The following is a 144179-nucleotide window of genomic DNA, read 5'->3' as shown; positions in this document are numbered from 1 at the left end:
CTAAAGTGATCTTGTTCATGACGAGAGCGAATTTACGTGCACATGTACTAGCTGCAAAGCTCAATACCGACTCAAAAAGTGCACAGTGGTACATCCTTAGGTGTACAAGTGATAGTGCGTATCGTGTCGAATTAAATGTCGCTATTTTGTGCAGTTTACTTCCGGTTTTGTTCGTTATTACTGTTATGTGTTCACTGAAGCTATGTCGTTCGTCAATGTGCACCCGCAGATATGGAGTTACAGTTTCGCGTTTTACTTTTGTGTTGTTGATTTTAAATGCCATGTATCTTTGTAGTGATCCTTCATGCATTGTGTACGCTGCTTTTTGTGCTTTGGATAATTTGCTTTCGTTGCACTATTGTTCTGTTGCGTGGAGAAAACAGCGATAGTCTTCTTCCAAATAAACTAGACCGTGTCTGCAGGTTCATGCTACCGGCACACTTTGTATTACTCCGGACATCGTAAGACTTCGTAATAAGGAATCCAGGTTTAGACACAAATAATCACCAATACATACCTTTTTGCACATAAGATCAGCTTGTATACTTCCGAAAAACTTTCCCTACATGAATTTAAACAAATTGTAGCAAGATTTTTTAGTATTAGTCTCTCAATTGATATCAAAATTTCCGTAATGGTGGTTTACAACAATACCTTGAATGTACAAAGACTCTCTCTCTCTGAAAAGTCGACTCAGTTGACCGACGTATCGCACAAATGTGAACGCTGCATTCCAACGTGCTGTGTTTTGTGTGAGTAGTTCACTGAGTAATGCTGCTTGTCTAAGAGCGCAGAGCGTACTCACAAGCTTTCCTCATTTATAGTTGATCACGAGGGGCGTTCAGTAAATAATGCAACACGATATTTTTCTGAAATCAAGTTGGTTTTATTCATGATCCCAATACACCATATTATTCCTCACATTTTTGATTGCAAAACCCTATTTTCGGTACAATCTGCGTTCAATTCGACGGCCTTATACCACCTTACCAGGAGGGCCTGTATGCCTACATGGTACCACTCTACTGGTGGACATCGGATCCAAAGTCTTCATGCATCAATAGCCTCCCCATCGTCCACATACTGCTTCCCGCAGAGTGCATCCTTCATTGGGCAAAAAAATTGGACGTCGGAAGGTGCGAGGTCGTGGTGTAAGGTGGATGAGGAGCAACAGCCCAATGGAGTTTTTTGAGCTCCTCCCGGGTTCGCAGACTTGTGTCAGGCATTGCGTTGTCATGAACAAAGGAAAGTTCGTTTGAATTTTTGTGGTGACGAACAGCCTGAAGGAGTTTCTTCAGTTGCCTGAATGCGGGTGCTGCCGGGTGGCACGTGGGAGATCGGACAGTCTTCTCCGACCTTGTTGCGATGATGACGGACTCCTCGCCGAATGTCTCACGGTGCTTCTGATAAAATATCGATATATCGATACATTCCCCAAAAACTCACGATATATACCAGCGATATATCTTTTCCCGATATGTTGTTGTTGTGGTCTTCAGTCCAAGGACTGGTTTGATGCAGCTCTCCATGCTACTCCATGCAAACCTGGTGGCCACCGGGAGTAGCTGTATCAATAGAAGTCGAATGGCCTCGGTCGGTACCGAGAACTTTATCGGCACCGATAACAGGGTGTTCAAGGCGTCTTCGTTCACGGAAAATAAAGTGGACGTTGTTGTTGTTGTGGTCTTCAGTCCTGAGACTGGTTTGATGCAGCTCTCCATGCTACTCTATCCTGTGCAAGCTTTTTCATCTCCCAGTACCTACTGCAACCTACATCCGTCTGAATCTGTTTAGTGTATTATTCTCTTCGTCTCCCTCTACGATTTTTACCCTCCACGCTGCCCTCCAATAGTAAATTGATGATCCCTTGATGCCTCAGGATGAGTCCTACCAACCGATCGCTTCTTCTAGGCAAGTTGTGACACAAATTTCTCTTCCCTCCAGTTCTATTAAATACCTCATTAGTTACGTGATCTACCCATATAATCTTCACTATTCATCTATAGCACCACATTTCCCAAGCTTCTATTCTCTTCTTGTCTAAACTATTTATCATCCACGTTTCACTTCCGTACATGGCTACACTCCATACAAATACTTTCAGAAACGACTTCCTGACACTTAAATCTATACTCGATGTTAACAAATTTCTCTTCTTCAGAAACGCTTTCCTTGCCATTGCCAGTCTACATTTTATATCCTCTCTACTTCGACCATGATCAGTTATTTTGCTCCCCAAATAGCAAAACTCATTTACTACTCAAAGCCTGTCATTTTCTAATCTAATTCCCGCAGCATCACCCGATTTAATTCGACAACATTCCATTATCCTCGTTTTGCTTTTGTTGATCTTCGTCTTATATCCTGTAAGTAGGCTGTTTAGGTTTTCTTATTAGTAACGCCACGTAGCGCTCTGTGTGAGAACCACTGGCTGTGCTGTGTGCAGTCTGTGGCTAGTTTGCATTGTTGTCTGCCATTGTAGTGTTGGGCAGCGGAAGCTGGATGTGAACAGCGCGTAGCGTTGCGCAGTTGGAGGTGAGCCGCCAGCAGTGGTGGATGTGGGGAGAGAGATGGCGGAGTTTTGTAATTTGTCATGAACTGCTATATATATTATGACTATTAAGGTAAATACATTGTTTGTTCTCTATTAAAATCTTTCATTTGCTAACTATCCCTATCAGTAGTTAGTGCCTTCCATAGTTTGAATCTTTTATTTAGCTGGCAGTAGTGGCGCTCGCTGTATTGCAGTAGCTTGAGTAGCGAAGATTTTTGTGAGGTAAGTGATTTGTGAAACGTATAGGTTAATGTTTGTCAGGGCCATTCTTTTGTAGGGATTTCTGAAAGTCAGATTGCGTTGCGCTAAAAATATTGTATGTCAGTTTAAGCACAGTCTTGTATAATTGTTCAAAGGGGACGTTTCATATATCGACCCTTAGCCGAGGATTTTGTTTATTGCTAGCGCGTAATTGTAGAGAGAATCTCCTTTGTAGTTGCATGTAGATTTGCACCAAGTATTTCGCAGCTGCAATTAACTAGATATTATTTTCAGTGTTATGTGAATGTGTTCTCTTATTTTGCTCTTCAAATTGTGCTTTTCTGCGTTGTCGTGTGAAATATTGTGACAATAATGGCGTGTTAAAAACGTAACACTAGGCTCCAAAGTAAACTGAGAAATAATAGTGACGACGAGTGTAGCTTATCAGCACCACTGTGTAAAGAATTAACAGATGTTCAAAGTAGTAGTTTGGTAATTGTGCATAGGGAAATGGAGCGGGCGGCAAACAATGGCGTAGGCAGTGAAACAATTAGTGAACAGGGAAGCATTATCGATCGATAGGTCGGTAACAGCTTGCCTCAGGAATCCGAAATGACAGGACACAATCTTGCAAATACTGTAGATTCAGGTTTTGCGTCCTCACCGTTTTCTCAAATAAGTCAAGACAGATTTTCTGCTTGTCAAAATGTCAACGTTGCCGGTGCAAATTCACTGCCGAAAAGCACTGAGGAACATGTTTCAGACACCAGTGCATTGTTATTACAGTTAATGCAACAAATGGGACAAAAGCTACAAAAGTTTGACACAACACTTGAACAAAATCAGAAACAAATGGGACAAAATCTTCAAAAGTTAGACACAATGGAACAAAATCTTCAAAAGTTAGACACAGTGGAACAACACCAGAGACAAACGCAGCAACAGTTAGACGCAATGGAACAAAAGCTTCAAAAGTTAGACTCAGTGGAACATACGCTTGAACAAACACGTGAAGACTTAACTACTGAGTTACATAACATCGAATCGAAATGTCAAAAAGTCTGTAATGACGTAAAAACACAAATTTGTGAGCATTTCCAACCTATTTTTTCGCGTCATGAAAATGCATTACAGAATCACGATGCAGCCATAAAATCACAACACCTTGCAAGCTAAAATTGACTCAGTTGCATCTACCGATTCGGTTACGCAACTTGCAAAAACTCAGGAAAATTTAAAGGACACAGTAAATACTCTGAAACTTGGTTCAGAAAAACACACTGAGGAAATAAGTACACTATCGGAGAAAGTAGCCGAACTTTCGGATCAGTTCACTAACTTATCTACAAAGGTAGATGATGATCTGAATGACACAAGACCGGTAGTCTTTAATGACACAGAAGAGTGCGAACAAATTAGGAAATTCAAACAAAATCAGAATCAAATAAATACGCAACACCAAAGAGAAATCCGGGAAGTACAAGATCAGCTGACACAGGTAATACAAGAATTACGTATTTCAGAGGACACTCGCGCCCCAATACGGGAAGAGGGACATAGAAATACGGAAAAGCCACAAAATAATAACACAGGGCATTTCGGAAACTATGAAAGAAATTGGCAAGGTGCACCGAATTTTGAAATGGAACCGCCGAAACGACGTAACAATGACCGATATGCGACTCGCCGACATGATGACTTTGACTATAAGCTGTTCATTACTACACGTAAATTCAAAACATTTAAGAATTGTGGCAACGACATTCATCCACAAGCATGGCTCCATCAATTCTCTCATTGTTTTCCTCCCAACTGGTCGTTAGAACACAGATTAGAATTTATGTGTGGCTACTTAGAGAATGAACCAGCTGTAAGAATGCGATCGGTCATTCACGATTGTCACAGTGAAGGAGATTTTTATCATGCCTTCCTCTCAGCATATTGGTCTCAAGCTACACAAGACCGCGTAAAACATAGCATCATAATGACGAAACATTTCGAACAATCTGAATTCTCCAGTCTTGTGAAATATTTTGAAGACATGTTGCACAAGAATCAGTACCTGTCAAACCCATACAGCCCCTCAGAACTCATCCGCATTTGCTTAATCAAATTACCTGAACATTTAAGAAATATTGTTTTGGCAGGACGTTGCAAAGACGACATTGAAGCTTTTCAGGGACTCTTGCAAGAATTAGAAATTGACACAGACAGTCGCGGGATGCGAAAACAGGAAAACAATCACTACAGGTCACATCCGTCACAATTCCATGACGACAGAAACAGTAACTGGATATGACAAGTCTATTCTTACAACGCAAATCGTGACCAAAACAGACTCCACCCATATGACAACCACTGGCAGAGTAATAATAGTTACAGAGATTGCATTTCCGTAGTAATGAATATGACAGAGACAATCATAGAAACAGACAATATGGGAACCAAAATAATTATTATCAAGGGAGACAGAATAACTTTAGACGCAACAGTTCAGCGCGCAGGTACGATTCAGGAAGAAATTCTCCACCACATGACCGACAAGAAAGAAATTATGAAATCTACCGACATGACGACAGACGAGATAATCATAACGACAGACCTGAATTTCATCAGAACTGGCGGGATTCAAACAGAGCAGGGCACTTTCGACAATGTGAATTTGTAGAAGCTAGGTCTCCTAATCCCAATAACGACGCGCGCCAACAAAGGAACAGACAATGACTCGCACTGCAGGCAGCCACCTGCGCCGGCTGGCTCAGAGAAAAATAACACAGATGCTAACCTTGAGAAAAGATTTAACATTCCTTACCAACGTATAAAACATGACAATTGCTTTTCAGTTGAAACTCTGCGTACTAGGAAGAGTAAAGGTTTACACCTCATTTCACATGTAAAACCGTTTATTGAAAGATAATTCGCTTTTTAAATTTGTCTTTGCCATATAACTTTTCACTTTACATTGCTAGTATGCATTGTCAGACTTAGAATCTGTTAATATGCAACAATGTTTGAAGTTAAATATCCAGTCAAGAACCAAGAGAACTTGTTTAAACAAAATTACGAATGCATTGTTATTGCAAACAGACGACACAGTGTTATTGTGTGTGTACATTCTTGCTTGTTAGTTGCACGGTTACGTAACGACTATAAGGCTCACATACTTAGAACATAATTATACTGGTACTGCTAATGAGATTCTAATGCAACATTTTGGTTTACTTGAAAATACATCCTGGATTTAAAGTACTTTCAGTGAGATACCAGATGACACAGTGGTTAGTTTATGTGACAGCTACACGATTTTATCACGACGCTACTAATGAGTGACAATTTACAATGTTGCTTTTGCAGTGTTTCTGTTTTATATCTGCACAGTTTTTCTGCATTATTCTGGAAAGTAAAACTTGTTTTAGTAGTAACTTTTGTGGTATAGCTACAATGAGACTGCCTTTTCCGTAGCACAACAATACACTACAGCACAGTACTTTCTTCATCATGGCAATAAGCGTAATAACTAAGATATCTATACGCAAAGCATTTCACTTTTGTTTATCATGAGGTAAGTACATTGACTTCTGCAGAACTTAGCTTGCGGAGGACGACAACTACGACACTTCCACAGAGATTATCTTACAACAAGACGCACAGTTTAGCGCTACAGTAATGTATTTGAGTGATTAATTTTATACTTAAAACATTTATTTTTAAAGGTTTTTGAATTACAAAGAAAGTTTTCCGTGATACATTTTATTCCATTGCAATAATCTGTAACACCTGAGGGTGTAATTACATTAATCCTCAGGGGGGTACACGCTCACTTTGTGTACCATGTGTTTGGCAAGCACAAGGAGCCCTAGCTAATATGGTATTTGCTTATACAACTTTACACATCGGTACCATATTTCTCTAACATAGAATTACAGAGCTATCTGATCATTTAACAGAGAAAGAAACTTTTTTTACTACATCAGTGACAGATGTTTATGTAATTACACAGTTGGATAACTTCACACTTACGAAATTGTATTTTGTCTGTACTTTGTGAACTGTTCATATTTTTTCGGAACCATTGTGATTCTATGAGAGCTTTGAATGATGTATTTGGTATGGGATCACGATTTTTAAAGTACGTTTGAGGCAGATGACACTTTTGACATGAGCAGAGAATATTTTAGGTTTTGAAATTATTGGAGGAAGCTACGACGATTTTGAGAGTTGACTGAGGTGTTATGATGTTATTATTACGATGACTATGTGTATTATGCTGTTGCGGTATGTTTATGATCAGTAAGCTGATGCTATATGAGTTATTTGATTATGCTACATATCTGTAATGATGAAATATTGAAGAAGTGTCGACGAATAAGGTAAGGAATAATGATTCGTGGTTAGGGACTCTGGTTTGTGAAAAAGGTTGTTGGAAACCAAGAATCGTACTATAAGAGTTATGAAATGTGTTTATATGCATGAATGTATCACAATGCTGGCGAAAATTTTTTTGGACGCTGTTATATTTATAGGATTTTGTTTCTACAGATTTGTAATCCAAATTCTTGACCTGTGAAATATTTTTATATGAGACTGTCACTGTAGCGGAAACTGGTGTCGTAAATATTTCGGTAAGAAAGTTAAGTGACCACCTGCACCTAATGCGTCGTGGGCACCCAGCTGGGCGACAGTCGCCTTGAAAAAAGCCATTAGCGTGTGCCTTCCAGAGGCACAGGTGGAAAAAAAAGGGAGGCCATTATCCTCGCTATTGACGTTCCTTTGTAGAAAGCATCGGAAAAACGACATGCTCGAACTTGATAACATATGATTACACTGTGGAGCTCTTAATTTATGATTTACTGAAATGCCTAATGAAATGACGAGAAATATTTTTATGTCTATACACCTGATTATGACTACTGTCTCTCTAGTTGAGAGATTTTTCTACTAACTTATGAAATGCCTGATGACTACTGAATGATGTTCTTATGCTTTACTTTGTACATAGTTGCTTATTTCATTTGATATCTAGTTTCTAGCTGCACTGCAGCATTGGTTAAAATAAAATTTTATAGATGTACTAATATAAATATTTTCTGTCTACAGATCGAGTAAATAATAATTTTTTTCAAAAAAATGAGGGAGCACAAAACGACATTTACCTTCACAGGAACTGCATTCATAATTTTCTTTTCAAGTACTTGGTAATTTCTTTTGTAGAATAAATTGTGATGCATCACTCTAGTATTAAGATGTGACATAGGTATTAGACATGGCCATTTTTAGTGTACTATTTTTTCTGCTTGAGCTATGTCATGTTTAGATATATGTTTTTTTTTATTTGCTGCTGCTGTTTGCCAGGCATAATGTTACAGAATTTGACTTTGTATTACGCTGTTAAGCCAGTTTTACTACGGATTTAGTTTTCTTGTTTGCTGCACAGTGCCTTATATTAGTTGTAATATTGCAATTGCTTTCCCAATTTGAATTTTTGTCATTGATGTTTGTGTTAATTGTTTTGTGCTGCTGCATTGCCTCATCCCTTAGTTTAGCATCTGAGCTCAGTAGATTTAAGTTAGCTTAAGAGGGGGTAGACCATATAAGAAACTGACTATGGACAATAGGAAAAAAATGCACTGAGAGGCTATACGAGAAAAGTACAGAAAGCAGGTATAGATAGGACTTTTGGAAATAATGAAGAACGAAGGGAGATCTCCGAGAAGTAAAGAAAGTTTTGTTTGCAAAATACTGCAGTAAAACAAACCCTGTCCTTTCCTTGTATTATTCCGCTATATGTTTGTGTACCCTTGGGTATTTATGTTTTTCCTGTATTTATATGTTTATCTGATAAGACTTATGTTGTAGAATTTTTCTAATACTAAGCTACATTCACTATGATGAGGAATACTGTTATCCTCAAATATAATTGGCATTAATAATATGTTACTTACCTTGTAAATATACTTAGACATTATTTATTCTGTTCTGTTTTAATGCTCATGTGTGAAGTTGATGTTTCTAAATTTATTCTGATCTTTTATGTATCTACTTATCTCATAATTCCTGTAACATTGATGTATATGTTTATTTCTATTCTGTTGTAAAGCCTGTACTACAAATGTTATCTGTATTGTTACGTTCTTTAATGATGTATTTTGTATCTTTGTAATTGTATTCTTATGTTATAAAATTGTAATTGACACCAGTTCATCATATTATTAACTTGTAAGTTACATTTCACTGCACACGTTTCTGTTGGTCATAGTATATGGACAATATGTGAGAAGTAGGGACTGTTAGTGTTTGCACGTGTGTTAATAATTCAGCAAGGGACTGGATAACAGCATTGCTGGTTCTAAGGACAATTCCAAAAACTTCGTGAGTGCACAAGTGGTGGTTATGGACTTGCTATATTATCCGCAAGACTCTTCAATGGTGATTGTGCACCTGCACAGTTGCAACAGTTGGTTGCTGGCCGTCTCTACAAGGACTACAGTGGATCTGCATCTTTGATGGCCCACCAATACCATTATTTCTACAAGGACTGCAGTGGGTCTGCACCTCTGGTGGCCCACCAATACCGTAATCTCTACCAGGACTACAGTGGGTCAACTCTGTGATGACCTGCCTACCAGTATTCTTCAAAACTTCGACTGACTCCGCTGTGGGTTTGCTCTGTTGTGGCCCATGACCTGTCTGCATGTCGAGAGTCAGCACTGTCTTTTCGTTGGAAGGACAACGCTACTTCTTCAAGACTGCATGGAAATCCACTACTTCCGTGTGCATTTTCTTTTACTGCTCAGACTTTGAGAAAAACACTGCTATTTTACTGTGATTAACGATTAGGGCTGTCTTTATGGACTGTGAGAAAGTTTAGCTTTTGACCAACATTGTATCAATAAGTGTGTGCAATTGATATCTTTGTTACTGTAATTATAAAAAAATTTTATCAAATCATTATTGGCCACTGTCCAAAACAATTTGTAAAATTTTTTGTGGGGAGCATGGGGGCTATGTAAGTAGGCTGTTTAGGTTTTCTTATTGGTAACGCCATGTAGCGCTCTGTGTGAGAATCACTGGCTGTGCTGTGTGCAGTCTGTGGCTAGTTTGCATTGTTGTCTGCCATTGTAGTGTTGGGCAGCGGAAGCTGGATGTGAACAGCGCGTAGCGTTGCGCAGTTGGAGGTGAGCCGCTAGCAGTGGTGGATGTGGGGAGAGAGATGGCGGAGTTTTGTAATTTGTCATGAACTGCTATATATATTATGACTATTAAGGTAAATACATTGTTTGTTCTCTATTAAAATCTTTCATTTGCTAACTATCCCTATCAGTAGTTAGTGCCTTCCGTAGTTTGAATCTTTTATTTAGCTGGCAGTAGTGGCGCTCGCTGTATTGCAGTAGCTTGAGTAGCGAAGATTTTTGTGAGGTAAGTGATTTGTGAAACGTATAGGTTAATGTTAGTCAGGGCCATTCTTTTGTAGGGATTTCTGAAAGTCAGATTGCGTTGCGCTAAAAATATTGTATGTCAGTTTAAGCACAGTCTTGTATAATTGTTCAAAGCGGACGTTTCATAATCCTCCTTTCAAGACATTGTCCATTCCGTTCAACTGCTCTTCCAAGTCCTTTGCTGTCTCTGACAGAATTACAAAGTCATCAGCGAACCTCAAAGTTTTTATTTCTTCTCCATGGATTATAATTCCTACTCCGAATTTTTCTTTTGTTTCCTTTACTGCTTGCTCAATATACAGATTGAATAACATCGGGGATAGGCTACAATCCTGTCTCACTCCCTTCCCAAACACTGCTTCCCTTTCATGCCCCTCGACTCTTATAACTGCCATCTGGTTTCTGTACAAATTGTAAATAGCCTTTCGCTCCCTGTATTTTACCCCTGCCACCTTCAGAATTTGAAAGAGAGTATTCCAATCAGCATTGTCAAAAGCTGTGTCAAAGTCTAAAAATGCTAGAAACGTAGGTTTGCCTTTCCTTAATCTATTTTCTAAGATAAGTCGTAGGGTCAGTATTGCCTTACATGCTCCAACATTTCTACGGAATCCAAACATATCTTCCCTGAGGGTTTCTACCAGTTTTTCCATTCGTCTGTAAAGAATTCGTGTTAGTATTTTGCAGCCGTGCCTTATTAAACTGATAGTTCGGTAATTTTCACATCTGACAACACCTTCTTTCTTTCGGATTGGAATAATATCGGTATCAAAATGCCAATATCGAGTAAGATATTTTTATTTTATATTATATTTTTTCATTATTTTCGGTAAATATTCGAAGTTGTTCTTTTGAAATTGTAGTAGAACATAATTTTAGTTTCACTCTGTGAAGGATTCTTACTACGTTTAGAACTTTCATCACATCCAGTCTTGCTCTTTGACTGTGGAAGCAAGTATAGGCGGCAAGAAGTCCGACAGCAGCGGGGTAGGTCTGTGGGCGGGAGGGGGGGGGGGGAGGGGGAGGGCGGCGGTGTGAATGGAATAACAGAATTTCCGATGTGAAGGAACAGCACACCAGTGGCGTTAAAATACAATTTTTAACGTAGCTATTGTCCGATTTATTCACAACGGCATTCTTCAAAAACAGTTGCTGAAAATCATCAACCAAAATCTTAATGACAAGATTGATTTTTATGGTGGGCGGCGAGTCGTGAGGGGGAATGCTGACATAATCGGCGATCGGCGTAACAGAGGATGTTTTAATGTAAGGAAAGCTTCTGATATGAAGCTTTTATTACCTTGATCGTTGGTATGTAACAGTGGCATCGCTCTCATTGATGAACAAAATTTTGACCAGTTAAAAATTGCCTTCCATTATTTCATTGCCCTGGATGTCATAATATTATCACTGCATAATGAAACATATGTGGACATTTATTTTGAAATAAGTAAGTGTCCACCTTAAATTGGTAACCTAGATATCGGGTATGGCATGTTCCTTCCGATATCGATTACTGTAATATACCAAGATGATATTACTTTTATCCCATGTTTCTGTGTCGATGTATGCACTACAAGTAAATAATTATGTATAACGGCAGTATGATCATAAATTTTGATATCATGTCTACCGCGAGACGAGAGATATAACACATGATACTTCAGGTTGTAAAAGATAGCACTCATCCATAATCCTGTTAAATTATCGATTCTCATATTCCTATCTGCATTGTGTCCCACTTACGTCGTTTATTTACCCCTTATCAAATGTTTAATGTTAACTGCCTTATTGGAAATAATTTTCTGGTCTTAAAAATTGAGCAAATTATTTTTATCTAGTGTATTTTCCATTTTATATCACTGACATTTTAGTGTTTTCCATTTTAACTGATTCACTTCGTATTCTCTCATATACTGTTACATGTGCGATCTTTTTAATACAGCTATAAAACATTTATTATTATTATTATTATTATTATTATTATTACTAATGAGACTGCTACCATCTGATGGTACGTCCCTGTAATACTCTGTTAGGCTGACTGGTATCCGGCAGTATGTAGCCGGAAATTAACTTATACTGATGCAGCAGTTCTTCACATGCCACACTTGAACGACTTTGTCTTGTCATGAAGATACAGCTACATTTTTAATGCGGTAATGTTATCTAAGGCGTATACTAGAATTTGTGTGTTTACTTTAATAACTTATAGTAAGGTAATTTTATTTCAAATTCACAGTCCGTTTCGATGGTACGAAAACAAACGTGCGCTTTATCCCACAGCATGATTTCATAATCTGTACTCTCTGGATACGTCGAAATAACTTATGTAAAATCATTGTATTACGGTTACTGCTACCAAAGTGTAAATATTTTTTTTTTAATTTTCGTAACCTCGCAGATCTGCAGATGGCAGTGTAGTCCTGTCGACGGTAATAATATTATGAACACACACGCGATGAAGTCAACAAAAACCTTCATTCCAGAAACTTCTTCACATCGAATTAAATGATCGCTCTCTAGCCGACAATATCAGATATTTGTAAAGAATGGTTTATTCAGCAAGCGTTTTTGACTCGATGCTCTCCATACTTCTGCAAGATCCCATTCCACGGCTCCAGCACACCACTATCTGGGGGCAGAAGTGGCTGCCCTGCAGCACTAGCTTCAGCGTAGCGATCAGTAAGGGAGTGGATTGTTGGCAACGCCAGTGGTCTAGGGGCACCATCTTTGATTAAGTAATCAAAAGGTCGTTGGTCCTGAGTTCGAAACTCGCCACCGCTTAAATTTTGATTAATAGTCAACACTGGTGCCATAGGAATTTACCATCATTCTGCCAACCGCCTTGTCAAAGAGGTCGAAGCAGCGGACAGAGGTTCAGGGCATTCTCTTGTCGTTGGGGTGGGTAACTGCCCCTAAAGGCAGAAGAATCAGCAATGATCAGCGGCATGAAGATGCAGAAAGCAATAGAAACCACTGCATTAGACACATACTGAGTATCCGAAAGACATGTGGCCTTAAATTGAAAAAGTGTCATGATGATCTCTCCATTGGCAAAAAGTACCTGGAGGGACTGTTAAGGTGAAGGTGACCATAAGAAAAAGATTGAATAACCATCTAAACAATAAAGTTCTACGAGTCGGTGCGTGGAATGTCAGAAGCTTGAAAGTGGTAGGGAAGCTAGAAAATCTGAAAAGGAAATTGCAAAGGCTCAATATAGATATAGCAGGGGTCAGTGAAGTGAAGTGAGGTGGAAAGAAGATAAGGATTTCTGGTCAGATGAGTATAGAGTAAAATAGACAGCAGCAGGAAATAGTATAAGGAGAGTAGGATTCGCTATGAATTGGAAGGTAGGGCAGAGAGAGTGTTAGTGTGAACAGTTGACTGATAGGGTTGATCGACAGCAAACCACACCGACAACGATAGTTCAGGTATACATGCAGACGTCGCAAGCTGAAGATGAATAGATGGAGAAAGGATATGAGGATATTGAAAGGGTAGTACAGTACGTAGAGGGAGACAAAAATCTAATAGTCATGAGAGACAGGAATGCAGTTGCAGGGCAAGGAGCAGAAGAAAAGGTTACAGGAGAATATGGGCTTGGGACAAGGAATGAGAGAGGAGAAAGACTAAATGATTTCTGTCATAATTTCAGCTAGTAATAGCGAATACTCAGTTCAAGAATCACAAGAGATGGAGGTATACTTGGAAAAAACCGGGTGATGCGGAAATATTTCAGTTAGATTACATCATGGTCTGACAGAGATTCCGTAATCAGAGCCGGCCGCTCTGGCCGAGCGGTTCTACGTGCTTCAGTCCGGAACCGCGCTGCTATTACGGTTGCAGGTTACGGTTGCAGGTTCGAATCCTGCCTCTGGCATGGATGTGTGTGATGTCCTTAGGTTAGTTAGGTTTAAGTAGTTCTAAGTCTAGGGGACTGATGACCTCAGATGTTAAGTCCCATAAGGCTTGGAGCCATTTTGAACCGTCATCAAATACTGGATTGTAATGCGTACCCAGATCACAATATAGTAGTGATGGAGAGTAGGCTGAAGTTTAAGACATCAGTCAGCAAGAATCAAGACGCAAAGAAGTGGAATACGGAATTACTAAAGGAGAACGAGACAAGCTTGAAGTTCTGAAAGGCTATAAATACAGCACTAACGAATAGCTCACTAGGCAGTACAGATGAAGAGGGATGGACATCTCTAAAAAGGGTAATCATAGAAGTTGGAAAGAAAAACATTGGTAGAAGGAAGGTAAATGTGAAAAAACCATGGGTAACAGAAGTAATATCTCAGTTGATCGATGAAAGAAGGAAGTACCAAAACGGTCAGGGAAATTCAGGAATGCAGAAATATACGTCACTGAGGAATGAAATACATAGGAAGTGCAGGGAAGCTAAGACAAAATGGCTACATGAAAAATGTGAAGAAACAGAAAAAGAAATACTTGTCGGAAGGACTGGCTCAGCATATAGGAAAGTCAAAACAACTTTCACTGAAATTAAAAGCAAGGGTGGTAATATTAAGAGTGCAACGGAAATTCCACTGACGAATGCAGAGGAGAGAGGATAGGCGAGAAGAGTACATTGAAGGCCTTTATGAAGGGGAAGATTCGTCTGATGTGATGGAAGAAGAAAAGGGAGTCGATTTAGAAGAGATAGGGGATCAAGAATTTAAGAGACCGTTGGTGGACTTAAGATCTAATAAGGCAGAAGGGATAGATAACATAAATCAGAATTTCTAAAATCATTGGGGGACTGTTCGCGCTGGTGTGTAGAATGTATGAGTCTGGCGACATACCATCTGACTTTCTGGAAAATATCATGCACGCAATACCGAAGACTGCAAGAGCTCACTAATGCGGGAATTATCGCACATCAGCTTAACAGCTAATGCATCCAAGTTGCTAACAAGAATAACATACACAAGAATGATAAAGAAAATTGAAGATGTGTTAGATGACGATCAGTTTGTCTTTAGGAAAGGTAAAGGTGCCATAGATGCTATTATGACGATGCGGTTGATAAAGGAAAGAAGACTCAAGTAAAGTCAAGACACGCTCATAGGATTTACCGATCTGGAAAAGGTGTTCGACAGTGTAAAATGGTGCAAGATGTTTGAGATTCTGAGATAATTATTGATAAGCTATTGGGAGAGACGGGTAATCTACAAGAGCCAAGGTTAAAAAAAAAAAAAAAAAAAAAAATGGTTCAACTGGCTCTGAGCACTATGGGACTTAACATCTGATGTCATGTCCCCTGGAACTTAGAACTACTTAAACCTAGCTAACCTAAGGACATCACACACTCCCATGCCCGAGGCAGGATTCGTACCTGCGATCGTAGCGGGTGCGCGGTTCCAGAATATAGCGCCTAGAACCGCTCGGCCACCCCGGCCGGCTCAAGGGCCAAGGCCGAGAGGGAATAATAAGAGTGGAGGACTAAGAAAAAGTTCTCGGATTAAACAGAGTGTAAGACAGGGGTGTAGTATTTCGCCCCTACTGTTCAATCTGTACATCGAAGAAGCAATGATGCAAATAAAAGAAAGGTTCAGGAGTGGAATGAAAATTCAAGATGAAAAGATATCAATGATAAGATTCGCTGAAGACATTGCTATCCTGAGTGAAAGTAATGAAGAATTACATGAAGTGCTGAATGGAATGATCGACCTAATGAGTAACGTATATGGATTGTGAGTAGATCGAACGAAGACGAAGGTTCATGGTCACGAAGTAGATGAAATCAAGAAATTCTGCTACCTTGGCACCAAAATAACCAATGATGGATGGAGCAAGGAGGACATCAAAAGTAGACTAGCACTGGCGAAAAGGGCATTCCTTGCCAAGAGACGTCTTCCAGTATCAAACATTAGCCTCGATTTGAAGAAGAAATTTCTGATAATGTACGCTTTGAGCACAGCATTGTATAGTAGTGAAAGATGAACTATGGGAAACCGGAACATAAGAGAATTGAAGCATTTGAGATGTGGTGCTACAGATGAATGCTGAAAATTAGGTGGACTGACAAGGTAAGGAGTGAGGAAGTTCTGCGCAGAACCGGACAGGAAAGGAATATGTGGAAAACTGTGACAAGGTAATGACTTCCAATGCAGTAGAGGGACATGTAGAGGGCAAAATGTGTAGGGGAAGACAGTAATTGGAATACATCCAGCAAATAATTGGGGACGTAGGTTGCAAGTGCTACTCTGATATGAAGAGGCTGGCACAAAGGAGGAATTGGTGGCGGGCCGCATCAAACAAGTCGGAAGACTGATGACTCAAAAACAAAAAAGAAAAGAAAAAAAACCTGATTATATGAAGATTGGCGTTGCTATGTGTATCCCTTTCAGAACTTTCTTCCCGGTAGTCGTGGAAAGCAATTTAAGGGTGATAGTGATGAACTGTAGACCATTCACCGAGAACTGGGACGAAACCGAAACAGTTTCACCTGAACGAACGCTGCCTGTGCCTGTGAAAGTATTCAGTGTTCACGTGATACGTAAGAGTGTCGAAAATCTTTCGTGCACCCTGTGCAGCTGGCCGTCAGGCTGACGTCACATCGGAGCGTACGTCGCATGTGAGAAATCCTACAATATGGACTTGGTCTACAACGCAATGAAATAAATCGTAAAAACCGACATATCGCATAGCAGATAAAAATACGAGTCATTTTAATTGCAGTACCAGCTACATGTTGTTAAAGAACGGCAAAGCTAATTTCATTCTGTCGAACTTGAACTACTTCCATTAAGATTACGATTTTCAACACTACCTTCTGCTGTATTTTTATTATCACTTCATTATTAATCGTTTTCAACGATACATTTCATCATCAGGCCTTCAAAATATATGGCGGATGAATTTTACGAAAGACATCGATCAGAAAGTCCCACGTGAAAATTACCGGTATCCGCATCATATCTTGTAGTAAGCAACGACACACGGTGAGACTGCAAACAGAAGCACAGATGTATTTCCGTTCGCGGTCGCACGGTGTGTTGTTGCTTACTACAAGATCTGATGCGGGTACCAGTTATATTAACGTGAAAGTTTCTGACTGATATCTTTCGGAAAAATTCTGCCTCTGTGTATTTAGCGGGCCCGATGATTACGATGTATATCGTTGAAACTGATTGCCAATAAACTGACGATGATATGGTAGTGTTGTAAATTGTAATACACCTGTCAGCTGTGGTTTTCTCCTACTATTTACCCAGTAATGTCGAAATTTTGTATATTATACTTTTTTCCGCAAGATAGCCTTTGATACTTAGCCAAACTAAATAGAAGGCGCTTAATTCGCAGTGGTACGGAGGAATTAGAATAACAATTTTTAGTCATTTTATCTAGTGCGTATTCGTTGCGGGCTACTCTGTGTTTTTTACAGATATCTATTATTTTTGTGTTGTTGAATTTTCTTTAGTATTTTTCCCACAAATACCGTCTTCAGTAGTGATATTTTTAAATTTTAATTGTGGTGTATTTTGATTATTGGAATTCGCTTTAGGAACTTTACCTTTTCTGTGAGAATGGTACAGCGCCATCTCGAGAACAATAACTGCGTTTTCCTGAATCCGAAGAAGAATGTCTTAAAATCAATACGGTACTCTACGTGCACATCTCCTCGTGATAATCTCCGCTCTTCTTGGATTCGGAAGTTCACAGACAGCCTTCGACGAAACCTGCGCTGCTCCCAATATGTATGATAACCAGGCGTTTTCTTTTACTCAGTTGGCCATTGTTTCCGGTGGAAAACCCGGACAGAAGCGTTTCTTTCGAGGATTTTATAGCGTTATCTACCCAGACGCTACTTCCGGTAAGTCCTTTGTTCAAGCATGCCTCGTTCAAATTCTAAACGACCCTTTTGCAGATAACGTCATCTCCATGAAATGATGTCATGCCTGTTTACTAGCGTGCTACCGCGTCCGTGCGTAACCTATTTAAAATTCATTTCTTTTAATAATATATAAAGTGTAGTTCTCCGAAAATTGCCAAAATCTGCACAGCAGCAAGCATTTTTTCAATTTATGGCAATTAGTTATGAAAAAAAAAATCATGTATCCTTCGTATCGCTTTTCTGTCGAACTCATCATCACTTTCTGAAAGCTTCTGTGTGATGTTTCTTTCATGGGAGACTTCGAAGAGTTTGTGGCCTTGTACTCATGTATCACACGGTATAGTGAAGAACGACCAACACCTGTAGATGTAGCTTTTTTTCAGAATGATATCTACATCTGCATCTACGTGATTACTTTGTTATTCACAATAAACTGCTTGGCAGAAGGTTCAATGAACCATCTTCAAGCTGTCTCTCTACTGCTCCACTCTTGAACGGCGTCCGGGAAAAACGAGCACTTAAATTTTTCTAAGCGAGCCCTGATTTCTCTTATTTTATCGTGATGATATCGATCGTTGTCTTCAGTAGATATAACAGTTCCGTTTTATATACATTATCCCTAAGGGCAGAAGGCGAGGGGGCTACATTATGCCCACCTTTTGCATATATTATAATTTAGCTTGGTATTTCATATTTTGAAATTCTAATTTTTATGTCGTCTTGTTGTCTCTGTAAAGCTGTGCCATGAGAATCAGGAAGAGTATGTTTGGTGGCCGGTATCCTCTTTCTGTAACACAAAGAGCAAGCATATATTAACTGGGTTCTTTATTCATAAGAATAGAAAGTTACTTAACTCAAGAAGACCTCTGTAATAGTCCACGTTAGCCTCACTGTTGGTGGAGTATAAGTCCCCTTCGTGCACTATTCTGGTCGCTGTATGCTGCCTGATTCTGAGCTAGAAGCTGTGACTGCGACTGGGCTGTGACTGATGACACACTGGAACTCACTCAGTGCGACAGACTGGCCTCCGGCCTGCGGCGGGGATCTAAGTATTGGCGACTGAGAGGGCGTTGGCGGCCCGTTTCCTGCGAGTCTGTCTTTGGCCTGTATCGATCTTCTCGCGACCTCTATAACGCATCGTATGCTGGCGCCAGCTTACACCAGCACACTAATAAAAACATTTATTGTCTTTTTTATGTATATCCAAACCTCTTCATATCACGAGTTAGCACAAAACACATTGAAAGAGCGAGAAGGCAGAAGAAATGTAGACAAAGTAGGAACAATAAGAGAATCATTTGAAAATACTTTTTCGCCAGAAACTGTTAACATCATAATAGAGCATACCAATGAAGAATTGAGACAGAATTCACCCAAAACAGATAGACTTGAATTCATAGCATACACAGGGTTACTTTTTATGGGGAAGGAAAGCAATAGTAAGTCTCCTATTCCCGATTTGTATTCCAGTACTTCAGGAAGATTTGTTTGTACACCTACTATGAGTAGACCTGGAATCTCTTAGCTTACTAAAATGCTAAGACTTGATGACACAGAGACATGAAATGAATGACAAGTTAGCTGCAATACGAGAAGTATTTGATAAAATGAAAGAATTACTGCCCAAATATTGTTGTATTGGAATGCACACTGTTACTTTCAAAATTTTGTCATTGTTCCATGGCAGGTGTTCCTTCAAGGTCTTCATGAATGAAAATCCTGGAAAGTATGGTATAGTTATATGAATGCACACAGACTCTAAAACCAAATATGTTCCCAGCATGGAGCTGTTTGCAGGGAAGGAAAATGATAGTCCACAGCAATCAAATTCAGCTATAGCTGTAGTAACATGCCTGGTTGTTCCTATACATAATCCAGCGCACAATGTCATCACAGATAGATATTACACTTCCATTGACTTGGCTGAAGATTTTTGAAGGAATCACAAGCTAAAGACGTCTTAATAAGAGAATTATATTCCAGTAAATACCCCCGAGACGCCCTGCTAAACCTGCAGGACAGGACAGGTAGTATAAGTTGTGGAAAGGGGCCAGAATAAGCGAACATACAACCTTTTATTTGATCAAACGTTACAAGATCAAAGAAATATTTAAAAAAACATAGCTTTATTTTCGTAACTTAATTAGCGGCTGAATGCGCCGTACATTCCCATGCCTACATGACAAGACCAATTTAAAAACGGCTGAAAGCCAATAACTTAAAGCTCAACCAAAATCAGAAATTTAAAAGGCAAAGCCTTATCTTAAAACAGTTCCTTAATTAGGCTGAAGGTCCAAATAATCTGACACTTTAAGAGCAAACAACTTAAATTCAAAATTGGCTGAAGGCCCAACACTTAAGACTCGATAACATTAATTTTAAAAATGCCAAAGGCTTTATGTAAAACAGTTATTAAATTAGGCTGAAGGCCCAAACCATCTGACACCTTAAGGGCAAAACAACCTTAATCTAAAAATAGACTAGAAGCCATAAAAGTACAGACAAAAAGAACAAACAAGAAAAGGCAGTACACCCAAGGGCGCTCAGAAGTTCCAAGGGTCAGCCCGGAATTCAAACACTAACACTACCTTAAGTGAGACAGACAGTCGGCCCAACCATTCTCGATCTGACGACAACCCAACCAACAGACAGTCAACGGACCCACCGACAAGATAAACCCTGCTTCACACGATTAGCACACAACAGGGAGGTCAATGGAACAACGTAGAAGGTATTGGCGTCCACAACCAATTATACATTGAGCTGTCAAACTACACTCCATGCTGGACAGCGACAATACGATGAGGGAAACAACTGCCTGAATTTACGTCAACGGCCAGGGCATGTAACCGGAACGTTAACGGCCGCAAGGCAGAAGATTCTGCTGGTGAACTTCAGTTCAAATAACCAAGTACAGTTAAACTCCACTGGATGGTGGCTAAAATTTGCCAACTTGAAAACACACATTGTTGCTCGTGGGAATATCAAAATAGCAGACAACGAACTCCAAGCGAAACAGTGTGAACAGTCGTGATTTGCTGGTACATTAAGCCAAAACTCAACTTTTATGTCCAGGATCGGTGAGCCACGAAACTCATAGCAATGGGAAGAGCACCACAGACTCCAACACCACATAGAGGCCGCCAGCGTGCCCAGCCAAACTACGCGCCGCGGAGATTTCCAACTGCCCAGGCCTGGAAACGGTGAAAGGACCAAGTATACGTCGGCCGCTGAGACGACTGACCGAACGACCAACCAATGGTCATCCCGCTCCAATCTCCCTCCGTCGGACAGTTCATGTGTGTCGCCAGCGGTCGGCGAGCCATGGCTGTCGGCACCTCACTGGTGCTCCCCCCCCCCCCTCCCCCAACTGCACTGCTGGTCCGTCCCAAACTGACTGCCACACGCAAGACGAACCGGAAATACTATCGGTCGCTCCAGAGGTGGTATGACAGTGCACTTATCGACACGTGCTGCTACTGCCGCTCAAGGGCAAGTAAGGCAGGAAGTTAGTGACGCCAGTAAATGGAATAAGAAAACGAGTCGGCAGTATGTACTAGAAGATGACAAACAATAAATGGGATAAACGCGAGCCGTGCATGGCTCAGCCCCAGTCACAATTGTTTCTTATAGCCCTGGTAAAAAACGAAAAAAAAAGAGTCTTCTGTTGCTGTCGACTCAATATTATAACACTGCAATTTTTTCACCTACTGACACTCAGAAGACAGTCACAAATTTATATTATAGTAAGACGAAAGGTTGCATTGACACAATCAACCAAATTGTCAGGAAATTTTCGACCAGGAGAGTTAAAAGAAGATAGCCGCTATCTATTTTCTATACTCTTGCGGACAGAGTGGAGTTAAATGGTGGTACATTGTTTCTGCTCAATTTCCCAGAGTGGAATAAGACAAAATCTAATAAGCGACGGCTTTTCCTTCAAGAATTAGGACTGTAGCTCACGAAACCAGACGTTGAAGAAATGGCTACGAATATTAGAAGACTCCAGAAGTGCGTTGTTTCAGCTATTGGAGGTATGCGGTGCAGAGGAAGCTGAAGGAGGAAGGGGAAGATGTCATTTGTGTTGTCATGAAAGCCTGTCAAAAGCAGTGAAGTACAATGAAGCGCATAAAACAATAATGATCTGTAACAACTGTAAAAAATACACATATAGTAAACACAGGAAGAAAACTGTTATATGTTCCATGTGTGAAAACGTTTATGCAGAAAGTGATGTATAAGTGGTCCCAGCAAGAGTGTAATGTAGTCTGCCGTATTTAACCTAAAATATCTGCAATATTTTTGAATTATCATGGAGGTTTCTTCAATAAATTTGTGAGGACCTTTACTGCCAATTTAAAGAGATACTTCTCAAGAAAATGAAACTAAATAAACTTAAGTGATGAAAAATACTAAATACGTCTTTGTAGAGAATGCTAAAAGAAATTGAAAGTTTCTAGACCTATATTAATCATCAGAAGTTCCTTACTCAATATTTTGTAAATAAAGATCAATACAAATTAAAGAAAATTGAATTGTAATTTTTTTTTTGTCGTGGTCAGTGCTGCGCTTACGTCGGTACTGAATGGGTAAAAAACCATAAGTTCTTTCGTTGCTCACTTCTTGGGTGATCTCAAAACTGGCACAAAAAAATCGATAAGATTAAACCATATAAACCATGCGATGCTATTGGATGGGCACAGAAATAAAGAACGCTGAATGTGATTACAAACACAGATACTTACACTAATAATCAGCATCTGATCCTTCAAACGACTATTAAAATGCAGTTTACAATCAGATTCCGGATTCACCGCTGTATGACAACACAACTAATGAGTTTTGCCTGCACCGGACGCTGTCACACTGAACCGGTGCCCCTTGTCTTGTTCACCCCCCGACAGCAGCGCTGTGGTGTGTCTACGTACTGCCTCTCTTTTCGGTGATTGGTGTAATAGTGTTATCACTGGGATTCTGGAGTTGGGTTTCCAATAACCCGATATGTGGTGTCACCGCCAGACACCACACTTGCTAGGTGGTAGCTTTTAAATCGGCCGCGGTCCGGTAGTGTACGTCGGACCCGCGTGTCGCCACTGTCAGTGATCGCAGACCGAGCGCCACCACACGGCAGGTCTAGAGAGACGTCCTAGCACTCGCCCCAGTTGTACAGACGACTTTGCCAGAAGGGGATCACTGACAATTACGCTCTCAATTGCCGAGACGATAGTTAGCCTAGCCTTCAGCTACATTTGCTACGACCTAGCAAGGCGCCGTATTCAATTGCTAATTAATTATATGAAGCATGTATCATCGAGAGCGATGTTCTACAATTATGGATTAAAGTTAAGTATTCCAGAAGCTGCGTACTTTTCTTTATAGCATTCATTATGTATCCTGTTTCAGACCTCACGCCAGCCTGCGTGAGTTTAAGCGCATGCCTTTCGGCTTCCTCTCATTGTGTCTAGGCTGTCTTGTCTAGACACAACACGATATCTCTCGAAAATTATTCCAAAATGACATTAGCAACAGTTCTCACACTTCCCCCTCTCTTGACTGTAAGCTTATTTTCAGTGGCCTTTTTTTACGTTTGCGACGGAGTTATGTTGGTTGTGATTCGTATATTTGAGTTTCTGTGTTCTTTCTTTTAGCTGTACACTTATTATAGAAGCAATTACACCACTTTCTATTGAAACCATAGGGCAGGGAGGCTGTTAAAATACATGCCTTTTTCTTGGAGTATTTGCTCCAAATCCTTCATTATTCAACAGCCCTATTGCCCTGGGAGTTTTCTGGCATTTTTGGCTGGGAGACGTCCGAGTCACCCTAATCTTACAGAGTTTTCTGTCTTCGCACTCAATGGCCACCTACTACGAGGTGTGTGAGTTTTGTGCCTTAATTGTGTTGAGTGGTGGCGACTGCTGGGCTTAATGCCCCCACGACCACACCATCGTCACACTCTTCATGAGATTGTGCGGAGAGACTACATAAAGCCCCGTGGAGTGGCCACGCGGTTAGGGGCGCCATGTCACGGACTGCGCGTCCCCTCCCGCCAGAGGTTAGAGTCCTCCCTCGGGCATGGGCGTATGTGTTGTTCTTAGCATAAGTCAGTTTAAGTAGTGTGTAGCACTAGGGACCGATGACCTCAGCAGTTTGGTCCCTTAGGAATTCACACACTTGAACATTTTTAAACTACATAAGATTCTGCAATGAAGTATGGAATTTAATGTGAGATAATGTTGCAAATCTAGTGATAAGGATCCTTTTACCACCACCTTCCCTCCAATTGCAAATCAAATACCGGTGGTGAAAATTTCTTCTACGACCACGGTTCGAGCACAAGCGCACATGCTTGCGTTAGTGACATCTCCTACGGAAATAGTTTTTCCAGTTTTCCCACTCTTTTCAAAGGTGAAGCCCGAAAATACTAAAACACTTCTTACTCTTCACTAACTTCACTAAAGGACACAGATTACGTGATTGAAGCTAGTATTTCAGAACTGATGTACACATCGAAGGTATTAGAACTTACTACCCTGTTCATACACTTAGTCAAAGAAACTGATACACCTGCCTAACACCGTGTACAGCCAGCGCGAGCACGCAGAAGTGCCGCAACAAGACGTTGTATCGACTCGACTAGTGTTTGAAGTAGAGCAGGAGGTAACTCACACCATGAGTTCTGCAGGGCTGTCCATAAACCCGTTGTAGTAGGAAGTGGTGGAGACGTCTTCTGAACAGCACGTAGCAAGGCATCCCAGATGTGTTCAATAATGTACATGACTGGGAAGTTTGATGGCCTGCGGAAGTGTTTAAACTCTGAAGAGTGTTCCTGGATCCACTCTGTAGCAGTAATTGACGTGGGGTGTCGCATTGTCCTGCTGGAATTGCCCAAGCCCGTCGGAATGCACAATGGATATGAATGGATGCAGGTGGTCAGACAGGATGCTTACGTACGTGTCAGCTGTCAGAGTAGTATCTAGACGTATCAGGAGTCCCATACCACTCCAACTGCATCCGCCCCACACCATTACAGAGCCTCCACCAGCTTTAACAGACCCTGCTGACATGCAGGGTGCATGGATTCATGAGATTGTCTCCATACCTGTACACGTCAAACTGCTCGATACAATTTGAAAGGAGACTCGTCCGACTAGGCAGCATGTTTCCATCTTCAACATTCCAATGTCGGTGTTGATGGACCCAATCGAGGCGTAAAGTTTTGTGTTGTGCAGCCATCAAGGATACACGAGTGGACCTTTGGCTTCGAAAGCCCATATCGATGATGTTTCGTTGAATGGTTAGCATCTGACACTTGCAGATGGTCCAGCATTGAAATCTGCAGCAGTTTGCGGAAGGATTCCACTCCTGTCACATTTAATGATTCTCTTCAGTTGTCGTTGGTCCCGTTTTTACAGTATCTTTTATCGGCCGCAGCGATGTCGTATATTTGATGTTTTACCGGGTTCCTGATATTCATGGCACATTAGTGAAGTGGTCGTATAGGAAAATCCCACTTCATCGCTAACTCGGAGATGCTGTGCCCCATCGTTCGTGCACCGACTATAACACCACGTTCAAACACACTTAAAACTCGATACCCTGCCACTGTAGCAGCAGTAACCGATCAAACAACTGCACCAGACACTTGTCTTACTTGCTTACATATCTCTGTATTTGAATACGCATACCTATACCAGTTTGTTACAGGGCTTCAGTTATTTTTGTAGTGGATCAGGGGTGTAATGAGCACTGCTGAGGGATGGGAGAGACATTCTTCTAGTGGTCAGGACGGTCATGGCTTCCCTACCTGGACATCATGGGGTCGATAGGTTGTCAAAGGCTAAGGTGAAGGAGGCTACAGAAAGGCAGGCGTTGTTCATGAAAACTCGTTATTATTCCAAAAAGCTATAGCAGTTGCAAGGAGCGCACATTCATCCAATGGCGTCCCTGTTCAACGGGCTTGGTGTGGCGTCGATTTTCGGTCCAGAAGCGAGAATTGGTTGATGGCAGTAGCTGGTGCTGCCGTAGTGCCAGCTCCTTGCATGGTATGCGAACCTCGGCAGTGCTGTATGACATGCGGCGGGCTTTTGTTGTTGCCTTAATTGTGGGGCGGCTGAGTCCGCCCAGCCGAAGAGACTGACGAGTGCTGGGAGGTGCCCAGAGTCTCGGTGAGAAGGAGGACACCGGTTCGAGTACCGCTCCATCCGGCGGCGGCCTGCAATAGGATGAACGTTGAAGGCAGCATGGAAGAACCCGACGCAAAGTGGACGCCGATTGGAAAACCGGCTGTGTCGACATGACCAGCTTGGCTGGGTGAATAGCTGTTACACAAGACAAGGAAAGTCTTGTTGCGCTTGAGGTGTCGTACCGGACACACCAAAATATTTCGAAGCGTCGATTGTAGCCTAGCAAGGGACGGATCAGCTGGCATGGCGTTTTGTGGGTGTCATCAAGCGTTCGGATTTCGGCATCGGGCCCTGGCTGGTGGCCGCGGTGTTCCTTTTTATTTTCATAATAAATCCAATTAGAGAGAAAGCAGCAGAAGAGCTACTAAATGATATTGTCCAAAGAATTATTAAATGGTTCTGTGAAAACGGACTCTCCCCAAACTTTGAAGAAAACACAGTACATTCATTTGTGTACAACAAATAGATTCATACCAACATTGGCAGTACCACATTAGCAGGAGTCAGTAAGTAGGGTAGAATGCTCCAAATACTTGGCTGTACACATTGTTGGAAACTTGAGTGGGAAGCAGTATATTAGTGAGATTCTCAAACAATTAAGTTCAGCTACTTTTGCTCTTCGTATGATTGCTGTTAATATTAGAAACTAACGTATCAAATTCCTTACACATTTAGCATATTTCTACCTTCTTCTGCGGTCGCTCATGACTGAGAAAGAAAGTATTGATTACGCAATAGCGATGTGGTATTCACCCATGGACGTCATTTAGGTACCCCTTCAAGGAACTAGGTGCTTTAATTGTGCCGTCACAATACATATTTTCGCTAATGAAATTCCTCATTAATTATCCATCACAATTTAAGATGCCCAGTGATGCGCATCCTACAACACAAGATGGAAAAATGACCTTCATCATCCACTGTTGGAGCTGGCAGCGGTTCAGAGAGGAGTTCAATATGTAGAAATCAAAAGTTTTGATCATTTGCTCAATTACATAAACTCTCCGACAGGTAGTAAAGCAAGTTTTAAATCTAATTTAAAATTATTTCTCCTGCACAACACCTTCAAATGTTCCACTGCCGAATTTTTGTTTAAACACTGGAAGCTAGTGAAAAAAACATTTTTAAGTGTTGTTGCATGAGTAGATGAGTACGAATAAAGTGATAATCTGTTCATTAATGTCAGCAATAATCATGTATACATGCCCTGCAAATTGACTTGTTATACATTATTTCGATAAAAGAATCGTTCAAATCATCTATGGAACATGTAACTAACTAACAAACACTAGTAGTAGATTTAGTATATTTGACAACATAAGATGGATAAACAGTGCATTTACAAAGATCAAAGATAATCCATTTGTGATCCATTGCTGCAAAATGAGTTAATTTCTTGAAGAGACTCGTAATTTATCGTCTCCTAATTTTATGTTTCCATTCTATTAATATTTGTTTTGTTTTACCGGACGAAAACACTCTTGCTGGTACAACGGTGGGTTCTGTGGTTTGCTCTAGCAGGAGAATGAGTGGAACTATAAAACACAAAATAATGATAAGAAGTTTTACTTTACTTAATGCAATCCATTTCCACAGAAATGTTCTGAGTATTTATAACTGTCTCTGAATGTTAAAGTTTCACTTGATACCGACAAATGTACAAAATCCTTCACATTAAGTTCAGCCTACCACATTTAATACACTGTCGGTCTATCTGAGACGCTGTTGTCGTTTTGATCAGTGACTGCGAACTGGTCCGAGCGTTCCTCTGCTCAGCCTTAAGCAAACCACAGCTTGCGGTGGCGCAGCGAAGATCCAAGAGGAGTGGTTACGCCTGCGTTTCTCATACATCGGTGACGCACGCGGCGAGTATGCTTGCCTGTGGTTTCCTTGTGAGGTGCCAGCCTTTGTCTCGGCTCCCCGTTCTTCTGACAACGCAGGATCTCCCATTGTGGTTTATCCTACTGCAGATGACATGGGGGCCTAGTTTGTATTTTCCGAAGATCATGGTGTAACTTTCTAAATCGTATTTCCTAAATCCTATCCAAACTATAATGAAATGCCTGATCTAGTTGGACGGAGCGGATCAGGTTGTGAGAAGGGGGCAAAATGAGTTCCTGTCAGTTGCACTCAACATACAAACTTTATTTATCAACACACAATATTACAACAAGGATGCAAAACACTCAAAACTTTAATCGATCTCCTTTGATTAACTTTAGATCGGCTGAAGGCCACGTTCAAAATCCAAGACACAATGTTTAAGCAAAATTGCAATACAAGGTTCTTCTGGAGGTTTCACCCAAGAATATTTTCTAAATCTTCAATCTAACCGGCTGAAGGCCTTACCAATTTAATTTTAATGGAACTAGGCTGAAGGTCGCATATTAAGCAATAAGAGGAGTTTCAATCAAAAGGCAGAAGTCCTTATCTTAAAACATTTTATGCAAACTGGGCTGAAGGCACCATTGAAAAGCATAACAATCTTATACAAGAGAAGAAGATTAATTTAAGAGATATCAAAACTCGGCTGAAGGCCGCTCACCAACAAATAATTTAACGGCTTAAGCCATAGAAGAAGAGTTTCAATTTTAAAGGGGAGAAGGCCATATCGCAAAACAATTCATATAAAATAAAGAATAACAATATCAGGCCTTAAGGGCAAGACAAGGACATTAATTTAAGAGTTACTGATACTCAGCTGAAAGCCAAACGTCAACCGAATAAAAAAAATCGAAACAGGGAAATTACTACATAACACACAAGGGACGGCGCTCAGAAGTTTCCAAGGGTCGGCCTGGGATTGTAATACTAACGCCCATTTACGCGAGACAGGCAGCCTGTCCAACCACTTCTTAATCTGGAGGCAGCCCAACCGACAGACAGCCGACCGACCAATCAAGCAAATCAGTTTTGCTCCACGTAACCAGCAAACGGCCACAAGATTTCAGTACAACAACACACAGAATATTGGCACCCACAACGTCCAACAACACCTCAGCTGACAAACTACATGCCGCGCTGGACAGCAACAACACAACGAGGAAAATACACTGCCTAAAATTACGCCAACGACCAGGTCAGGTAACCGGAACGTCAACGGTCAAAAGGCAGAAGATACCGTTGGTGAACTTCCGTAACAGGCAATAAATTAAGTTAAATTTCACAGGAAGATGGCTGGAATATTAGCCGACTTAAATATACGCACGTTGTTGCTCGTGGGAATGTCCCAAAAGCGACAACCAGTATCAAACGAAGAAATGTAAACAGTTGAGGCTTGATAGTAAGTTAAATGACGACTCAACTTTCATGTCCAAGATCGGTGGGCGACAAACTCCGTAGCACTAGTATGCAGCACCTCACACTCCAACCGCAAGTGCACGTTGCCAGCGGCTGCAGCCCGACTCCGCGCGACGGGGGCTTGCTTGCTGCTCCACGCCAACCGACCGACTGGACTGCAGGTCCATCCGTGACTGCTGCTCCATCGCGACTGCACTGCTGGTGCGTCTGCCACTCACTGACTTCCTTCGGACGGACGAAGTCCCGGAGACACTGGCTTGGACCCAACCATGCAGAGGGAACACAACCAACATCTCTGCGAAGGAAGGAACCAAGCCAAATACACGTCGTCGATCAGACGACCTACCGAACGACCAACCAACGGTCGTCCCCCACTGGTAGTGGCTGTGCGGACCTCACTGGGGCTCCTTGCCCGACTGCACTGGTGCTGCGTCCTGACAGCCCTGCTGGTCTTTCTCCAAATGACTGCCAGACACACAATGACACGGAAATACTATCGGTCACCCAGAGAGAGTACTACAGTTCACTTACTGACACGCGCTGCTGCTGCCGCTAACGGGCAGACAAGACAGCAATTCAGTGGCACCAGTAATTGAAATTAAAATGACGAGGCGACCGTATGGTAAATAGAAGATGTTACATAATAGATGGTACGAACATGAGCCATGCACAGCTCATATACACTTACTGTATTCTGTATGCCACAAAAGCTAAACTTCTGTAATGGAAAATTATGACTGGCACAAACACCTTAGAAATCACAGAAGATTGCAACAGATGGTACTTTATCATTCTGTATTTGTATATCAGCTCAGTAAAGGTATGAAGTTTAAGAAGTTACAGAGAAGATGCTAACATTCTTTAGTTCGAAGATTGAAAATCATTTGTGAATCGCTGAACAATGACTAAAGCTCGTAGCCTGTTGTCAACAGACTACCTAGATAGCGGCTGCGTATACGTGTTGACTGAGGTCTTAAGCTGCGTTGACACTTGCTGTTGTACGCACACTATTGATCTTTCACTCTAAGAAGACTCTTGGTGTGTTAACTGACGGGAGTAGCTGTGTCGAGGTCCGAAATTCCCGTATGACTTCGGAGCTACAATTCACTTGTTTCCGATCGAAAGCAACCTTACCTTTCAATATAGTATCCAAAGAGTTAAAGGAAGTTGAGACATTTCACACTAAATTACACATATAATTTCTGTGATCTTTAATTTCGCCTGTTACGTCCACTTTCAATCTGTATATTGAGCAAGCAGTAAAGGAAACAAAAGAAAATTTCGGAGTAGGTATTAAAATTTATGGAGAAGAAATAAAAACTTTGAGGTTCGCCGATGACATTGTAATTCTGTCAGAGACAGCAAAGGACTTGGAAGAGCAGTTGAATGGAATGGACAGTGTCTTGAAAGGAAGATATAAGATGAACATCAACAAAAGCAAAACAAGGATAATGGAATGTAGTCTAATTAAGTCGGGTGATGCTGAGGGAATTAGATTAGGAAATGAGACACTTAAAGTAGTAAAGGAGTTTTGCTATTTGGGGAGCAAAATAACTGATGATGGTCGAAGTAGAGAGGATATAAAATGTAGGCTGGCAATGGCAAGGAAAGCGTTTCTGAAGAAGAGAAATTTGTTAACATCCAGTATTGATTTAAGTGTCAGGAAGTCATTTCTGAAAGTATTCGTATGGAGTGTAGCCATGTATGGAAGTGAAACATGGACGATAAATAGTTTGGACAAGAAGAGAATAGAAGCTTTCGAAATGTGGTGCTACAGAAGAATGCTGAAGATTAGATGGGTAGATCACATAACTAATGAGGAAGTATTGAATAGGATTGGGGAGAAGTTTGTGGCACAACTTGACCAGAAGAAGGGATCGGTTGGTAGGACATGTCCTGAGGCATCAAGGTATCACCAATTTAGTATTGGAGGGCAGCGTGGAGGGTAAAAATCGTAGAGGGAGACCAAGAGATGAATACACTAAGCAGATTCAGAAGGATGTAGGTTGCAGTAGGTACTGGGAGATGAAAAAGCTTGCACAGGATAGAGTAGCATGGAGAGCTGCATCAAACCAGTCTCAGGACTGAAGACCACAACAACAACAACGTCCACTTTATTTTCCGTGAACGAAGACGCCTTGAACACCCTGTTATCGGTGCCGATAAAGTTCTCGGTACCGACCGAGGCCATTCGACTTCTATTGATACAGCTACTCCCGGTGGCCACCAGGTTAAGAGTCTTCTCAGAGTAGAAAATAAATATTTTGTCTTCCTCGGCCAGAAAGATCGCTGGATCTCTCCCCAGTTGACAACGTTTGCAGCATTGTGCGCTGGGCCTTCCAACAAGCTCTGGATTTTGACTATCTAACGCACTAGTTTGATATATTTTGGCAAGATATCCCTGAAGAGGACATCCAAAAATTCTACAAAGCAACTGCTTGCATAAGGGCCAGAGGTGGACCAACGTGTTATTGTTTTGGTCAGGTTTGCGAAGCTCTTTCTCTTGAATAAGTCATCCATTTTTTCTAAAATTGTAACCATTTGTTTCTTTGTACAAGTACACAGCATATACCGATTATTGTTCCACACGCCAAATTTCTTCGGACTGCGTTGTTTTTCTTGCCTTATAGTGTGTAATGAATTAAAATTCCCCGCCGTTTTCTTCTGTCTATAGGTGTAAGGTATTGTAGGAATTTTGATGCGGTTCTTTATAAATAGAATGATTCACGGGGGAGATAATCCTGTATTGTTTATAAGTATTTGGGGCAAACTGGCTGAACTGTGAACACGTTTGTCGATTACGCAGATACTTCTGAGAACTTATCTGATGTGCACTGCTTAAAGCGCGTAAGTTATACTAGAATTTTGAGTTAATGTTAAGATACCTAACCTTGTTCTCCGAATTTTAATCGCAACTCTACGCAGTGGAACCTAAACAAAATTACTGGTGCGCAAGTAAAGTTGTGTGGCAATAGACAGAGCTACTGTACTCGTGCGAAGCCGGGAGAGGTCGCTAATATTCTCTCATTCATCTCACAATTTCTAAATTACTTGTTCCCCTAAAGTTGTTTGTTTACATTTGTCACAATATTCGTCCACAGGGCAGTTCAACGCAGATTGTCTTTGTTCTGCTTCCACTGTAAATAACTCCGTATCTATGGAGCCATCGGACATTGCAGTTTAAAAACTACTTCTGCCTAGTTCTGTTTTGGGAATTGTTCGCTACTATACGGGTCACTAAAGTTCCTCAGACTGAATTGGATCCATTTTTTTCTCTCTTTCTGCGCACGCAATTTCTCCGACTCGTGAGTTTCGTGCCTGTAAAAATAGCAGCGCGTGACTTGTAAGCCTCGTTGCGTGACTTGCCTACATGTTAAGTCATTTTCTCAGGGTCCTTCCAAACGCACACAAAATTCAACTACTACTTTAAAAATTACTTATGTGCGTCAAAACGTTTGCCAAATTGCTCACTAAAATTTAACGAAGATTGCACCTCTATAGACACTGCTCTGCAAACCTTAAGGCAAAGATTGATAAGGTAACATAACGGGAGTGAAGAAAAGTGTGGGAGCGTGTTGCCAGATGTGTCCCAGCTGGACGGCACATGGCGTGAGGTCAGCGTGACTGTAATTCCAAATAGGGTTGGCCCCAAAACACGTGCCAATTGAAGGAACTGGGAAAGACAGTGTGTTTTAATCAGCCAGCGTGTACGGAGAACTTCATTTCAAAAAGGCCCAGAGAAAACATATCGATGACTTCACAGGGGAGCTATCATCAGGAAATTTGTAGGACGAAATATGACGAGTGTAGCTCAGGAGTTTGGTATTGCTCCAGCATTGTTTCAGATGCACGGGCAGCGTTCCCAACCACGAGCGCTACTGTGCAAAAGATAGGAGGTCATCGACCACGGACAACTACAGCTGGAGATGACCGCTACACTGGGCAGCTGGTTGGAAGGCACCCACGTCAAGCAGCGGGTGCAATTGAAGCCACATTTAGCAGGACTGCAATGCACGTAATCGCAAGCTCGACAGTGGCACGGTGACTGCATTGGGGTGCGCTCTTTGTCGAATGACCATTGCGTTGTTTTCCGTTGACACATGCACATCTGTGGCAACGTTAGCGGTGGTCTCAAGGGTAGTGGGACTGGATCAGTGAGGAATGAGGTTGCGTTCTCTTCTCGGATGCGAGCAGCTCCGGTATGAATAGTGATTCTGGGCTTACCCTCATATGGTGACACGTAGGAATACGTAATACTCCCAGAAACATAGTCTAACATAATCATTTTCGTAGTAGAGTTGCGGGGAAGGATAATGTTGCATGGCCGTACTGACCTTCAGATCTTGAACAAGGGACACTGAACGAGAGAGGTTATTGTCACACTGTACTGCTTCCCGAAGTGCGTCTTTTCAGGGTTCCATTCGACCCTGACTGCATCTTTATGGATGGCAATACCGACCGCTTCAAACTGTGCAAGTGGAGGAGCTACTGCAATGCGAGGATGTCCTGCGAACAGACTGGCTTTTCCTTTCCCCTAAATTCTATCAAATGGTTCAAATGGCTCTGAGCACTATGGGACTCAACTGCTGTGGTTATCAGTCCCCTAGAACTTAGAACTACTTAAACCTAACTAACCTAAGGACATCACACACATCCATGCCCGAGGCAGGATTCGAACCTGCGACCGTAGCAGTCGCACGGCTCCGGACTGCGCGCCTAGAACCGCGAGACCACCGCGGCCGGCCCTAAATTCTATCACGCAGATGTGGAATGTGTTGGGGAGACATAGTATAACACGTCCAAATGCACCGTAGACTATCCAGCAGTTGATAATCGAGCTAGTGGAGGAACGGAACGCCCTACCACAAGAACGCCTCATCAAAGAACTTCCTTCCAACATTGTGTCCAGCGTGGGAGGACGTTGCAGAGAATGCATTGCATCCGCGGTGATCACACAGTATTAAGAACCATTTCTATCTTTTGTAATGTCTCGGGGACCGGTGATTTCACTGTAGTTACTGTCTTTGAATAAAAGTGTCATTTCAACTCGCGTGTTTTCTTTTTTTGCAGATGTTCAAATGTGAGTGAATTCCAAAGGGACCAAACTGCTGAGGTCATTAGTCCCTAGACTTACACATTACTTAAACTTACTTATGCTAAGAACAACAAACACATCCACGCCCGAGGGAGGACTCGAACCTCGAGCGGGAGGGGCCACGCAATCCGTGACATAGCGCCTCAAACCTCGCGGCCACTCAGCGCGGCTTATTTTTTTTTCCTTCTGTACTATACTATAGCAGTTATCTCTATGTATCGTCTATGTTTCGTCGAGTTATGTAACTTGACAGGGACACATAATGCAAAAGTTATTTTCGTCTTTAAGTTCTTCACACCAGTGTATGTTTTACGTGAATAAATAGCGGATCCGAGCATTTAAGAGCTTATTCAGGGACATCTTCTTAGTATTTTGTGACTTGGGACATGTGGTCTCGAGGTGTTCGTTACGGAATAATAGCACTTCGCTCGATTTCTTATTATCATTAATCGCTAATATCTGTATTGCACCGAAAATGACTCCACAACAGTGTAAATGTTGACCGTTTACTCTGTGTCTCTTCTGTGGAAACGAACTTCTTCCATTTTCGCGGCACTTACTGTGGACAACAGCATTGCGGACTTTGTTCTTCGTCATCAATTTGGCATTCAGTACTGCTCGGTTCTGTGTCGGATACGTTTTTCCATTTGTGTTAGCTGTACACTTGTGCACTCCGCTCTGGATGCACTTACTACCTTACTACTTGTTTTGTGATTGTTTATGAGTCTCTCTCTTTAACTGATGCGAATGTATTTCCACAGAAACAAAGGTAAGTGTGTTGAGAGAGCGAATCAATCAACTACATTGCTATTCTCTAACGAATCACCGTAGACCACAGTCTCCATACACCAAAATTCTCACAAAATGCCGGAGAACAGCCTCCGAAGTTCGAGTTGACTCTGTATTAGGAATGGGCTGCCGTACCTGCACCGTCCTGTAAATGCAAAGCTATACACTACGCGAAAGAAACTGGTATAGGCATGCGTATTCAAATACAGAGATATGTAAACAGGCAAATTACGGGACTGCGGTCGGGAACGCCTGTATAATACAATAACACTCTGGCGCACTTGTTAGATCGGTTACTGCTGCTACGAGGGTAATCCCAAAAGTAAGGTCTTCAGTTTTTTTTATAGGTACATAGACCTGCTCATTTTTGCAATGGTTTTCATCAGTTAACAGCTTGAACATTTAGCTATTTTTCGACATAATCACCATTTCTGTAGATGCATTTTTGTAGATGCTGTGGCAGTTTGTGTATGCCCATGTCATACCAGCTCGCCACCATGCTGTTCAGAAAGTTATGAACCTCTTCGTTAACCTCGTCGTTGGAGCTGAATCGCTTTCCGGCCAAATGTTCTTTTAACCCAGGGAACTGGGCGCCAAGTCAGGACTATATGGTGGGTGGATGATTATGTTCCACTGAAACTGTTGCAGGAGAGCACCGGTTTGCCGAGCGATATGTGGGCGAGCGTTTTCCTGGAGAATGTGTACGCCCTTGCTCAACATTTCTCTTCTCCGGTTCTGAATTGCCCGTTTGAGATTTTTCAGAGTCTCACAGTACCTGTCAGCGTTAACTGTGGTCCCAGCGATTCAGCTCCGACGACGAGGCGACAGAAGAGATTCAAAATGGCTCTGAGCACTATGGGACTCAACTGCTGAGGTCATTAGTCCCCTAGAACTTAGAACTAGTTAAACCTAACTAACCTAAGGACATCACAAACATCCATGCCCGAGGCAGGATTCGAACCTGCGACCGTAGCGGTCTTGCGGTTCCAGACTGACAGAAGAGGTTCATAACTTTCTGAACAGCATGGCGGCGAGTTGGTATGACATGGGCATACCAAAACTGCCACAGAGTCTACACAAGTGCATCGACAGAAATGGTGATTATGTCGAAAACTAGCTACATGTTCAAGCTGTAAACTGATGTAAACCCTGTAGAAATAAACAGGTCTATTTACTTATAAAAAAATAGGAGGCCTTACTTTTGAGATTACCCTCGTACAGTGGCAGGTTATCAAGATGTAAGTGAGTTTGAACGAGGTGTTATAGTCGGCGCACGAGCGATGGAACGCAGCATCCCCAAGGTAGCAATGAAGTTGGGATTTTCCGGTACGATCATTTCATGAGTGTACCGCGAATATCAAGAATCCAGTAAAACATCAAATCTCCGTCCCTGCGACCGGAGAAAGATTCTGCAAGAACGGGACCAACGACGACTGAAGAGAATCGTTCAACGTGACAGAAATGCAACTCTTCCGCAGACTGTTGCAGATTTCAATGCTGGGCAACAAAAAATATTAGTGTGCGATCCATTCAACGAAACATTATCAATGTGTGCTTTCGGAGCCGAAGGCCCACTCATGTACACTTGATGACTGCACGATACAAAGCTTTACGCCCCGCATTGGGCTGTCAACACCGACATTGGAGTGTTGGTGACTGGAAACAACTGGTCGGACGAGTCTCGTTTGAAATTGTATCGAGCGGATGGGCGTGCACAGGTATGGAGACAGCCTCATGAATCTATGAACCCTGCGTGTCAGCAGGAGACTGTTCAAGCTGGTGGCGGCTCTATAATTGGGTGGGGCGTGTGCAGTTGGAGTGATATGAGACCGCTGATACATCTAGATACGTCTCTGAGAGGTGGGAAAGCATTCTGTTTGATCACCTGTATCCATTCATGTCTGTTGTGCATTCCGACGGACTTGGGTAACTCCAGCAGGAGAATGCGACACCCCACCCGTCCATAATTGCTATAGAGCGGCTCCAGGAACACTCTTCTGAGTTCAAACACTTCCACTGGCCACCAAACGTCCCAGACAGGAACATTATTGAGCCTATCTGGGACGCTTTGTAACGTGCCGTTCAGAGGAGATCTCCACCCCTTCGTATTATTAAGGATTTATGGACAGCCAATAACGCCGGAAATGCATTTCCTCCTATTTCCATCTCTTGTACTATAAATTTTTTCCTTATTTTGTTCCCTGAAGAAATGACATTTCTGTGTCTTTATATATTGTAATTGCTTTACAATATATATATATATATATATATATATATATATATATATATATATATATATATATATATATATATATTGCATGGGGGCTTAATTAAATAAATTTGAAAATATTTTTAATTTTAGTAACTGTATGTCCGATTACGCAAGTCTCGTAATCGGTTGGCCCTGACTAGTATTATTACGCAATCTGACTGCAAAGAACAATGTAAGAAAATTTTCGTAAACACAGTTAATTAATTAAGACCCCAGCAACTATAAAAATCTACGAAACCAATGAGCACAAGAGTAACTGTTCTGTATGTGGGAGTGTGACTCAACGTCCACATCTGGCACGGTTCTTTTCCAACAAGACAAGAATTTTGATACCAATTATACTGACGTGACAAAAGAAATTTAGAAAAACTATAATTACGCAAAAAAATCACAATTACACTCTAATCCAAGAACACAAGCCAGATGCTTTGTTGACTGAACCTGTAGTGACACATTATTTCAGATAGACAATTAATAAAAAAAAAAAAAAACATTATAAATTTTACCTTCATATATATTGACGAAATGCACTCATTACAATAACATCTGCTATCTCTCCCATCAAATAACTGCATAAAACAAGGAGCAACACTCTTTACTACCACATCTCACTCCGACTTCACGACAATCACGAGCTCTTAACACACACTGTCCTCTACGAACTCTCAACAACCACTGTGGAGGCGGCTTAATAGTACTCTTTGGCGCACTCTCTGGCGCAGTGGCACAGTGTAGCCACCTTTCATATGCCCTTCCTCCACAGGCCAGAATTTGATGGTATTTTTGCCAGCATTGGTGGTGAAAATACCACCAAATTCGTCCAGAAAAATACAAACAAAAATAAAAGATAATATTAATACCTAAACATCACATAACTAGTTAAAAATTTTGGCTTTGCACTGACCTTTTACTAACCTAATATATGAAATACAGTAAGCAATACAACTTCTTTTCATGCATGTGGCTTTACATAATAGTTTACACAATATACAAAAAATCAGTTTATACAAATGTTCACATAAAATGCTTTCAATGATTAGTTTATACAAAAAAGACACTAACAGGTGACATCTTTTCAGTAGAAGCAGTCCATCAGTTGCACCCAGTAAAGTTTAGCAGGTACACCCAGCAACAAGTCACATTAGTTCAGTAGAAGCAATCCATCAGTTGCACCCAGCAATGTTAAGCAGGTGCAGACACCAACAAGTGACATCATCTCAGCAGAAGCAGTCCATCAGTTGCACCCAGCAATGTTGAGAGTAGGTGCAGACACCAACAAGTGACACCATTTCAGTAGAAGCAGTCCATCAGTTGCACCCAGCAATGTTGAGCAGGTGCAGACACCAACAAGTGACACCATTTCAGTAGAAGCAGTCCATTAGTGGCATCAGCAATGTTGATCAGGTGCACACAGCAACAGGGGACATCTTTTCAGTAGAAGCAGTCCATCAGTGGCACCCAGCAATGTTGAGTTGGTGCAAACACCAACAAGTGACATTATTTCAGTAGAAGCAGTCCATCAGAGGCACCCAGCAATGTTGAGTAGGTGCAGACAGCAAAAAGTCACCTCTCTCAGCAGAAGTAGTTCGATAAAATTCACTAGCACTGATCACACTGTTTATCAGAGTTTATGAGCAGAAATTAAACATGTCCTAGTGGCACCAATCATGTAGAAATGGTACAAATAACAGTCCATAATTTTTTAGAATCACTGATCACACAGTTCTTCAGCAGAAATTAAACACGACCAAATGTCACACATCATGTTGAAAAGTGCAGGTAACAGTTCAAAATATTTATCTTCACTAATCAGACAGTTCAGGCATGAACAATAGTTTGAATGCACATACAGTGCTTTTACAGTAACATACAAATCATAACAAACACACAAATGATATCAGATAATTGTCCTATTAACTATTACAATACACAAATACCAATAAACCTATAATATTTATGGGTGTCAGTGCAAGCCACTACAAACAAATAAAATAATATTTAGGAGATAGGTGGGTAGGATTAGTAAAGGAAAACACACAAAACACACTCATTCATCTTTCATTCACATTAGTGCTACTGTGTAACTGAATAGTGTTAATTGTGTAAATGTAATTCTGTCAAAATCTGATGTTCATCACGTGTATCAAGTAGTACTGGCAGCAATGTATAACAGTCACTAATAGTTAGTCAACGTCATAGTCATCATGTCAAGATCAATGTTTTCCAAGCCAGATCAAAATGTACTGTTGTTGAACAACTGTCAGTGAGCCAAGATATGCAATTACTTCCTCACTCCAAAAAAAAAGTATATACTGCTTAGTGATTTAACAAAGTGTGTGTATAGACTATCTTCCATCTATTTTAATGTTCTAGTCTGCTATCTTCATCCTCCTTGTTCCATAAGACCAACAAAAAAAATATGCTCCTCACTTACTTTACCTCTTATCCACCAAAACTCCAATAATCATCAGCATCACATAATCTCAATAATACCTCAATAATACGTCGATAAATGTAAACCTCAGCACCAATATCACCTTACCTCTTGTCCACAAACAACTTCATATACTCTCAATACCTATAATAATACATCGATAAATATAAACCTCAGCACCAATATCATTTCACTTCAATAACAACTCTTTCCTCTAGTCAGTCTCCTCGAACAAGAACAGATAAAATCCTAATGCAACTTCAATTCAGCATCCCATACAATCCGAAGACACAGTGTCCACACACAACCTCTGTGTAATCCATCTGACCCAAATTTTCTACTCATTATAAATTATAAACAAAGAAATGCATACATGACCTCTAACAGACTTAGTTCGAATAACTCTCAGTAATTAAGTACGATTACGGAGTGTGAATGATCATAATATTTCACAGTGTGTACACCACTTCAAGAATTATGGCAAACAGAAGCAAACATGTGGAGTATTTCTTGTGTCAAGTGTCACTTCCTATTTCAATTGCTTACGAAAAATGCAGTCTAATAATTGTTAATGGTCTAAACCTCGTAATGGTATGTCATGTCGTTAGCTTCCTTCCTATTAGCATAAATTTATACAGCTTCCATAAAACCTCAGCTCATGTGACTTCAATGACTTTCTTGTACTAATGTCGTTCGTCGAATTATAGCAGTTCATTTTCTTATCTTAAAATGTAAGGCACTGAGCGTAAGCAAAACAAGCAATAGCGAGTAAATATACCAGTGGAGAACAGAATGTCAACAAGTGGATGCAGCACAATCCCTACAACGAGGCTCTGCCAAGCGAACGATCTATAATTAATCCAATAGTGTGACCTAAACTCTATGTTTATACACAGTATATCAGCATTTCTATACACCAAATTAAAGAGCAGTTATGGCAACAAAACAGAAATGTGTAAATATGTAATCCATACAAAAAGCAGCAAACATATATCTTACGTAATAAACAGGTCATTAGCATCATATCAGCATAAGCAATTAAATGTTCATGTGTCATCCTAATAAGTAAACATGAAGGCGCAAGCAGATAAATGACAAAGTACAACATACATACATAATCATAGTCAGCACAATTAATCAGATAACAATTATAATTTAAATAAATAAGCACAGCAGGCACATAATAGAAAAATATGACATCAGTGAAAAAGCATAGCAGCCAAGCGATGCATAATATACACAAGTTACAACCCAGTTCATTAATCAATAATTGTCAAAATCAGTAAATGTATGCAAGCATGTCGCTTCACAAGTAAATTCATAGAACATGAAATTAGCACAAAGTATGAATCACGTAATCGCGAGCAGCAAATTACGTCTAAAGTACGTACCTAAGTGGAAATTTGTTACCTGAAAAATAAACTCAATTAATAGTTACCCTTTTTTAGTTTATTACTTTCTTCTTCGAAATTACATTCTTCCTGAAAATTTCTCGATAGCAAGTCGTCTTAACGTCGGACACGCACAAAATTTACCTGAAGGTCTTAAATACTTTATACAACCGTATCCTGCAAAATACTGAATGTTAATAACAGAATTCATCAAGTCACTATAGCTTTATACTGAATTTAGTCGGAGAAATTAGACTGAGTATTTGTTTACGGCTGTCAGTGCATTCGCACTGAGCGCTCGATCAGCTGTAGGCGCGTGACGTAGGAAGCTATTGTTCGCGGTCAACGACTGCTTTGTGCGGCGCGCAGACTTGACTGTTGCTTTGAGTATGTGCCACCGCCAAAACACAGCGCGGTATCCTTGTACTCTCCGCATGTTTACATGTAGCTGTTAGTTTCTCTAAAGTATGTTATTCCACAAAAATTTTAACGTTTGATATATGATGTATTCCTTTAGAGCGTCGAGATTTAAGAGTTTCTACTTCGACAGTGTTATCATGTATAATTTTGCGAATTCTGTATGGACCGTTATAAAGCAGAAAAAATTTGCGACATAAGCCTTTTCCTTTGTGCGACAAACGATGAGACTTAATTAATACCTTTTGACCAACTGAAAAAATTTTTAAACGACCAGGACGTTTCGCTGATTTCTCTCTTCTAGTAGCCGCTGATGCAATATTTCGTAGAGCCATGTTGACAACTTCAGAATGCCGCAGTTTCCGTGAAGGCGGAAAAGGAACTATTTCAGAAATGCGATTTGTCGGTGCTTTATTTTTTAATATCAATAGAGGCGGTAAAGAAGTTGAGTCATTAGGAAGTTCATTCAGAATGTTTTGAAAAATATGAAGATACTGATCCCAAGTTCTGTGATTCTGATGACAATAAAGGCGGCACAATTTATTGATTTCCTTCATCCATCTCTCTGAAGCATTAGATTGAGGGTGAAAAAGTGAAATGAAAATTGGTTTAATTTTACGACGGTGTAGAGTACGAAGCCAAATTTTAGAACGAAACTGTGATCCATTATCTGATATAACCTTGTTAACATGACCAACTTCTTTAAGAAAATGTTTGATGAAAGCGTTAGATACTGAACGAGCTGTTGCTTTGCGTAAAGGTGTAAAACACACATATTTTGATGTCAGTTCCACTGCTACGAAAATGTACGCAAAACCATTAGTAGAACGAACCACTGGACCGAACAAATCGACTGCAGCCATCTTCTTTAATTTCGCTGGAATGATGGGAAACAACGGTGCTCTGTGAGAAATCGTTGGAGGCTTAGCCATTTGACATAATTTGCATTTGGCAAGAACAGATCGGATACGTTTTTCCATATTACTGAAGTAACAATTTTCTCGTAATTTATGAAAGCATTTTCGGGGACCAAAGTGTGCATAACTGAGATGCGTATACCAAATCAATTTATTGACCCACTCATCAGGAATACAAACTAACCAAACGGAGTTGTCGACAGATTTTCGTTTAAAAAGAACTTTCCAGATAGATCGCAAAAACGAGGTGTGGCCAAATCGTCCAAACTAACAAAGCGTCTAAGAAAATTACAGACACCAAGGAAACTACGAACATCACGTTTTGTAGTAGGAACAGCATAATTACGAATAGCATCTAATTTTTCTGGATCAGGAAGAATACCTTCTGTAGAAATAATGTGACCGAGAAATTTCACCTGAGAACGACCAAATTCAGATTTTTCCAAGTTCACTGTCATGCCAACTCGTGCAAAAATACGTAACAATGAATCCAAAATTTTGTTGTGCTCACTCCAAGAACGTTTAGCAATAAGAATGTCGTCAACATAAGAAGTAATATTGTCACGAAGATAAACAGGTAAAATTTCGTTTAAACTAGGAATGAATGCTGCTGAAGGTACAGTAACTCCACATGGTAATTTCCAAAGTCACTTTTGGGTAAATTAGTCAAATCCGGTTATTGTTTACTTACTCACTAGATAGATTGATAGTCGAAGAGTTGTTTTGACAGATGCAAAGAATAGTAAAAGAGTAGGCAGCGGTACAGAAAGCTAAAAGAGAAATAGCACCACTACAGCTCGGGGCCCTATGCTCGCTACGGCACATATTCACTTAGAGTAGTGAATCCCCTGAGGACTTTAATAACTGCACATAATTTCCAGTTTGTGACTTTGTGGCACATCTGGCGGAAGTGCGTACGTAAATTGATCTAGCCATGAACATGGATGTATGTCATCCTTAGAATTACGGAGGATCTTAAATTTCCGAACAGTCAAAAAGTGTTTATAGTCAAAGTTTTCGCCTCGTGGCGACAAAGACCTACCGCGTCTGTCCCAGTCCGAATGTCGATTATTGTCAAGTTCACGCGCCTGGCGCTCTCTTGTTGCTTCTCGTAAATGAAATAAATTATTTTCTTCAAACCCCTCTGCTAAACTAACACTTGTCAATTTATCTGATATCTCAACTCTTTCCGATGAGTCACTTAATTGTTCTTTCTGTCTATTTACGTCTTCTGTAAATGTCGCGACTCGTGTTTCGGTGTTGTCACATTTAGTAGTTAACTGTTCACACTGTTGCGTTAAGTTATTTATTCTGTCATTTGGTACGGATTCCTCGATTCTTTCAATTATTTCTTCCTTATCGTATGCACGTTGTAAATTTAACTCTGAAAAATTCTGTACTATCACGCGATCTCTTTCTTCCTGTTCTCTGTCCTGTTCCTCTTGTCTGATTTCTGTTGAAATTAAACTATTATTGTGAGAATTTAAAATCGGTTGTACTTCTTCTCTAATTTCTTTCTTTGATTCATCATTCGTATTTTTGAAACCTGTCCCTCTTCGTGAGCGTAACTGTGTTTCCATTGTTTCCATCTCAGTTTTACTTGTTCCTATTTGTGAGCCTAACCGTATTGTCAAAGTTTCCATCTTCGAGTTAATTCTTTCTAAACCTGTTTTAATTGTTCCTATTTGTGTTTCCATAACTGTTTTTAATTCAGATCGTACCTGTGATCCCAAATTTAATATTGCACTCATCAACTGCTCCATAGTAACTTTTTCGAAATTCCTTTCGCCCCTCACATTTCCCACAAAACCAGCTTCCTTCTGCATGGCTATAAAGCTATCTGTGTTCGATACTATTCCAGATTCTTCTATCGTTGATCTCGTATTCTGTGAATTTTCTGATTGAGAAAAATTTTGAAATGGTTCCGGACTATTTTCCCGACTTATCACATTGTTTTCCACCTCATTATCCACCATACTGTTTTCCTCTGTTGGCGAGTTCGCCATGTTAACAATTTCGTTATTCTGACCATTCATCATTTTTGCCTGTTTCATTGACCGCGTAATCATTTACAAAATATAAAAATTTCGTCACTGTTCGAAAATCACACACAATGACTCCTTATCTACAACAATACTATTCACACTAGATGTTTCCTTCAGACACGATCAATCGAACAATTGAAATAATTGCACTAATTTGTCAAACGCGTATACAAGGCAATAAAAATTAAATTTTGAAAAATACCATTAGAAGAATGCCAATTACCAAATCTACACATGCAAAATAGACTACAATTACTATACTACAAATTACTACAACAATACTACAGTCTACAATTTTCACAATCAGAAGAATCCAAGGGACGATCCGAAGCAGCGGTCGCCACGTGCATGGGGGCTTAATTAAATAAATTTGAAAATATTTTTAATTTTAGTAACTGTATGTCCGATTACGCAAGTCTCGTAATCGGTTGGCCCTGACTAGTATTATTACGCAATCTGACTGCAAAGAACAATGTAAGAAAATTTTCGTAAACACAGTTAATTAATTAAGACCCCAGCAACTATAAAAATCTACGAAACCAATGAGCACAAGAGTAACTGTTCTGTATGTGGGAGTGTGACTCAACGTCCACATCTGGCACGGTTCTTTTCCAACAAGACAAGAATTTTGATACCAATTATACTGACGTGACAAAAGAAATTTAGAAAAACTATAATTACGCAAAAAAATCACAATTACACTCTAATCCAAGAACACAAGCCAGATGCTTTGTTGACTGAACCTGTAGTGACACATTATTTCAGATAGACAATTAATAAAAAAAAAAAAAAACATTATAAATTTTACCTTCATATATATTGACGAAATGCACTCATTACAATAACATCTGCTATCTCTCCCATCAAATAACTGCATAAAACAAGGAGCAACACTCTTTACTACCACATCTCACTCCGACTTCACGACAATCACGAGCTCTTAACACACACTGTCCTCTACGAACTCTCAACAACCACTGTGGAGGCGGCTTAATAGTACTCTTTGGCGCACTCTCTGGCGCAGTGGCACAGTGTAGCCACCTTTCAATATATATATATATATATATATATATATATATATATATATATATATATATATATATATATATGTGTGTGTGTGTGTGTGTGTGTGTGTGTGTGTGTATAATTGGTTTGTTTTCTAAATATTATTTGTATTTTTACGCTGGGTCTTGCCTAGGGTAAACTATGCTATCGAACGATTACATCGATAGGTCGTGTGGAGAACCAAAGTGTTTAGGATCTTTGGTAGGGTTAACTCTGCCGCGTGGAGCGCAGACAGAGCAGAGTGTGGCTGGAGTACGGCCAGTGGAGCAGGTGTGTTGAGTGACGCTCCAGCCGGCCGGAGTGGTCGTGCGGTTCTAGGCGCTGCAGTCTGGAACCGAGCCACCGCTACGGTCGCAGGTTCGAATCCTGCCTCGGGCATGGATGTGTGTGATGTCCTTGGGTTAGTTAGGTTTAATTAGTTCTAAGTTCTAGGCGACTGACGACCTCAGAAGTTAAGTCGCATAGTGCTCAGAACCATTTGAACCATTTTTTGAGTGACGCTCCCGCGAGTTGCCGCGCTTCCGGTGTTTGGCAGCATGTAATTGCGCTCGACTTGCTATTGTTGTTGAGGTAGCCCAAGACTAACCTTATTTAATTTAATTTCGTAGTGCTTCAGAAACAAAGTTCACTATTAATTTCAGTCACTAAATTAACTTTCAATTTTCCGGTTTTATTAATTCTTTTGCTAAATTAAGTCAGAGTGAAGCGAAATTTATTACTTCTGACAAACATTCAGTTTTCACACAACACGTGTCAACCTTCAGTTGCCACGCTCTTAGTGCTAATTATATGTGCAATAACCTTTCTTTTTCAGTTATTATAGTAGTTTTCCATAGAATTGGCGACCGTAATTTTCCCCAAATCTCAAATATCTAATTATCGCCAGTTAATTGTTAACATAACGACCGCACATTTACTTTCTTTATTAACTTTACCCTATTTCAAAATTAATTTCCACCAATTTCATTTTCATTTCTCCTTAAATTTATATGTAATCCTTTCCTCCTTCTTTACCGACAGATTAACTTCGGTGACGATTGCTTTTCCCAAATTTCCATTAGGTACACGCGGTTTAATGTTTCACTGTCATTAAGGTCGATAAGTGAGGGGGAGGTTACAAGCCCTACATGATTCATGGTGTCAGTTCCTTCCAGCACTACTTTAGACGTCAGTCGCGTCCATGCCACGTCGTGCTGCGGCACTTCTGCGTGCTCGCGGTGGCCCTACACGATATTAGGCAGGTGTACCAGTTTCTTTGGCTCTTCAGTGTATGAGGCTAGTTTGCGTGGATATACGTGCGTGTCCCAGCTTAAAAATAGAATAATGGTCGCTTCTGTTAGGTTTCATCTTGACGTAAACGCATTATAACGACGAGTGATCCTCAAGCAAATCCTCAGCTGGTGACGCAGGTGACACATTTGAAGTGGAGCGGGCAGCAGCGCGCGCGATTCCTTCCGGCGCCCACCTGGGCACGGAGGCGGCGTTCCCCGCGTCAGACGGACGATCTGCTCCTGCCCGCCCCTGGCGCCGTGTCCGGAGATTGCGCTGTAATCCTCTTAACCCGCGCCGCTCCGCGCGTCTCCCAGGGACCCCACGCCGTCCCGATTTGGCGCGCAATCGATGTCGCCTGCGCATCCCTAAGGAGCTGCCTACGGCGTCTTCTCGTCTCCGGAGGTGGGCCGCGGCAGCGAACCTATCTGGGTCATACCACTTTCCACCTGAAAAATTCCGCAAAGTGTTTCAAAAATATTCGTTTGATCACACTACGCCATATCTTCTACATGCTCAAAGTATAAACATGTCGTGTTTTTTAACTTACGCACCGAAATAAAAAGATTATATTGGCGTCAGTTCTAGGCTTGTAAAACTGAGACTATTCCTTGAAGTTTCGCAAGCACGTGTAGAGGAGTTACAGGCCGTTTCAATCAGTCCTTACAAAGAAACAGCACCAAAGTGTATATAAAATCCAGTCACAGATTCATACGGGAGAGGAAAATCACAAATCCGGTTGAAACCCTCCCGTCCCCTCTATACCTCTTCTGTTATTGATAACCTTCCCTTTTACAACAAACTATGTACCCTTTTCTTAGGATTTGTATCTCTTGCTTAATAGTAACAAATGAAATCTTCCCTTTGAAATTTATTCTCTTTCTCTATTTTCGCATACAAATTTAATTGCTGCTTATTAAAAGTGATTTTCTGATTATTTCGACGAAACATAGAATGTGTCGTCGTCGCGGCCCTTAGTCGTTATCTGCAATAACCCAAAACTGTTCCTTACCTTTTTTTACTGTTACTGGATCGCCATCTGACTGCTACATCGAACTGCGACATGAATATACTTACTCTGTTTTACTATATTTGCTGCTGGTGGTCTTTCATAATAAGTGTCTATATTTATTACCAAAGCTGACGTTATTCTTTAATAGCAAAGCTGACATTCTATAATTAATTTGACTGAAATTACGTAATTCATAGTTAAAGTTTTTCTTGACAACAATAAAATTTTGCAAAGTTTTAAGTTGATGGTTTTTGGGATGGATTATAATTAGAAATGCAATATTGCTGGCAAAAGTTAATTATATTCTGAATGAAATGATTTTACAAACGTTCCAGTGGGACTTACTTTTTACAATAATCTTACAACTAGCAATGCGCAAACATACCTTCAGTAGTCTTGAGTTTCTCCAAAAAATTAATTCAACAATATTAGTTCCTCTTATTATAATAGTTAGCTGATGTCTCTGTACATCCGTTTATAATCTCTTGTAAATCATAGCTAGTGGCTGGCAGGCACACCGCTCCTCTCAACCTCTCGCTTCAGACCTGCTACCGACTCGCTTCACTTCTCGCTTACTACTGACTTCCTACGAACTCTAAAGTGCCGTTTCTCCAGCCAACAATGCTTTCTGGTGCAGACAATCCCTGCTACCATTACAAAATGTATCAATGCGCGGTCTTTCCCGCTCTTTTCTTAAAATGTATCCATACGCGGTCTCTCCCACCCGTTTTACAATTATATCAATTTGCGGTTCTCTTGTCAACAATACTTTGGTGCAGACATTCCCTGCTACCACAATTATTTCCAACATGACAAATATTAATTATTCCTACTTAATCCTACTAATAAAATATAAGCATCTTTCATAAATTTTGATTTGACAATAGACAATAGAAATATACACGTCTTACACGGTGACTGCAATCATGGATCGATTGCGTGCGTAGTAAGAGGTAAATCTCAAATGTAAAATTTCCAATGTAATATCAAATTTTCTCCGTGTTCTCCTCGAAACAATGTGTTCCCTGAGATACATCACCATTGGATGGCGTGGTCAAAATAACTATATTCCACCAAGTTTATTCTTTAAGAAACTCCCAAGATGATCGAATCGGTGAATAAAGCTGCCGTTTAGTTACTTTATAGCCACACTGCCATGGAGGAGGACCCTGTATCCGCGGGGGTGTCCAAGTGGTACCACTTCAGAATGACCAACCTAAGAGCCAGGAAGTCGCCCCATATGTGGTATGATTTTCCTTGTAGGTATGGTGGTGGTGGTAAGTTCCTATGGGACGAAACTGCTGAAGTCATCGATCCCTACGTCTATGCATGACTTAATCTAACTTTAATTTACGCTAAGGACCCATGCCCGGCTACACGGCAAGCTACGGTTTCAATGCAAGACGACAACTCGTAATAATTTGCTACGTTACGTACTAACGCATCAATAATTCATACAGAAACTAGCGTTTCGCTGTGAAGAAACATTTTCGCAATGAAGCTCTGAATGAATCACTTTTAAATGCTTTGTGCGATTTCAACAAAAATTATCTCATGACAGCATTGCACTATAGCTACCATCCCTGAAATTTATGTATCTGTATCTACTTTACTTATTTATTTAGAGCGTCTTTTATATATGTTTCATTGCGCAAATGTTTGTCAGAACATCACACCCACCACAGTTACACAGTAAATGAACACAGCAGCAACACCTCGTATTGTCATAATTGTCTTTTTACTTTACGAAGATTTTACTATTTTGCCAGTAACTTTATTTAAATGTTGATTCCAAGAGCTATTAAAAAATATGCTAATTTAAAAGTGGTAAATAGCATATGTCAGCCAGCACCACACTTCAAAAGAGAATCAAAAGACGTTTCTGTCAAGGAGGCATAAATAATTGTTTAAATAACATTTAACGACATATTGTTGTTCATTTAACGTGAGCGCTCCTGCGAAACAATACTTCGGATATTTACTTATGCGCGAAAACTTATTTATAATTATTGTAAATTATCGAAGTGTGACAGAGTGTTTATAACATTTCTTTGTTTAAATAGAGTTGTAGTTTATTAGTTTAGACCGGGAAGTGGTCAGCTTGAATCCAATCACCAAAGAAGACGAAATAAAAATTCCTGAATCACAAAACAATGTTCAAATGTGTGTGACTTTCTAAAGGACCAAACCGCTTAGGTCATCGGTCCCCAGACTTACACACTACTTAAACTACCTTAAAGTAACTTATGCTAAGAACAACACACCCACCCATGCCCGAGGAAGGACTCGAACCTCCGACGGGTAGAGCCGTGCGAACCGCGGCAAGGGGCCATCAGACCACGCGGCTACCCGCGCGGCTCATGTAGATATCCTCTGCATACTGTCTGTCAATGCGAACCAGGAAGTCTTCAGGGCAACTGCGTGTCCCGATATCTGAGTGGGGATACCTTTTCAGTCATTCAAGCTACTGGCGGAAGCTTTACAAAACACAGAAAGAGTATTTTTTAATGAATAGAACATAATCTGGCTGTATTTCCTTAAGTTTTGGAGCGGCAACGACTTTCGGAATCGCCGAAGTGTTGTAAATCGGCCGGTTTCAAAACAACGTCTTTGCACAGAGGATTGCTTAGCCTTGGCCTACAGGTATCTCTACTTCAGAGACTATTTACAAAAACGGCAAGTGCAACGCATATTGTGGACACGGTACAGTATGGAAACTATTGATACTCCGCATGTTACAGGAGCCACGCTTCCGAGCAGCATGCGCAACAGGAAACAGGTGTCGCTGCTGTTGGGGAAACAAGTACTGTCCATACGTCACATGGTTGGAAGCAGTACATAAATGGACCACGAAATTGCCATACAAGATTGATGTCCTGCGAGACTTTGTACATAACATACAAACTCTAGGCCAGACTGTTCCTCTCCCACGTCACAGGTATAACGTGCCACGTTCCTGGTTGGACAGACCGACATGAGGGTGTAACAACAACGACTCTGTACTATTGTACATGTAAGTAATTCTTTTCATCTGATTTTACGATAAACTTGTGTAATTGATGTTCTGATTTCATTTCTTTTTGTTTCATGCCATTATGTTAAAAAAACTGTAAGTAAGTTGAAATGTGAATATTAATGTTTATGTCAAAATTCACATAATATTGTAATAGAATTGAATTGTAACAAATGTTGAAACTGTTGTAAGATGTTTAAAATTGTAACTGTGCGTCTGGTCCATACGTAGGCAATCTGTTAGGATATGTAGAATGCAAAACCTCGGGTGAATACCCGGTCTGTCAGGGAGCGGTAAAAGGTGGATGGCAGGCGAGCGCGGGGAAATGCACGCGGGCACTGCACGGCACAACGGGCACAGTAGTAGTTGGAGTTTGGCACTGGTTTGAGCAACACGAGCGAGGAGGTTCTCCAGGAAGACATAGCTCCACTGAGCCTCGGGTATGCCGTTCCAATGCCCACATAGCATGGCAAAAATCCATAGGCACTAAATAGAAAAGTGTTGCGACGCTAAGAAGAATTAAAGTGCCGATACGTCAGGAGCCATAGCTGTGGTTGTATGTGTGCTCTGTGCCTCGCCATTTCGCCGCCCGCCAACCGCCGCATCGATACTAGCAGGTTGAAACTTTTAGTACTGTATTCGTGTGGATCAGAGAGTGAACTGTGTTTGTTCGGTGCAATAATAACCTAAATTTTACCAGAACTTTTCCATCATTTAATTATCCTCACAACTATCCTAGACAGGGTCCTTTCCAAACGTTGGGCAATCCGAGTGTCCCGAAATGAAAATGAAAAATTGTGTTAATAATAATTATTTGCAGAACTAGCTATATTATAATGGTGTTTAAAGAAATGTTTTGTTAATGAACCAGTAAATCAATAGCGAAGGTCTAACGAAGTCGATAGATAACTTTAGTATTGATATAGTAATGAAGTTTATTATTTCGAGACAGATTTAAAGGCATTTAAATGAGCCGTAAGTAAGATGAAAGGTGTAGTAACGTATATACCGGAAATCTTGAATGAATAATAGATTCAGTAATCATTTTTTTTAAATACAGCGATCATAACAGTTTCTGGGTCTCCCCCCCCCCCCCCCCCCATTCATTTGAATTCTGAAGTGTTCTAAATTGGTTTGACCAGCAAAAGTTAAAGTCAATATAAAAGTCAAAATTTATCAGTGTTTTATCTTTATAAAAATTGACATTTTGTGTGTGGCATGAAAGTACAATTTCTAGCGTAACCTATGCCCGATTTTAATCGGATTAATAGACAGTATAAAGTTTTGTAGTAAACATTATAGTGTAGTGTTATGTATTCATGATTTTCCATATCAGTACACAACGTGAAACTATCAGTTCAATAGATTTTCTGGTTCTAAAATTCTACTATATTATGCAGTGTTACAATTTGTTGTTTTGCGTGAATATATACCAACTTGTAAAGGGAAGATACTCAGTTAATTTCTAATTAGGCTGGCGACCGTATTATTGTCACATTGGTATCATCTTCTGGTTTGCTTTTGATCCATCCTGACGTGTGATTGCATTTCTCACTTACTTGACGTATCATTGTTATTACAGACTGGATGTAAGTCTGATTTTCCACCATTCAGGTACACGCGGTCGATATCTATGCGAAAATCATTTCTCATTTGGTGAATCCCGCTCACTTACCATAGCACAGGCTTTAACGAGTACTGTGTCAGGCATCACACCTTATAATTCTAAATCAGAATCGTTTCCGACGATGGAACTTCGACGTGCCACAAAATAAAGAAAAAACATCCAGCGGCAGCATTCATCTTCTGGGCCAGTTCCTGGTCTGGAACCGGCTACACCTCGTAACCCATCAAACGCAGCTCACCGAGACCAGACGGTGGCTCCGCACTACTCTATATACTGCACCGTCTGTGTTCCACTTTGCGTTAGGCCACAAAGCGCGGTCACCAACGGACGCCGCTTCTACAATCAGCTGGTTCAAAAATGGCTCTGAGCACTATGGGACTCAACTGCTGAGGTCATTAGTCCCCTAGAACTTAGAACTAGTTAAACCTAACTAACCTAAGGACATCACAAACATCCATGCCCGAGGCAGGATTCGAACCTGCGACCGTAGCGGTCTTGCGGTTCCAGACTGCAGCGCCTTTAACCGCACGGCAATCAACTGGTATTAGGCTTCCCACGGAACTGGTAGTATGCCAGTCAACATTGTTGTGTGGCTTTCAAGGGATCACGAACGACCCTGCAGTTATTATTACGAGGGCGTCCTGGAAACTAATGCCTCTGCACTTATGTGAAAACTCTTTAAGATTTTTAAATAAAACACACGTTATTAACTTTCTACGTCTTTATTCCTCATGTCTACATTTTTGCAGCCCTCTGTCGCTTCGGGGATCCAAAGTGTACCGTGTAACATGGCGGTCCTTAGCCGTCTCTGACAGAGCTGGAAGATATATTTGTCTTATAGGAAAGAGTGTTGTACCAAGAGGTTAGTGTATCTAAGAACACATGATATGTTTTAAGCGATACTTCATTCTAGCGACTCATTTTAGGATTACGTCAAGGAATACGCACTTGATACCGCCTTGAACAGAGTTCGTCTTTTTCTACACTTATTGCAGTTTGACATGAGACTGTGTTTTGTGCAGCATTTATAAATATTACGCTTCCTTCAAATGTTGTATAACACGCGGGTTGGAACTTTAATAGTGTCAATTACTTATTTGCAGCTCCTACAAAGTAGATACGTGTTTCAAAGTTTTACTCACCTTCAAAGTAGTCACCAGCATTGTGTATAACCCGTTGCCAGCGATGTCGAGGTCGTAGGATACTCTTAGCAGTGCCAGTTGTGTTTACAGTTCGAGTGGCGCGGTCCATTGCCCGACGAATTTGTAGCAGTTCTGAAGCAAATGCCGTGAAGTGTTTCCTTCAGTTTAGAAATCGAGTTGAATTCATGAGGGCTTAAGTCAGGTTGTGTTCCAAAAATAAACAGCATAGAGAAAGAAGTGATGACGCTGTCTGCAGGACCTGATCATCATTTGGCAGGACAATGCTCAAGCACGTACAGTGCAAGCTGTTACTGATTTGTTTGACTAATGGAGCTGCTAAGTGCTATACCACCTACTGCATTCCCCTGACATAAGCCCTCATAATTTCAACTCGATTTCTAAACTGAAGGAAACACTTCACGACATTCGCTTCAGAACTGCAACAAATTCTTCGGACAAAAGACCGCGCCGCTTGAAGTGTCAACACAACTGGCACTTCTAAGAGTCTCCCACGACTTCCACATCGCTGGAAACGGGTTATACACAATGCTGGTGACTACTTTGAAGGTCAGTAAAACTTTGAAACACGTATCTATTTTGTACGAGCTGTAAATAAATAGTAGCCGATATTAAAGTTCCAACCCTCAAGTACAGGGTGGCGCAGGGGAACGGGAAATTTTGAACGTTACAGTTGGCAGCACTGTAGCGCCGGCAGATGTTCGAAACTTTACACAATTGATGTGAACGCATTGCCATTTAGTAATCATGGAGAATTGGACTGGTGCGGAACGTGCAGTAGCTGTGAGAGCGTTTTACAAAAATGGGATAGTGCGACTGCCGCGCAGAGAAAATTTCGACAGCATTACCAGATTGGACGTCATGGACGTGCCCCATCTGCGCATGCGATTACAACGTGGGTGCGTAATTTTGAAGAAACAGGATCTGCCTTGAAAAAGAAACCTCGAGGTGGCATTCCAACGGTACGCACCCCAGAGAACATTGCAGCTGCTAGAGCTGCAATCGAGAGAAGTCCTCGCCGCTCCGTTCGACAGCATGCATCTTCGCTAGGGATTAAGCGACGAAGCTTACAAAGAATACTGCACGCATTAGACTTCCATCCCCATAAGTTGCAGATTGTGCAACACTTACATGAACGAGACCCAGCGTCACGTGTGGAGTTTAGTAGCCAGATATTGGCTAAAATCAACGAGGACGCGAATTTCCTTGGTAACTTATGGATATCAGACGAAGCCCATTTCCACCTGAACTGATTCGTGAACAAACAGAATTTTCGTTATTGGGCACAGGACAATCCGTGTGAGTTTCACCAGCGACCACTACATAGCGCCAAGGCCACAATATGGTGTGCTGTATCATGTCATGGTGTTATCGGCCCTTATTTTTTTGAACCTGAGGATGGTAGTGCAGTGACAGTAACATCCGTTCGATATGTTGAAATGCTTGAAACATTCTTTACACCGAGACTGTACGAGCTTAATCTTAACGTCGAAAACACGTGGTTTTAGTAGGACGGAGCCACGTCACACGCTGCTCGACAATCGATGGCAGCAGTTCGTCAATTGTTTGGAAGACGCATTATTTCACGTAACGGTGACATTGCATGGCCAGCGAGATCCCCTGATCTTAGTGTGTGCGACTTCTTCCTGTGGGGATATCTTAAAGGCAAGGTGTACCGTACACGTCCTGCAACAATCCATGAGCTGAAGGAGAACATTGAAAACGAAATCACTGCCATTCCCCAAGATTTGCTACACTGCGCATTCCAGAGTTTTCATAACAGGCTGTTAGAGTGTGAACGCCGAATGGGAGCACATCTTTCCGATGTGATCTTTAAAAAGTAAAGAGACACTTTTGGACATTTTGATTGTAAAGACATACTGAATAATGGCATACTGAATACATTCACTTTCGTTAATATATTACTAGTTTTATGAATTTATTAATGGAAATGACGTTATTTCGAAATTTCCCGTTTCCCTGCGCCACCCTGTATTAGAAGCTATTTGTAATATGTTGTTAGTTCCTCAAGTACGGAATATTATAGTGAGTAAAATGTTATATTTTTAGACCCATTTATGTAACGTGTGAACAGTTAAGCCATACATCGTCGATTGCGCATGATCTTGTACCTTGAAACACAATAAGACATTTCATCACGGAACATGTAATATCTGCAAGTTAACAGAGTTTCTTTAACGTGTTAACACTTTTTTGTGTCTTGAAAATGGAGTTTTGTGTTAGCTTCCAACAGTTTCTATTTCAACGAGTAAATTTATTTAAACTGTAACTGTTTTTGATAGTACTTATACTTTATTTGACTGATTTCATTTACAGCTTATCGGTGTGTTGTAGAGTAATAATGTCGATGATTAAACACATTATAGACAAGATTTCCTCTGTTGTAACGCTTTTAAATTTCGACAATTTGTTCCTATGTACACGACCGTGATGTTCCTTCTAACATGTTTTCACTTTTGAGAAACCATTAACGATCCAGAGCAATTTTTGTAATTTCGGTAAAGACTGCAATACTTACACTGAGATGACTAAAGTCATGGGATAGCGATACGCACATATACAGATGGCGACAATATCGAGTACACGAGGTGTAGAACGGCAGTGCATTGGCGGAGCTCTCATTTGTACTCAGGAGATTCATGTGAAAAGGTTTCCGACGCGATTGTGGCCGCGGAACAGTACTTAGAGCTAGACGCATGTGACATTCCATTTCGGAAATCGTTAGGGAATTCAGTATTCTGAGATCCACAGGACCAAGAGTGTGCCGAGAATACAAAGTTTCAGGTAGTACCTCTCACCGCGGTCAAAGCAGTGCAGCTGGTCTTCATTTAACGACCGAGAGCAGCGACATTTCGTTGGTGTTGTCAGTGTTAACAGACAAGCTACACTGCGTGAGATAACCGCAGAAATAAATTTGGGACGTATGACGAACGTATGCGTTAGGAAAGTGCGGCGAAACTCTGCTTTAATGGACTGTGGCAGCAGAAGACCTACACTAACAGTACAACATCGCCTGCAGCGCCTCTCCTGGACTCGTGACCATATCCATTGGACCCTAGACGACTGAAAAACGGCGGCTTGGCCACATGAGTCCAGTTTTGAGTTGGTAAGAGTTCGAGTGTGGTGCAGACCCCATGAATCCATTGATCCACAAGGCACTGCGCAAGCTGGTGGTGATCCCATAATGACGCGGGTCGTGTATACGTGCAATGGACTGGGTCTTCTGGTCCGACTCAGCAGATCATTGACTGGAAATGGTTATGTTCGGCTACTTGGATACAATTTGCAACCATTCATGAAGTTCACGTTCCCAATGTACGATGTAATTTTTGTGGATGACAAATTGCCATGTCACTGGGCCACATTCTGTTCAGGATTGGTGTCAAGAACATCCTTGACAATTCGAGCGAATGATTTGTCCAAACGGACAGCTATAGAGGCAGAATGATTCAATAGTACTGCAGAGGAGTTCCAACGACTTACGTACACTACTGGCTATTAAATTTGCTACGCCAAGAAGAAATGCAGATGAAAAAGGGTATTCATTGGACAAATATATTATACTAGAACTGACACGTGATTACATTTTCACGCAATTTGAGTGCATAGATCCTGAGAAATCAGTACCCAGAACAACCACCTCTGGCCGTAATAACGGCCTTGATACGCCTGGGCATCGAGTCAAACATAGCTTGGATGGCGTGTACAGGTACAGCTGCCCATGCAGCTTCAACACGATACCACAGTTCATCAAGAGTAGTGACTGGCGTATTGTGACGAGCCAGTTGCTCGGCCACCAGTGACCAAACGTTTTCAGTTGGTGAGAGATCTGGAGAATGTGCTGGCCAGGGCAGCAGTCGAACATTTTCTGTATCCAGAAAGGCCCGTACAGGACCTGCAACATGCGGTCGTGCATTATCCTACTGAATAGTAGGGTTTCGCAGGGATCGAATAGCCACGGGTCGTGACACATCTGAAATGTAACGTCCACTGTTCAAAGTGCTGTCAATGCGAACAAGAGGTGACCGAGACGTGTAACCAATGGCACCCCATACCATCACACCGGATGAAACGCCAATATGGCGATGACGAATACACGCTTCCAATGTGCGTTCACCACGATGTTGCCAAACACGGATGCGACCATTATGATGCTGTAAACAGAACCTGGATTTATCCGAAAAAATGACGTTTTGCTATTTGTGCACCCAGGTTCGTCGTTGAGTACACCATCGCAGGCGCTCCTGTGATGCAGCGTCAAGGGTAAGCGCAGCCATGGTCTCCGAGCTGATAGTCCATGTTGCTGCAAACGTCGGAGAACTGTTCGTGCAGATGGTTGTTGTCTTACAAACGTCTGTTGACACAGGGATCGAGACGTGGTTGCACGATCCGTTACAGCCATGCGGATAAGATGCCCGTCATCTCGACTCCTAGTGATACGAGGCCGTTGGGATCCAGAACAGTGTTCCCTATTACCCTCCTGAACCCACCGATTCCATATTCTGCTAAAAGACAATGTCGCGATACTATAAACAGCAATCGCGATAGGCTACAATCTGACCTTTATCAAAGTCGGAAACGTGATGGTACGCATTTCTCCTCCTTACACGAGGCATCACAACAACGTTTCACCAGCCAACGCCGGTCAACTGCTGTTTGTGTATGAGAAATCGGTTGGAAACTTTCCTCATCTCGGCACGTTGTAGGTAGGGTTCGCCACCGGCGCCAACCTTGTGTGAATTCTCTGAAAAGCAAATCATTTGCATATCACAGCAACTTCGTCCTGTCGGTTAAATTTCGCGTCTGTAGCACGTCATCTTCGTGGTGTAGCAAATTTTAATGGCCAGTAGTGTAGTTATGCCACGTCGAGTTGTTGCACTTCGCTGGGCAAAAGGATGTCCGACGCGACATTACGGGTTATTCCATAAATTTGTTACCTCGGTGTAAAATCTTATCATTTAAAACTTGTAATATGACAATATATTAAACTTGTTTACAGGGATCGCTACAAGCTAAAGTGTGAAAAGAGTACTAAGCGACGGCCGGTATGGCCGAGCGGTTCTAGGCGCTTCAGTCTGGAACCGCGCGACCGCCTTGGACGTGGATGTATGTGATGTCCTTGGGTTAGTTAGGTTTAAGTAGTTTTAAGTTCTAGGGGACTGATGACCTCAGTAGTTAAGTCCCATAGTGCTCAGAGCCATTTGAACCATTTAAGGTACTAAGGGCCGGCCGAAGTGGCCGTGCAGTTAAAGGCGCTGCAGTCTGGAACCGCAAGACCGCTACGGTCGCCGGTTCGAATCCTGCCTCGGGCGTGGATGTTTGTGATGTCCTTAGGTTAGCTAGGTTTAACTAGTTCTAAGTTCTAGGGGACTAATGACCTCAGCAGTTGAGTCCCATAGTGCTCAGAGCCATTTGAAGGTACCAAGGAGTAACACTATCCTCTATAGACAACTTCAGAATTTTTATACCTGAAGCATTAATTATCGTCAAAAACAGTGTTACCATTTACGTTGAGAGGAGAATGTATTTTATGTTAAGCCATCATGGGCTGATAAAATCCTTTACACCACTTCAGACGTAGGCTGCTGTAGTATTTTTATGAGTACGTGTGCCTGTAGAAAACTCAATCCATCAGAGTGTCTAGTAGTCACTACATTATTTGGTCAAAGTATGTAATAGGAATAACGATAACCAGTTTGGAATCAAGTAATATTAAACACCGCTAGTCTGCTTCTTTCACATCGTGTAGTGGACGGTCACTTACCTCCAAAATGCCTTGAAGTGAGTGTTCCACCCACTTCATAATGACGTCAGCTGCATGAACAGTATTTAAAATGATATGAGTGTGTAAGGTGGCAGAATAAATGAAGGTCAATTTCGCACCTTACATAAGAGTTTTATACATCGTAACGGGAAGGTGAATATGACGTTTAACTTACTTCAGCGGTAATGAGCGGATTTGCCTATAACTATGTAATGCAAAAGGGTTGACACTCAATTCATGGTATTAACACACTACTCCTATGCAATGCATGCCAATGAGCAGAGGTGAAACAAGCAGCGAGAGGAAACGTTTTGTGTGGAATCCAGCATGGGCAGACGCAGAGGACACACCCTGGGAGGCACTACAGAAAGCTCTTAAGGTGGCGCGTCCCACGGTTGGTCAGTGACCAGAAAGGTGATGCATACTGCAGGGCGAGTGACAGACCGCCAGAAGTAGGACAGAAAGAAGCTTTAGAAAACTGTGTTTTGAAATGCCAAAGGGATGTGAACAAAACCAGTGACGCATTCGATCATGTGAACTGCAAGTGGTACATACGTGATAGACACACGTAACTTTTTAGGCGTTTGGAGCAGGCACAAAACATCCGATTGGCGGAAATGCACTGAGAAGGAGTAAAGAGCCGAGATTTCGACGCAGTTTAATGGTAGGACGCTTGCGATTGGTAGAGAGAGATTCCAAAAAATAAGAGGAACGCTCCTATTGGTCGAAAAACGCCGTGATGTGGAGAAGTAAAGAACCCTGGTGGGGAGACAGTTCGGCTATGACAAACACAAAACGGAAATTTCGTGGGACTCTTCTCTGAACTTGTGTCAAGCGCAGAATGGAGTGCATAACACTCTTTACGACGCAGAGGAGAAATTTGTTTGAACACTGCGTCCACAGCGGCTGACGTCCAGCTAGAAATTAGCTGTAGTATCGTTGAGCTCCAACTGTGGAGAAACGAACCAGCCAGTTAGTTGCGAGAACTGAGAGGGCATTATAATATGCATGCTGCTGCAGCCTTGCATGTGTACAGGGCTATTACAAATGATTGAAGCGATTTCATAAATTCACTGTAGCTCCATTCATCGACATATGGTCACGACACACTACAGATACGTAGAAAAACGTAAAGTTTTGTTCGGCTGAAGCCGCACTTCAGGTTTCTGCCGCCAGAGCGCTCGAGGGCGCAGTGAGACAAAATGGCGACAGGAGCCGAGAAAGCGTAAGTCGCGCTTGAAATGCACTGACATCAGTCAGTCATAACAGTGCAACGACACTTCAGGACGAAGTTCAACAAAGATCCACCAACCGCTAACTCCATTCGGCGATGGTATGCGCAGTTTAAAGCTTCTGAATGCCTCTGTAAGGGGAAATCAACGGGTCGGCCTGCAGTGAGCCAAGAAACGGTTGAACGCGTGCGGGCAAGTTTCACGCGTAGCCCGCGGAAGTCGACGAATAAAGCAAGCAGGGAGCTAAACGTACCACAGCCGACGGTTTGGAAAATCTTACGGAAAAGGCTAAAGCAGAAGCCTTACCGTTTACAATTGCTACAAGCCCTGAGACCCGATGACAAAGTCTAACGCTTTGAATTTTCGGCGCGGTTGCAACAGCTCATGGAAGAGGATGCGTTCAGTGTGAAACTTGTTTTCAGTGATGAAGCAACATTTTTTCTTAATGGTGAAGTGAACAGACACAATGTGCGAATCTGGGCGGTAGAGAATCCTCACGCATTCGTGCAGCAAATTCGCAATTCACCAAAAGTTAACGTGTTTTGTGCAATCTCACGGTTTAAAGTTTACGGCCCCTTTTTCTTCTGCGAAAAAAAACGTTACAGGACACGTGTATCTGGACATGCTGGAAAATTGGCTCATGCCACAACTGGAGACCGACAGCGCCGACTTCATCTTTCAACAGGATAGTGCTCCACCGCACTTCCATCATGATGTTCTGCATTTCTTAAACAGGAGATTGGAAAACCGATGGATCGGTGGAGATCATGATCAGCAATTCATGTCATGGCCTCCATGCTCTCCTGACTTAACCCCATGCGAATTCTTTCTGTGGGGTTATGTGAAAGATTGAGTGTTTAAACCTCCTCTACCAAGAAATGTGCCAGAACTGCGAGCTCGCATCAACAATGCTTTCGAACTTATTGATGGGGACATTATGCTGCGCCGAGTGTGGGAGGAACTTGATTATCGGCTTGATGTCTGCCGAATAACTAAAGGGGCACATATCGAACATTTGTGAATGTCTAAAAAAACTTTTTGAGTTTTTGTATGTGTGTGCAAAGCATTGTGAAAATATCTCAAATAATAAAGTTATTGTAGAGCTGTGAAATCGCTTCAATCATTTGTAATAACCCTGTATATTGCCATAGTCTGAGACCACGGATGAGTTCATGTTTTCTCACATATCTAGAAACATAGTGTTGTGTACATAGTTCCGCGTAGTCAGCACGTACACAACTTTCCCACTAGAGCGCGCCCCGCTAAGCACAACAGCGCAGGCGCAGTGCTCGTCCGTCTCCGCACTACGAGATGGCGCTGTCTTAGAGACGGACCAAATTCTGCTTCCGCCGATTTGCGTATTAATATGTCACGCAGCCAATGAGATTGCTGCTAGTGTAGAACCTTTTCTCCTCATGGATCACACTCGCGCAGTGATACCTGAACGCGCGAGGTATTATAACGAGTGTACAGACCTCCGATTAGTCAGTCTGCAATTGTCTGCATTAGTCTGTACCAGTCTGCATTTGTCTGTACCAGTCTATAGTCAAGTTTCAGTCTGCGCCTAATAAGATTATCATATTCCTGTACATAGCCATGAAGAAAAACTTATAGACACTTTGTCAAGTATCAGAGATATGTGAGAATAAGATTAACCTACCAAGACCAAAGGAACTTCAGATTGTCAATTGTAAACCGCGTCCAGAATCAATTTACATAATATCTATGATTTTTATTATTTTAATAAATGTGTGTGAAAATTAATCAAGTTCTGTTTAAAGTTGGTCACCGTCAATCTGCTACTCTAAGCGTGCAAGTGGCATTTCTATCGTCTGACCTAACGTCAGAAGATAAACACGCCACGAAAAGACCACGAGACATATTGCTGACACTCGCCTACTTCGTTAGAGCGACAAGTCAACTAATCTGATGGTGTGTGTACCGAAGGTCTTACAGTACGCACACCACACATAGGGAGAGTTTCTGCTGAAAAATTCACCAAAGGCTTAATTAGAAGAATTTCAGTGGGCGAGAGCAGCCATGCATACGACAACTCATCGCAGCTAAGCTAATTACCGCGTGCAGAGGCGAAAATTTGTAGGTTCTCCAATTTATGTGCACTGTAAACTCGAGCGACCTTGGGTAATCTTTTGCTCCACTTGTCACGAAACTAACCATCCTCTGTAGACTTGATTGTCATCCTAAAAATAGTACCGAACTTTGAACCGGAATCGGATGATTTATTGCAGTACTGGCCAACATCATAACGTAATCGTAAGAAAAATTTTAGTAAAGAAATATCTAGTAAAAAATTTAATGTTGTTGTGTTTAGAATTATTTAACTTTCTGAGAGTTACAATTTAGTATTGTTGTGTATAGGATTAGTTCACTTTCAGAGGCCGAGATGAATCATTTTGACAACTGTCTTAACATTGTCACGTTGTAAACTGTGTAAAACCGTGTATTGCCATGTCAAAATTGCAATATAAAGCAATGTCATTACAGCTTACTCCATTGTGGTCAGTTATAGAATAAAAAACCACCTAACCAGAACCCTACAAGTGTTTTCTAGGACACGGAAAAAAAAATCGAACAATAATGTTCATTTTAATCTCTGTGACAAATGTATGTAACAACTGCTGAGACAACAGTGTCTACCAGACGGTCCTCCAAGCCAGAGACCTGCTTTCGCGGACAGTGTACATATAAGCGGTGCGAAGATGCGGGGAGTCTGGTTTGCCCACAGCATCATGGTTACTAGCCACACTAGCCCTACAGATCATGGAAGACGTCTTGCAAGGAGCCTGTGATCAGTGAAAGCTCTGAGTCGGTCCGGGAGATGGGCACTTTTTGGTTTGCACAGATAGGAAGCGGAAAGACACGAGTTAGAATTTCAGTTTTCATTTTCCACTTTCAGTCATCATAGGAAATATCCTGCTTACAGTGAAAGAATCAATTCTCATCATTTATTTTAATAAATCGAACGCCTTACACAAATATATGCTTACATGCAGCCGTAGTTCACTATGATTTAAAACATTGTTCTTAATTTGGTTGTATATTCTTCAGCAAAAATGGATACAAAATCAAAGTCACATACTGCGTAACTATATGAAATAAAATCGCCATAACTTCTGAACGGTTTGTGTTAGGGCATTCGAACCGCACGGTTGGCGGCGGGGCATGATGGAAATAAGTATGTGCATGCACGGTTTGGTTTAGCGACGAAACCCACTTCCATTTGGATGGGTTCGTCAAAAGCAAAATTGGCGCATTTGGGGGATTGAGGATACGCATTTCGCGATCGAGTAGTCTCTCCCTCCTCAACGGGTGACTACATGGTGTGCAATGTCCAGTCACGGAATAATTGGTGTGATATTCCTTGACGGCACGGTGACTACCGAATGGTACATTTAGGTTTCGGAAGATGATTTCATCCCTATTATCAAAAGTGAACCTGATTTCGACAAGACGTGGTTCATGTAAGACGGAGCTCGACTCCATCGAAGCAGGAGAGTGTTGTCCTAGGGGAGCACTTTGGGGACAGCATTCTGGCTCTGGCGTACCTACAGGCCACTGGGGTGGGCCTCATTTGGCCGCCATATTCTCCGTATCTGAGCACATGCGACTATTTCTTATGGGGCTATATTAAAGACAAGGTGAAAAGTCATAATCCCAAAGCCATTTCTGAGCTGAAAAAAGCCGTTCAGGAGGTCATCGACAGAATAGATGTTCAAACACTTCAGCTGGCCATGCAGAATTCCGCTGTTCGTCTGCTCCACACCATCGCCAGTGATGTCAGGCATATGGAACATGTCACAAACTAAATCCAATAAAGTGCATGGTATCTTAATTGTATGTGAATGTACAATTGGTACCCGCTACGAACTCGTGCGGTTCACCAATCATACATATACGGTTTGTTAATGGCAGCTAAACATGCACTTGAAAATGATTACAAAGCCGAAATCATAACTGTGTGAAATAAATGAACAGTAATTTCTATTCAAATGGCGGAAGTTTCTTTCAAAAAGTTCTACGTGACTTTGGTCCCTACGAAGGAGAAATTAGTAGTTCTCCATTTCCATTATCTCAAACCCCAACTCTACTTTCCAGAGCGGAGAGATACGTATCAAGAAATGACATTGTGTTGTGGCTGTGTACGGTTTTTCATTTACGCCCCCCAGTCAGCAGAGAGTCAGTTACACGCTATTTGTTTCATCAACGATGAAATGTCGGTTGTAACTTCAATCCTGAAGACTTTTATCATTCTGTTTTCAGCTATGTTATGCACTTATACATTCTTCTACACTGACTGCATAGATGCAATAAACGTGTTTATATGTAACACACGCGCTGTATATCTGAATTGTCTGAAAATAGACAAGTGTGTTACGTTTTATAAAGTGGAAGCCGAAATGAAGTCGTGCGGTTCGCCAAAAGATGAAAGGATATAAATTAAGCATTTCCAACTGTAATTAAAATGAATCTCTAGGCACCTAATAATTTTGCCGGTCTCGCTGACAGTGCGGTATAATTAATGGAGTAAACGGCTGGGAGCTTCATTAGGGGTGAGATGTTTGCTGTCAGTGAAGTTGTGAATTAATAAAACTAAAACCTCAGCGTGGCAAACGGTAGCAGCGGCAAGCGTGAAAGCTAGATTAAAGCTTCGGCTTCGTGTTAAAGTTCACACAACGCTTATGAGTGCTGTGACCATGACTTTGAGCCAAGTATTATTAGTTTTATTATTTTCACTGGGAGGGAAGGGTAGTTGAGATGATAAAGGAAGAGCCTATTTGTAAAACTATCGACTCGTCAGTATTCCGATGACAGATTATCTCAGGAGTATCTTTCGAGAAATGTACAGAAAGCTTCAGGTATGAAGTTTTCTTATTGCTTTAACTGCGTGCAAGTACACTGGATTACTAGTTTCGACAGGGCTAAGTTGCCATCTTCAGATTCTCAGTGTAAAGGTTATGGAATACTCGTAATACTGTGCAATAATCCTGTACACTAAGGATCTGGTGGTGGGAGCTTAGCCATGTCGAAACAAGTAATCCAGTGCACCTACAAGCGGTAAAGACAGTAAAAAAGCTTCATATCTGAAGCTTTCTTTGCACTTAATTCGTGATTGCTCTCCAGCTGACAATGTGGGTAGTGGGAGAAATTTCAAGTTATTGGGGAAGATATAGCAAAATGCAGTTCCAGAAATTAATGCCTTCCTTATGAACCCATAAAGAAATGGAATAATTTATAAAACAAATTACGTTAGAGATAAAAAATAGGAGGGTCGTTCCGAAAGTAATGCCTACCAGTTTTTTTGTGACTTTGGATGTCCACACCAGATGTCGCTGGTGTAGAGTTGATGCTTGAACCTTCTGCTTTCATTTGCAGGTGGTTCTGTTGTTCTGCAGCAGTTAGCACCAGCAGAGGAGTGTTTCAGAATTGTGCCCGATATGGAGGCGCGTATAAAATAGTGATATGTGATTGAATTCCTTGACCAGTTCACCACTTGTTGTAACCAGTGGTTCCTTCGTATCAACCCCTCCAAGACCCAGACAATCATCATAGGCTGCACCACCCGCTCCTTCCGTCTCCTTGATTTCTACCTCACCATTTATGGTCGTCCTATCCACCTCACTCCTTCCCTAATATACCTTGGCCTCACCCTTGACCGCCACCAAACCTGGACTCCCCATCTCCTTACAGTCCAAAATAAAGCCCACAATAGACTCCGCCACCTGAAACTCCTATCTGGCTGGACATGGGGACTGCACCCTTCCACCATTCTTCTCACGTAAATATCCTTGATCCACCCCATCCTTTGTTACATCAGTGTCGCTTGGATTTCCGCTCCTCCCAGATTCTATGAAACCCTCCAAATCCTGGAACACCATGCACTCCACCTCGCCCTCTGTATCCGCCTTCTGTCCCCCACGTGCATCCTGTACAACCTCATCCCCTTCCCACAGCTTCTTCTTTTCCTTGAACACATCTGCACCCTGTTAATCGTCTGCCAACTTGATCCCCCACCCCCTGGTGACCCCTTCCTCTCCACCCCCAGCCATTGCCACAACTTTACTGCAGTGTCTCGAACTCTCTCCATCTCCACACCCTCTGCCTCCTTTCCCAATGCAACTTCCAGCACCTGCCGCTCCCAGATGATGAACTTCACGCTGATTTGTTTTAGTACTCATGTGCAAAACTTCACACTTTTCTATATTCAGGGTCAATTGCCACTTTTCGCACCATACAGATATCTTATCTAAATCATTTTGCAAATCGTTTTGGTCATTTGACGACGATACAAGATGGTAAATGACAGCATCATCTGCAAACAATCTAATAGGGCTACTCAGACTGTCTCCTATGTCGTTAATATACTGTAGATCAGGAACGATAGAGGGCCACTAACACTTCCTTGAGGAACGCCGGATATTACTTCTGTTCTACTCGATGACTTTCCGTCTGTTACTACGAACAGTGACCTTTCTGACAGGAAATCACGAATCTAGTCTTACAACTGAGGCGATATTTCATAGGCACGAAGTTTGGTTAGAAGACGCTTGTGACGAACGGTGTCGAAAGCCTCCTGAAAATCTAAAAATATGGGATCAATTTGACATCACCTGTCGCTAACACTCATTAGTTCATGAGTATAAAGAGCTAGTTGTGTTTCACAAGAACGATGTTTTCTGAATCCGTGCTATGTGTCAATAAATCATTTTCTTCGAGGTAATTCATAATGCTAGAACACAGTATATGTTCCAAAAAGCTACTGCCAATCGACGTTAGTGATATGGGCCTTCAGGCCGGTGTGGCGGAGCGGTTCTAGGCGCTACAGTGTGGAACCGCGCGACCGCTACGGTCGCAGGTTCGAATCCTGCCTGGGGCATGGATGTGTGTGCTGTCCTTAGGTCGGTTAGGTTTAAATGGTTCTAAGTTCTAGAGGTTGATGACGTCAGAAGTTGAGTCCCAAAGTGCTCAGAGCGATCTGAACCATTTGATATGGGCCTGTAATTCAGCGGATTACTCCTACTTCCCTTTTTGGGTATTGGTTTGACTTGAGTAATTTTCCATTCTTTATGTACGTATCTTTCTGTGAGCGAGCGGTTATATATAACTGCTAAATAGGAACTATTGTATCAGCGTGCTCTGAAAGGAACCTGACAGGTATACACTCTGGACCGGGGCTCTGCCTTTATTAAGTGATTTAAGCTGCTTTGCTACTTCGAGGATATCTACTTCTATGTTTCACATCTTGGCAATTGTTCTTGATTGGATTTCAGGAATATTTACTTCGTCTTCTTTAGTGATTTGGTGATTTGATTCTAAGGTGACCACTTCCCGGTCCAAACTAATAAACTACATGATTATTTAAACAAAGAAATGTCATAAACACTGTCACACTCTGATAATTTACAATAATTATAAATAAGGGTTTGTGCATATGTAAATATCCCAAGTATTCTTTCGCAGGAGCGCTCACATTAAATGAACAACAATATATCGTTAAATGTTATTTAAACAATTATCTATGCCTTCTTGACAGTAACGTCTTATGGTTCTCTTTTGAATTGTGGTGCTCGCTAACACATGCGATTTACCACTTTTAAAGTAGCATATACTTTTAATAGCTCTTGGTATCAAGATTTAAATAAAGTTACTAGCACAACAGTGAACTGTTCGTCAAATAAAAACACAGCTATTGAAATACTGATGTGTTATTACGTAACGTAGCAAATTATTACGAGTTGTCGTGTTGCATTGAAAGCGTAGCTTGCCTTAGAGCCAGGAGAAGAGCAGATTTTGGTTCTCACGTTGGCACAGCTGACGCTGGCTATTGGATCGAGCGAGCCCTCTACTTGCCTAATGCTGTGTGCATTACGTTACACATACTCTCTATGAATCTGAAGAAGTACTGTTATGCATTAATCGATGTTTTTCATACTTGGTACAACAAATTCTGTGGATATCACAACTATACGGTTAAAGAAAAAAAACAATAACTTCAGTATATTCGGAGACATAAATTTTTAGCTAAAACACATAATATTCGTGATGGAATTGTGAAAACGAGTTAGGGACTGTAATATTCATCTATAATATCAAATGAAACTACAACCGAGAGGATAGCTTATATAATTTAATTTTCTGAAAATTTCTTTAGTTTCATTACCACAGATTTCTGACGTAGTTACAAGTACTTTGGAAAATTATTATTTCATCTTGTTTTGGCTGTGTCAGTGTTTTGGAGAGACTGAGAGAGTGAATACAGGTCATACATGAAGTGAGAAAGTGGTATTTCATTAAAAGTATGTAAATGTATGTGTGAGAAAGTTCTTGTGCAGTAGCAGAATTTGTGACATATGTCAGAGTAAGCTTGATTTTGTAAAAGGCAGCCAGAAGGGGCGTTGAGTATTAAATTTATCAGTAATTTATTTTGTGGAAAGGAATGGTATTGTGTTTTCATTAAATTTCATTTAGTGTGGGAATTACGAAATTTCTAATGTAAATTACTTGTGGTAATCTGATTGGCTGACATTAGAAAGACACGAGTATAGACGTGCTCGAGAAGATCTGATTGGCTGCTTAACATACTAGCCAAGAGGAATTCAACATTTCCCGCGCGTTTCGGTAGGGCTCTGTGTCTCAGATCTATGAGTCGAGAGAGTTGCTCGGGAGCTGTCTTCTGGTAAAGACCTATGTTAAATAGCGAAGATCAAATTTGTACGAAAACGGAGAAATTGGCAAGTTTGAGCGGTTCTCGGATCGATGAAAAGCGACTACCGTGTTGAGTATTTCGTGAAAGTTTGAGCATAGTGAGTGGTTTATTTTCTGAGATATTCGCGTGTGAACCTTTCGTGTCGTTTATAAAATCCGAGTAGCGTGTTTCTTACAGATTGCGAGACATTATGGCGAGCACTTCTTTACAATAAGACTAATGAACGACTGAATGTGTTAACTCACAAGTAGTCGTGGGTCAGTCTGGCTGCTTTTGGGTATGAACTTGTTATAGAGACAGTCAGTAACATTGCATAATTAGTGTTTTAAAGACAGTACACCAACTTAAAGGTAATGTTTGACATTTTTTTCGAGCGTCTCATGCAAGAATACCGAACGCTCGGTAACTTAACTAATTTTCAGCTACTACCCATGGACTGGAGTTATGTGTTAGTCGAATTGGCGTCTAACCCAATATCTACCATCGCCGAGTGAAGGACCAGACAACCTGAAGCCTATCCAAGTAGCTGGTCAGGTTGTTTAATGGGTAGTGAGAGACCAACCCAATCCCGCAGCAGTTGGATGTGCCTCATTTTTCTGAGATTGGAGATGTATTTAGATTTGCACTAATTTTTGACTGTGAGTTAATGTCAAATCTCGAAGAACCGTAACTTACCCATCTTTAAGATTCTCTGACACTCTTCCATTTCCTGGAACATATTCCCAGTTTCGGTATTTTCCCCCAATTTACTGCGAATCCTTTGTGCCCGCACCTGGGCTCGCCGGTAACGGTCGCTGCCTTCTGAACCGGCTGCGGCACTTTGGAGGCGGTCGGTTAGCTGGCCGAAATACGCGTAACGGTAGACATCTCCACTTACTGTGACACATTAGCTCTCTAATTTGCGCATTAAGTTGAACAAAATTTTACATACTTACATAACATAATAAATACATACATAACAAAATAAGTACAATACCTAACTTGAATGTCAGAACAAGAGTATAAGTATCTTTGCGGTGGTGTATGAACAGCATGTACCCCAAGGATATATTATAATATTGAAAGGTTTATTATCAAAAATTATTATTATTATTATTAATTGCCTGGTGAAAGTTTCGCTATCGAAAATTATTATTATTTCATTAGACGTATGCAAATGTGTAAAGCTGTATCTCTGACAATATTATCGTTATTTATATTTATCTCTAAAAATTACTAGGCTGTCTAGTGAAACTTCATTATCGTTAATATAAAATCTGATATCTATTCGTACGACTTGTATTATGAAAACCCTTATTCGACATGTCAGTATTCAAACATTTTCCGGAATTTCCTGTTATCGGTTATGCCAGTATTCTGATAGAGAACAAAATGAAGAACTTAATTAGTCTTCCCGTAAATCATGAAAAATGACTGCTGTTGTATCTGACTGCGATTTTTAAAATATTCTCTAACGTCTCCTGACAAACTGTAATTCCCCCGCACACATCAGACAATTTACCTCGTCTTACCGCTGCAACTGCGTGAATATTCTGCATCCAGCAACATGCTAAATTAATTCAAAAGAAATATTGAAATCCACGCATAGTGCAATACATGATCACAACTGCTGATGAAGGACGACCGTTCAATCCCCCTTTCGGCCATCCTGATGTAGGTTTTCCGTGATTTCCCTAAATCGCTCCAGGCAAATGCCGGGATGGTTCCTTTGAAAGGGCACGGCCGACTTCCTTCCCCATCCTTCCCTAATCCTATGAGACCGCTGACCTCGCTGTTTGGTCTCTTCCCCTAACCAACCCAACCCCAACCCAGCTGCTGATACAACTACTCCGCTTTCTCTCTCTCTCTTACTTTTTTTTGTTTTTGTTTTGTTTTTTGTTTTATAGAAATGAATTGATTTAGTCGACAAGCCTTAAGCGGTGTAAAAATTGAACGAAGGCAATTAAAACTTTTAATTTACTATGCTCTAAAAATTGACGATTCACACAGTGTCAAACTTTACTCAGACCTTTCTTTTCCTTGGACAGTTTCATTAGCAAAACCTTAATTATTCCGCAATCTCTTTAATTAATAACCACGTATCTGGTTACAACAAAGATACGAATATTACTTTCAGTGTATGCGTAACAAATCTGACAAATTCCCTCCAGTGCAAAAGCAAGCAAGTAACAACTAAGCGCAACAAAAAGGCGGATTAACAAAAAATCCTCAATTAACACAAGAATCTGCTCTGGCGCCACTGACACGGTCAGGGCAGGCTGCAACTTCTCCTGCAGCGCCGTTTTTCTCCACACCTTGCTGCGTCCGACTACTCTCAACAACTGTTTGCTCTCTACCACTCGCGATAATAACTTCTCAGACTAAGAGTCTGTGTATGCACGCAAAAGCCGAATCAGTAGCCAACTTTGCAAAAAAGGTATGAGCGTCAAACTTTCAACATCCTCTCAGCATAAATTTTCGAAATGTAACACGAATTATAAAACTGAGGCTTATTAATTAAATGCCAAAATAAACAGAAAACATTAAAGGAACTTTGCCGGTCGCTGTGGCCGAGCGGTTCTTGGTTCGCGCGTTCGAATCCTGCCTCGGGCATGAATGTGTGTGATGTCCTTAGGTTAGTTCGGTTTAAGTAGTTCTAAGTTCTAGGGGACTGATGACCTCAGATGTTAAGTCCCATAGTGCTCAAAGCCATTTGAACCCTTTGAGCCATTTAAAGGAACTTTCGAGTAAGCTGGACTTGCACACGGGTTTCAGCGATATTGCGCTCATTTGATAGCACCTTTTTTCTTTGACCACGTCGTAGCACTTCACCATCACCATCACAACACATGATCGGTGTGCTGTCGTCGAAGATTAGATGGTTTGCAGTCCAGACACCTCTGCAGAATTGCTTGAACCCCTTGGCCACGTAGTGCGCCGAAATTGCGTCAGTCTGCAGTCACCGCCAGTGCTGAAGGACGATAGCTGTGGAAATACAACCGTGGCATGGTTAGCAATAATCGTATGACTTCCACAATCCCCATAGATCAGGCACTGAAACGCCCTCTCCGGTGGAATCGATGCATTCACAAACAGAGTAGCAACCAAATACTGATTTATTGGGTAGGCAAAACACATTTGATTCAGCTCGACATTAAGAACACTCCGTCCACGTTCTCACTAGGAAAGCATATCTCCCATGCCATAAATTTTGTTCGACACCAGAAATGAACTAACATTTAATCATTTGTCTATAATTTTACCATGTCTAGTTATAAATTTTAAAACTAGCTCCAACCTGTGCCGAACTCGTCCATTCAACTTTCATTTCAAGGCAGCAGATAACTGCATCACACATTCAGTGAATGTTTACTCATATTTGCACTAAAATATCATTTATCTCCTGAATGGTCCATACACAAATCAATTCAGAACACTTCCAAAATAACATACATTACATAATTAACATACGTAATTCATCCCCAAAACCTTAGCTCATACTCTACACGTAATTACATGTTTTACTCCCACCAACAAGCAAAATTTTAATGAGCTTTGATGACCTCCAAGCGCCAAATTTTGTGCGAACTATAATTACAAATAAACTATATTGTCACCGGTGTGTCAGACACACCATACTTGCTCCGGACACTGCGAGAGGGCTGTACAAGCAATGATCACACGCACGGCACAGCGGACATACCAGGAACCACGGTGTTGGCCGTCGAATGGCGCTAGCTGCGCAGCATTTGTGCACCGCCGCCGTCAGTGTCAGCCAGTTTGCCGTGGCATACGGAGCTCCATCGCAGTCTTTAACACTGGTAGCATGCCGCGACAGCGTGGACGTGAACCGTATGTGCAGTTGACGGACTTTGAGCGAGAGCGTATAGTGGGCATGCGGGAGGCCGGGTGGACGTACCGCCGAATTGCTCAACACGTGGGGCGTGAGGTCTCCACAGTACATCGATGTTGTCGCCAGTGGTCGGCGGAAGGTGCACGTGCCCGTCGACCTGGGACCGGACCGCAGCAACGCACGGATGCACGCCAAGACCGTAGGATCCTACGCAGTGCCGTAGGGGACCGCACCGCCACTTCCCAGCAAATTAGGGACACTGTTGCTCCTGGGGTATCGGCGAGGACCATTCGCAACCGTCTCCATGAAGCTGGGCTACGATCCCGCACACCGTTAGGCCGTCTTCCGCTCACGCCCCAACATCGTGCAGCCCGCCTCCAGTGGTGTCGCGACAGGCGTGAATGGAGGGACGAATGGAGACGTGTCGTCTTCAGCGATGAGAGTCGCTTCTGCCTTGGTGCCAATGATGGTCGTCTGCGTGTTTGGCGCCGTGCAGGTGAGCGCCACATTCAGGACTGCTTACGACCGAGGCACACAGGGCCAACACCCGGCATCATGGTGTGGGGAACGATCTCCTACACTGGCCGTACACCACTGGTGATCGTCGAGGGGACACTGAATAGTGCACGGTACATCCAAACCGTCATCGAACCCATCGTTCTACCATTCCTATACCGGCAAGGGAACTTGCTGTTCCAACAGGACAATGCACGTCCGCATGTATCCCGTGCCACCCAACGTGCTCTAGAAGGTGTAAGTCAACTACCCTGGCCAGCAAGATCTCCGGATCTGTCCCCCATTGAGCATGTTTGGGACTGGATGAAGCGTCGTCTCACGCGGTCTGCACGTCCAGCACGAACGCTGGTCCAACTGAGGCGCCAGGTGGAAATGGCATGGCAAGCCGTTCCACAGGACTACATCCAGCGTCTCTACGATCGTCTCCATGGGAGAATAGCAGCCTGCATTGCTGCGAAAGGTGGATATACACTGTACTAGTGCCGACATTGTGCATGCTCTGTTGCCTGTGTCTATGTGCCTGTGGTTCTGTCAGTGTGATCATGTGATGTATCTGACCCCAGGAATGTGTCAATAAAGTTTCCCCTTCCTGGGACAATGAATTCACGATGTTCTTATTTCAATTTCCAGGAGTGTATATGCCTCACTTACACAACTAATCACTGTCTGTTCACTTTTGCACACAAAAATTTGTGCGACCAATATTTGTTCATTCCTTGCATTAAATTGTGCCGTCAAACTTTATCACATACCTCTTTAATTTAGCAAATAACCCCTTAACAAAACAGAAATAGACCTCTAACGTTCTGAAAATTACGGATGAAAATACTCTTATGTACATAATTATCCAGTGATAAAAAAGTCAGTATAAATTTGAAAACTTAATAAACCACGGAATAATGTGGATAGAGAGGTAAAAATTGACACACATGGTTGGAATGACGTGGGGTTTTATTAGAACAAAAAAAAACACCCCATATTGCTAGATGCGTGAAATATCTCTTGCGCGCGTCATTTTGTGATGATCGTGTGCTCAGCCGCCACTTTCGTCGTGCTTGGCCTCCCAAGTCCCCAGACCTCAAGTCCGTGCAATTATTGGCTTTGGTGTTATCTGAAGTCGCAAGTGTATCGTGATCGACCGACATCTCTAGGGATGCTGAAAACAACATCCGACGCCAGTGCTTCACCATAACTCCGGACATGCTTTACTTTGATGTTCACAACATTATTCCTCGACTACAGCTATTGTTGAGGAATGATGGTGGACATATTGAGCATTTCCTGTAAAGAACATCATCTTTGCTTTGTCTTACTTCGTTATGCTAATTATTGCTATTCTGATCAGATGAAGCGCCATCTGTCGGACATTTTTTGAACTTTTATATATTTTTGGTTCTAATAAAACCCCATGTCATTCCAAACATGTATGTCAATTTGTACCTCTCTATCTACGTTATTCCATGATTTATTCAGTTTTCAAATTTATACTGACTTTTTGATCACCCAGTATATTAATAAACAAGCCGTTCTTCTTTCACTAGGTCGACTCTGCCTCTTATAGCACTTGTCTCGCCAGTGAGTTTTGTTGTTAGGGCACAAAGTCAACCGCTGGCATGCCAGTCGGGAACGACAGAGAAGAGATGGCTGTGAGAAGACGTCAGCCAATCGCCCGCTGACTGACCCCTCTTCAGGACGACAACGCGTCAGAACGGCCCCTGTGTGAAGAGGACATAAGCTCCGCGACCGACTGGTGACGGCTATTTTGATAACAGCTTCAAGATTAGTGAGTTCTAAAGACGCGTCAACTCTAGTCACTTCGCTTGTACTCTCTATGTAGCACAGGCGTGGCATTGTCTATACTGAAGAAGATTGTTTATTATGTCGCCCTTTGCTTGCGACACATCTGTGTAATTTCAGAAGTATTGTAATCTTCTTTTTGTAATAAAACTCATTAATACGACTTGTTTGAATGTTTGTCTAGCGAACCGAGCTCGCAGGATTCCTAGAACACGACATTTCTAATCTCACTTTCTTGCGTTTTTTGAATTGCTCAAATTCGAGCCTTCTTTCCTTGTTTACCAACGCGCTCTTTCGTTTAGAGATAAAATTTGTGACAACTGCTGGAACAATATTTTTATTTTAGAGACTGCACACTTCCTTTCATCATTAACACCGAACAGTTCACTCATAGGCTGCACATGTTTGATTCACTTTACTTATGAGCTGCACATTTTTAATTTCAGCCCTTTCCCTCATAAGATCATTTTCAGCGTTACTTCCTCTTTCTTCCATATTTATGGTACACATTATAGTCTCACAACAAACCTCAGTTTCCTTATGTATTCCCAGATCATCCTCATCTACCTCCATAACGTGTAGTAACTAAATCTTTCGCAGCATTCGTCGTTTCATCGTCCTCTTCAGAACCAAATATACTGTCTTTTTCTTCAGAAGCAACGATATCAGTAGCTGCAACATTCTCACAATTAACCATGCAACTTAAAATTTCGTCTCGTAAAAACAAATTTGCACTTACTTCCGAATGACTACAAACTTTATCACCGTTAATCCCATTAACCTCGCCAATAATGCGTAAGATTCACTACTTGAAACATCTATTACATTCGTCGATGCATTGTAGAAATCACCACCAGTAACTCCGTAACTCCGTCTACCTCCGCTGATACACCATATAAATTGCCGATACTGCATCACTCCACATTAGATTTCACAGTAAACTCAGATTACTCCAAATTCTGAACTGCCTCTGCCTCCGCAACATTTTCTCTCCTCTTAGATTTCTCCGACACTTTACATTCTGATCTAATGCCTAACTTTCACACTCATGCTTCCACACCAGGTCATGATTCATGCTTTCATCAAGAGCCATCAGTTCACTCCCATCAACGGAAATAAATACACAAACTCCTTCCTCCAAAATACCAGACTCAAAACATCATCTTTGCTTCCCTTTAACAATAAACCACCCACTTCCACCGATACATAATAAAGTTAGTCACCAGCTGACGAGGCTATTGCTACGTCACCTTCACAAATACCTTCACATACTTCCGTCGATATACCGCAAAACTCATCTCCAGCTGACGAGACTACTGCTTCGCCGCCTTCGCAGGTAGCTTCGCCTAATTTCACCGATACAAAGTCATCTACACCTAGTGAATTAGGTCCATAGTGGATGCTGTTAAACTCTATGTCTTCCATTATACGGTATACAAAAATTTCCGTTAACATTGACAATGCACTACATCTTCATCATTTTTCTCTCATTAGCCGGCCGGTGTGGCCGAGCGGTTCTAGGCGCTTCAGTCTGGAACCGCGCGACCGCTACTGTTGCAGGTTCGAATCCTGCCTCGGGCATGGATCTGTGTGATGTCCTTAGGTTAGTTAGGTTTAAGTAGTTCTAAGTTCTAGGGGACTGATGACCTTAGATGCTAAGTCCCATAGTGCTCAGAGCCATTTGAACCATACTCTCATTATGATAATTGTTATTACTGACTAATAACTCATTAGAATTCGTCACACATTCCATCTCCACCAAATTCAGATCCACGTCAGCCTCTTCTGATCACAGAATCTTTCAACAAAAACACGTTCATTCTATCACTCACACACCTTTTACAAAATAAATTTTTCAACCCATTTCTTCACTATCGAATTTCTCCACATGTTTAACAATCTTTCTTGAGCCCTCTTTACAGTTGCGATGGGTAAAATTATTCCCTATTTTATTATTACCTCAAACACAATACACATTAGAAATCCGGCTCCCTATCGACGTTAATGGTATAGACCTGTAATTTAGTGGATTACTCCTATGTCCTTCCTTGAATATTGGTGACACCTGTGCAACTTTGGGTATGGATCTCACGTCGAGCGAACGTCTGTATATGATTGTAAAGTATGGAGCTGTTGCATTAGCATACTCCGAACGAAATCTAATTGATGTACAGTCTGGACCGGAAGACTTACTTTTATTACGTGATTTAAGCTGGCTCACTACTCCGAGGTAACTTACTTCTAAGTGACTGATGTTGGCGGTTGTTGTTGATTCGAACGCTGAACTATTTAGTTCGTCTTCTTTGGTGAAGGAATTTCGGAAGGATGTGTTTAGTAACTCTGCTTTGGCAGCACTGTCTTCAATAGTATCTCCATTGCTATCGCGCAGAGAAATCATTGATGGAGTCTTGCAGCTAGCATACTTTACTTAGGACCAGAATCTCTTTAGATTTTCTGCCAGGTTTCGAGACAAAGCTTTGTTGTGGAAATTATTGTAAGCATCTCGCATTGAAGCAAGCGCTAAATTTCAAGCTTTTGTAAAAGATCGCCAGTCTTGGCGATTTTGCGTTCGTTTAAATTTTACATTCTTTTTTCGTTGTTTCTGGAACTGTGTTCTAACCCGTTTTGTGTACAAAGTGGTATCAGTTCCATCGTCTGTTAATTTATTTGGTATAAATCTGTCAATTGTTGCCGATACTGTTTCTTTGAATTCAAGCCACATCTGGTCTACGCTTACAGTGTTAATCTGAGAGGAGTGGAGATTGTCTACCTGGAAGGCGACAAGCGAGTTTTTATTTGCTTCTTTGGATAGATATATTTTTCGTTTAAATTTGAAGGATTTGGGAGGTACAGTATTCAGACCCGTGATGATAAGCCTGTGTTCACTAATCCCTGTACCCATTTTGATGCTCATTTTTAGAACAGGATTATTTGTTGTTAAGAAGTCAGGCGAGTTTTCGCAACCGTTTATTATTCGAATGGGCTCATGAACTAACTGCTCGAAATAATTTTCAGAGAACGTGCTTGGCACAATTTTAGACGGTGTTTCATGTGTACGTCCAAATTTAAATACGAATTTTCGCAAAAATATCGAGGGTAAATTGAAGTCACTACCAACTATGACTGTATCAGTCAGGTACGTTAAAAAATTAGACTCAAGTTTTCTTTGAACCTTTCAGCAATTGGGTCATCTGAGTTGGGAGGCCGGTAAACGGGTCCAGTTATTATTTTCCACCTGTTGCCAAGAATGACCTCTACCTATTCTAACTCACAGGAACTATCTACTTCAATTTCACTACAAAATAAACTACTTCTAAAAGCAAAAAACACACCACCGCCAACTGTGCTTAGCCCATCCTTTCTGAACGCCTTTAGGTCCCTCGCAAAAATTCCAGTTGAACTTTTATTTGGCCTTAGCTATCTTTCCGTGCCTATATCGATTTGAGAATCAGTGCTCTGTATTAGCGATTTGAGTTCCGGTAATTTCCCAACACAGCTACGACAGTTAACAGCTGATATACCGATGGTTCCTAGATTACGTTCTTTCTGTGTTCGACCTGCACCGTTTGAGACTGAAGTTCTTTCCATGTTCCTCCGAGGTCCTCTAACCTAAACCCAGTCCACGCCATACAGCTCGTGTTACTTGTGTAACCGCCTCCTACTACGTAATGGACTCCTGGCCTATTTAGCGGACACCGAAACCACAGCACACTATGGTGCAAGTCGACGAATCTGCAGCGTACACGGTCGCAGAATCGTCTGACTCAGTGATTCAGACCCTCCACTGGACTTTGTACCAGCGGTCTGCAATCAGTCCTGTCGACTATGCTGCAAATAGTGAGTTCTGCTTTCATCTCGCAAGCAAGACTGGCAGCCATTACCACTTCTGATAGCTCGTCGAAAGCAGAGAGAGTCTCTCCTGATCCAAAGCGATACACGTCATTGGTACCAACATGAGCCACTACCTGAAGTTGGCTGCACCTCGTGCTCTTCACGGCATCAGGAATGACTCCACCCGATATTCACACGGAGTGCACATTGGCTTTCTGTCCCTCCTTGACAGCCATGTCCCTAAGGCGCCCCATAACGCGCCTAACACTGGAGCTCCCAAGTACCAATAATCCCACTGTCTGTGACTGCCAAGATCTTTCAGGCTGAGAGGTTTCTGCTGAAACAGGACAAGAGACAGCATCTAGCTGAGGAACAGTTTCAGCCACAGACAGCACCTTGAACCTGGATAAAATCTTCTCGGGTTTCAAGCCGCATCAATTCCAATAAAATTCTTCAGCTTTCAAAGCCTAGCTCAGCCATTGTCATCAGGAGTAGAACTACTGACTGCAGGGACTGACACTGTTACCCGCTAATTTACGTACGTTTACGGCCCCAGGCACCAGTCAGAGAGAGCCGAAACTACCGCGCGCGGAAGGCGAATTGAGCAGCTCATAGCAACTCTGGCCCGCTGCGGGACAAAGTGACAACAGCTGGATGCTTATTCCGTATCTCTCCGCCACTGTGCAGATCGTTTCGGTGCTCAAGAGCACCGAACGGTCTAACACTCGAATTGGAGCCCCTGCATTATTCAGTATGCATTTCAGAAGCGATACCGTTCGGGTCTAGAGAACCAAAGCGCTGTTGTCGGTTCGCGTCGCACAAGCCAATCAAAAGCAAGCGGTCGCACATCCGCGCATGCGCACTGCAGCCCGCACAGCGCCATGAACACAAAACGGCTAGCAGACGACACAGGCGCGCTATTCTTTGAAGTACCGAAAATTGGGTTTACGGTGCCATAACGCATGACGCCGCACTTCATCGAGCTGACGTGCTCGCCTTCATCGCTCTTGCCTCCTGATTAACAGTATCAGGCGCAGTATATCCATTTCCATGATTCTCAGCTGAAATGCATAGAAATTTTTACAGTTTCCCTGACCGCATGTTTCCATACATGCATAGTAACGATAGCGTATTTGACTGTATTCTGCAGATTGTCATAAATGCCACATTATGTCATCTTATTATCATTCACACTGACATCGTGTTTTGGATTTTAAGTTTCGGAAAATGAGTTAGGACTAGTGTGTAGTACCACATTGTACTAACACATCTATGAAAACACCCAAAAAATTTATTCTGAGAGTTTCAAAGAATAAGAAGATAAACAGAATGAGGTTATAACTCGCTCCTAGAGATCCAAATGATTAAGTAGCCCACTTCCCTACATGATACGTCAACGATTTGGGTATTAAAAACAAAATTGAAAAAATGCGTTTACGAGAGCTCCAGTTCGTCGAAGTTTATAACATTCATCTCATGAATGAGAATGTTTCGTATATGGTGCTACAGTCTAAAAATATTACGGTGGACATCTTTCATCTCTGTCTACTGTTGTTCAGGATTCGATCGCAGATAAATACTTGTGACAAGCAAGATTATGAAGATGACTGCTGCTTGTTACATTCTCACAGCAATTGCATCTCCAGCAATGTCATATTTCGTTTTTTAAACGCACAGAAATCACGAAATCATTACTGAGGAAGTGCGCTCTTATATGTTAAGTAATAACGAATATTGCAGAAAAATCTTAACTTACACGAATAGCAATGTCTCAGAACGTGCAAGAACCTGTGTTTCTTCGTATCGGATTCCCGGGCGCCAGCCACTTGCCCACGCCAAAGGACTGAAAAGCAGTGCTCAATTCTTGTAGTATTGCGCAGAGGTACGTAGACTGACTTCGTTGCCAAACGGTGCTGCGTAAGTCATAAATGCGTGATAGTTTGGAAGGTTTCCAACATCAGACTTCACATAATTTCTTTCCATTGTTACTTGAAACTTGTAAACACGTTTCGATAGTTACTAACTAAACCATTTGTGGGAAAAAGTACACAAAGTCACTAGTAACGTCAGTTAACACTCATGTAATATACTTAAGCAGAGCCGATGTCTTGATATTTAACGATCTTTAAACTCTTATTTGCATAAAAATAACACGTATTTTGAGAGAATATTGACCGAAAATGTTTTTTTTAATGTTATCATTCACAGTAACAACCTAACCAAACCATATTCCTAACAAAGGAAAATAGTCTATTATGAACTCACTTTCCAACTGGACGCATCCTCTGGTGATTCTTTAGTAGCGCAATAAGTAAATCCAAAGCTAAAACCGCTAAATATATTTAAAATAACGAATTATAGGTCTACATAAACAACAGCTCACCGATCGACACGGCTACACGGAAATCCAAAACCTCTCTGTACAATTGTCGTAAAATCGGTGGGAGGACTGTTCGACAACAGGTCTCAGAAGCTTACTGAATAGGATATTTGTATAAAGAACCGAAAATGACGTCACTACCGAGATTAAACTACTACACCGATCGGTATGAACGATACAGAATAGGGCCCATGGCGCGAGGGCCTGCGCCACGTTTGAAACTGCCGCTCCCACCTTCCTACAAGCGTTAAGCATCCGCTGTTGCTTCCTTTCGACAACCGCAGCCCGCCACCACGCCCTGCTTAGTGTGTAGACCTTGTCTCTGTTATAATTGTTGCTGTTCATTCTAATCTCGGCTGCCTCTTTTATAACCGAGTCCCAGTATGTTGACGCTTTTTTTTTTTTTATCAGTCTTCTGATTGGTTTGATGCGGCCCGCCACGAATTCATTCCTCTCCAGTGCTAACGTCTTCAGGGTAACACTTGCAACCTACGTCCTCAATTATCTGCTTGATGTATTCCAATCTCTGTCTTCCTGTACAGTTTTTGCCCTCTACAGCTCCCTCTAGTACTATGGAAGTCACTTCCTCATGTCTTAACAGATGTCCTGTCATCCCATCCCTTCTCCTTATCAATGTTTTCCACATATTTCTCTCCTCTCTGATTCAGCGCAGAACCTCCTCATTCCTTACCTTATCAGTCCACCTAGTTTTCAGCATTCGTTTATAGCACCAAATCTCAAATGCTTTGATTCTCTTCTGTTCCGGTTTTCACGCAGTCCATGTTTCACTACCATACAATGCTGTACTCCAGACGTACAGCCTCAGAAATTTCTTCCTTAAATTAAGCCCGATATTTGATATTAGTAGACTTCTCTTGGCAAGGAACGCCCTTTCTGTTTTTCTAGTCTGCTTTTGATGTCCTCCTTGCTCCGTCCGTCAACGGTTACTTTACTGCCTAGGCAGCAGGATTCCTTAACTTCATCTACTTCGTGACCATCAAACCTGATGTTAAGTTTCTCGCTGTTCTCATTTCTAGTATTTCTCATTACCTTCGTCTTTCTTCGATTTACTCTCAGTCCTTACTCTGTGCTCATTAGACTGTTCATTCCATTTAGCAGATCATGCATTTCTCCTTCAATTTCACGCAGGATAGCAACGTCATCAGCGAATCTTATCATTGATATCCTCTCACCTAGAATTTTAATTCCACTCCTGAATCTTTCTTTTATTCCATCATTGCTTCCTCGATGTAGAGACTGAACAGTAGGAGCGAAAGGCTACATCCTTGTCTTACACCCTTTTTAATACGAGAACTTCGTTCTGGGTCGTCCACTCTTATTATTCCCTCTTGGCTGTTGTACATATTTTATATAACCCGTCTCTCCCTTTCCTCAGAATTTCGAACATGTGGCACCATTTTACATTGTCGAACGCTTTCTCCAGGTCAACAAATCCTATGAACGTGTCTTCATTTTTCTTTACTCTTGCTTCCATTATTAACCGCAACGTCAGAATTGCCTCTCTCGTGCCTTTAACTTTCCTAAAGCCAAACTGATCGTCATCTAGCGCATCTTCAATTTCCTTTTCCATTCTTCTGTATATTATTCTTCTAAGCAACTTGGATGCATGAGCTGTTGAGCTAATTGTGCGTTAATTCTCGAACTTGTCAGCTCTTGCCGTCTTCGGAATTGTGTGGATGATGCTTTCCCGAAAGTAAGATGGTATGTCGCCAGACTCATACATTCTACACACCAACGTGAACAGTCGTTTTGTTGCCACTTCCCCAAATAATTTTAGAAATTCTGATGGAATGCTGTCTATACCTTCTGACTTATTTGATCTTAAATCCTCCAAAGCTCTTTTAAATTCTGATTCTAACACTGGATCCCCTATCTCTTCTAAATCGACTCCTGTTTCTTCTTCTATCACATCAAACAAATCTTCCCCTCATAGAGGCTTTCAATGTATTCTTTCCCCCCATCCGCTTCCGGCCACTGTGGCAGAGCGGTTCTAGGCGCTTCAGTTTGGAACCGCGCTGCTGCTACGGTCGCAGGTTCGTTAGGTTTAAGTAGTTATAAGTCTATGGGACTGATGACCTCAGATGTTAAGTCCCACAGCGCTTAGAGCCATTTGTACCACCTATCCGCTCTCTCCTCTGCATTTAACAGTGGAATTCCCGTTGCACTCTTAATGTTATCTTCCTTGTTTTTAATGTCACCGAAGGTTGTTTAGGTTTTCCTGTTTGCTGAGTCCGTCCTTCCGGCAATAATTTCTTTTTCGGTGTCTTCACATTTTTCCTGCAACCGTTTCGTCTTAGCTTCCCTGCACTTCCTATTTATTTCATTCCTCAGCGACTTTTATTTCTCTGTTCGTGAGTTTCCCCGGAACATTTTTGTACTTCCTGCTTACATCGGTCTATTAAAGTATTTCTTCTGTTACTCATTATTTCTCTGCAGTTACCATCTTTGTACCTATGGTTTCCTCCCCACCTCCTGTGGTGGACCTGTTTAGAGGTGTCCATTCCTCTTCAAGTGTAGTGCCTACTGAGCGATTCCTTATAGCTGTATCAACAGCCTTGGAGAACTTCAACAGTATCTCGTCATTCCTTAGTACGTTCGTAACCCACTTCTTTGCGTATTGATTCCTTAAACGTGAGCCTACTCTTCATCACTGTTATATTGCGATCTGAGTCTATGTCTACTCCTGGGTACGCCTTACAATCCAGTATCTGATTTCGGAATATCTGTCGGACTATGATGTAATCTAACTGAAATCTTCCCCTATCACCCGGCGTTTTCCAAGTATACCTCCTCCTCTTGTGTTTCTTGAACAGAGTATTCGCTATTACTAGCTGAAACTTGTTACAAAACTCAATTAGTCTTTCTCCTCTCTCATTCCTTGTACCAAGCCCATATTCTCCTGTAACCTTTTCTTCTACTCCTTCCCCTAGAACTGCATTCCAGTCTCCCATGACTATTAGATTTTCATATCTCTTTATATATTGTATTGCCCTTTCAATATCCTCATATACTTTCTCTATCTCTTTAGCTTGCATTAATACCTGAACTGTCGTTGTCGGTGCCGGCCGCGGTGGCCGTGCGGTTCTAGGCGCTGCAGTCGGGAACCGCGGGGCTGCTACGGTCGCAGGTTCGAATCCTGCCACGGGCATGGATGTGTGTGATGTACTTAGGTTAGTTAGGTTTAAGTAGTTCTAAGTTCTAGGGGACTGATGACCTAAGATGTTCAGTCCCATAGTGCTCAGAGCCATTTTTTTGTCGTTGTCGGTGTTGGTTTGCTGTCGATTTCGATAAGAACAGCCCTATCACTGAACTGTTCACAGTAACACAATCTCTGCCCTATCTTCCTATTCATAACGAATTCTACTCCCGTTGTACCATTTTCCGCTGCTGCTGATATTTCCCTGTACTCATCCGACCAGAAATCCTTGTCCTCTATCCACTTCACTTCACTGACCCCTACTATATCTAGATTGAGCCTTTCCATTTCCCTTTTCAGATTTTCTAGTTTACCTGCCACGTTCAAGCTTGTGACATTCCACGCCCCGCCTCGTAGAACGTTATCCTTCTGTTGATTTTTCAATTTTTTTCTCATGGTAACCTCTCCCTTGGCAGTCCCCTGCTGGAGATCCGAATGGGGGACTATTCCTTAAACTTTTGTAATGGAGAGATGATTATGACACTTCTTCAATTACAGTCCCCATGTTCTGTCGATACACGTTACGTGTCATTAATGCAGTGGTTTCCATCGCCTTCTTCATCCTTGCTGATTCTTCTGCCGTTAGAGGCAGTTTCCCGCACCTAGGACAAGAGAGTGCCCTGAACTTCTGTCCACTCCTCCGCCCTCTTTGACAAGGCCGTTGACAGAATGAGGTTGACTCCTTATGCAGGAAGTCTTCGGCCGCCAATTCTGATTATTAATCAAAATTTAAGGAGTGGTGGGATTCGAACCCAGGACCGAAGAATCAAAGACGCTACACTTTTTTTTTTTTTTTTTTTTTTGTAAACGTAAATAAGTATACAGTCTCACCATCAGCAGTAAACCAACATTTCGTAATTTTTATGGGGGAGCACAATCAAGAGGAAGAAAACAAATAGGCTGCAGATAGAGAGCTATGCGTGAAAAGGATAAACATATATAAGGGAAAAAAACTTAGAAGAGGAGGAGAAAGGAGAAGTGAAAGAAATTAGGAATACTTTCCCCGCCATTCTGCACTTTGGTGCACCATCAGAACAACGTCCATTCTATCATTGCCCATCAGGAGTGGAACGTGGGATCATCCAGTCTTGGCTGGCACGTTTCGTTGAGATTCCAGCTTCCATGCGGGTTAGCGAAAATACTCGGTAAATAGTTCGCGAAAGTGGCCCGCTAGTGTCGATGTTGACGAAGGGTGTGATGATGTATTTGGAGGCGTGTCCAAAAGTCCGTCGGATCGATGATGTCGTCCAGGAAGAGGTAGTTGATAGCCATGCCACTGATCCATGTGATGGCGTACCACATAGGCGATGGAAAGCAGATCGCCTCGGGATATATCATCATGGTAGGAAAAACGTGATGTGGTAGAAAGCCACAATCTTCAGTACAAAGATCCAGACAGCTGTTGCTGGCCCACACTCAAAACGATGTAAATCTGTATCTTCGACATTGCACTTGAGGCACAGGGGCGAGTCCACCAGCGAGATTCGATGCAATTTGTCTTGTAGTATATTTGCCATTGACGAGAAGGTACCACGTCGCGGTGGTATCAGTGGTGTGGTGTGGTTGGTGGATCATTTTCCAAACTGTAGGCCATGAAACCTGGGGCTGACGTGCTTCGACGTGGTTTCGGGGAGGGGACTTTCGGAGAAGGTGATAGATGTCGTGGATGGTCGTCTTCCTAGTCCTGGGGAGCTCGGTGCATATGTAGCTGTATTCCAAAGAGAAACGGCCGACGTGCGACATCGGAGGTGGGATGTGTGCCAGAGACGTCGATGGCGTCTCGAAACAGGTGCGATCACAGTGGCAAACATTCCAGTAAAACTAGCATTTTGGCTTTTCCATAACTGGAGCATAGTATTGGTGTAAAGTGCCGTAGTCCTGACTCTCACATTAACCATATAGACGTCACCATCACGCTTCGGTAAGGTGAGAGCTTCATACTGTGTAACGCCGGAAATGCATATCCTCCTATTTCCATCTATTGTACTATTATTTTTTTCCTTGTTTTGTTACCTCAAGATATGACATTTCTGTCTCTTTATATATTGTAATTGCTTTACTGTTTGGATATATATATGTTTATGCACTTATGTCGATGTATAATTGGTTTGTTTCGTAAATATTATTTGTATTTTTACGCTGGGTCTTGCCTAGGGAAAACTGCTATCGAACGATTACGTCGATAGGTCGTGTGAAGAATCAAAGTGTGTAGGATCTTTGGTAGTGTGAACTCTGCCGCGTGGAGCGCGGGCTGGGCAGAAGGAGTCTGGCGGGAGTAGCGAGTGGGGCAGGTGTTGTGTGACGCTCCCGTGAGTTGCCGCGTTTTCGGAGTTTGGCAGCATGTAATTGCGCTCGACTCGCGATGATAGTTTCTGACATGGTGTCGCGGACGGGAAGCATTAGCTGGCGCACATCAAGAGCCCATTTCGCCTGGTGACCGTGTCGAGAAGAAGGCGCGCCAACATCCAGCTTCTGCAACAGCGACGGCCGACAATGAGTGACTGTCGCCACCTCCTCGATCGACGGCTTCGAACCTTCAATCAACCAACAAGGAAGACTGGAAGCACGTAAAGTTTTAGAACTGTATGGCAGACCTCAGCTTTTAATCTTGTTCCATTTGCCTCGCAAAATTACAGCAACTTAGCATGAACCTTTGTTGCTCATTGTCCCAATTGCATTACCAAGCAGGGTCCCTTCCTTTTCCGGAATGAACCCGAGTGTCGTTGAAATTCAGACGCCAGCATTAAAGTAACATCATTTCACTGCTTTAATCTCAAAGGTATTCATAGCTGGCTTCAATATTCAGATTACACAAGCACAAATTAAGAGTGCGAGTTTTGTTATCGTATTTTAGCTTACCTGTGACTGCAGCTCAGCTTGGTACGTACTAAATTTTACTATTGTTAATTGTTCAGAATCATTTAATTCAAGTTCAAAGTTAAATCTCTTATTTCTAAATTGCGTAGATTCAAGTAGTTTTTGAAATGATTGTTGAGGTAGTCCAAGACTAACCGTATTTTACTGAATTTCGATGTGCTTCAGAAAGAAAGCTCACTATTAACTTCAGTCACTAAATTAACTTTCGATTTTCCGGTTATTAATTCTTTTGCTAAATTAAGTCAGGGTGTAGCGAAATTTATTACTTCTGACAATCTTTCAGTTTTCACACTACACGTGTCAACCTTCAGTTGCCACGCTTCTAGTGCTAATTATATGTGTAATAACCTTTCTTTTTCAGTTACAATAGTAATTGTCCTTAGGACTGGCGACCGTAATTTCCCCAAATCTCAAATACCTAATTACCGATAGTTAATTGTTAACGTAACGGCTGCACATTTACTTTCCTTATTAACTTTACCCCTTTTCAAAATTAATTTCCACCAGTTTCATTAGCACATTTCCTTTCATTTAGATGTAACCCTTTCCTCCCTCTTTACCGACAGGTTAACTTCGGTGACGATTGCTTTTCCAAAACTCCCATTAGGTACACGCGGTTTCATTTTTCACTGTCATTAAGGTCGATAAGTGAGGGGGGAGGTTACACGTGGCGACCTGGTGACAGGACAATCTTCAGATTTGAGGTTGTTCTGGACACGAATTTTCTTTGGTGCAAATGTCGTAACAAAGTACTGGTTACGTACAGGCCGTTACGTCAGCGAGAATAAGTAGTGGGAGTAATCCTAATTACATTTGAGATTTGTCATTTATATTGAAAATTATTAAAATGAGTGAAGGCAACAATTACCAAAATTTGGTAGACTTGGATACGGAACAATCGGTCGAACAGTGGGAAACGCGCACGGCGGTTCCCATTGTTCAGGGGCAGGCGGCTAGCATGAAAGACGCGACCGCCGAAACGCAACAAAGAGCAGAAATGGAATTGCAAACTTTAGAAAATGTTTCGGAATCGGAAGCGAAAATCAAATCTGTACCCCTTGATGATGAATACGGGGGAACATGTATAGAGGAACCAGCTACGGAAGTAAAATCGGTAGTCTCCGGTAATTTAACTGATTTATTGAATGTTTTGATTAATGAAATCAAGAGTCAATCGGCAGAAATTATAGCTCTGTCTGCCAAGCAAGAAGCTCAGTCTGAAAAGATTGAACGAATGCTAGACAATCAGAACAAAGCTATTAATGTTGTTAACAACAATGTTGAAGTTGTTAACACAAAAGTTGATAAAATCAAAGAAGATATTGTCGTGATTAATACCGAAATCGGTAACCTTAAACAGGAAATGATAGGCGTTCAGGCGGAAATTGCGAGCATAAATACTCGTTTTGATTCCGAAATTAGCAGAATCGAGAAAAGTGTAGGAGAAGCAGTTGCTCCGATCATCGAGAATAAGGTGACGGAACAAATTCAATTAGTGAAAAAAGAGGATCAACAGAAGGTGGAAACTTTAAAGGCTTTAGTGTCCGAAGTAGACACTAAAGTGACGAAGCAGGCTAATACCTGCGAAGAGAAAAAGAGGGAAGTGAAACGCTTGCGACAACCACTTGCCAAGTAATTACGAGAGTGTCGGAATTAGAAAAGAAACTTGACGAAAAACAGAGCTATGTGCCAATCTGTGCACATAGTGTGGGATTGTTGACGAAAGAGGAGCGGTTCGACCCCTTGAAAAAAGGTGGTACACACGCGACGGATTTAATTAAAAATTGTGAAAGAGTTTTACCCAGATCATGGACTAATGAGAGAAAAATTAATGCGGTTATTGATGTGCTGGCTGGTGATGCCAAGCGTTGGGGCTTAAACCTCGACATTACGAACCTGACTTTTGACGAGTTTAAAAATTTGTTTCTGGCTGAATACTGGTCAGAGCAAAAACAGCAAAGTGTCTGGCGCGAATTTGTCGTATCGAGGCCTTTCGATGCGAATTCGCGCGGTTCGATGAGGGAGTTTTGTGAGGGCTGGATCCGCAAGTTGGAATATTTGCGTGATCGCCGCACGGAATCCGAAATAGTCTGGGAACTCTACAAGAAGCTTCCAGATGATACAAAACGCTACGTAGGAAGCAATTACAGGACAATCAATGATTTCCTAGAAAGAGTTGAGGACGAGGACAATTGGCGCAATAATCGCGACAGTGGTAGAGGCCGTGGTAACAACAACGGGTACCACAGCAACCACAGCAACGATAACCATGGGAATAATGCATACCGCAACCATGGCAGCAATAACAATAATGGTTCGGACCGTAATAACAATCGGTACAATGCAAATAATAACAGGAATAACGGAAACCAGTATCACACTAACGTGATACGGGCTTCACAGAATAGTAATAACGCCAGGGGGTGTGATCAGCCGCCTCAGCAGCATCCGGGGAGCGTATCTGCTGGGACGAGACAGGGAAACCATTAGCCGCGCCGGTGAGGGGCCGACCGGGCGTGGAGAAATTTTGGCGGCCCAATAACAGTAGAAAACCGAGGTGTCGTCGTTATGGAAATTCCGTATGGAATAATCAACGGCGGGAGAGTGTGCCAGTATTAGGAGAAAGGAGTGCGCCCACAAGTAGTAGATCAGCTGTAGACACGGCAGTAGAAAATACATTCACTGTCAGTGAGAACAGTTTAAGCAGTGTTCCGGAAATCGATTATAAAGTGGCAGCTGTAACACCCACAGTGGAACTGGAGATTGAGTTTAAGAATGATTCGCAATTGTTGAGAGAAGATCAGATGTCGGATAAAACGTCCGTCATCGAGCGAGGGGATGCAGAGAGGGATGAGGTCTGGTTAAGGCAGTTCGGTCGCTTATACGACGAACTAAGAGATTATAGGGGCCTGTACGGGAGGAGTGTTTATAGGGAGCGCGGGCAGGATTTGCCGCGTCTCGTCCCAGAGGAAGATAGTATTTGTGAAGTGATGGAAAGTTCTGGCCCTAACCGGCAGACTTTACCAGAAATAGTTGATGTTAAGGGGGAGCACGAGCAAGATTCGTCGTGTTTCGTCCCGCAGGAGTTAGATGTTGAAGTAGTAACGGAAAGTTCTGGCCCTAACCGGCAGACCTTACCGAAAGTTTCAGTGGTAGAAGTAGCCGACCCATCCGACGCAAACCTCCAGTTTAAATATTGCGAGAGTATTAAGGAGAAAGATTACAAAAATTTTAGTGATAGCCGGACACGATTGGTAGAAAAGCACGTAGATTACAGCGTGTACGAGGTTAGAGCTGACGTTATACGGTCAGACGGTAGCAGTGTGGATTGCGCAGATCCTGAGGAAGTAATTGCAGATACTACTGGGCACATTCTTCCAGGTAGATTGGCAGATGAGATCAATCTGACCAAAGAGGAATCAACGAAGGTGACAATTAGTGAAGTGATAGCAAAGCAGCACTCACTAGTTGACGAGTTACAGGAAAAGGTTTCGGTATTGGAGGCGAAGCTACAGACTAAGCCTCAGGACAAACGTGTTGAAATTAAAACTGTATGTGAACAGAGGCTGAAAAAGCCGCCAGACAAGCCGAATTTAGGATCAAAGCCGGATGGTTTTTTCTGGAATGACCTGGATATAGACGAGGATTTACTGTGGGAAAATAAAGAAACAGTCGAGGACAAGTGTAGACAGATAGTAGTGTCCGTTAATATGCACGACCTACAACTAAACGTGTTGATTGACACCGGTGCAGAATTGAGTGCTGTATCTGGGAAAATATTTGAGTTACTGAAAGACAGACCTGGCATTGTAGTTATGCCAGTAACAGGAGTGAAAATTATCGGTGCTACTGGGAAGGCCAGTAAACCGGTCACAAAACAGATTTTTGTCAACTTCGAGATATGTGGGGCACGATTTGAACAAGAGTTTGTCGTCGTGCCAGACTTAACTACAGAAGTAATTATCGGGTTAGATTGGCTATTAAAGTACCGTGCAGTGATTAACTGCGAAAGCAAAACTTTGACATGTATGTCACTAGATAAAACAATGGTAGTTGGTTTTGACGAGGCAGGAGACGGTGTGCATAGGCAATACCAGCCTATACACATTGTTAACTGGCCGGATGACATTGACGTAGGAACGAGTTTGAACTGTCATAACATGAGGAATTTCGGCATTGACAAAAGTGTAGAAAGTGAATTGGAAGAGATAATCAAATTCCCTCCACGGATTAACATTAGTATTGGTGTGAAAAAAGATCGTTTGCGAGAAGTAATGAAGCTAAAAGCCGATGCTCGCATACGTCGTCATGACGCTAAAGCGCGTTTTGCTAAGTTTGCAATCGGAGACTTAGTACTTGTAAAAGCTCATGAGAAATCGAGCGAGATAGACCATGAAAACTCTCAATTTAAGTTTGTTTATAATGGACCATATAAAGTCATTGGTATGCCTCACACAAATGCTTACGGAATATTGTAGACTTGAAATTGTACCAACCTAGGATCGATTAATACCACACAATGGGTAATTTATACAGTATGTAAAATAGAGTGTAAGATTTAACGATTTGCTAGATTGCCATGCTTTTGACTGACCAAGGTCATTAAAGAAGTTGTAATTAATAAGTAATTAATTTTGATTAATCAATTTAATTTTAATCAATTTAATCATGATCTAATCAACTGAAAAATCCAAGCTGCTAGTTTAAGTTTTCAGCTGAGTCACAGTAGATTAAGGAATGTAAATATGGTTTTGTAAATAGCTGTAAGATTTCATGAATATGTGATTTACTAGTCATTGCCGATGTACTTAGACGCTGTTTTAAGTTTCAGGCTAGTACATGCGTGTGATGATGGACAGTGTTGAGTTATCCACTGTGATAGTATTAAGGGACTCCTTGAGATTACTCGGGAGTGAGTTTTACCGAAAGAATTCAGTGAAACGGACGTTCTGGGAACGCCGTTACAAGGGCGAGTGAGATCAAGCGTGCCGCACAGGCGGGCGCAACAATACTTGCGAGGCGAAGCCGCTGTCGGCTCTTGTGCCGCTGTCGGCTCTTGTGCCGCTGTCGGCATCCTTTGTACTCGCGAGTACGGAATGTGGAGTTGCTTTTCTTCCCGGACAGCTGATGTGAAAGGATTCTGCTGTCAATATTTATGTTTTTTTTCGATCTGCTGTATATTATTTTCTTGTTTAGCGTTAATTGGACATAACGAGAAAATTAATTATAAAAAGGTTACATAAAAATGTGTATTCTATGTAATTAATCATTAGTTAGCGTATTTTGATAAACCTGTTTTTTTATGACCATGTATTCTGATTAATTTTGCAAATAGTATTCCATTTCTTATAGTGTTACGAATTTTAATGATTTTGGAATAGCTAAACCATTTTCTATGTTTTCTATGAATTTTGATATGTTGTCAACCTGTTTTATTTTGTGCAAGATGACAGAGTGGAATAAGATTAGGAGTGTCTCCACTCAATTATTATTGTCTACAAATTGGTTTATGGTTAATTAGACGAATGCTAAATTTTTTTGATGTTTTGAGCATATGCATTTCCGCTGTTTCTTTTTTGGGACATTTTCTGAGTCTGTTTACGTTACACGAACATCCTCAGACAATGTGGGGCACGTGTAACGCCGGAAATGCATATCCTCCTATTTCCATCTATTGTACTATTATTTTTTTCCTTGTTTTGTTACCTCAAGATATGACATTTCTGTCTCTTTATATATTGTAATTGCTTTACTGTTTGGATATATATATGTTTATGCACTTATGTCGATGTATAATTGGTTTGTTTCGTAAATATTATTTGTATTTTTACGCTGGGTCTTGCCTAGGGAAAACTGCTATCGAACGATTACGTCGATAGGTCGTGTGAAGAATCAAAGTGTGTAGGATCTTTGGTAGTGTGAACTCTGCCGCGTGGAGCGCGGGCTGGGCAGAAGGAGTCTGGCGGGAGTAGCGAGTGGGGCAGGTGTTGTGTGACGCTCCCGCGAGTTGCCGCGTTTTCGGAGTTTGGCAGCATGTAATTGCGCTCGACTCGCGATGATAGTTTCTGACATGGTGTCGCGGACGGGAAGCATTAGCTGGCGCACATCAAGAGCCCATTTCGCCTGGTGACCGTGTCGAGAAGAAGGCGCGCCAACATCCAGCTTCTGCAACAGCGACGGCCGACAATGAGTGACTGTCGCCACCTCCTCGATCGACGGCTTCGAACCTTTAATCAACCAACAAGGAAGACTGGAAGCACGTAAAGTTTTAGAACTGTATGGCAGACCTCAGCTTTTAATCTTGTTCCATTTGCCTCGCAAAATTACAGCAACTTAGCATGAACCTTTGTTGCTCATTGTCCCAATTGCATTACCAAGCAGGGTCCCTTCCTTTTCCGGAATGAACCCGAGTGTCGTTGAAATTCAGACGCCAGCATTAAAGTAACATCATTTCACTGCTTTAATCTCAAAGGTATTCATAGCTGGCTTCAATATTCAGATTACACAAGCACAAATTAAGAGTGCGAGTTTTGTTATCGTATTTTAGCTTACCTGTGACTGCAGCTCAGCTCGGTACGTACTAAATTTTACTATTGTTAATTGTTCAGAATCATTTAATTCAAGTTCAAAGTTAAATCTCTTATTTCTAAATTGCGTAGATTCAAGTAGTTTTTGAAATGATTGTTGAGGTAGTCCAAGACTAACCGTATTTTACTGAATTTCGATGTGCTTCAGAAAGAAAGCTCACTATTAACTTCAGTCACTAAATTAACTTTCGATTTTCCGGTTATTAATTCTTTTGCTAAATTAAGTCAGGGTGTAGCGAAATTTATTACTTCTGACAATCTTTCAGTTTTCACACTACACGTGTCAACCTTCAGTTGCCACGCTTCTAGTGCTAATTATATGTGTAATAACCTTTCTTTTTCAGTTACAATAGTAATTGTCCTTAGGACTGGCGACCGTAATTTCCCCAAATCTCAAATACCTAATTACCGATAGTTAATTGTTAACGTAACGGCTGCACATTTACTTTCCTTATTAACTTTACCCCTTTTCAAAATTAATTTCCACCAGTTTCATTAGCACATTTCCTTTCATTTAGATGTAACCCTTTCCTCCCTCTTTACCGACAGGTTAACTTCGGTGACGATTGCTTTTCCAAAACTCCCATTAGGTACACGCGGTTTCATTTTTCACTGTCATTAAGGTCGATAAGTGAGGGGGGAGGTTACAACTGGACTTTGAAGATGTGTCCAGAACAAATAAAATAGCCGAAAGCCGCCTGTAGTCTGGCTGCCTTTGTCGCAGTAATGGGCATAATCTGCGCGATATGGGGTATCTGGGCTGCCAGGTGGGTATTGACGAAGGTGACTCTCTGGCACATATTCAGCGGGCGTAGTAGGTGATTTTGTATGTTGGCCCGGATGCGTTGCAGTAGCGCCCGAAAATTCATCGCCGAGGTGCGACGAATGTCTCGCGTGTACACCAACCCGAGACAGCGAAGGGTGTCCATCAGTTGAAAGGGGACTACGCTGTCTGCGGGAAGGTTACAACCGATCTTCATGGCGCATGATTTTGCGACGTTCATAGCGCTCCCTGCCCCTGCACTGTAGGGGGTAATCCACGGCATCGCAGCTTGCACGTCGGCCGCTGAAGTACGAAGGGGGTCAAGTCGTCCGCATAGGCTCGGCAGCGGAACACATGATAATCCGCAATTGAGTGGTTCCATCTCAATGGCATAAAGCAACGTCGACATTGGGCAACCCTGCCATACTGAGCGTTCAATCCGTATAGGTTTTGTAAGCCTGCCGTTGACGAGAAGCCTGGACGTTGTCCCACGGAGCCGCATAATCACTTGCGTGAAAGTCTGGGGAATCGCCATCCGGTCCACCACTGCATTGAGGAATGCATGATTGACGAGGTCAAACGCTTGCTTGAGGTCGATGGAGATTAAAGCGCCTGGCAGTCGCGATTGTGTTGCCACGGCGATCACATCTCGATATTCACTGAGGGCTGTCTGTATACTAGGATCGCCGCCTAAGCATGTTAGATCGTGACAAAAAATGTCTCTTACGTAGCACTGCCAAAAGGCGTGTGAAAATCTTGAAGTCGGAATTGAGTAACGTGATCGACCGATAACCGTCGAGTCTTGCTCCTCCTGCAGGTTTCGGGACTGGTACGAGTAAGACTTCCTTGAACTCCGGTGGCGGGATTGCCGCGCCGGGCAAAAGTTCCCAGTACATGTCTCTCCATCGTGGCAACATCAAATCTTGGAAGGTTCTGTAAAATTCGAGAGGTAAACCATTCGGGCCTGGAGATCGATTCAGTGATCCTTTGGCCACAGTGCTATGGACGTCATCCGTGGTCACTTCCGCAGTCAGGAGAGTTGCAGCCGTGGCGTTTAGTGTACAAAGTATATCCTGGGCATCCTCAGCAATGGTTTCGGGGTACTTCTTGATACAAAATGCTGTAGTGCGTTGTGAAGTCACCCGAAATAGTATCTTGTGAAGTCAGCCTTCGTCCATCAGGTGGGTCTAAAGTTGTCTTTAAGGCCTGTCGGCGTCGACGAACATTTTGAACAATATGATGCGCAGAAGGTTCTTCACCGTTAATCCTATCTTGCCTGCGTGTTCATACAATGGCTCCCTCTAGGCGGCACCTGGTCAAGGTTAAAATCTTTGCCTTGATGCACTGAATTTCTTTTAAACGATCCGAGGATGGAGGATGATCCATGAGCTCGCGTAGAGCGCTATAGTGGAAATCTGTTGTGTGGTGATTCCACCTGGCTTTGGCTCTGCCATATTGTGTCAAGGTGCGTCGGATGGTCGATTTGGCGCACAGTAGCCACCACTGCAGTGTGGTCTCGTAACGCATGATGCGTTAGTCAAAAGTGTGCCATGTGTTGGTGACCTGTTGTCGACAATCAGGGTCCCGCAGTAGCGGAACTTTGAGTTTCCAAGGTCCTGCACTGCGTCATATAGATTGCCTACGTAGGTTCATGCTACAGATGTAGATGTCATGATCCGAAAAGGCAGACGGCCAACGTTATGCGTCGAGGAGAACGGGTTTTAGAGCGTTAGAGATGTATTTTCCATCGAGTCGGCTGGCGGAGTGGTTCGTGATGTGTGTATAACCCGGGCCAGGCGGTTGCCGTGTACCACTCTCCAAGTCTCGAGGAGACGAAGGCGGCGGACGAGGAAGCGAAGTTCCGGACATGTGGTGAAATGAGGGTATTGGTCTGTAAGATCGAGAACACAGTTGAAATGTCCACCTACGATGAGATGATCGTATCTGCCGAGGAATAAAGGCGAGATATCTTCTCCGTTTATCAGTGCCCGATGGTGCTTAGAGACTTATGATTTTGATTCCTTCAACTGTTATGGCCACCCATCGCGCCATTGGGAGATAAGCGATATCGTAAACAGCAATCCCTTTTCGGAGGAGGATGGCTGCGCCTGTGTGTTCCAAAGCTGCCAGGGCGGAGTACGTCTCGTATCCGTAACACCCGGACCAAGTTGCTGTCCTCAGTACTTGTAACAGGGCGATGTCGATGTCCGCTGCTCTTAGCGTGTCACGGAGCATTTTAAGTTTAACGTGGTGGTCGATATTATTAGTACTGATAGTAGCTCTTCGGTATGCCTGATGGGGGATCCATGCTGTCGATAGGTTCGGAGCTGGTGAAGATTGTCGTGGTGGATTCTGGGAGTCCATAGAAGTCGCAGAAGTCGTCGTAGAAGCATCCCCCATTTTATTGTTGGTATAACGGAGGAACAGATCTCATTTCCGCATCAGGTGGAGGTGGGAAATCCGTGCCATCCGCCCATGAAAAATGTCCGTCAGTTTTAACATTTTTTGAGAAGTGGCAGCGCTGGCCGAGTCGGCTCAGTTACGTCGTTGGCGACGGGCGTACTATGTTCCATGGCTTCTGGGCGCAGGGATTGCTCACTATCTCTACTGGACATTTCACCGTCTGGTGGATGACGCGTCTTCATGGCAGAAGAGAAAGAGTTATCGTGTACTCCGTCAGAGTTATGTGTAATCTTTTCCTCCTGCGGAGGGGGCTCAGTGGACGATTCTAATGTCTTGCGGCGTTTTGTTCGTCGTTTGGGCGAATTTTGCTTCCGGCAATTTGTGCTGGTGTCTGAGGAAGGGAGAGATTCACGTCGTTCCGGTACAAAAGCCGCGGGTGCTATGATGCGGTCTTCAGTCTCCATAACTCTCTCGCTGGTATCCTTGTGACCTTCTAGCGAGAGTGTGTCCGGCTGTAAGTCATGTTTGCGGGCGGCGATGCCGTTGGGAAGGTGCTGGGACGCCTCCGGGTGTATCGGTCCAGAGAGACGCTCATGAACTGCGTCTTGTGAGGGCTGGACGTGCAGTGTCACAGCATAGGTGATTGGAAGGGCGGGTGTGGTTCGGTCGGTGTTCGTATCGTCGTGCCGTAGTTGTGTGATGCGACGTTGCAGGCATTCATTAAGGACGTGGCCTCCCTTGCCACAACCGGAATATGTTCGAGGTTGTCCGTCGTAAATGACCACCGCACGGTAGCCGCCGATAGAAATGTACCATGGAATGTGCCGTTTGAGATCTATTCGGACTTGTCTCACACCATTAAGCAACGGATGCGTCATAAACTGTGTCCATGTCTCGGTTACGTGACTCTAGACTTTTCTGTACGGGCTTAGGGCCGCGATGACTTCATCTTCATTCACCTCGAAAGGCAGTTCGAATACACGGATCGTTGTAAGGCGTAATCCTGCATGGTCGACATCCACAGGCCCTACGTTGCCGTCGGAGTGTCGAAATTTTAGTCCATAATGGTTCAAATGGCTCTGAGCACTATGGGATTTAACATTGGAGGTCATCAGTCCCCTAGAACTTAGAACTACTTAAACCCAACTAACCTAAGGACATGACACACATCCATGCCCGAGGCAGGATTCGAACCTGCGACCGTAGCAGCAGCGCAGTTCCAGACTGAAGCGCCTAGAACCGCTCGGCCACACAGGCCCGCTTTTAGTCCATGTCCATGTCGTGTCCGTTGAATAAGCTCGTTGCAGGCAGCATCGGAAGTCCTCTTAACATGAACGACGCTGCTAATGATCGATAGGTGTTTGCCGATGAGATCGTCAGGGGGGATCTTCACGTCTTCACGTAGGAAGCGTTCGACGGCCAGTGCTTTGGGTCGTGCGTATTCATTTTAGAAGGTGAACTTAAGAGTGTTCTTCCCCTAAGAGTTGGCCATTGTAGCTTGTTCAACTGAGAAGCGCAATGGCGGGGAAGTAAACAGACACTCCGCGCGCGCAGCGGCTTGGAGGGCCGAGCGGGGTCCGCACTGCTGCCGTGCCAAAGGCAGACTGTGTCCCTTAGGCGCATGATGGACGCAACACTCCAGAGTTCAGAGCCTGCTCTTTAAAGTGCGCCATGAAGAAATTTGCGACTGCAGGAGACAGTGGCAAGCCCAATGCTGTGCCATCCATCATTTCATAATATTCATTGCAGAACAAGAAGTACGTTGTCGTTAGAACATGACGGAAGAACTTGGCGATTCCAGCGTGTCTTGTACTGACACCCTCGTAAAGAGTGACACCATGATAACGTACTTCTTGTACCCTGACGAATATTGTGAAATGCCGGATGGAACAGCAATGGGCTCGCCACTGTCTCCTGCGCCAATCGACGTCACTCAGTCCTGCGGCGGTCCGAAGCTGCTATGAGTTGCCCAACTCTCATTCCCGGCACGCGTCGTTTCGGCCCTCTCTGATTCGTGTCAGCGGCATTAAACGTAGGTATATCAGCGGAAAATAATGCCAGTCCCGCTTGCCATGCTCCGAGGCGGCCTCCCATTTGATCACAGGTGAGGGGTCAACCTCAGTGTCGGCAGTAATCGGGCTGGCCACTGGTGCGCACCGATCGGAGAACTCGTAGAATGCCCACGGCCGGTCTAACACGTGATTCCCATCCCCTGCACCCTCAAGCTGTGTATCCAAAGCCATCACAGTCTGGAGATGAAAATGAAGTGTCACCACCTAGGCTCGCATCCGCACACAGCAATCACAGTTCCTTTCCATAGTAATGACCATGAAAAAATACAATAGACGGACAAACAAAGAACTATCGAATGGCGCTATGGAACACTACTATAGATTCTGACGGAAACGCAGGAACTATAAGTAATAAATTAGACTAACAGGCAGAGATTCAAAAACTAAACTAGCAAAGCATTCAGATGGAACTATATAATTCGCTCATGATTGAGAACTCGTAAAATATCAATCCTGTTGCTACTTGTGTCTCAGACAGCTGCTGCTGCCTGGCTGCTTCGAACTGAGCACCGATGACCAATGAAGACATGTCTCGAGACACCCTGTGTCGCAGTGGGATGTCAACTTGGTTGTCGTCCGCCATACTGCCCAACAACCAGGACTGATGGTCTAGGTTACCATTTCACGGCCGGCCGCTGTGGCCGAGCGGTTCTAGGCCCTTCAGTCCGGAACCATGCTGCTACGGACGCAGGTTCAAATCCTGCCTTGGGAATGGATGTGTGTGATGTCCTTTTGTTAGTTGGGTTTACGTAGTTTTAAGTCTAGGGGACTGATGACCTCAGATGTTAAGTTCCGTAGTGCTTAGAGCCATTTGAACCATTTTGAACCATTTCATGTCATAGCGAGACCCATTTCTTCATCATCCACGGTACCCTTACAGCGCAGTGGTACGTCGACGATATTCAACATCCTGTGTTCTTGCTCTTCATGGCCAGCCATCCTGGGCTTACATTCACCGATATAATATCATTCCGCTCACGGCGAGAGCTTCTACTGCTTTCTTCATGCTTCTCACAACCTACTTTGGCTAGCAAGAACGCCGGATGTTTCCCCAGCTGAGAATGTTTGGAGCGGTATGAGCAGGGCCCTTCAACCAGCTCGGGATTTTGACTACGTAATGGAGCAGTTGGAAAGAATTTGACGGAATGTCCGTCAGGCGGACATCCACCAACTCGATCAATGTCAAGGCGAATAACTGCTTGCATGAGGGCCGCTGGTGCGCCAAGGCTTTTTAGTCTTGCTCAATTTGTGAAGCATTTTATCTTTAATAAACCATCCAATTTTTATGAAATTGAAATCACTTGTTTGTCTGGACATGTACATCATATCTACCGATTGTCGTGCCATGCAGTTAGTTTCTCCGTGGTGCGACTCCTTGTTTATCTTAGTGTGTGATTCTAGTTATGTAGCAATCCTGGCAGTCGTTGTGTAGGTACTTCAGGAGACGAAAATAGCATCAGTATAAGCAGGACTATGAGTACCGGTTTAACATGAGATACCCTAATGTAAAACGCCTTCCATATCAGTCCCATCCCCAGCCTGTGTGCTGAGGAAGGGGAACCGCCGCTCGCCATCCGGCGGAAACTCCTCATGGTGCGACGGGTGTGTCAATTCATTCCCTGTCCTACCACCCCTGCGTACCCTACCGTTGCCGGACCGCCTACGGTACGTCTCTTTTCCAGTCGTCCCAGGGCAACGAGACCATTTGGGATTAGTGCCCCTTTGCATTTGCTTGAGCCCCTTGGTGTGGAGCGTGTGGCACCACAACTCCAGGGTTTTACCCGCCTGCCTTTCTGATTGCTCCAGAGGCCCAGCGTCCTTTTAGACTTGTCAGAGTACCGGAGGAGCTGCACTCCTGCGATTGTTTTTACCTCCTTATTTTACAATATTTTAAACCAGCATCCCGACCATGTACCAGTATTTACGGATGGCTCTAAACAGGGGGACTCTGTTGGTTGTGCTGTTGTTTTCCCTGATCGAGTCGTCAAGTTACGGCTTCCTGCGGTGTTTACCATCTTTGATGTCGAATTGTTTGCGATCTTGCGGCCATTGGAGCAGATGAGATGTATTCCCAGTCTTAAGTTTCTCATCTGTTCTGACTCCCTGAGTGCCCTTCAGACCATGTAACACTTGTACCCAGCGGATAGGGTCGTCTAGAACATCCATGAAGCCCTACTCCACCTCTAACGGCAGGGGAAGGAGGTTTCGTTCTGCTGGGTGCCGGGGCACGTGGGTATTAGAGGAAACGAACTGGCGGATGTGGCTGCGAAAGATGCATGTTCCCTTCCTCACGTTGTTGTCCCCCTCCATGCTGTTACCTCCCTTTTGCGTTTTCGTGTTATGCGTCAATGGGAAGAGGAGTGGCTGGCAGTCGGTGAAAATAAGCTGCGTCTGGTCAAGGCCACCACGCGGCCATGGCGTACGTCCTACCAGTCATGCAGGCGGGATGAGATTCTCCTCACTCGCCTCCGCATCGGGCACAGTCCCTTAACGCATGGTTTTTTACTCCGGCGGGAGGACTCCTCAATCTGCAGTGCTTGTGGCGTCCAGATTACTGTCCGCCACATTTTACTTGACTGTCTTTTATTCTCTGACCAGAGGGCGGTGGTTTCCTTGCCACCGGATTTGCCCTCTATTTTGCAAGACAACGCAACGACTGTGGTTAAGGACTTACGGTTTTGTGTCCTGTCCAATTTGTTGCCTCGGATTTTAGGAAGAGGATTTTAATGTGCTGCTGGGTGACTGGCTCACCCAGGTTTTAGGTAAGAGGTCCGCCAGTCACGATTACCTAATTGTTACACTTCGATTTGTGTTCTCTTTTCCCTGTGTTTCCTTTCCTTTTTTAGTGCGTTTCTTCTCCTCTTGTTTTGCCTCTGTATGTTAGGATTTGGAACTGCGTCAGGTCTGTGTCTTTTAGCCGTTCTCCTTGTTCACTGTCCGTCTTCATCCGTTCACCACATGCGTTTGGGCGCTGATGACCACGCTGTTTAGCGCCCGAAAACCTCAAACCACACTCACACACACACACACACACACACACACACACGTATAAAAGGTGAAAAGTATCTGAAGGATTAATAAATAAAGATGGCAGGAGAAAAACACGTTTCAGTTTACAAACTTAACAGCGATTTATGTTTCCCTGGATTGACGAATAAAGGAATAAGGCAAAGTCGAAAAGGACAGGACGCGCTGTAAATGGCTTAAAAAGTATGACACAATGACCCTGAAATTGAAGAGGGTAGGTCGGAAGACTCGCACACGTGACGACAATAATGAGATCATTAGGCTCGGCTGGTCCGTGTCCACCTGCTCCTCCGAGGTGGGGCGTGTTGCGGGGGGTGCGGTAACAAGCAGCAGCGGAGGGCTGTCGGCTCAGTGCGGACGTAACAAGCCGGGGCGGAGGGCTGCGAGGGAAAGGCACGGGTCGGGACAGGCAAGGGAAAGGGACGCGGAAGGACGGAAAGGGCACGTGAGTCCGTGCGCTGAGCCGCTAATGAGGCCGGGCCCCGGCTGCTCCCGTGAACCTGCCATTGATCGCTGGGAGGGCGGCGGCCGGCCGGTTTCCTTACAGGTGGCTGTCTGTCTGCCTGGCCGACCGCTCCACCCGGAAGCCGTCGTTAGGGTCAAGCGCCCTCTGCAACTCAGGCGGCGGACACTGACCACAGTTCTGCGGTACGCCGTGTCCGTAAACACACTGAGCGAAGCGGCGAACTTCCTAACCTGGAATACCGTCTGTCTGGTTAAAGATATTTGTATTCTCTTTCACCTAGTGACAAAGGACATTTCAAAAAACGACAGACGCGTTTTCGAGATTTCACTAATCACCGAGATGCAGCCATTTTTAAAAGCCCTGCCCAGATGACTGGCGGTAATACCATTGCCATACACGTGAGGGATCTTGTTGAATGTGTACGGCATCAGGTGCACGTCGTAGGGTTCTGATTGGTCACCTTGAGTCTACAAAAGATTACGCACGAACGTGGTTTTATTTATGAACTAGGAGTGGCCGCGAGGTTTGAGGCGTCATGTCGCGGTTTGCGCAGACTCTTACGCAGGAGGTTCGAGTCCTCCCTCGGGCATGGGTGTGTGCGTGTGTGTTGTTCTTAGTTTAAGTTAGTTTTAGTAATGTGTTGGTCTAGGGACCGATGACTTAAGCAGTTTGGAGCGATGTTACTCGGCGGCTGCAGTTGGGTAACGGTGTTGGCTTCTAGGTCAGCATCAGCATACATGTAATAGTTGGGTTCATCATCGTGTAGTGTCCGATCGGTCATATATCGGATTCAGAGTGTAGGGTAGTGTTAGCGGCTTGTTTTTACTTTAGTGTGCGAGCTTGTCGGTTTCCCTGCTGTGATAGCAGCTGGCATATCCAGTCAGTATTGCTGATGTGTAAGGCCTTCCCGATGTTGTCACTTGTGAGTGTATGTTAGCTTGCCCTAGGCGGCTATGCCCTAGCTAGCAGTGTCTTTGGCCGCATATGCTTGCACCTATGGTTGTGAACATACACTCCTGGAAATGGAAAAAAGAACACATTGACACCGGTGTGTCAGACCCACCATACTTGCTCCGGACACTGCGAGAGGGCTGTACAAGCAATGATCACACGCACGGCACAGCGGGCACACCAGGAACCGCGGTGTTGGCCGTCGAATGGCGCTAGCTGCGCAGCATTTGTGCACCGCCGCCGTCAGTGTCAGCCAGTTTGCCGTGGCATACGGAGCTCCATCGCAGTCTTTAACACTGGTAGCATGCCGCGACAGCGTGGACGTGAACCGTATGTGCAGTTGACGGACTTTGAGCGAGGGCGTATAGTGGGCATGCGGGAGGCCGGGTGGACGTACCGCCGAATTGCTCAACACGTGGGGCGTGAGGTCTCCACAGTACATCGATGTTGTCGCCAGTGGTCGGCGGAAGGTGCACGTGCCCGTCGACCTGGGACCGGACCGCAGCGACGCACGGATGCACGCCAAGACCGTAGGATCCTACGCAGTGCCGTAGGGGACCGCACCGCCACTTCCCAGCAAATTAGGGACACTGTTGCTCCTGGGGTATCGGCGAGGACCATTCGCAACCGTCCCCATGAAGCTGGGCTACGGTCCCGCACACCGTTAGGCCGTCTTCCGCTCACGCCCCAACATCGTGCAGCCCGCCTCCAGTGGTGTCGCGACAGGCGTGAATGGAGGGACGAATGGAGACGTGTCGTCTTCAGCGATGAGAGTCGCTTCTGCCTTGGTGCCAATGATGGTCGTATGCGTGTTTGGCGCCGTGCAGGTGAGCGCCACAATCAGGACTGCATACGACCGAGGCACACAGGGCCAACACCCGGCATCATGGTGTGGGGAGCGATCTCCTACACTGGCCGTACACCACTGGTGATCGTCGAGGGGACACTGAATAGTGCACGGTACATCCAAACCGTCATCGAACCCATCGTTCTACCATTCCTAGACCGGCAAGGGAACTTGCTGTTCCAACAGGACAATGCACGTCTGCATGTATCCCGTGCCACCCAACGTGCTCTAGAAGGTGTAAGTCAACTACCCTGGCCAGCAAGATCTCCGGATCTGTCCCCCATTGAGCATGTTTGGGACTGGATGAAGCGTCGTCTCACGCGGTCTGCACGTCCAGCACGAACGCTGGTCCAACTGAGGCGCCAGGTGGAAATGGCATGGCAAGCCGTTCCACAGGACTACATCCAGCATCTCTACGATCGTCTCCATGGGAGAATAGCAGCCTGCATTGCTGCGAAAGGTGGATATACACTGTACTAGTGCCGACATTGTGCATGCTCTGTTGCCTGTGTCTATGTGCCTGTGGTTCTGTCAGTGTGATCATGTGATGTATCTGACCCCAGGAATGTGTCAATAAAGTTTCCCCTTCCTGGGACAATGAATTCACGGTGTTCTTATTTCAATATCCAGGAGTGTAGTTCCCCACAGTAAGGACGAAATGATTGTTCAAGTATCTCGAGTTCGTGTATAGTCGTGTGGTGAGCTTTTGGAATATTTGCTTGAGGGTCTCAACAAGGTATTCGATGTGAATAACCACGGTGGTGTAGCGTGTAGTGTTGCTAATTGTGCGTAGCACTTTGCTCTATATGATTTGCAGCCGATGCAGGCTTGTAGGAGCTTCATATCCCCAGACAGGAGCTGCTTACGTTAGAAGTTTAATCAGTGTCTTGTACGAGACGTATTCGGAAAGTAAGGTCCGAATAGGCGCGAAATGGAAACCACTGTGCAATTCCGATGGAATTCGCACAGATGCATTGGTCAGTGTCCTTAGTGCGCCTGTCGATCGTTCACATCGCTCTTTTGGTTCAGAGTGCAAAGTGATCACGTAGAAATGCCTAAAACAACAGTGTCTCCCGCCAAGTATGTGGATTAGGTGAGACATTTCGCCAGAAGCTATGCAGTTCACGTAACATAAATGTCAAGGATTTCTTTCTTTAAAACAATTTTCTGTATGGGCAATGAAGCTCCTGCAGCATTTCCGATGGGAAGTTATAACACTACCGTCTGCTACTGCTATACCATAACCTTGAAGCTGGAGGCAGTTCATAAAATAGAACTATTTTGTTAGAGTAATTATGGTATAAAGCAACAGAGCAGTGTTACCCTCTGAGAGGAATTTTGTTATGTTGACCGTGTTGTACCTAACGGGGGTGGCTCATCGGAAATGAAAGTCAGAATTACGTAAATATTTGAACAGTGACAACGATATTTTACCTATCTACACTGTTCAAAGAACAAGGAAAACAGTCGCCAGCCTAATTAGGCAAGAGAATGATTGATATTCTTGTTCAAGAAATTAAGTATGAGTAACCTTAACGGACAAACACAACCTATACTTTGCTACAATCGAGTGCAATGAACTCTGACACCTGCATATGTTCACGGTAAGATTTGAGCTGACAGAGCAGAACAAACTATTTGCATAAGTATAACAGACAACGAAACACGCTATTACTTTCAGGGCTTATTCAAGCTGAATGGTCTTTTTAACATCACTATTAATATTCACTGCAGAATCATTAATTGGACATAGGTTCAGTATTATTGTTCAAACATTTTCCTAGCTGACATAAAATTATAAATGTAGTTCACTGCAAAATTATGAACTGGTCACAGGTTAAATATCTCTCAACTAAATACTATTCTATTTAGAATGAAAGTTAACCGTAATTCATTAACGGGTTACTTCTCACTGTCATTTGAGTAAAGAAATTATTGTTTTCATAAATAGTGGCAAAGGATAACCTGTCGATCTTATTTCACTATTAATATGCACTTTCAATACCCAAAAGAAACAAGTGCTTAGCAAGCATGAGTATATAACTTTCCACAACTGCAATTCACGACTTTTACTGCAGTGAGACACAATGTTGACAAATTTGTAAGAAACTGACTCACTTCTCAAAATTTACTACAGGCAGCACTGTGATATTAACCAAGAAAAACTTTATAAACCTCAGTTTTAAGAACTTTTAATCTTTAAAAGAAACAGCAAATTGTCTTTATTACCACTGTCTTCTACTTTCAAGTAAATGATTAAATAGGTGACTTTGAAACTCCACAAAACTTTAAATTGGACTGTTTCCATCACTGGGAGGGTTTCACGAAACTTCATTTACTACCTCCCACAACTTCACTAAATCCACAGTAAATCTGAATACTCCCTTCTTACCAAAGATCGAACAACATTATTTAATTAACTATTTGGCTTTGAGGCTTTTATTTTTTCCACAAACTAGGACACTTGGTAATCATAGTTCAAATGGAGAGGAACCTGAGAGGTGTTGTGATAGGGAAAAAATCAAGATAGGTACATGAATTCAGTTATAATTTACCTTATATTTGTGCACACTAAAACATCCAATGAGCCGATCCTTCACTGTACATTTACTATATTGCTCCATTACAGTGATTGCGCAATGTGGTGGCAATTGCATGTTGGTAGGTGAATTCGCAGGTAGAATTGCCGGACTCTGTCATTTCTTGGTGGCGATGATAGACATCAATTCCAGAGCTCAAAAATGGCTCTGAGCACTATGGGACTTAACATCTATGGTCATCAGTTCCCTAGAACTTAGAACTACTTAAACCGAACTAACCTAAGGACATCACACAACACCCAGTCATCACGAGGCAGAGAAAATCCCTGACCCCGCCGGGAATCGAACCCGGGAACCCGGGCGTGGGAAGTGAGAACGCTACCGCACGACCACGAGCTGCGGACGACAATTCCAGAGTAGTTCCATCTCTTTATCCATCCATCCGAGGCATTGGAAAGCGGCAGGGAAAGCCTCTCTCAGAACCGGCACAATATACAACTTTTACATGGGCAGTTCACAGTTTGGTAGCTCGTCCCCGACTTTCTCTTTGTTCCACCTTTTCTACCTAGGCCAACCACAACTTGCGTGCGCTACACAGTTCCGTTCCCGAGGGGAACCACACTACCTTTTACATACAAATCACTAAGAATCCTAAGTGAAGGTCAGCAGTTTACATAACAGCAAAAAAACATTTTACATAAAACAGAACATTTACACATATTGACATTTCTAAAAAAAATTGTTTAAACAAATTTCAAATATATACAGTAATTTTTGTCTCCCTCCAATTGTGACAAAGAATTTAAATGACAGATACACTACATTGCATAGAATCAAACCACGACATCAAAGTTTTAACAAAGAAAGGAGTATACAATTTTGTGTTATCAATTCAAACACATTTACAGAAGCTCAACGATGTAACATTAAAGAAAACGAAAGGCAAAATAAATCAGTAGAGCATTAGAGCTACGGTGTTACAAAGTGTTTGATCACCCACAATACAGCGCATAACTGGCTCCCTCCGTTGTTCGTATCTGCTCACATGAACCGCTGGCTAGCATTTTGGCACAAACAACGAAAGGTACATCAGCGTAGATAATTGGTGAAAACCACAGGCGGCTGCTTTCTGTGACGAGGGTGCTGGAAAGCTGGTACAACGCCACGTCAAATGTCTAAGCCGAAGCGGTGGCTATTTAGAGAGGTAGCTGGAAGGTGTGGCTAACTGTTGCAAATAAAAAATTTTTGATTTCACTGTGGTTTTCATTTCGCGACCGATCGGACCTTACTTTCCGAACAGCCGTCGTATATGGACCTCGACGCCCTACTAATCGGGGTGGCTGCCCGCACGGCCTTCTTGTTGTGCGGGAAGTAAACTACCAGGCGGATACAATAACAAGCTTCGTGGGTGTCTTCAGAAGAAATGTAGTAACACGAGGTCTAAACGTATTGTCAACGTAAAATTGCAATAAGAAACGCTCCCTTTGAACCAATTTCTAATAGAAAAATAGTTACAAGTCTAAAAATAGGTAGTCCTGCGTGGAATGGTAGTTTTGAAAGCATTGCGGTAGATGTAATAACACTTTACGCTCTGTGCAGTCCCACGTGGTTTCGCTTCTTACTTTGTGTTTCATGCAAACTTTGCGCGTCCGTGTTGGTTTCTTTAGGCGTCGAATCGATATGTTTTAGGGAATGGGTGTAATATTGCACTTGCAGGCGAAGAGATGGTCACCTAATGATGGTTTTCCACGCTTCTTGTAGTTCGATAACTGGACATTTTTTAACATTAATTCGGTAATCTACATAGTGTCTTTCCCGTGACAATGTATTGCTTTTTGGATTATGCACGAATTGTAAAGAGCCGTGTCCGACACACAATAAGAAAGTTTGGCCCTGACATGGCCCCGCAGGCGTTAGCTGGGATAGATACCGGGGAAAACATCAGACAACGCCCGAAGGCCAATACTTTGAATACGCGGAAGTTGTGAGGAGTACGGGCAGGCACCGTTTCTCTAATAAAAGCTTTTTTCTTTAACTTTTAAAATTTTACAACTTTATTAACTAGATTTTAAAATAGTAAGTGAACATTTGTTATCACGAACAGCAAGGTCCTCAATATAGTTTCTTAATGAAAGTTTCTAAAGTTTATTTTAACAGATCAAAGAATAGCTCCCAGAATCAATTTACAACGCTTAAAATTCCAAATACCTTTTTAAGCAAAGGAAAAAATACAAATTGCATAATGCAAGGTTAAATAAAGGCATCCGACACCACATGGCAATACCAAAATTTTCCTAGGTATCACTTGCGATCACTAAAGGCAATAAAATATTGATCATAAAATTTTAATCAAAACAACAACTTAAGTGCAATAAAACCTGATTACTATCAGCGTACACTCAATCCCCGTAGCATCTACGATGCGCACCGTGCCACAAAATATTGTCCATCCTTTTAAACACTTTATACCATACACCTTCCTACATGTGTTGCAACCAACGAATTGTGACAAATAATTGAACCATGGACCTCCTACCCCCATGAACCACGGACCTTGCCATTGGTGGGGAGGCTTGCGTGCCTCAGCGATATAGATGGCCGTACCGTAGGTGCAACCACAACGGAGAGGTATCTGTTGAGAGGCCAGACAAACGTGTGGTTCCTGAAGAGGAGCAATAGCCTTTTCAGTAGTTGCAAGGGCAACAGTCTGGATGATTGACTGATCTGGCCTTGTAACAATAACCAAAACGGCCTTGCTGTGCTGGTACTGCGAATGGCTGAAAGCAAGGGGAAACTACAGCCGTAATTTTTCCCGAGGGCATGCAGCTTTACTGTATGGTTAAATGATGATGGCGTCCTCTTGGGTAAAATATTCCGGGGATAAATTGTCCCCCATTCGGATCTGCAGGAAGGGACTACTCAAGAGGACGTCGTTATCAGGAGAAAGAAAACTGGCGTTCTACGGATCGGAGCGTGGAATGTCAGATCCCTTAATCGGACAGGTAGGTTAGAAAATTTAAAAAGGGAAATGGATAAGTTGACGTTAGATATAGTGGGAATTAGTGAAGTTCGGTGGCAGGAGGAACAAGACTTTTGGTCAGGTGAATACAGGGTTATAAATACAAAATCAAATAGGGGTAACGCAGGAGTAGGTTTAATAATGAATAAAAAATAGGAGTGCGGGTAAGCTACTACCAACAGCATACTGAACGCATTATTGTGGCCAAGTTAGACACGAAGCCCATGCCTACTACAGTAGCACAAGTTTATATGCCAACTAGCTCTGCAGATGGCGAAGAAATTGATGAAATGTATGATGAGATAAAAGAAATTATGCAGATAGTGAAGGGAGACGAAAATGTAATAGCCATGGGTGACTGGAATTCAATAGTAGGAAAAGGAAACGTAGTAGGTGAATATGGATTGGGGCTAAGAAATGGAAGAGGAAGCCGCCTAGTAGAATTTTGCACAGAGCATAGCTTAATCGTAGCTAACACTTGGTTCCAGAATCATGAAAGGGGGTTGTATACATGGAAGGAGCCTGGAGATACTACAAGGAATCAGATAGATTATATAATGGTAAGACAGAGATTTAGGAACCAGGTTATAAAGTGTAAGACATTTCCAGGGGCAGATGTAGACTCTGACCACAATCTATTGGTTATAAACTGTAGATTAAAACTGAAGAAACTGCAAAAAGGTGGGAATTTAAGGAGATGGGACCTGGATAAACTGACTATACCAGAGGTTGTACAGAGTTTCAGGGAGAGCATAAGGGAACAATTTACAGGAATGGGAGAAAGAAATGCAGTAGAAGAAGAAAGAGTAGCTCTGAGGGATAAAGCAGTGAAGGCAGCAGAGGATCAAGTAGGTAAAAAGACGAAGGCTAGTAGAAATCCTTGGGTAACAGAAGAAATATTGAATTTAATTGATGAAAGAAGAAAATATAAAAACGCAGTAAATGAAGCAGGCAAAAGGGAATACAAACATCTCAAAAATGAGATCGACAGGAAGTGCAAAATAGCTAAGCAGGGATGGCTAGAGGACAAATGTAAGGATGTAGAGGCTTATCTCACTAGGGGTAAGAAAGATACTGCCTACAGGAAAATTAGACACCTTTGGAGAAAAGAGAGCCACTTGTATTAATATCAAGAGCTCAGATGGAAACCCAGTTCTAAGCAAAGAAGGGAAAGCAGAAAGGTGGAAGGAGTATATAGAGGGTCTATACAAGGGCGATGTACTTGAGGACAATATTATGGAAAGGGAAGAGGATGTAGATAAAGATGAAATGGGAGATTCGATACTGCGTGAAGAGTTTGACAGAACACTGAAAGACCTGAGTCGAAACAAGGCCCCGGGAGTAGACAGCATTCCATTGGAACAACTGACGGCCTTGGGAGAGCCAGTCCTGACAAAACTCTAACATCTAGTGAGCAAGATGTATGAGGCAGGTGAAATACCCTCAGACTTCAAGAAGAATATAATAATTCCAATCCCAAAGAAAGCAGGTGTTGACAGATGTGGAAATTGCCGAACTATCAGTTTACTAAGTCACAGATGCAAAATACTAACGCGAATTCCTTACAGACGAATGGAAAAACTGGTAAAAGCCGACCGCGGCGAAGATCAGTTTGGATTCCGCAGAAATGTTGGAACACGTGAGGCAATACTGACCCTACGACTTATCTTAGAAAATAGATTAAGGAAAGGCAAACCTACATTACTAGCATTTGTAGACTTAGAGAAATCTTTTGAGAATGTTGACTGGAATGCTCTGTTTCAAATTCTAAACGTGGCAGGTGTAAAATACAGGGAGCGAAAGTCTATTTACAATTTGTACAGAAACCAGATGGCAGTTATAAGTGTCGAGGGGCATGAAAGGGAAGCAGCGGTTGGGAAGGGAGTGAGACAGGGTTGTAGCCTGTCCCCGATGTTATTCAATCTGTATATTGAGCAAGCAGTAAAGGAAACAAAAGAAAAATTCGGAGTAGGTATTAAAGTCCATGGAGAAGAAATAAAAACGTTGAGGTTCGCCGATGACATTGTAATTCTGTCAGAGACAGCAAAGGACTTGATAGAGCAGTTGAGCGGAATGGACAGTGTCTTGAAAGGAGGATATAAGATGAACATCAACAAAAGCATAATGAGGATAATGGAATGTAGTCGAGTCAACTCGGGTGATGCTGAGGGAATTAGATTAGGAAATGAGACACTTAAAGTAGTAAAGGAGTTGTGCTATTTGGGGAGTAAACTAACTGATGATGGTGGAAGTAGAGAGGATATAAAATGTAGACTGCCAATGGCAAGGAAAGCGTTTCTGAAAAAGAGAAATTTGTTAACATCGAGTATAGATTTAAGTGTCAGGAAGTCGTTTCTGAAAGTACACTCCTGGAAATTGAAATAAGAACACCGTGAATTCATTGTCCCAGGAAGGGGAAACTTTATTGACACATTCCTGGGGTCAGATACATCACATGATCACACTGACAGAACCACAGGCACATAGACACAGGCAACAGAGCATGCACAATGTCGGCACTAGTACAGTGTATATCCACCTTTCGCAGCAATGCAGGCTGCTATTCTCCCATGGAGACGATCGTAGAGATGCTGGATGTAGTCCTGTGGAACGGCTTGCCATGCCATTTCCACCTGGCGCCTCAGTTGGACCAGCGTTCGCGCTGGACGTGCAGACCGCGTTAGACGACGCTTCATCCAGTCCCAAACATGCTCAATGGGGGACAGATCCGGAGATCTTGCTGGCCAGGGTAGTTGACTTACACCTTCTAGAGCACGTTGGGTGGCACGGGATACATGCGGACGTGCATTGTCCTGTTGGAACAGCAAGTTCCCTTGCCGGTCTAGGAATGGTAGAACAATGGGTTCGATGACGGTTTGGATGTACTGTGCACTATTCAGTGTCCCCTCGACGATCACCAGTGGTGTACGGCCAGTGTAGGAGATCGCTCCCCACACCATGATGCCGGGTGTTGGCCCTGTGTGCCTCGGTCGTATGCAGTCCTGATTGTGGTGCTCACCTGCACGGCGCCAAACACGCATACGACCATCATTGGCACCAAGGCAGAAGCGACTCTCATCGCTGAAGACGACACGTCTCCATTCGTCCCTCCATTCACGCCTGTCGCGACACCACTGGAGGCGGGCTGCACGATGTTGGGGCGTGAGCGGAAGACGGCCTAACGGTGTGCGGGACCGTAGCCCAGCTTCATGGAGACGGTTGCGAATGGTCCTCGCCGATACCCCAGGAGCAACAGTGTCCCTAATTTGCTGGGAAGTGGCGGTGCGGTCCCCTACGGCACTGCGTAGGATCCTACGGTCTTGGCGTGCATCCGTGCGTCGCTGCGGTCCGGTCCCAGGTCGACGGGCACGTGCACCTTCCGCCGACCACTGGCGACAACATCGATGTACTGTGGAGACCTCACGCCCCACGTGTTGAGCAATTCGGCGGTACGTCCACCCGGCCTCCCGCATGCCCACTATACGCTCTCGCTCAAAGTCCGTCAACTGCACATACGGTTCACGTCCACGCTGTCGCGGCATGCTACCAGTGTTAAAGACTGCGATGGAGCTCCGTATGCCACGGCAAACTGGCTGACACTGACGGCGGCGGTGCACAAATGCTGCGCAGCTAGCGCCATTCGACGGCCAACACCGCGGTTCCTGGTGTGTCCGCTGTGCCGTGCGTGTGATCATTGCTTGTACAGCCCTCTCGTAGTGTCCGGAGCAAGTATGGTGGGTCTGACACACCGGTGTCAATGTGTTCTTTTTTCCATTTCCAGGAGTGTATTTGTATGGAGTGTAGCCATGTATGGAAGTGAAACGTGGACGATAAATAGTTTGGACAAGAAGAGAATATAAGCTTTCGAAATGTGGTGCTACAGAAGAATGCTGAAGATTAGATGGGTAGATCACATAACTAATGAGGAGGTATTGAATAGAATTGGGGAGAAGAGGAGTTTGTGGCACAACTTGACTAGAAGAAGGGATCGGTTGGTAGTACATGTTCTGAGGCATCAACGGATCACAAATTTAGCATTGGAGGGCAGCGTGGAGGGTAAAAATCGTAGAGGAAGACCAAGAGATGAATACACTAAGCAGATTCAGAAGGATGTAGGTTGCAGTAAGTACTGCGAGGGTTAAGCGTATGTACCCCAAGTCTGTACGTAGTGTTTGGTACGTGCGTTCCGGGTACATAACATCTATATCATGAGAAGATTTATGTTGGGTTTTTATCATTCGTTTTGGCGGCTTTGTCTGGCGGCTTATTATGGGGAGTAGTCGCGAAGTTGGGAGGAGATTCTGGAGAGGTGGACAGCCGGTGTTCGCGGACGACACGGAGAGGGCAGTGCGGGCTGAGGCGGAACGGCAGCGTGTGTGAAGGAGCAGAAGGACTTGGCGAAGCTTCGCGGACGAGGAGTGCGCCCGGGCGGGAGCCAGATCCTCTCCTTCCACCATCGCGTGACAGAGGTCGTCGACAGACTCGCCGTACCCCAGCTACTGAGGAAGCTATTCTGGACTTGTAGCGGCTAGCTGCTGTCGAAACGCTTCACAGGAGCAGCGCATCGCATGGCGGAACTGGTCGTCGTGTGGGCAATGTGTGCCGTCTCATGGAATTTTTGGCTGTACAGAGTCCGTGTGAGCTGCTCTGCTGGATGAAACACTTATTGGTAAGCCGCTTTGTTTAAAAGTCAGTGCTTTGGAAGTTGTTCTTCGGTTCTGTCCTTTAGAAGCTACTGTTAAAGCTGCGCTGCCCGCAGTGTATACGGGGTGGTCAGAAAATGTGTGAAATGCTTGTAGGGATGTTACAGGGCAGGTTGTACTGATACATAAATGTTAAGAAAGAAATTCGATACGTTGCTCCGTTTCCGAGTTATTTAGCATAGAATTTAGCCAATCGGGGCGTCGCGCGCTCACATTCAAGCGGCCTGCCAGGGGCGGTGTTTCCCAACGAGTGCTTTGTCTCGCCCGCATCTCGTGGTCGTGCGGTAGCGTTCTCGCTTCCCACGCCCGGGTTCCCGGGTTCGATTCCCGGCGGGGTCAGGGATTTTCTCTGCCTCGTGATGGCTGGGTGTTGTGTGCTGTCCTTAGGTTAGTTAGGTTTAAGTAGTTCTAAGTTCTAGGCGACTGATGACCATAGATGTTAAGTCCCATAGTACTCAGAGCCATTTGAACCATTTTTGAGCTTTGTCTCGTTAGCTGAAACTTGAATTTACGCGCGCGACGTTCTGATTGGCTAACTTCAATGCTAAATAACTCGGAAATGGCGCAACGTATCGATTTTTTTTTTGTAACATTCATATCTCAGTACAACCTGCCCTCCAAAATCCCTACAAGCGTTTCAGACATTTTCTGACCACACTGTACTTGATCTGAACTGTTTATGTCCATGTATGTAGCATCTCTACCATGCCACGTTCTATGGAACATCCGGCTTGCTAATTAGCTGAGCTTTCCGTAGTTGATTCTCTACTACCGTTGAATCATTTGGAAAAAAGTATATTTGTGCCATCAGCTGGATAGCTTTACGTGTATTCTCTACCGGTTTCGAGTGTTACAGTCATCTTCGAGGAGAAAAACACTGTACATCAGTGGATCATTAATAATCGTTTTTAATTGTAATTTCGGAACTTTTGCCTCTGAATTGTGGAGGATCTGAAAGTTAAAGTTCCCGTTCTTTGAGAACGGCTACGTATAATCTTATTACTGTGGATTTGTTTAAAGTTTGAAAGATTTTTACTACTCTTCAGAGACAGCTCACTGTAGCCTTACTATTTTCAAAACTGTGAAAATTTGTTTAATTTTTTTTGCGAGTTTGGTTAAGGTTTAGAGAAGTTTTTTTAAAGGCAAATCAGGATAAATATTTCTTATTTTAATCCACCCTTAAATCTAGTTTAGAATCATTTCATTTAAACTTCGGAAAACGTTTTTGTCTACCCTTTGATAGTGAACTGTGCTCTGTTGTACACGCTGGCTTACACTACACTTTATCGTTTTCCTTGGGCTCTGGGTAGTGTTAGTATTAACCCTTACTATAAATCTTAATCGCTCGTTCATTAGCAGAGCATTATGTATTAATCGCCTTTTGGTGTGTTTAGATAAACTCAATTTATTTGTGTAATATTGCTGACATTATTTCACGCCTAGCTCGGCACCTAGGTCAACTACTAGGATCAACGCCCAATTACTGTGTTATGCACTGTCCTTAACCTTACGGGAAAACTTCCATCTAAATCCTAAGTAAAGCTATAAAACTGTGTTCGTGTTTTTATAAAGTATCTGAAAATGCTCAGTTCTTTCACACTGGAAAATGTTTAGTATTTTTAGATTTACAGTCAGATTGTGCCTTAATTAAAGTACCTCAGAAAAGTTTTTAGCGCGTTATACTAGTTAAATCGCTGAGCCTACCTCTAAAATCATGTTTTGCTTCAGGTTACATTTTGCTTTAATCAAAGTCTCTATAAAAGTTTGTTCTGATTTTATGGTTCACTATTTAGATTGCTGAGCTTGCTAGTAAGTTGAAATTTTGCATAATTGCTTGAAGTTATATCTTTGCCTTAATTAAAATCCATTGAAACATTTGTTCTGAACCTCGGTTGTGATACACAGATTGTTAAGCTTGTCTGTAAAACCATAAGCTGCATAATTGTTCTAGGCACGATAGCAGTGTATTTTGTGCCGGTAAGTAGAAGAAAAATATATATTTCTGCTGTATCCTCGACTTGGGTTTTGTCCTTCCACTCCAGTAGCCCATCTCCTCCTATCTTACCATAACAGTATTACTTACGTGAAAGTGAACTAAAGTTTTCTAAATGTTTGCGTATCGTGTAACTGAGGTAGGATGTGACTAGCAGCTACGTATTCACCTAGTTAGATGTGGGAAACCACCTAAAACTCACGTCCAGGGTGGCCAGCACACAGGCCCTCTTCGTTAATCTGGCGGGCGGATTCGATCCGTAGCCGGCGGACTCACCTTGAAAAGTATGTGCTAAGGTCTGATCAGGGTAGCTCCAGATAATAATCGGTAAATGACAACAGCAATGTGGAACGAGTATAATATCTTTGAGTAGGAGGATCTTTGATGGTTAAGAGAGCCGGGCGCGCACAGTAAAAAAAAACAAAAAAAAAAACACACGGAGTCGCAGGTAGGTGCCCGAAGGAAGCAGACGTGTGCAGACAGCTTTAAGGGAGGAGTCGCAGCTAGGTGCCAGGAGGAAGCAGACTTGTGCAGACAGCATTAAGGTAGGTCGCTGCCCCTTACCAAACTTTAGCACGTAAATGAGAGAAGGTATATAATCATTTCAAATTGTTTTTGTTAGACAATGTTCAGCGTTAGGATTTGTATATCCAAGGTTTGACGCAGTAAGCATAGTAAGCGTTTTTGTAAAAACTTTTGTAAGAGTGATTCGTACTACGAAAATGGTTGAAATAGTGGGTTTTGTGTATGACTTAAAATTTTAACTGTATATATATTGAGATCAACACTGTGTTTAAACCTAACAGCCTGAATCATAAACCACATCCTTTGCTTGTATTGAATATGAAAATGAGTAGTAAAGTAAAGTTACCCACCAATGAAAGAACCAAGTAAACATCAGGGCCAAAAGTTAATTTTCCAGTACCATCTTAATGCCATTGCACAAACGGCATTATTCTCTTAAACTTGATTGCTGAGTCAAATACATGTCGCATTTCTGGCAAAATGGGGGAGTGCAAGAAACAAGTTCACAGATGCAGTCAGATGCAGGTTTGCTGAATAATTAATTTAGAACAATCTTATCAATGATCACAACGCTGAACTACACGTGAAACACAGTTACTAAGAATTACGCAACTTTCCACTTGACTATCTGTTCGTAAGTCAGGATCTTAGGTCGGCATTTCCAATGTCATTCACAGTTTAACATCCCTTAATCAGTATTAACGATGAACAGATTCGTGCTTCGCTCAGCCAATGAGAAGTGGAGGTGCTGTCTGTAAGTGAATTGTCACACCTTACCTCACGGCCAAGGTGCCATAATGTCGCAATTTCCTCTCCAACAGTAGTGCTTCTGGCGTATTGCACATCATTAGCACTCGCCCTGTGCACAGGTTACAATTCAGATTTGGCAATATAAGTCTTTAGTGCTTCTGAAAAGAAATTGCAGAGGAAAAACGCAATGCACTGAATGTAGGATCTGCAATGTTTCCGCCAGATGAGGAGACAAGGAACAGGCTACACTTAGTCCCGACCCTAGACAATGAAAGTGACAGCGCTTGTGTCTGTCCAAGACTGGAAAGCAGCCTGTAACGTAGCAGATTATACCGAGTGTTATTTCCGTGTAGTGAAGTGTGGAATCTTACAGTGTATCTTGTTCCGTAGCCGGGAGGGCGAGTAGTTTTCTTTTACTCTCGCATCCGTGCAGCTTACGCTGTGCACTTGAAAAATGAGCTGGCCTAGGGTGCAATCTTTTATGCACATTTCGTATGAATCAAAAGATGTGGTATTAAACCTTATTCGATCTTTTTCATACTGTATGTGCAGACTTGTTATGATACTGCTACTGCACTGTAAAAATGTCAGGTCATTATCTTGAATACTTACAGAGATATAAAATTTTACCTAGAAAGTTGCTGGTACTAAAAACGCTGCTATGGATTGTAATGTACTCACTTACAGTCTCAACTGAAACTATAACTAATAGTAAACACTTGACAGGAACTGTTTTTCTAGAATTTTCTTCGATTTTGTTACAAGAGCTTGCTGACGTAAAACTATCATTACAAAATTATTATTTAATTACGTTTTGTTCTATGAGTGTTGTGGGAAGGGTGAAAGCATGCATGAGGACGTACGTAAAGACTGGGTGTTTTATTTTATTGAAAACTATATGAAAGTATGTATGGGAGAATTCCTGTGCAATCACAAGTCACGTGACATATTTTCTGTGAGCCTCCTTTCGTAGAAAAACAGCCAGAAGAAAAGTTGGGTGTTGGATCAGTAAATGTATGTTTTCTAGGCATAATTCAGACTTTTACTTAAATTTAGTTACCTTAATTCAGAAGTTCTTTCAAAAACTGCTTTCTGTAATCCTTCTGGATGAATTTACTGCGAGTGTTTGAGCGTCAGAGCTTTTCGGATTTTGGCTGTACAAATAATGAGGCTATAGGAATTAAGCATTTCGTCCTCTTAGTGTGGAGCTGTGCCCTGCAGTCCTGCGTCCGGAGGAGTCGCTCGTGAACCGTTTTACTTTGCGCAACATGTGGAACCGCACCTCATAAATTATGGCTAAGATGAAGAAAATCATTCGTCCTGTCGATTATTTTACCGTAAATATGAAGCAATTGCAGCTGTAAACGTTTTATTAAAAGTTAAAAATTTAAATCAATCTGTTTGGAAGTATTTTGCGTGTGAATTTTCTTGACATATGCCAGCTCCGTGTGGCATGTTTCCTGAACATCCTCGCAACATTATGGTAAGCGCTTCCTTTTAAGAAGATCACTGAACGATTGGATGTAGTAACTCGCTGTTGGTCAATGAGCATGTGGAAATTAATCAGGTCGAACTTGTAGGACTGTGGCTGTTTCCGTATGAAGACTTGTGTTATAAAAGACGATCAAAATATTTTTCTTTCAGGACGTTGTTGCAGTACATGCAACTTAGCACTGCCCCTGTGCAGGTATATAAGCACTGGCATGTAGCATTGGGATAGGGTGGCATTCGTGTCTTTCTGACATGTGTGTGATTTCCTCTCAGAGAGGTCACAGTTCGTAGTGATAGACGGTAGATCATCCAGTAGAACAGAAGTGATATCTGGCGTTCCGCAAGTAGTGATATTGGCCCTCTGCTGTTCCAGATTTACATAAATGATCTAGGTGATAATCTGAGCAGTCCCCTTAGATTGTTTGCAGATGACGCTGTAATTTACCGTCTAGTAAAATCATCAGACGATCAATTCCAATTACATACGATCTAGAGAGAATTTTTGTAAGGTGCGAAAAGTGGCAATTGGCACTAAACAAAGAAAGGTACGAGGTCATCCACATGGGTACTAAAAGAAATCCGATAAATTTTGGGCATACGACAAATCGCACAAATCTAAGGGCTGTCAATTCGACTAAATACCTAGGAATTACAATTAGGAGCAACTTAAACTGGAAAGACCACATAGATAATATTATGGGGAAGGCGAAACAAAGACTGCGCTTTGTTGGCAGAACATTTAGAAGATGCGACAAACCCACAAAAGAGACAGCCTACATTACACTTGTCCGTCCTCTGCTGGAATACTGCTGCGCGGTGTGGGATCCTTACCAGGTAGGATTGACGGAGGACAGCGAAAAGGTGTAAAGAAAGGCAGCTCGTTTCGTGTTATCGCGCAATAGGGGTGAGAATGTCACGGATATGATATGGAGTTTGGGTGGCAGTCACTGAAACATAGGCTGTTTTCTTTGCGGCGAGATCTGTTTCCGAAATTTCAGTCACCAACTTTCTCTTCCGAATGCGAAAATATTTTGTTGACACCCACCTACGTATGGAGGAACGATCATCATAATAAAATAAGAGAATTCGGAGCTCTAACGGAAAGATTTAGGTGTTCCTTTTTCCCAGGCGCCTTTCTAGAGTCGAATGGTAAAGAAGTAGTACGAAAATGGTTCGATGAACCCTCTGCCAGGCACTTAAGTGTTATTGCAGAGTAACCATGTAGATGTAGATGTAGATAAAATATGAAATTTGAACTATGACAATGTTATTAGCAAATGCGTCCAAATAGGACCACTTGTGCCGTCTGGAGTGGCCGAGCAGTTCTAGGCGCTACAGTCTGGAACCGCGCGACCGCTACGGTCGCAGGCTCGAATCCTGCCTTCGGAATGGATGTCCTTAGGTTAATTAGGTTTAAGTAGTTCTAAGTTCTAGGGGACTGACGACCTGAGAAGTTAAGTTCCATAGTGCTCAGAGCCATTTCTTTAGGACCACTTGGGGTTATTCCTTCCTTGGTTGCCGAAGGACAAACACCGGTACACATCCATAGGAGAATGAAGAATGTGTGGGGCAGCATGTCTTCGAAAACCACCATTGCGGAATGGTGTTTCTGCTGCTTCTTGATAACGCACATCCCCATATCGACCCAAACTCAAGTGGGAGCCACTTGAGCACGCGCCCTATAGTCCTGATCTCTTCCCATGCGATGATCACGCCTTCCTACAGTCCTGATTACGCGCCTTCAGTACCTTAAAAAATACCTTGGTCGAGGATATGCAGCAGGCACTTACTGACTTCCTTACACAGCAGGACACGGTAATTTAGCAAACGGGTACATTCAACCCGGTGCGTTGATGGGATGATTTGCTGAACGGTCCGCGATTTTTTCTGTTTTGCATACCGATTCTGGACGGTATAGCCTTCGAAAAGAAGCTTTTTGATCGCCCCTTATAAAACAGCAGTAAACTTGCAAATATTAGTAGTTCTTTTCGTCAGCAAATGAGGATTTGATAGCCCTTTAAAACTTGTTTCAGGGGTAATAAAGCCTAATTAATAGAACTTCGAATTTTTATGCAAGTTCTAACACGCGCGGGGGTACTAATGGGTGGGGTACTTTAAACTGGTTGTCGCTTCGACCGTGCGCCCAGTCCACACCACGTACCTGATAATCCCGGGGCGGTCGTATTCTTCTGCTCCACACTGCTGCTGGCTTGCCTGAAATTATCTATCGAAATATGCAAGCGGGTTTAGGGGAGCCACTCAAGTCAAGCACAACATTGTCCTACGTCTGGTATGAACATCTATATTGTGAGACGACAAGAAATCACGGGTTGCACTGCTTACATTCTAAGTCATAAGTTTTGATGCCAACTTCTAGGTGATTATCCGTCCACCAAAATCACTTCAACGAGCGTACGCGTAACCGAACACGGCGCGGATGATTGTTGATGATGCGAAGGCCGAATAATCGAACGAAAGTTCTTATGCTCGTCACGCAACACAGATATTTGGTACCAGTCCTCCTTGACATTAGTAATGATATAACACTGTTCATAGAGTTCATTTTTCAGTTCTCAGTTCTCACTTGTACGAGCGTGCGCGTAACCGTCGCGGCGCGGCTGGTTCTGAAATGGTTCAAATGGCTCTGAGCACTATGGGACTTAACTTCTGAGGTCATCAGTCCCCTAGAACTTAGAACTACTTAAACCTAACTAACCTAAGGACATCACACACACCCATGCCCGAGGCATGATTCGAACCTGCGACCGTAGCGGTTGCACGGTTCCAGACTGTAGCGCCTAGATCCGCTCGGCCACCTCAGCCGGCTGCGGCACGGCTGATTGTTGATAATGCGGAAACGCGATGATCCAACGCACGTTCTCAAGCTCGTTACAAGACACTGGTACTCGACTGCACTCTTTTACGGTAACTAATTTTTACTGATTCACATCAGTTCATTCTGGGAGACCGAATACGGCGTGGATGATTGATACAGTACGGTACGAGACGCAACGAGAGGATACACAAATACATTATCGGCGGCACTGCTCATTTTTGATTACATCTTGACGCACTTTCCTCTGAATGACTTCCATATTTCACCAATTTACTGTAATAGCACTTGTAGCAACACTTCAACCTCCATAATAATAATGCCTCTCACATGCAGAGCTACCCACAACACAACATAACAGTTCCGTGTCCCGTGCTCCACTCTACAGACGCGTCTGCCCGCAAAGATACTCCACAACTCAGCCAGTGATATGACAATACGCTTGCAAAGTTACTGAAATCCCAAACACTCGATATTTTCTTACGAACTTACACATGCTGTCTTCAAGCTTGAGTTATGTGGCCATTTTTTGGCAGGCATTTAATCGATGTGTCTTCAACGTCACTTTTCGTCGGATGAACAAGTATCTATCAACACAGATTGAAGTGGGTGGACTTCGAGAAGCCTATCGACGTAGGTAGACTGAAATTTCTGTGCCGAAATCTTAGGTCGACCTGTGATCTGAGGTATTTGTAGGGGGTAATGGAGGACAGATACCGCACCTCCGCAAGCCGAGCTCAAAGAGACGGTATGGCAGTCCACTGACTGCTGCCAAACCAGGTTTCCACTGGCAACTGAAGTGACGCCTCAGCAAGTGGCATGAAGGCTGATAACTGCAGTGGTGCTATGTGCTGCTGTTGCCACACGCTCCTGTCAAATTACTGGTGGTGTGATAACAGTATGGCATCAATTGAGATAATCTGGACAGACACCGAAGTTGTCATTAATGTTATGGCAATACAACTGGGCCAAGAACACAGTAACAAAAAGAGAAAGCATAAATGTTGCATCTGGAAGTGAATTTTATGCAGGAGAAACATACCTTTAAAAGAAGAACCATTAGTGAATTATTATTGAATACCAAAGCAAATTTCGAGTACTTGGTAGGCTGCACGTCGAGCTCTACCTTTATGATAACATCCGATATTTACATTACAGATCAGTACTGCCTCGAGTGAAACTACATACGACACTCCGACATTTAACATGCGACAACAATTTATCATTTCTCCAGCGTGTATACAACGTCTCCATAACTACAATTTGAAATATTTTGTATGATGATTTATATGCTATTTACGATGCCCTGAAGGGTCATTTCACAGCTAATATTTTCACCCTTGCATACCACACCAGATAAGTAATACACGACAAACACTGTAAATATTTAAGTTAGTCTCTACTGAATTTTGGAGTTAAGCTTTGTTCATGTGCGATAAAAGGCATGGTAATAAAGTTGGTGATGCGATAATTATGTTCCTTTACTAAAAACTGCAATAAAGATGGCGTCATATAGCTTCCAGCGACCTTATCCCCTTGTGACCGAACCCGCCTATTCCACGTGTGACCGATTCGTAGTGTTAAATAATTCTTGTACGAAATTCCGCGGAATCGTACTGTCTTTACGAAACGTAGATAAAAGAAGCTGTTAACTACGTACGTCTTTCCTTACGTCTTTCTTTCTACTAATTTTCATTTAAACAAATACATTTTCATAATAACGTTAGTTGTTTGCTGCTCAGTGAAAGTCCCGCGCCAGCCTTCCCGACGGAAGCGAACGCCCTTTTGAAGCGTGTAGCGGCTGCCCCTCCCCTGACGCCTAGCGGACACTGGCACAAAAAGTCTTAGCGGTGTGCCCGGGGCCGCGTTCCACTACTCAAGCCACAAAACAGCCGTTCACTCACGCCCGATAACGTAAACTTTACACTGAAAAATGTTCCTGAAAATATTGTTAATAAACCTTCTATGTTCAACAAAACCTACGACCGGTGTAACCTAATGGACTTTACACTGCAAGGCGATCATTTAACGTGGGTTTCTACCCAAAGCGCAATGTGGATGATAGGACTCGATATGCAAATTCGGTAGGGCACACAGGATTGTATAATGTGTGATCTACCTGTTATCAGATCCATTCACATCGCAATAGCACACCACAGCAGACTCGAAACCTTGCCTTAGTTAGGCCCACTGTAAGAAAAACTATTGCTAAAATGTTATTTTTTTGGTCGCCAGCACTGAAGGAGCAATTTTGAAATCTTCAAACATTTTTCTTTTAATTACTTTTAGTGGAGACAGTGCCTTTCAATGGCTGTAATTTATTATCTTTTTATTAAGTGAATTTACTTCGAAACAACATGGAAGCAAAGCGGGACTGGCCAAGTGGCAGCCACCTTTACTTTCGAAAAACGTATTACGTAAATCATGGATTAGCAAGCAAAGCAAATTTAAATTTGTAGCAACATTAATGTTATTTCTTTGAACAAAGCGACCACATTTAAAGATGGTGTTATAAACCAAAGAAATATCTTAGATTGAATGTTTCTCTCTCTCTCTACTGTGAAGTAGTTTGTAAAAATAATGAATTTACTTATCGTACCTTTTAGTCAACTATTAAACAAACAAGCCATTTATCTTTCAAATTGTCATTTCACAACAAACTTGACGAGGAAATAGGACTGGTGATGGCTTGGGGCAGAAATTTTCGGAGAATACGTTTGCACATCTTCTATTTTTTCGTTTGAAATTAAGTTGACTATAACCCCTTACATATTCTGAGATCAAACCAACAAGTCTATAAAATTAGTGTTTGCCTTGCGTTGCGTGCTAGAGGGTTCCTAGTACTGTTGGTACACCAGTTTCGGTCGGCTCTTCACGTCCCCAGTGATGGACTTCCTTATTGATAGCCCGTCACAAGCAGCAGCCATCTGTACTCGTCGGAGCGTCGGCCGGATTCCTTCATAAAATTATTCGGATAATCTTGGTTTGAGAATTGATACATACTGGAGACGACTTACGGGCACAAAAGCCGCTGCCGTCCGAATATTTGATTTCACTTTTTTCACCACTTTAGCACCATATAAAACTCACTGTAGAGGACCTATCACAGCCCGATACACACGCTGTGAAGGCTCCCACGTAACTGCCTTCCTTTCCACCGTCTTTTTCCCTTGGCGCTCCTCTCGCCAAAGTCACGTCCACAACATGTCACGTAAAACCCTTTGTACTTCCCCTCACCTGTACATTTGTTTAATATATTAACCACGAAATTTTGCCCTGAGTAGTTACAGTCATTACAGTTTTTTCATTGAATGGCAATAACTTTTTCCTTATCGTTAATTAACAATTGGGTATGAAGTAATTGTTTTATGTTAAATAGCTTTGCATACAAACATAACACTTTTACACATTCGTTTGCTGATATTGATCTTTCAACATACCAATACCCTAAAGCAATGTCAAAATATTTTTAAAAATTTATTTAATTTTTAACGGTGGCATCACACCCTGCAGTGGCGGACATTCACCTGAAGATGGCTGGACGGTTGCCATTAGAAATATTGTCCCCAGAAGTCAACATGATCCGGCTGCAATCCCGCATCCTCATAAAATATTCAGTACCCCACCAAGCCATTATTATTTGTTTTTCGAGTCACTAGTCTGTGGTAGATTTGATGCTGCCCACCACAAATTCTTCTCCCGTGTCAACCTTTTCATCTCAGAATAGGACTTGCAACCTACGACCTCAATAATTTGCTGGATGTATTCCAATCTCTATCTTCCTCTTCGGTTCTTACCTTCCACAGCTCACTCTAGTACGATGGAAGTTATTCCGTGATGTCTTAATAGATGTCCTGTCATTCTGTCCCCTCTTCTTATCAGTGTTTTACATAGATTCCTTTTCTCGCCGATTCTGTGCAGACTTCCTCATTCCTTATCTTTTCAGTCCACCTAATTTTCAGTATTATTCTGTAGCACCACATCTCAAATGCCTCGACTCCTTTCCGATCCGGTTTTCCCACAGCCCACGATTCACTACCATAAAATGCTGTGCACCAAACGTACTTTCTCAGAAACGTCTTCCTCAAATTAAGGCCTGTTAGATACAGTAGACTTCTCTTGGCCAGGAACGCCTATTTTGCCATTACTAGCCTGATTTTTATGTCCTCGTCCGTCATGGGAATTTTTGTTGTCTAAGTAGCCAAATTCCTTAACTTCATCTACTTCGTGATCACCAATTATGATGTTAAGTTTCTCACTGTTCACATTTCCGCTATTGTTCATTACTTTCGTCTTTCTTCGATTTACCCTCAATACGTATTCCGTAATCATTAAACTGTTCATTTCATTCAACAGGTCCTGTAATTATTCTTCTTCACTTTCACTGAGCGAAGCAATGGCATCAGCGAATCTTATCAGTAACGTTCTTTCACCTAGAATTTTAATCCGATTCTTGAACCTCCCTTTTATTTCCGTCATTGCTTCCTCTGTGTACCGATGGAACAATAGAGGCCAAAGACTACATCCCTGTCATAAACCCTTTTCAACCCGAGCATATCATTCTTGCTCCTCCAGTCTTATTCTTTCTTCTTCATTCTTCTGCATGTTGTATAATACCAAAACAAACTGAAATCATAATCTTCATAACTGATGTCGTGCAGCTGTTCCCTATCTATGATAATGGCTCACTCCTTGTAAGGGTGGTCGGTGCATTGTAAATTGACTTGCACGCTGTAAACTACAAGACGCAATAAAGTGTAAAGACTCCTATTGTAACAAGAGAAAGACGTCTTCATCACTCATAACACGTGCCTTGTAGCTTCACTGAAACATGCACTCCACTAGTCAGCTGAAAATGCCATTTAAAAATAAAACACATCCTCTCTGCTGAAGGCAGTTCATTCACTGTCGGTTTGATATAATGAAATGATCATACGACATTATTAGCCGGGAGTTTGTGGTTGATGGCACTTAGCAACAGTGGCGGACGTCTTGAAATGTGATGACAGTGAATGTAATTCTCTTGTGAGCGAAGTTCTTAAGTGAACTCGTTTGAGGATTTGAATAAAGATCAGAAGACCAGAAAATAAATTCGCAAGAGTCTCAAACTATATGAATAGCTAATAATTAAACATGTAAATATTGTCCAGCAAGTGAATACATTATCTCATGTTTTCCATGCATGTGTCTTTCAATGGACCATGTGACTTAACAAGACCATACATTCACAAAAGACAGAAAGATAAGCTTATATTCTTGTTAGTACCCATAATATTATTCAGAGAGTCGAAAAGCAAAGAGATAAGGCACATATAGACCTAGATGATTGAATAGAAAATGGGTACTGATCCAGCAAGTGAATACATTATCTCATGTTTTCCATGCATGTGTCTTTCAATGCACCATGTGACTTAACAAGACCATACATTCACAAAAGACAGAAAGATAAGCTTATATTCTTGTTAGTACCCATAATATTATTCAGAGAGTCGAAAAGCAAAGAGATAAGGCACATATAGACCTAGATGATTGAATAGAAAATGAGTACTGATTCTCACATTCCATTCAAGATGTGAGCCTGAACAAACAACTACCATTGCTCATGTGAAATATAGTTGCAAAGTACCTCGAATAAATTTAAAAGCAAAAGCATATAACGTATAATTACGGAAAGACAGCGCAAGTCAGCAACCATATCCATAATCCTGGACGAAGTCGCTTCAGTGTACCCATTTCTACTTTATCAAACGACCGTACTAACAATTCTACACGTCGAAGTAGGAAATCAGAGCGTGATCACGACGCAAGCGGAAGCTAAGAGTGTCGGGTGTCGCCTTTGTCCAAACCCATGCGGTTCTTGCTGATTACTTGCGGTAAACAATATGACTGGCATGCTAATCTCAGATTTTTGCTTCAGATAGGCTTTGACTGTTCTCAATCAAAAGCAAAGTTAGTCTAGCAGACGGAAGAGTGACTAGAAGTTATTTGAGACATCCATGTGCTTCTCGATACGCAGTAAAACCTGTACATAGCAGACAGATTTCATCTTGAAGAATACACTTAGCTGATGATTGTCCAGATCTCGTCAATCCTTTCGCTATCGGTGAAAATTTCACTACCGAGCTAAATAGATTGCAAGAGCAAAACGTCACACCAGTTACATGCACACCTTGTTTTACGGATTCCTGTTGGAACTTTAGCATCTGTAGCTTTTTTAATGGTGCGGTACATGCACAGTTTTAAATCACGGTGCATCTTGTTCCTGGCCGCGATAAACTCATTTCAGACGATGTTTTTACATACGTAACTGAGGAACGTATTACTCCACGCGTGAGAGTACTGTTATCTCAGTTTAAGCAATATATGCTCATTTAAGTAGAATTCCGGTGGTTGGAAACTGGTTTAAGGAATTTTCGCCAGACCTGGGCGTTGTCAGCAGCACGGACAAAAAGGTAGTCACCGTCTATCGGGAGCCGCGAAAGCAGTCAGACAGTGTCGTATCGTATTATCGTAACGTATGAAGGAAGCGGTGGGGGGGGGGGTGAGTGGAGAGGTGGGGGGGCTCGCATTGTAACGTTACTATAAATATTTTGTTGCCATGGGGTTTTAATATTATGAAGAATCGGACGAAAGTATTGTTATAGAAATGAGCTGTAGACGCAGTGCTAAAGTACACGTGAATATGAATTATCATCAAGATATTTGTGACCGTATCACTGAGGAGCTTCAGTCACATTACGAACTGGATTGTGCTCATCGTGTATAAACGTGCTTACCGACAGTGATATGACAATATTTGAGGTATCTAATATGAAAAGAGGCCTAGTCACAAAATTTACGAAAATGAGTTATCAACTGAGAAGTAGAAGTACATCACAATCAGGTGAAACAAAAAGATGCTCCAATATCGGCCAGATCTTCGTGTTCAGAGCACTCAATTCTTGGTCGTACAAGAGAGTGAGCCAAGTCTTCGAATTCATAACTGGCTGTGTCAAAGAAAGAGCAGCAATCTTTAAGTCGCAGCATATTTGTGTGGAATTTTGTGTTGGGTCCTCGGAGTCTCTCGAGGCGGCATGTCTTAATAAAATGTTCTCGGTTTTGAAGCCGCGTCAATTCGAATAAAGTTGTCGAGATTTCGGTGGCTGAGGTAGCAATCGAAAGCTCAAGAATTTTATTGGGACAGACGCGGCTTGAAAACCGAGAAGATTTTGTCCGAATCTTGTGTTATTAGATTACGGCATGATGTGGCCATATCAGTAGGCAAAATTATATTATACATTCTTTAAAGTCATAATGTTTCATTTGTACATTGGTTAAACAAATCTGCCAGCCTTGGTGGCCGAGCGGTTCTAGGCGCTACAGTCTGGAACCGCGCGACCGCTACGGTCGAAGGTTCGAGTCTTGCTTCGGGCATGGATGTGTGTCATGTCCTTAGGTTAGTTAGGTTTATGTAGTTCTAAGTTCTAGGGTACTGATGACCTCAGAAGTTAAGCCCCATAGTGCTCAGAGCAATTTGACCAATTTAAAGAAATCTTTTGCACTAATTTCCATAATCGCTGGCTTCTTAGCTAACTGGTGCGAAAGTATCCTGTTACCTGTGAGCTTGCATTCTGTCGTTACTGTGTAGTTCCTTTCTACGTCTATACCATACTTTTGGGAGAGCAGAGGAAGAAGTTACGAAGCATAACATCATTACATACCATGATGAATATGGGCAGATATTATCTAATCATAGAAATGTTTTTCTTCTGGGTTTGGATTGAGCTGAATGATTGGAAGTCATAGGTTACAGATGAATTGAAGCCTCCTTCTCAGTGATTTTTTCTATTAGCCAACGCCAAAAGAACTGTTTTGAAGAAAACAGCGAAGGCTCAAAATTCTGTACTTGGAGAAGATGTGTTTTTTTTTCAAAGAGTGTGTAAAAGAGGAAAAAATACTGGCTCAAATGACACCTCACACAGCGATCAGACGCACCACGCAACGTATCTCTGAAACAAAAGGCATAAAAAGATCTCCTGCAGAAACACTTTGACCAATAGTAGGAAAATTTTCAGTCATTTCAGTTTTATAAAACAATAGTATTCGCTAGTGAAACAGCTTGTACTGGTGGTGACAGAGTCGTCGAAATCTGCGTCAGTGGTTCACGTGAAATGTGTGGTATTGTAATCTAAATGAGACCAAATTGAATACTTAAAGCAACGGTATTACTCAGTATATCTGAGCAGTGTCTATCATAATAATGACTAACATACTTGATTATTTGCAGATCTATTTATTTTATTGCGTTCAAGATCGAAGTTAACTATGAACTCTCAGTGATAGTTTTGTATTCTCCCGAGCTTTCTGATGTTGCTCTTGATACATCATTATTCAATTTATGCTGAAATACTTTTTTATTGCAATTAAGAAAGTAATGAACACGTCACATTATTTTCATTCAATTGCTTCTTTCACAAGTTTTGCTTTATAAAAGCTAATTTGTTTAATATTTCAACTAAAACGGCGAAGCCAATCCGTGAATTAACAAAAAAAAAGAATCGATTATGAGGCAGATTTAACAAAACAATAGAATGTCGATATTAAACCGTTAAGAGTGTAACTATGTAACAGGTACTTTGTGACCAGCTTATTTTTGTCTCCACTGGTCTTTCATACGTATTGAAAAATTTGAATGCCGTGACTTCACCGACTTTGATATTGACTCCTTCACTTATAAACCATTTTGCATTACTAGGTTGCAGAAGAAACATCTTAACTTAATGTTATAATAACGAATAATCAGGAGTCAGTTCTGGGTTAATACTAACGATTAACGGGGCAACTGGTTATTGTCATTGAAGCATTTTCAGGAAATATGCCACTATGTTTTCGAGCTTGTTATTCGGAACTCGACATGCTACGTACTTAGTTAACACTTTCTGTCGCAGTGTGGGTGGTAAGCGGTTACAGTATATGTACCGTCAAAAGATGAGTGACTGACATAAACTATGTTTTGTTCCGGTTGAAAATTAGCAAGTGTATGACGCACATTTTCATTTAAAAATCTCTTTGGCTTCTCTGCACATACGTGCATAATAATCCGATGTCTTAGGTTACACGCTCGTTTCACCGAATTTTATTTCATGATCACCGTCTTCAAAACATGTTCCGCTACAGCCGATTGGTCGATGTGTCCCAGAAGGCAGTTTCTTTTGTGCTCGGATGGGCGGGTATTAACACTTCTTTTCGTTGTTCTAATACAAACTTTCCCACAACTACAAGGAACTTTATACATCCCAGGTGTTGCAAAATGGTGTCGTGCATCTTTCGGCAGTCGTAAACATTCGCTAATCTTCTTGGTGAGTCTAAAGGTTGTTTCAACCCGAAGCTTCGCCAGAAAACTTTCTCAGCTGAAGGTTGTGCTTGTTGTTGTTGTTGCATGTTTTAGGACACTTTTCTTCTGGGATGGAGTGCTCGATCTACCTCACTACCAGCGTATCCATTTTTCTTAAAAGCTGTTCGCAAATGATTTAGTTCCTCTTGCAAATAAACTGGCTCACAGATTTTACCCAAGAGTATGTGGACTAGATTGATAATCGACTTTTTCCTCGACAACACTAAATATATACCAAACGGACTATTGACAAATTGAGAAACAGGTGTTAGCAGCGAAACAAAGGGTGAGGAATCTCTGCAGGAGTTTCAATGAGTCAAGTTATAAACCAGTAAAATCATTGTTTGGTTAATGTTCGAGGTTATCTCATAAACTTGCCAAATTAATTCAATTATTAGTACAACTCATAATAATTTTAAATATAAAATGCACTGCCTGACAAAAAAGGGACGCACGCAGGAGTACGAAATGAAACTTTGCATGTTGAGAGAGTATGTGATGTTACGTCAGTGATTAGAAAAGCGAGTCAAATTTAAAAGAAATTGGCTACACGAGCCCACTTGTCAGTATGAAGTTACATCCCCCTCTTGAATGGATGCATGCTGTGATTCTGTTGGGATGGTGTCATCAAACTGTTCTATCCTCTTCTGAGACAAACTGATTCATACCTGCTGCAATTGGTACCTGATATCTCGGATACTCGCAGTGGAACGCGTTTGACATCCGAGCCAGTCCTGCACATGTTTTATCGGAGACTGATCTGGGATGATGCTGACAAACGGAGGTCAGTGCCATGTGGAGAACATAAACGTCTTGTTAAAAATAGCACCATGACACTGTCGCAGGATAATAACGCGTGTGGACAAAGGGTGTCCGTGACTTACCGTTGTGCTGTCCAGGTTCCCTCAATCACTACATGCCGTGAGATGAAGTCATAGTCAATGGCTCCACTCTCCATGACGCTAGGAATAACGCCGATCTGCCTCTTGAAAATATTGGAAGAATGGGACCTCTGCCTAGTTCCACGCCATACTCCCTGAAGGTGGTTGTCCAGTATGAACACAGTACGACGACGTTCATCGGCAATCCATGGTACCACTTCAAACGCAGCCGTTTCGTTTTGTAGTGTTAACGTATGGCTACGCATCGGACGGTAATTCCCTAGTCTGGATGATCCTAGTCTGCGACCAATGCTGTGAGGTGAAAGCCACGAAGTTGAGGTAAATCCAGGATGGATAAGATGACATAATTATTGTATTTAAGGTGAGAAGTCGTTCACGTACATTAATCCGTACAAAGTAATTAATTATTCAAACAGGTCTTAATGTTCGGAATAAGCTAGGAATGAACATACAATTAGAGACAGTTATGACAGAAGTGGTGGGAAGAGAGGGAAGATTTAATTGTGAGATACCATGAGATATGGAGTTGGTCTCGCTATGAAATCCTGCAGGCGGCGATATAGGAATGTGATTATAATAGTGTGTGGTTCTGGTTTCGAGATCAGACAAGGAAATCTTGGAAGATCCTGAAGAGGCCATGCCGGGAAAAAGTCGACGTTAAGGCTCAAGAATAGCTGAAAACATATAGTTTTAAATAGCTTTCCCCACTAAGTGATACACTTACAAAGACAGGTTAGGTGGTGTATTTGTCGTGTACAGTAACTGGAATACAACGATCACAGTTGAACAATACTTTTTTTCTTCAAAGAGACTAATAAGTGTTGGTAACTGATACATTCGTGTCGATGTTTTGGGTAAGCTAGAGACGGTGCTTTGACTTGGAACTTATTGGCACGCCGCGAGAGGACGCAACTTCCTCAGTTGCCGCCTTCGAAGATCATGTACAAGCGCTGTACGAGGGCAGAGGGCGTAAGCAGTAGAATGAAGTGGTCACGGAGTATGTGCGGAGTATGTGCTGATATGAAACTTCCTGTCAGATTAAAACTGTGTGCCGGACCGAGACTCGTATTCGGTACGTTTGCCTTCAGCGGGGACGTGCTCTACTGAGCTAAACGCGCATGAGTCATGTTCTCTCCTCACAGCTTTACTTCCGACAGTACCTCATCATCTACTTTCCAAACATCACAGAGCTCTAATACGAAATTTTTAATACTATCGCTGCTGGAAGAAACGAGGTGAGGCACTGGCGGAAGTAAACCTGTGCGTAGCTCAGTTCCTAGTGACATCTGGTTTCGCAGGACAGAGCGGATCAGGTTGTAGAGAGGGTCCAAGGTCAATTACTGTCAGTTATACAAGACCACACACAACTATATTCCTCAAACCAATGCACTATTTTTCTCTTTAAAACAACAAAGATCAATTCACGGCTGAGGGCCCAAGTAACTTCTCCAAAATAAGTTTAAATGATTGCTTTTAAAATACCAGGATTTAGAGTAACGGCTGAAGGACTTACTCAAGTAAAATTACAATATCTTCTCGGCTAAAGGCCGAAATAATATTTCAGATGAGCTACGGAAATTCTTTAAAAGCCAAGCATTTACAAATTCCGGCTAAAGGCCATATTAAGGGAAATTCAATTTAAGTTTTCGGCTGAAAGCCCAATTTAAAAAAATTTCTTTACATAATAAAAGAGAGACTTTAAAGCTAAGTCTTTCCGAACTGCAACAGAAAAACATCTTAAGAAAACCTGAAGAAGCTTGTCGGCTGAAGGCCCAAACAATTACTCAAGAATAATTAAAGACAACCTTAAAATAAACACTTACAGAACGCGACTGAAGGCCGTTTCAAGAATCCAAAATATTTAAAGAGGAACCTTACTGACAAGGATTTACATATTAAAGCCAAAGATTCTGAAACAAACGCGGCAGAAGGCCTAAATGAAGAGCACTAAGAATTTTAAATGAAATAAGGCTGAAGGCCTGATCTTAAAGTTGTTATGAAGTACGGCTGAAGGCCATATACTAAACATAAAACAGAGAATATTAATACACGGCTGAAGGCCACACAATACCTGCGACCAAATAAAATGACAATCACAAACAATAAACAGTGGTGCTCAGTAGTGTCCCGTGGGTCGGCCTGGGGAGGAAACTCTGGCCACAGTTTAGGTGAGACAGGCAGCTAAGCGTAGCACTAAACAATCGGGTTGCAACACGACCTAGTGACGGCTGAAGAATCAGCCAACAACCTAACCAATTCCCTCTGTCGCAACCAACCAACTGCCCATTCCAGTACGAAGACAGCATTCATCTGCTCAGTGGAAATCACAGACGCTACATACAGTACCACGTAAACACTCTATGTCCGTTCGGAACTCGGAGACACGGCGATCCGGGTACCCTGGCTCGAACCCATCCATGAAGAAGTAACTCATGCCCATTGGCCACAACATATCTGCACAAGGAAGGAACCGACACACGTCCGGCAAGATGACCAACTGACGAGGCCAAGAAACGGTCAAAAAACCAAATACACGTCACCCGATGAAACGACCAACCGAATGACCAACCAGAGGCCGTTCCCGCTCCAATCTCCTTCCGTCGGACAGTTCATGTGTGTGCCCAGCGGTCGGCAAGTACGGCTATCCAAGCCTCACTGGCGCTCCAAAAAAAAAAAAAAAAAAATGGTTCAAATGGCTCTGAGCACTATGGGACTTAACTGCTGAGGTCATCAGTCCCCTAGAACTTAGAAGTACTTAAACCTAACCAACCTAAGGACATCACACACATCCATGCCCGAGGCAGGATTCAAACCTGCGACCGTACCGGTGGCGCGGTTCCAGACTGTAGCGCCTAAAACCGCTCGGCCACCACGGCCGGCTCACTGGCGCTCCGTCCCCGGCTTCACTGCTGCTGCGTCCGGACTGACTTCCAGACACACGACGACCCCGAAATACTATCGGTCGCTCCATAGATAGTACGACAGAGCACTTATCGATAAGCGCTGCTGCTGCCACTCACGGGCAGGTAAGGCAGGAAGTTAGTGACGCCAGTAAATGGAATAAGGCTCTGAGCACTATGGGACTTAAGATCGGTGGTCATCAGTCCCCTAGAACTTAGAACTACTTAAACCTAAGGACATCACACACATCCATGCCCGAGGCAGGATTCGAACCTGCGACCGTAGCAGTCGCGCGGTTCCGGACTGAGCGCCTTAACCGCGAGACCACCGCGGCCGGCTGGAATAAGGATACGAGGCGGCAGTACGGTAAGAGAAGATGACAAAGTTGGGAAAGCGGCAGGTTTTCCTGTTTGGAGGTGGCTGTGTGACGGGTGGCTACGTATTAAGTCGTCGGATCTTTCGTGGCATTTCCATCGCTGGTTTGGAGCGATTCCTTGTGGAATTCCGCTACGGAAGTTCTTCGCTGAGGTGTATCTGTTGTGGGACCTTTGCGGCAGTTTTCTCTTTTCATCAGGCAACGGACATTAATGGTGAACCCCGTTGTTGTTCTGCTGAGTTGGCACAAATCCAAATGAATACAGCACTGTAAAATTCTAAAGGGAGTGTCAGCACTAACTCGTGTGTTTTTTGCTGATTTAAATTTACCTGTATCTATTGCACAACCTGCACGGTATCCTGCCGTAAATAACTTTAAAGTTAAACTGGCTGACAATTTAAATCAGTGCGCTTGTGTCAAATGGGCCGTGTTTTTAACTAAATACAGCAACACTGGTTTTGGTAAACGCATTTAATTTGTCAAAGTGCGGTATTCATGCAAAACTGACTCTTTTTCTTACATTTTATGTAACTGTCTTAATATGTTGTAGTACGATGGTAATATAGTTGGTTTTCTGTTGTAGAATCTGTAAGATGGGAATGTCATTTTAATTTTTATATGTTATCGATGTGCATGTCAGAGAGAGAGAGAGCAAATTACGCTTCGACCATAGATACTAGTAGACTGGCCTTGCTGTGCAGAAGCTATAGGGCTGGTGTGGCTCCAACGTAAACCACGTGATTGTTGGCAAAACGTGGCGGGATTTCAAATCAGCGGTCTGCCAGCCTATGTTTGTATCGTATTTTCCCCACATTTCTCAGTTGACTGCCAAACGCTTCCAACAAAAATTACTTTTTTATTTGCGAAAAATTATGCCAGAACTACATTTGACCTGGATTTGTTCTCAGAACCATTTATAAAATCTAACAAATACATCGAACGGCACTCCGGTAGGCAGTGGGACGAAATTACTATAAACTATCAGTTAAAGTAAAATGTCGTTAAAATTCTTTTAAACAGTAAGAGTGGGCTCGTGTCAAAACTTTAAACATTGGATTCGCCGCGTTTTGAGCTCTAGTCACTTATAAAAGAAAATGGGATATGGGAATTATGTCAACTATAGGTGCCAAAATTGTCGACTTTAGGAGCTGGTCCATTTTAGAGTATCAATTTTAAGTGCACTTCAAAGGTTCAGTTCCCACTATTTTTACAAAAGTTTAAACTATCAGTTTAAAAAAAAATTATATTTTAGATGAAAGGTGAGACTTTGAAGTTTTTCTGTTTCAGAGCCTGTATCCAAAGCTGCCTTCTGTTTTTTTCATCCTTAGGGAACCTATGAATAGGAATGAGAAACAGTTATACTTACTTCTGTAAACGAATTATCACAGATACTTTCCAAAATGTAATATGAGTCTGACTTTACAGGCATCACTGTCAACACTTTAATTTACGTGATACTCTATTTCAAGAGTAAAAAACATATAAAAGTCACTTCAGCAGATTTCAATAAACGCATCTGCACTATCATAGAAACACTTACACGTGAAATGTTATGCCATTTCCCCCGACAAAACGCTGAGTACAGCCATAAGCGCAACACGAAACAACCATGTTTTGCCAACATTCACGTGACTTCAGCCCAGAGATGTCGGAGCCACGAAAATGACGTCAGGGCCAGTCTATTATATTTATGGTCGTAGAAATTACGCCACTTTTATACCATCTTTGGTCTTGTCATGGAACAGTCTTTGTCTCTGCGCAGTCTGATACATTCTTAATTGAAGTGTGTTAGGTGATGGACGTATCTAGCAGTGCTGTGTCGGCTTGTGAGTGTATCCTTTAGATGAAGAAAGATTTATTGTAGAACAGCAAGGTTGAATAAGACTTATATACTGGAAAGCGAAGAGAAGATAAATTTTGATTACTTTTTCATAGAAAAACTCTGAATTGACAATGCAGGCTGCGCACCTAGTTGCGGAAATGATTGTTGCAGTTAGTTCACTCTGTTCATTTGCTTAGAGCTGAGAGAAATACCATCTCATTTCCCTGTGTTATGCCTCAACATATCAGCTGGTTAAGCTTTTTCGTTTTTATAGAAATTTTCTGTTAACGCTGTATCCTTTTCTAATCATTGTTTACTTTGTTAAGAATAGTATTTATCAGACCTATTTTATGCGTGAAGATCACGCGAAGTTCTACTCTGTCGTTTAGATTACATACTTCATTCTAAAACCGTTGTTTTGGAATATCATTTCCTAGGAACAATTACTGTATACTTGTGGTGTGCAACAGTTCGAATAATTATGTAGCAATAGAAATGTAGCTTAGCCGCTGCATGCTTGCTGTTTACTGCTGGGCTTTCGAGAAATCTGCAACAATGTTGTCAAGGCGCGAGATAAGTGGAGATTTTGATTAGGTCCAGATAATTATTTTATTTCTGTTGCGCATTTAATATTAAGACCAGTTGTGTTCAGATCAGTTAGAGTTCACTTCAAATTATGTTTTGTTTAACCAAAGGCCAAAAAGAAGTTTAAGTTGGAAAATAGTTTGCAGGTACATAGTTTTGGTAATACGTAGACTTTTAATAGAGTCGGAGGTAAAGTTGGTGTAAATTTCAGAGAGAAAAAAGTATGGTCCGGAGGTTACAAATCCTGAAATATATTGTTCTATTCTACCTTTAAACCTGCTGGAACCTGTGCCGAATGGAAGTAGGTTATACCTGCTTCTGAAAAACATTTTAGTATGTGGACTTGACGTCCAACGTCGGTTCTAGGCCGCAGTTTTTGTACAAATTACGTGTTGTAATTCGACCCATTTTACTGCAATTCTGTCTGTATTAAATGTTTATTCTAATTATTGGCACCTGTAAATTATTTTGCTGATAGCGAGTTCCGATCTGGTTATTGGCGCTTTTAAATCATTTTTATGTTGAATTGTATGCTTTAGTCACATGCGTTTTAAAACATGATTTTATACTAAGTTCATTAATTAGTAACGATTTTAAATATGTATTCGGGTTTTACACTACCAGATATTTTGACAGGCACATTATACCTTTTCATATTTATAGAATTTGATACATTGTCGACAAATAATCATTTGCAAGTGCTTAAATGAATAGTTGAATGTGTCTGCCGTGAGTGTGCTCGCTCATCACTATTCCCACAACCCTCCACCTTTAAATCATTTCCCTAACTGTTTTGGTGAAAGTATGTGTTATATATTTCTGACGTTGACTTTATTTTTCTTTTGTCATGAGTGACACTGCCGTATGATCGATAATGACGGGTATCTCCGTAAATAACATAAAGAAGTTCTCAGTTATACACGTGAAGTGCTGCCACTTTTATGGTCGATCAAGGTAAGCGTTGTAATAGTAGGATGCTCCAGGATTTTCTGGCATTTATTGATTCTACTTCTATACCAGAAAATATTGACAGTGTTCCCACAACCACTGCCAGTAAGTGCTGTAAATTGATCGACAACCGTACGGAGCATGATAACGAATGTTGTTTGTCTTGAAGGTGGTATTGCATTAACAGAAATACAAATACTTGCTTTAAATAGATGCTGAACATAATTTCTGAACAGGTTTCATATTCTGAAGATAGTATATAGGTTTTTTATGCTGAAAAACTAAACTAGCCTACACTCGGAAACAGACGCAAGACTACTTACGAAGTTAAAAGAACCAGAGTTGAGTGTAGGCATATGGTACAGCAATCTACGTAACGTAGGAACATGAACAAGGTTAACGTAATTACATCCCTCAAACACGCGAAGGGAACGAAAATATCCCTAATATGCGGTACAATATGGGAATTACCACCTGCCACGTACTTCACAGTGGTTTGCAGTGTACCGCTGTAGATGTGGATATAGATTGGGCGGTCTCGAGTCTGGAGAATAATATCCTGTAATGTTAACTGAGAAATCTGTATTTCTTTTTTCTTTTTTTTCATAGTTCAAAAACTCTTTCTGATCCTATTAAAAGTTGTTTCGCAAATTGTATTGTTACTAGCCAGTGAAGCATTACCTTCTCCACATGAGGAATTTTCTAGGGTGCAAATAACTGTCAGAGTCAAGACCTATTAGTGGTTCATCCACTTTAACTTTAAATCCACTTATAATTTGATGAAAGGAGCTATCCTCAATTCACGGGAAAAATTCAGCTATTACTTGGTTACTGCATATGTTCTTAGAGTTTTGTTTTGCATCTTGGTATTCCGGTTGCTATGCATTTATTTATAGATTTCCATTTTTTATTTGTAGTTCACTGTTGCTATTTGAAAGATTGTCACTTTTGTCATCTGGAGATAGCGAGAGGAGCTGTGAACGCTAGAAATTGGATTGCCAAGCGGAGATATCTGGACGTTTCGTACGTGTTTCAGTTCAATAGAGGGATAACAGCAGCGGAGGCGGCCAGAAACATTTGCGCCATTGGACAGAGCACGGCAAAAAATGGTTTTTTCGTTGTAAGGAGGATTTATTGCCATTTTCAAGAAGACATTCGGGGTTTGATAAAGATTGCTTAAACGCGTTAATCCCAATGGTCCACGTCACTGTACTCGAGAGCAGGCAGATGTGATCAACCGTGATCCTTCCACCACTGTGCGGCATTTGCATACAATGCGCAGGGTTCAGAAATCGAGAGGATGATCTAAGGCAAAATTACGAAAACAGCAGGTGCCCATATGTGTGCCTCTGCTTGATCGTCATCGACTGGGTCGGGAAGAACACCGGCCATTCCTGTCCTCTAGCGTTACTAGTGCGAAGATTGGTGTCTTTATGCTAAAATAAGGGAAAGAAAGAAATGATTCAGCCAAAATGAAGCAGCAACTAACCGGACAAAGTCCTGCGTGCATTCCCAAAAGACAATGTTGTGATTCTGGTGGAAAAGTGACGGTATAGTATACTAAGAATGGCTCCCCAGACGTGCAGTCACCACTGCTGACATTTATTGTCAACTACTGAGACCTCTTGCAGATGGAATCGAAGAACAACGACCAGGAAAACTGGTGAAGTGATGCTAGTCCACGATAACGCCTGCCCGCCTTTTGCTAGACTGACAAAAAATTCTATAGAGGAGTTGGGTTGGGAAGTCATTCCGCACCCACCTTATTCATCTAACCTTGAGCGCTTAGATTTTCGCCTTTTCCGTTCTCCATCGCAGAACCTTCAAGGAACTTCCTTTCCGGATGAAAATGTGCTCAAAAGGTGGTTTGATAATTTATTCGCCTCAAACCTACGTGATTGTTACAGTCCGGGATCGAAAAGTTACCTCTGCGATAGCAGACTGTAGTAAGGAGTGAAGGAGAATATATTATTTGTGACTTAAGTCCCCGTTATATGTATCTGTTGTGCTTATTTAAACTAATGGAAAAACGCTTCGAACGTATGCATCAACTCAATACAATCTCTTAAATGACTGAATTTCCCTTCCAGTATAGTTCAATGAAATTAACTAAGAGAAAATGGTGAGCAGAGTTGTCAAACGACTTGCCGTGAGCTGATGTTTCTGCTTTTCCCTTGCCAACTCCGTCTACCGTAGCTGTGCTCTCATGAATAATTCGTCATACCTTGCAGTAGTTGCAGGTCTCAGCATCCTCGACACCAGTGTGATCCGTCCACACACACACACACACACACACACGGAGAGAGAGAGAGAGAGAGAGAGAGAGAGAGAGAGGAGGAGGAGGAGGGAGGGAGGGACAGAGCGGCCTCTATTGTCCCCCAAGGACCGTTACCGTGTCGCCCTGTGTGAGATGGAGTGCCTCACTCCGTAATCGCCAGGTATGCGTCATCAGCAGAATAGGGAGCGTGGGCGTTGTGTCGGCGTAATGGGGGCTCTTGTAGAACGCCTGTTGTGGTCTACATCGGCACAGTGGCAGCTGGGAAACAAAAGCCAATACGTATCGGCTTAAGTTCATCTTTATGATATGATGCAACCTAAAGGCTATTACTTTTTCAGAGCTTAGAAACAGCGAGGTAGGTTTGAGAACATTTACCATCATGAAAAACAGTCAGCCTCTACTGCAAATTAAAAAAAAAGAGTAACAGGTCACAGGAAAGATTTTTCCTGTGCGTGGAACTCTGCACTAAAGTTGGAGAAATGGTGATATATCTACTTAACATAACGATCCTGGTTTATCTTTCAAAATTCCAACAGGAGAGTGTAACTAAATGATGTGCATTCATTGTTCAAGTAGGATGCTGACACGTCCTTGTCTGCTGTTTCGTCCTTGTCTGCTGTTTCGTAGACTCCTTGATAGTTTTAGTAACTTTCGTGGCTATAGTGACATCGTGATCGCTAACCCTGTCGCTGTATTAGTACTGTCGATAAGCCGGCTATTACCACGCAGTTTATTTTGCTGACGTCCCATGTGCTAAACTTGTGAACTGCTGTGGGGAGTACTTCTCCACATACATGTCACGTATATTGTGTCCTAAAAGAAAAACGTTTTAGAAATCGTGCATATTATTTTAAAAGTAGCGTTAGAGGAATGACTAGCTATGGCGGTCACGAGTAGTCAACATTGCCGTAATTCTCTAATATTTATGGTCAGTAACCAAATAAGACACGGAAGAATATTATGCAGAAGAACGGAAAAGAAAAAAGAAAACGTAGGATGTTTTAAATGACTATCAGTTGGACTTTAGGAAAGGCAAAGGCACAGAGAGGCAACTCTGATATTAGAGCTGATAATGGAAGCGAGACTAACGAAAAATCGAGACAAATTCATAGGATCTGTCGACGTCTAAAAAGCGTTCGACAATATCAGGTGGTGCAAGACGTTCGAAATTCTAAAGTTATAGAGAAAGACGGGTAACATACAACACGTGCAAGAGCCAGAAGGAAACAACAAGAGAAGACCAAGAACGAAGTCCTGAGATCAAAAAAGGTATAAGACAGGAATGTTGCCTTTCGCCCCTACTATTCCATCTATAAATCGAAGAAGCAATAATAGAAATAAAAGAAATGTTCAAGAGTGGTATTAAAATTCAAGGTGGAAGGATACCAGTGAAAAGATTCGCTAATGACATTGCTATCCTTAATGAAAGTGAAGGAGAATTACAGGATCTGATGAATGGAATGAACATTCTAATGAGTACAGAATATGGACTGAGAATAAATCGAAGAAAGACAAAAGTAGTGAGAAGCAGCAGAAACGAGAACAGTGAGAGACTTAGCATCAAGACAGCTGATCACAAAGTAGATGAAGTTAAGGAATTCTGCTCTGGTACCTGGGCAGCAAAGTAACCTATGACAGATGGAGCAAGGAGGACGTAAAAAGGAGACTAGCACTGTCAGAAGAGCATTCCTGGCCAACGAAAGTCTACTAGTATCAAAATATATGCCTCAATTTGAGGAAGAATTTTCCGAGAACGTGCGTTTGGAGTACAGTATTGTATGGTAGTGAAACATGAACGATGGAAATCAA

Source organism: Schistocerca piceifrons, chromosome 6 (assembly GCF_021461385.2).
Source record: "Schistocerca piceifrons isolate TAMUIC-IGC-003096 chromosome 6, iqSchPice1.1, whole genome shotgun sequence".
In the NCBI taxonomy this organism is placed as follows: Eukaryota; Metazoa; Arthropoda; class Insecta; order Orthoptera; family Acrididae; genus Schistocerca; species Schistocerca piceifrons.
This window is presented reverse-complemented; position numbering follows the sequence as displayed.